This window comes from Copadichromis virginalis, linkage group LG13, assembly GCF_057382275.1.
Source record: "Copadichromis virginalis isolate Kocher_CV1m ecotype Utaka linkage group LG13, C_Virginalis_male_GT1.1, whole genome shotgun sequence".
Lineage (NCBI taxonomy): Eukaryota > Metazoa > Chordata > Actinopteri > Cichliformes > Cichlidae > Copadichromis > Copadichromis virginalis.
Genome location: NC_140630.1, coordinates 10666413 through 10810591, shown reverse-complemented (window position 1 = coordinate 10810591; position 144179 = coordinate 10666413). Strand labels below are relative to the sequence as shown.

The 144179-nt window shown below is 38.7% G+C and overlaps 5 protein-coding genes across 7 annotated transcripts in view; 3 read left to right on the top strand and 2 right to left on the bottom strand.

Moving 5' to 3' along the window:
* Positions 1-34567, bottom strand: part of srbd1 (S1 RNA binding domain 1) — a 50255-nt gene extending 15688 nt beyond the window's left edge. Inside the window, exons 1-16 of the mRNA XM_085477244.1 lie at positions 34469-34567; positions 34049-34113; positions 32608-33010; positions 32102-32341; positions 31392-31558; positions 30574-30691; positions 30296-30434; positions 30006-30102; positions 29722-29911; positions 22066-22169; positions 21040-21147; positions 20720-20877; positions 19365-19455; positions 19056-19163; positions 5655-5746; positions 3327-3409 (exon numbers count right to left, since the gene is read on the bottom strand). Coding sequence (XP_085333370.1) covers positions 3327-3409; positions 5655-5746; positions 19056-19163; positions 19365-19455; positions 20720-20877; positions 21040-21147; positions 22066-22169; positions 29722-29911; positions 30006-30102; positions 30296-30434; positions 30574-30691; positions 31392-31558; positions 32102-32341; positions 32608-33010; positions 34049-34113 — 2163 coding nt within the window. The 5' untranslated portion in view covers positions 34469-34567. The remainder of the gene's footprint in view (positions 1-3326; positions 3410-5654; positions 5747-19055; positions 19164-19364; positions 19456-20719; positions 20878-21039; positions 21148-22065; positions 22170-29721; positions 29912-30005; positions 30103-30295; positions 30435-30573; positions 30692-31391; positions 31559-32101; positions 32342-32607; positions 33011-34048; positions 34114-34468) is intronic.
* Positions 34568-41331: 6764 nt separating this feature from the next.
* Positions 41332-45177, top strand: cd74b (CD74 molecule, major histocompatibility complex, class II invariant chain b). Its single transcript, XM_085477245.1, has 8 exons — positions 41332-41423; positions 41554-41657; positions 42644-42813; positions 43109-43173; positions 43365-43395; positions 43627-43836; positions 44275-44325; positions 44568-45177. The coding sequence occupies exons 2-7, from the start codon at positions 41572-41574 to the stop codon at positions 44316-44318; spliced, it is 606 nt and encodes a 201-aa protein (XP_085333371.1). The 5' UTR covers positions 41332-41423; positions 41554-41571; the 3' UTR covers positions 44319-44325; positions 44568-45177.
* A 1919-nt stretch (positions 45178-47096) lies between these two features.
* On the bottom strand, positions 47097-49224 carry LOC146695256 (SLC35A4 upstream open reading frame protein-like). Its single transcript, XM_085477243.1, has 3 exons — positions 48923-49224; positions 47714-47812; positions 47097-47546 (listed from the first exon to the last, which is right to left on the bottom strand). The coding sequence occupies exons 1-3, from the start codon at positions 48935-48937 to the stop codon at positions 47349-47351; spliced, it is 312 nt and encodes a 103-aa protein (XP_085333369.1). The 5' UTR covers positions 48938-49224; the 3' UTR covers positions 47097-47348.
* A 4100-nt stretch (positions 49225-53324) lies between these two features.
* On the top strand, positions 53325-132893 carry LOC146695255 (inactive phospholipase D5). The gene is made up of 12 exons (XM_085477242.1): positions 53325-53386; positions 57499-57779; positions 58087-58296; positions 108174-108310; positions 120016-120202; positions 123610-123709; positions 123945-124072; positions 125803-126000; positions 126672-126808; positions 126942-127107; positions 127204-127294; positions 129162-132893. Exons 3-12 carry the CDS (start codon positions 58126-58128, stop codon positions 129707-129709), a joined length of 1863 nt encoding a protein of 620 aa, XP_085333368.1. The 5' UTR covers positions 53325-53386; positions 57499-57779; positions 58087-58125; the 3' UTR covers positions 129710-132893.
* A 1260-nt stretch (positions 132894-134153) lies between these two features.
* On the top strand, positions 134154-143943 carry cfap36 (cilia and flagella associated protein 36). 3 transcript variants are annotated; one of them, XM_085477239.1, is made up of 11 exons: positions 134154-134496; positions 134856-134920; positions 135047-135148; positions 137103-137217; positions 137307-137394; positions 139100-139259; positions 139844-139934; positions 140228-140409; positions 141309-141473; positions 141886-142005; positions 142447-143943. In XM_085477239.1, exons 1-11 carry the CDS (start codon positions 134391-134393, stop codon positions 142528-142530), a joined length of 1278 nt encoding a protein of 425 aa, XP_085333365.1. In that variant the 5' UTR covers positions 134154-134390; the 3' UTR covers positions 142531-143943. The 3 variants fall into 3 exon arrangements, with proteins under 3 accessions (XP_085333365.1, XP_085333366.1, XP_085333367.1); XM_085477240.1 differs by having other exon boundaries at positions 141309-141483; positions 142447-142527; XM_085477241.1 differs by lacking the exon at positions 141886-142005.
* The last annotated feature ends 236 nt before the right edge of the window (positions 143944-144179 follow it).

The window sequence follows — 144179 nt, the reverse complement described above, 5'->3', positions numbered from 1 at the left end:
TTAAAGAGCTTGCTTTTTTTTTCCCACGCTCCAAAGCGACTAGGCAGGAACTATCAATCACTGTCAAGCCTTCATTTTTTATTCTTCTTCTTTCCCTGTGCTCTGCCTGCTCCTGTCTGCCCCATAGGCACTACCATTCAAGGGTGAAAAACATGCCAAAGGAGTCATAGACACTTTCTTCACAAGGGGTTTTCAGTTTCAGTTTTAATATGTGACAGTATTGTGCAGGCTCATGAAGAGGTACAGGATTAAGTTACTTTACTTACTGCTGCACAAAAGTATTAAACAGTTACGTTACTGTTAAAATTTCCAGGGAAAGCACTTCCTAGGTTACTTTTGTGCTTACATTTGACTTGTGCTGTGTCACTGTATACAATGCTGTGTCACTAGTATTGCACTATAATGGTGCTGGCGGCACCTTGTGGCAACAGATTCACACTTTCGATGGCATCAATGACAGTGGCTCAATAGAAAAGACGTACAAAAAATGCCCTTGAATTTGTTCACACTTATAAATGCTGCCTACAAGCTGCGATCAGTTTTTTTTTCTACATCCTTATATCATTATCTCAGATTTCCTTGAAATATTGCACTATAATTTTGAGGTTGTATTACCCACTCCTAACACGTTGTAGTATTTGAAAGAAAACATGAAATTAAAGGAAGGCAGATGAAGGGCATTAGTTCAGGTGTGTGAAGAGTTTTACAAAAAGTTAGAATTGGAAGAGAAAAACAATCAACAAAGGTGAGGGGAAGAATGACAGTTTCTTTAATATCCGGCTGGCGGGTAATGTTTTCTTACACAGCAGTGTGCGTCTGTGTGTGTGTATTTTCCAGTAGTTCATTTCACATCCCTGGGGATTTCCCAGCTGTCAACAGACCATAGCTACATAAAGGTGACTGACAGGTGGAGGTCTGGTTCAAAGGAAAGTTAGTGTCTAATTATTAAAGAACAGAAGACTCCAGCAATGTTTACACACTTAGTTTTCTGTATTGTGCCGATGTGTAAGTAGTCTTTTAAATGTCAGTGTCCTGTTAAAGCTAATGACACTGGCTCCTCATTCTGACATGTTTCTGGCTTTTCAGCATTCAAAAAAAAAAAAAAAAAGGAAAACTGTCAGCCAGCGGATCCACAGTGAAAACAGCATTCCCACCCCAATACTTGCGTCCAATCTGATTTTAATGGGCCTCACTTCTTTAGCCCTCAGCTCATTTCCGTCTTTCCCTCAGAGCTGTCACTCACTGGGTCAGCAGGGAGAGAGAAAGAGAGCGCATGCTGTGCCAGCTGTCTAGAGTTACATCTACCCTTATGCTTTTTGGGTCTAATGGCAATAAACTTTCCGAAAGCTCAAAAGGCCATATAAAAGAACTTGCTAGAAAACAAACGCATGCATGACTGCCCTATTCTCACACATATACATTCACGTATACACCAATGCAAATGTATGCACACACATTACATACTGACTCTGAAAAAGGATGGGAAGAAAGTGTGTATGCTTTGCGTGAGCTCATACACAGGTCAAGATGATGTCCCATCTCATATCTGTCAGCACCCAGAGTTTATTTACTCGGTAAGATTAGCATTTGTTGACCTAGTCACATGATCTGAGAGCGGGAGGTGCAGAACCCTGAGCACCCTAGAGAGTCAAGATCAGGACGTGATGAGAGACACGGGCCTGTGACCTAACACACACAGCCATGCACACAATCATTTGAACAATATGACCTCCTCCTTTTACTTTCAAATGTTAAATTTTTCCCATCATTCCTTTACTTTGACTTTTGTCACCCTCTGCTGTTCTTTTTAACCCCCCTCCCTTCCTTCTCTTCTTCCACTGGTGAATTCTTTTTCTTAACACTGAAATATTACCCAAAGCAACACATGAAAATGCTTCTTACGCTCCTTGAATGACAGCTCTTGAAATAACCTTGATAAAAGATATCAGTGTATTACTTAGTTACAATTTACCCTGTACAATACTGACTTAGTGAGCAGAAACCTCCTCTCAGCAGATAAACAGCACCTCATCTGTTAGTTGATGAATGAAAAACCAACTGATAACAACTTCAGTCTCCTTTTTACTAAGCCAAAAGCAAAAATTCTTTTTCATCAATGACAAAAATATCTGCTTTTTTAGCAATTAAAATTAAATTAAATTAAAAGTTAATCAAAATAAAGTCAGTCCTACGGTGCATCAATTCTTCTCTCTCATCATTTCCCAGTGATTAAATGGGCTTCACATTTCTATTACAAAGAGGAATTCCACCAATTTAACACTAGACCTGAAAACTCACTCAGCCTTACAGTACATCAGCTCTTCTCTCTCATCACTGCCCAATAATTAAATGGTCCTCACATCTTTATCAGGAACAGGAATTCTACCAATTTAACAATATAACTGAAAAACAACTGCTGCAAAAAAGCACTACATGTTCTGCAGTTTACACCCTCTCTTCTACCTGCTTTAACTATATCCAATAAAGCCTTAAAAATAACTTTATTATTACTTTTTTTTGTAGTACATAGCATCTAATACTGGATCCATCATGTACAGCTGACAGTCGTTTATTGTGACCTTATTGTATTTGCCTGTGTCATCCTCATTCTTTTCCGTTTTCTACTTATTTCCATCTCCTCATAGCCTTTTCTTCCAAGACCACATGGAGAACAATACTGCATTCATAGCTGATGCTAACAGTAAGCTCACTTCACACACACACACACACACACACACACACACACACACACACACACACACACACACACACACACACACACACACACACACACACACACAGACACTGGAAAGAGTATAAAAGAGTTGGCAGTGCACACAAACGGACAGAGAACGGCAATTAAACAAGCAAAAGCAAATGTCCAAACATACGTCATGCCTGATCTCCATTAATTGAATTAGTCATCCTTAGCATCATCTGTTGACACAGCTCTCAGCCAAGTTTATCTTCTTTGTCCCTGCTTGCCTGTTTTGCCTTTTTTCCTCATCCCTCTCATCGCTTTTTCTTTTTAGGACTCAGTTACGTTTCTGCTCTCTTGGTTTTGCCTAAAAGATAAATGTCGCACCTAAACTCTAGTAAAAAGCAACTTGTGCTTTGGAGGATGAAAGGATAGAAATGCAAATGCATGATTACATTATTGTTGGTATGAAATATTTGATCTGGACTCTCCTAAAAAGACCATCTTTGATAACTAAAGTAAATACGAAACATTAAAATCAAAATAAACATAAGTGCCTTATTGTACACCTGGAATATTTGTCTTCATTGACAAAAGCAGACAATCGAAAAGCTAAAAGCTAACTTACCTGATATGTTCCAATGCCTATGTGTTTGGGATCAATCTTCACAAGCTCAGCCAGCGGATCTTGGACACGTCTTCCAATCGACACTGCCATCACACACACACAGACACACACACACACACATGAGATACCTCTACGTCTCATGGGAATCCGTGGTTTGTGTTTTTCATAAACTTGGTATTTGACTCACAGTTATTGAATATGCAAATCCATAGTAGTATGCGTAATTACTCGATATGCTAATTGTCTGCATATTACTGTGTTGGCCTGAGGGCAGGCCAAACCTAATTGTCATTCCTCCACCCCCACTAATAATAATTAAAGCTGGCATTCAGCTGGAGTTGCTGCACCTGTCATTTAGCTTGCTGATAGATGTTTGAGCCATGAACCTTTAAAAACACCAATTTATCCACTTCTGTGCCCTCAGGCAAAAACAGTCAAACGTAGCACACAAACAAATACACAATACTCCTCAACCAACGTTGGGTTTGTTTTATGACAGAGTCTTTAAGGTTTAGATCACACGTCTTTTCTGATTTTCTAAATGACAAAGAGAAAAATTACAATAATCTTATTCACATACACACGGCATTTCCCCACGAGCACACACCAAGCGGAGAAGAATAACACAACCAATCAATTGTGTACTTACATAACCATGGGCAAGACAAAGGGGATGCCAGCTCTGGGCGTTACCGTACACTGTTATGTCTTTTCCATTTATATAATTTTTAAAAAGAGAAAAAGCAATATATACATAAATATTTTTAGTAGTTTGAGTTTCCTTAAAAAATAGAACTTAAAAAAACTGCTATACTCCCCAAACTTTGGCATCACAACACAATTATGACCAACGATTTGCTCATCCATTGATCAATTTCAGGGAACAGTTTGTCCCTTCATTTGTCCTTCCTTTCCTGCCCTATCCACCGTTTTGTGTATGTAGTATGCTGCATGGGATGCATCAGATTCTGATCTTTGAGGTGGAAAAGGCAGACAAAGGGAAGAATAGGATGTAAGAGAGGGAGTATGTCTGGAATCAATGGTCCTCCTCTCTCTCCTCTGGCTGCGGCAGGAGCCTGCTGCCTGAGATAATATTTAGACAGGGATGGAGTTTCAACCCTAGCCTTGCTCAGTACACCACCAAAACTCTCCTATACTCTTTCCATTTATTCCGTCTCTAACCCCCACCCCCCCTCTGAAGGGAGGTTATTTGTAAATGGAGTCCAGCAGAACTCTCCAGCACTTATTGAAAGTTTATGAGCCAAATACAGTACTACAAAAATGGGAAGCAATGAAGAGCACAACAACTGACGAAGGCCCTGGCCAGACACATTACTCAGGAGAAAACGGAGACATCCAGCCTTCTGGTGAGACACTGATGATGTGGCTGCACAGTTTTTGTTGCAGAGCATGAACTGAGAAAGAAAATGAACTGCTCGCACTCCTCTCAAACATCATTACTCTCAATCAGATCATGAGCTGAAAAAACTTGATTACAACAGGCCAACTTTTAAAGAGATGCAGCATGTCTGCAATGAGTGACTGAAAACCAGTTAGTAACAGCAGTCCTCTGATCAGAGGGGAGACGGGAGGAGCAGAAATAAGTGGAACAAAAACAGTAATCCCTGGAAATGGGTAAAATATTACCTATTTCCACTAGGTGTCCCTAATCTCACAATAATCAGTGTAATAAGTCAAAACACCCCCCTGCATACAGTGTTACACAGCCATTCATTTAGACTAAGGCAATAGCAAAGATACCCCCGAAAGGCAAAACAGACACACACTGTTATTCATGGTGTCGAGGCTTAGCATCCAAATATAAATTCAGTAGATTTCTTGAGGTTTTCGTTATGGGTATAAATATGGCTCTCTGCAAGTGCTCTGTGCTGCTGACCACAGGATACTAGTGAGGAATAATCCAGCCTTGGCTGATTTATGGTTTTTATAGAGGAAGTCTGCTGGAAACATTTATTCTCCAAAACTCAGTGTGATTCCTTTATATTCTACTGTGTTTTCAATGACGTAGTATGTGCAGAGAGTTAGGAAGAATTGGCAAGGGAGGCAGAGAGGTAAAGCAAAGTTAGGGCGACAGAGGAGAACCAAAAAGCAATGCCAGAAATTCACTGATGTATGAAAGCATTATGCAAAAAAAAAAAAAAAAAAAAGGTGGAAAATAAAATTGAAGCTGAAACCAGTGGACATACAGCTGTTCCTGACTACCAAATTTCCAACCTTATTCATATTGCTATCCACAAAAACAACACATTAAACCAGGAAAAATCTACTTGCTACTTGACAACAATCAAGCTTTGCAGCTTGGTGTACCTGCACTCCTAAGGTTAGGGTCCAGGTCTGGCATCTCTTGGACTGCCTCGGGACTCACACTGTAGATGGATGCTCCTGCCTCATTGGTTATACTAGGGAAGATATGGGAAAGAAAGAAAAGTAAGAGTTAGAAAAGTAAAGGATGTCTTTGGGAAGATACTGGCAGAGATGTACAAAGGAAAAAGGGAAAACATACAGGTTCGACAGCGGGGGGAAGGTGAAAAAGAGGTGAGAAAGATGGGTTTGCATAGGGAGAAAATTGTGAGTTAAGGAGAGGGAGGAGGAAACTAATTAAAACAGCTATTACTACTTGAGAGACATCATCATAATTAAACATGACTTACATCTTTAATAATGTACTTGAAAAGTCCTTAAAACAGTTACTTTATTTGACTCTAGTTACCCCCTTTGTAGCCATGACAAGCCAAAATAGCATCATGACTAGTAGTCCTGCACCCTTAACATTAAGATCTCAGTTACAGTCTTTCAAATGCCTTTAAGTATTCTGACACTTGGCAGCAGGTGTAAAAAAACAACTTGCACTCCAAATACATGTATGAGTCACTGCCTCATGTACCTATGAATACTTAACATGTTCAGAAGTTAGCGAGTCAGTTGGGTGATTGAGTCAATTTGCCCACTGTATGGTATGCACTTTAGGCAACTATAAATTCACAGCCATACATTTTTCTGCATATATGATTCAGAGTACGGTCACTTTTCCACACTGAACTCTCACAAAAGAAAGTGTGACTCAGTAGTAAGATACCGAACCTCTTTACAGCAAATCGTGTGGCACTTCTGCCATCTAGTGGTAGTTTTGGTGCACTGTTTGCCAGCCTCTATAGAGTATTACTATAGACAAGGGATGTCAAACTCACTTAACCTCGTGAGCTACACACAGCCTATTTTAATCTTAAGTGAGGCATAGAAATGCTACTTCTCTTTCTGTCAGTGTAAAGAAACATAACTAAACATTTAATCCCTGAGATGTCTCAACATAACAAAAAGAAGTGCAATTTCAACAGCACGCTTCATTTTTCTACGTGATAAATGTGTGAAATTACAGAAAAATAAATAATTTTACAGACTGTCCTTTATTTATAAATCGAAAAGTTTTTGTTCATTCACAACAAAATGTGAAATTTATATAACAGAAAGTGACAAACATATTAGTAATTTATTAGTTTATTAGTTTTATTAGTTTATCTATTACTTAAATACTTTGGTGCATTATAAGTGTCAAAGGGGTAGGTCTATATCACTAGGGAACAAAAGGAAAAGCTGTTAATGTAATCAAAATACAATTAAAAGTTCAAAATGCTGCATTCATTCACATTTTCCAAAGCCATGTCAGGACTGAGACATGATGTCAGACATACCAAGTTTCAACTAAGTCCTAAGTAATATAATTCTTCTTTCTGCCCAGTTATCTATAAATTTAAGTAACATAAAAAAAATCCATTTACATATTGCTGCAGAAAGAAAATCGTTAGAATTATGCATAAAGTTAGAAAATAAAACCAACAGTCTGCCTTAATACTTCACATAATTAACCATTAAATAAACTTTTAACGACTCAACTGAAGTCAAGGTCTTTGACAATTCCAGCATTGTTATATTTCATATATATCTTATAATTAAATTCCTGGCAATATAAGGTTAACATGCTACGAATTATACAATTTCCCTGTTAATGCATTCAGTCTAAAGTAGGCTGCTTATCATCCATCACCACACTTGCAAGATGGTGGTACAACAAAGCCACTGATACCCATGTTAATGTTGGTGACACACAAATGAAACTGCCAAATTGTTTAGTCGTCCTATTCTCTTGAAGGGGACTTGGAGAAAGAAAGAAGGGGGAGTTCCCTCAGGGCTAACCAATATGACAAGAGGGTCGTCCCCTCCCCTATGTCCAAAACTAAGGTCTTCCATAGTGCGCTCACACACACAAACACACACGCGTGCACATATACTATCCCAGAGGCCTAGACCTTGCTACAACAATCTTGCCAATTATAAGTATCTCATTAATGAGGAGTGGCAGAGGCCGTCTGATGAGAATCGCATTTAAATTAACTTGTCTGTCCACCCTCCCTTTTTCTTTCTCCTTCCCAATATCTTTATTCAGCCCTTTCTCCATTACACTGTTCTTTTTGTTAACCTCCCATCCATCGCGCTGACAGCTGACATATCACCATGGTGACACTACTAACGAGCAATGGCACATGACCTTCAAGGAGGTCAAAGCAAAGCTGGTCATTAACCTGACACACATGGGCTCGCGCAGAAACATGCAGGCTTGCAGAGACACAAATTTACATGGTAGGTAATGCAGATTAAGACCAGATTAAGATTTCGCTTATATAAACAAAATCATTCACTATACCTAAATCTCAATTTTCCAACAGCAAATGCAAAGGGCCAAATAATTATATATGTATTTATATACATATGAATGTGTATTTCCCAACCCTGATCTCTCTCTCTGCCCCCAAAACAGAGTGGGTAGGTCAATGAGGTGTAGCACCTACACCGTTTGTTTTTCAAGAAAAATTACAACAAGAGAGAGAGAGATGCTCTAGACAGAGTGAAAAAAAATGATGGTACAATGAAGCATGCACAGGACATATGAAAGTTGAGAATAGGGTGAGAGAAGAAAGCAAGGCCACCAGCCCCTATCACGTCTGACTTAATTAAGGCTGCTGCTGGGGCATCTGGGTAACCACTGTCATAGATACAGCTCTGAGCCCTCATCGCCATAGCATCTATGACTGCAGTCATAGTGAGGGGATCGCCCTGGCAGCCAGCAGAAGGTCATCTGTGGTTGGATGGTGGATGAATGGACAGATAACACACACACACTCTCTCTCTCTCTCTTTTGTATACAAAGTCAGTGGTTGCCTCTTGGTGTGAAGCAATGATTTCTGCCCCTGTAGGGATATCGTTCACTCGCATGTTCATTTGCTCTCTTAATTGTACACAAACATAAATATAGACTTGCCTTTAGCCATGCCCTTTCCTGGGGGAAAGTCACAAACTCAATGGTCCACACACACACACACAATGACTGGCATCCTGCTACTCCTCAAGAAAACAGAACTGTTATTAGCCACAAAACCCCAACTCAACAACTTGAAGAAAGGGATGCTGTAACTGAATATCTGTCTATTTAGATGTTTGTTGTTTAGGCCCTATGGTTTTATATTTCACTAGTCTGATATTTCTCTTTTTAATTTGGAAATACCCTTACACTTGAGATGCTTCAGTTCACATAATTGTTGCCAATTTTGGAACGTTTTATACCAATTATATGCTTTTTTCATAAAAGGAATCAATAACAAAAATCAGTAGACAGGAGTGCTTTGCCTCTCACACTTAAAGGAGCTGTAGCACCAACAGTCCGCGCACAGTCAATTACCAGCAGGTGCAGTCACTTAAGAGAGTAAATCAAATAAAACATGCCTAGTAAAGAATATATACAATATATATGTGTAAAATACATAATATGACCAAATGCTGATGAATAAATCCCCCAAAACTGATTCTGTTTATCTGGATGTAGCCTTTTCAGTGGGAGAAATTATGAATTTAAAAAAGCATTCTGTGTGCTGCAAAGATTAATACCTTTGAAATCACCGATTTTGTAATTCAGCTGGACAACTAACCTAAACCTACATCCAAAGCAGAGATATTTTTTAGAATGAAGATGAGGGATATAACTGCCAAAAGTCAGTCACTTGAATTCAGCAAGACTTTGCATGCATTTCACTTGCTTAAAAGAGATCCCATATAGAATGCGAGTGTAGGTGGCTGCAATCTGCTGCTTAATATGCAAAAGAAAGCAGCAAAGGGTACTGATCTACAATACCTTTCTCTCTGTGTTAATGATACCCAGTCAAGCTGAAGTAGAAACCTTCTTATTTACTGCTTTACTTAAATATGGTAAGGAAAAGAGAACGCAAAATTTGTTGCCCAAATATGTCTAACCTGGACCATGTTTTCTATTCCAGCAACTGTGTTTGTGTTCAGGATACTTGGATTGGCCTCATTTTATTGCCTCAGAATGAGCTGTAACATCAGATGTTGTCACCCAAAAATAAATTTGCACGCACACGCACACACACACACACACACAAAAACACACACAGTAAGTTTCTCTGTCCCAGCTGCTCAAACAGCTTCGTTCCATTGTTCAGTCAGCTGCAAAGCTTGACCTGAGGGAGACAAATTGAGGGATGCGCCATATCGCACTCTCTCGCTCTCCCTCTCTCTCTCGCACACACACACACACACACACACACACACACACACACACACACGTCGGTTCTGAAGACAATGACATTTTTCACAGAGAAAAGCGTCCAAATGGCAGGTGTCAGAGGCCGTCAGTCTCTTTCGAGGCGCTAGAAGGCAGGCAGCCGAACGCACACACACATAAACTCCAACTGCCAGTGTGAGGCATGTCTGAAAAGAGCAAAGCCTCACAGACACTCACGTCAATCTGGTAGCAGGAAAGGCCTGCACTTGTGTCATACACAAAAGCATACACAACCACATGCAAACACGCAATACACACATGGCATGTCACACACATTCATCACACATTTTTGTCACACAAGACTATTGTAGGGAACCGTGTAGCCCTAGGGTGAAACGTGGGGAAGAAGGGACCGAGGCTGGCCACCAGTGAGCACGGTGGGAGGAGCGACAGGCCTGTGGCTCCTCAGAATGAAAGTGGCAGATATTTACTGTTCACCACCTGCAAATGCCAAGTCCTCAACCCAACCCAAACCATCTGTGACTATGTTAAGCTAAAAAAGTCCAAATAAACCTTCTTCAAAAAACAATACTGCTTGAATTATTTGTTTTTTTACAAGCCATTTACTTCAGTAATGGAAAGAGCAAAATATCTCCAAGAGCTCCGTGAGGATGAAATAGAAAGAGAGCAACAAAAAGCTTCCTGCTTTGTGCCAAAAAGAAAGGGCAAACGAGATCAAATGAAAAAGCTGTGAAGAGCACAGAAGGTGGGCACAGATGTCACAGTGCTTTTCATGCCCTTTAGACTTTCACACTTTGACGGGTAAAAGGTTTCAAGGAAAAAGTAGAAAGTAGCTATCCCACAATTATTAACACATAAGTCATGCCATCATAATTCATATCAAATTCATATTTTTTTGTTTCATTAAAAAAAAAGCATGGTAACACTGTGACTGATTAGAAGAAATGTCTACTATCTGCAATACATGAATGCATTTCTACTTTATACATAGTAACAGACAATACACATTCATTTTGCAACTAACTAAACTATTTATTTAACCCATCCTTTTAAGGTTAAACAAATAACAAATATACAGAATATGTATTTAAGTTGAAACTCTCAAGGTTCCTTAAATAATCACGATAAATGCAAATGATAATGTTTTTCTTCTGACCTGTAGGTTTCCCACTAACACACAACTTGGGTTTTGTTCAAAAACATTTAGCTAAAACAACCACATCTCAACCCCACGAGCCACAACCTGTCCACAAAGTATTAAAAGAGAATTTGTTACGTTATATTTTCTCCTGTCTGAAATGTTTACTCAATACTTCCACCATTTTCTGCATCAGACTCAATTCATTATGAATTTTAAGGCAAAGACATAACCTCTTTGTTTACCCGTGGGTTTATTTTCCTCTTCTAATATGAAGATGCACCCCAAAGCCAAGCTGAGGCCTTTCCATGCCTCTAAATCCATCTGTCCCTCTGCACCACCTCCTATCCAACCTTCAATGGGGCCTGAGTGCCTGGATGTCACTCAGTCATCGCTTGTCCTGCCACTGTATGTTCATCACTCTCTCAGCTTGGCCCTGGGAGCATGCCTGGACACAGGACATGACAGGGGATACACATACCCGCACCCACATACAGTCTCCACCACTTTCCTCCAGGTCCATCAGTAGCAAGTAATAATGATCTCATCCCAACAGGAGCGAGCCAGAGGGCAAGACAGTCAAGGACTTATTGTAAGCGTGCCTGTGTGCCAGGGCAAACAGAGGCTGTTATTAGACACTGCTATTTGACTTTTTCTTCTGCTGCTTGTGTCAATCTCATCTACAGAATGAACCATTTAAGGAAAAATAATGACTAGCACGAGAAAGAGAAACGTCATAATACTTTTATCAACTAAAAGTACAACTTTGACAAAACCCACAGCTCAACAACAAGTCAGAAATGGCAAAAAAAGAGATTCAATTATAATAAACTGTAGCAAAAGTCACCATATAGACAAAGTAGTTTTATTACGACAGAGCACCACAAAAAACGATTTTATTTTAACACACTGCAATTTATCAGGTCATTTATTCAACGCAACAGGACCGGTGGTTGGAGTTGTGACATGTAGGCCCGCAGGATCTGATTGTGTGTTTATGAAAAAGGATAAGAGGGTCAGTCATCCCATTGCCTTGAGGAGCAACAGAGAAAGTGGTCAAGAAATTGGATGTCGTTTCTGTTTGCCTTTAGCAGTGGTCAGAGTGCGTGTGTATCATCACAGTTGCCCAAAGATCTCCCTAACCTTACCCCACATATTCTTGCCCTCTGATATAATAACATCAACCTATTACAGCCAAACACTGTCAACTTGTTAGCCTTAATGCTCAAAGCCCAAAACATGCAAAACAGTGAAATGCAACGGTAAATGTATCGCAGTTCAGTCGTAACACTGTGAAAACAGGAAGTGTTTAAAACTGACTTGCAGATCAAATTTAAGCACAATATTTTTGCACTGAACCCTCTCAGCTTTTTGTCATTTGTAAACCTCAGTCCAATTCACTGTGCGTACGTGCATTCGTGCGTGCGTGCATGTCTTTCCTACCAGTAAGATTCCCCCACAAAAATCTGGAAACCACCTGACGAAAGTGACAGAGACCACATATCATATCACCAAGCACAACGCTACATCACACCAACACACAAACATTTCCACTCGAGCATCTGTCTGGTCCGTGTTGTGCACCTTTGTGAGCTTTGACAAAGCCTGCATGCTCTATCAGTGTTAAAGCACAATGACAGCTGAGGTCAAGCTGCTCTAGCCAGGCAAGTAGGAGAAAGAAAGACACACGCACACATACTGAGCAGTGAGCTAGCAAAGAGCAGGTGTTAATGACAATGCCCAGGCAATCAGAGCAGATGCACTCTGGTTAGGTCACCTAAAACCTAGAAAATAGTTTACTCAAGTCAGAAATTTGGAGCTTCCTTCTAATGTGTCCCAGAATGATGTCCAGCAGGAGGTCTTAACATTATCCAGGCACAGCTGTATGGCAAGTAACCTAATGTGCATTCAGTGAGGGTCATCATCGCCACAGACAAACCTTGTCAGCTTAATATTACCTCATGCTGTATAATTTCCTGCAGATTACTGGTCATCCATAGAGGCATAGTTCAAGCTTAATCATACAAGGTTACTGTGTGGTGAATCTTATAGGACTATGAAGAACCAGATTGTGTGATATAATTCTTACATGGCAAAGACAAGAAAAGAAAAATACAGGAAGCAACACTGAAGTCCTTAAAAGCTGTCATACTTAATCCTCCACTGCTAACATCTAAATATATATTTTTTCTAATGATAATCCTGTTTCAATAACCTTGAGTTGTATGCTAGTATATACTCCTTAAACGTCTTTGTACTATGTCAAAACTCACAATCTTCTCTTGAATATAAAAGGTTTTATATAATTTGAATAAAATATAAATTAACATAACAGAGATTATCCGCTTAACTGGTCAACTAGAAGCCAAGTTCGCTCACCATCTTTTTCATTAAATAAAAAAAAAAAAAACAACAAAACAAAATTTAAGAGAACTAGGCCTAAATTATTATGGAGAGGATGTTGAAATCAGACACAAGTATGCACATTTTAGGCAGTTTGTTCAATTTACCTTTGTTAAAAAAAAGCCTTGTATAGCCACAATGATAGCATCAACCCACTAAAATATTTATGATGTCATATGCTTATTATGAAAAAAAAATCCTGAGAGCAAATCAGTGCTGAAAAATTAATTAACTTTAATTTAAATAGGCAGTATATACAAATAAGTTATATTTTTGACTTTCAGTAAGTGCAGAACTGAGTAGTGCAATGTGCATATGTGCCTATCACCTTCATATAAAAGGTACAGTAAGTAGCTTTCGGGGTTATTTATCAGAAAAAAAGAATGTTGTATTCATAGAAATACAATGATTGGTGTGTAATTACATCTTCTAACAAAGTGATGTGGACAAGACGGACATTGCCATTCTGCATAATCGCATTTTATGTATATGGCTGGATACCGGTCACATATGTTGTACACCTTATAAGTAACTTTATATTTAAAGATCACAAATAGGTCGTTCAAACTATATATAAGTATTTAACATTTGGCCATCTATATTTACATCATCAATTTTTCATTCTGTCTTTCTCCTCCTCCACACATGCTCTTTCCTCCCTCATTTCCCCCTCCTCACCTTAAGCCTCATCTCTGGTACTAAAGTTAGAAAATGTGAATAAATATGCTTATCTATCTTGGATATTCTTGCAGTCACTTATTCACTGAAGATAACACATCCGACACTACCATCTCTTAAACAAACTAACAGTAGGCAAGCTAAACAGCAGCAGCTGGTTATAAGCTAACATTATTCCAGCTAATGTAAGGCTCAAGTGTCTTGCAAATTACACTCTCCCTCTGATAAACAGCTTGATAACATTCTCACATAGTTATTCACCAAGTGTCCCTGTAAAACAATGTTTAATCTATTGTTTCACTAAGTTCAGCGAACAGTGGCAAGAACATCATGATTACGAACAGAAAACCCTGGACACGAGCTTCACTGACTCATCGACTCTTATTGGACTCCTTTCACAAAGTTTTGCAGCTTGTTCCAGAAACAAATAGACATGGGAAAGTGGTATATTGACAGCTGAGGTAGACAGCGAAGTGACAGGCTGCAGTGCCAGCTAGAGTTGTTTGTCCCACATCAGCCACTGTAGCTAGGTTTATACACTTGAATTGGGAGAGGTAAGAAAACACAATTCAATTGACTGCAATCTGAAATCTACTAATATGGTGAGATTTACACACTGTACCTTTAAAAAAATCAGAAAGAACTACATATATGTTAATAATGGTGCTGTGTACTTTTTGTGGCCTAATGAAATTACTCCGTGCACTCCATTGTACATCATTTCTGCGCTATCAGGGAAACAAATAGGGGTGACTATTACAGCTGCACAGAATAAAACAAGCTTTCACATCTGTAGCTCCAAAATGACATAAAATGACAGTCTTACAGACAAAGACTCAAATCTGTGCACTTTTTTCACCATCTTTGGAAAAGGCCACACTTCTAAAGCATTATGGTGATGCGGAAGATGAAAGTTAGACTTAAACAGGACTAAGGCAAGGAAAACTGCATGCACACACACACACACACACACACACACGCACACACGCACAGTCAAAATACAAGTAGGGATGTCCTGCAGGCTGCCATTTCTGGCTGTCATTCCATCTGAGCACTGAGGCAGAAGGACAGAGAGCGAAAGAGAGACAGGCGAGTAGAGAAGACAGGGTGGTGAAGGGTGGGGGTGGTGACACAATGAAGGCTCACAGGGAGACAGGAAGCAGACGGTGCAAATGAGGCCGGGGACTTTAATGAACTACGGCACAGTCAAAGCTGGCAGAAAAAGTGGAGGAAAAGAGAAGAGAGGGGAGGTCTAATTACCAACACATGTGTTTGCAGAGGTACACACAGAGCCAAACAAGCCAGCCCAACCTAATACCTCTAATGGTATTCTAGTAAAAATATTAAAATACTGGTAATGCCAAACTTTTACTGATTCTATTTAAAATGGTAATGGCATCATAACTAGCAGCAGATGACAAAAAAGCAGGGTGAAAAACAAGGGCCACTAAAGGTATAGCAATGGTAACACAGGGAGAGTCACTCACTTTGTAAATACCCTGAAACCACTATTTTGTCTTCCTGGTTGTTTTCCACCACTGTGATTTGGCTAGCTACGGATTCCTAAAAACCTTCCTACATCTGTCAAGCAAAAAGTATTGGGCACCAATTTGGTATCACGTCAGCCTACAAAAGCTCATGCAAACATGCTAAGTATACAAGAAAATAGGTCAATTAATTACTTTGGGGTCATACACAGCCAGCACTAAGACCCCTACTGTTTCTGATGCTACACAGCTATTCTACATCACTGTCATCATCCTTGTGGTCACAGTAATGAGTATGTCTTAGTAGCAAGTCAGGGTCAGCTGTGGGTCAACCAGCAGGGGAGTGAGACCCTCACAGTAAACAACCATCACTCTTTGAGGCCAGTTATTCTTTAATCAGCCATGCAATCATTGTCATTCTTCAAGAGATGCTTCTGTCAAATTTGACACAATTAACCAGATATCTTAAAGGAGTATTAAGGAAAAACACATATTACTAATACAGCAGGTATTAGGATGTTAATCCGTTTTAGATCAATAAATGTTGACAACTAGTATATTAACCAACAGGCTAGCTATACAATTTCCCCACCCCTAAAACTTTTTTCCATTTGTACCAGGAGAATGACTTCATCCAACATAGAATGATTTTCCATGCAGCAGGAACGACAGAATAAAAAACATGCAGAAATAAGTGTATTGATATAAAACTGCTGTAACATAAATGTGAAGTATCTCAGTTACACAGTCAATTGGGTTAAAAACCAAATTGAAAAATTACAACTAATTTAAATCAACTCTACCTATTCTGCTAAGATGAGTGGCAAATTACCCAGCCACAGTTATGCCTTTTGGTTGCCGATGGCTACCAAAAACATCTGGTCAAGAGGCACCTTGCTAAGGGACATTTAACCAAATATTAGTGGGGACGTAAGTATACATTTGACACTGTGTGGATTAGAAAATATCAAAAATAAATTCTAACTTGAAATGTATGTTATCCAATCACCTCACGCTGGGAAAAGAACAGCTCAAAAAAATAATTAAAAGTCCAAAATTACCATAACAATTACGGATATGATGTGTGTATGTAAACTTATGACCACAACTCTAAATCCCAAAGTACGTGCAATACTGATACTGAACCAATCCTAGAGTTTTAACACTTTGGAACGAACCACTATTTAAGTATGGGCAGTTTTTGAAAATCTAGGAAAAGGATTCTGCAGGGCCAAAGAATGTTCAACTGAAGTTAAGAAGGGAACGTCAGGAAAGGGATACATAATGTAAAACAAGGACCAAGGAGAATCAGATTGAGAGAGAAGGGAGCGAAGAGCAGCAAGAGCAGAATGTAGATTTAAATTCTGAAAAAAACAGACTGTATTTTAACATCTTTTTTTTCCCCATATCTTATTCATCAACTGTCCAAAGAAACCAGAGTGAGATATAGGACCAGATGATTCTGGAAAGATGTTATCTCTGGACGACAACAACCATTTTTCAATAACTAATGTCAAAACAACAGCTTTCTGTTCTTCTATAGTTCACACACTTGCAAATGCCTTTATTCCTCAAACCATACCAAGTTAAGGCAGACTCTTTACACATGTGCTGCGTACTCAAATGTGATTAATCACATTGAGTAATACAGGACATTCAGCTATCACCACATCAAACAGACATCCAAAGGTTCTTCTGTGTTGTGAAAAGTGTGAATGCCAAACAGCTGCAGCAAAAGAATGAACAAGAAAGGCATTATATCAAGAGGTAAAATTTAGCTGCTCTGGAGGTGCTCAAAAGAAAAACCGTCTGTCAGGAAAATAATCAAGTGGACATTAACTTACTAAACGCCTCGCTTTCACTGTTTCTGTTCTAAAAAGACGACAGAAAATGTAACATGATAGAAAAAATATGGGCTATTATACCAAAAGCACAACCTTTGAAGTGTGTGTGTGTATATGAACTCCAAGGTGCTCAGAAAAAAAAAAATTATACATAGACATTCACATATCACTTAAAGTCACTTTAGGCTGTGGTCCCACTTCTAACCCCAAGTCAACAAACACACATGGAACTCAGTAGAGAGTGAGCGAGATGGAGCAGGGAGAGGCCAGTGGTTATTATGCTTGGACACAGGTTCTGTGCTGTTATATTCTTAAGTTTGGACTGGGCCTGGTTACAGACACAACTTCAACCACAAAGCGTCTCTTTAATTGGACCAAAGTGTAACAAAGTCCAGATGGCTTTAATGGACAATATTCACTGGAGGACACATTCCTCTTAGTCTTACTCTGCATCTGTGTCCTGCTTTCTCGCTCACACATATAATGCTTTTTGTTTTTTATTCTTCTACACTTCTCATCTCCCCACTGTTAATCTTATTCTGTACCAAGATCATAATAACTTAATAACTTATTAATCATCATAATACTATGGGGGTGGCTGTAGCTCAGGTGGCAGAGCAGGTCAGCCATTAATCAGAAGGTCGGTGGTTCGATCCCAGGCTGCCTCCTGGCTGCATGCCAAATATCCTTGGGCAAGATACTAACCCCATGTTTGCCTACTGGTGGTGGTCAGAGGGCCCGGTGGCACCAGTGTCCGGCAGCCTCGCCTCTGTCAGTGCGCCCCAGGGCAGCTGTGGCTACAATGTAGCTTGCCATCACCAGTGTGTGAATATGTGTGTGAATGGGTGAATGACTGAATGTAGTGTGAAGCGCTTTGGGGTCCTTAAGGACTAGAAAAGCGCTATACAAATGCAGGCCATTTACCATAACAATTCCAGATCTTGCTGATACCTCCCCTCTTACTCCTCTTTCATAATGAAAGAGATTACATATTGGCAGTTAAGTTGTATAAACAAATCAAGGATATTTCAATAAATCACTTACTTAAAGGTTTTTTTAATATTTTGGTCCTAAAAAATCCTTGGGTGTTTTCTAAGAGTAGGAACCATGAGTGCAGTTAGCCTTGGCTTAGCCGAGCAGTATGGCATGTTTTTTGCAAACACCATAGAGAGGAAAGACAACAGACAAAGTTAACTTTAAAAATAGTCAGAACAAATACAGTTGCAAATATGTATTAAACTTTGAATTATTTCAGCACCAGTTCAATTCAATTTGTTTCTGGTGTTACACAGATTCATAAAGCTTGAGCTTCACTTACTACTATGTAATTTTCCTTTCAGAAAAAAACACATATCTTGCAAACCATCCAAAAATATCTAAAGGTCCACAGTTTACAGCCTTCTGTTACTGTTTAAGATGCAAATCTTGCAAACCCAAGAAACATTAAACTGTGCAATAGAAGTCAGCCCTCTGGAGAGTCATCTATCAGCCATCTTTTATAAGCATTTATTTCTACTCAGGATAATAAATAATTTACGAACTATTCCAAAGTATAGTGGACCTTACCAATAGGACACATCCAGCGGGTGAAAATACCGCCGGGAGATGAGGTCAGCGAAGAAGGACTCTGTTTCCCGACATGCTGTCCCATTGCCAATGACAACCCTACTACAGCTAATATGGACAAGATGAAGAGGAGAAAACTGAGGATTAAGAAAAAAAACATCAACCTCTGAAAAACTGCAACTGGGTTTTGAGTTCCCTCCAGATTTTAATAATATACAGTTCAGTGGACTTTATAACACCAAGAAAGCAGACAAATACACAATCTGCACAGAAATACTATGATTAACAGTGACTCTTTAGTTGTAATACCTGTATTTGGTCATAAGGTGGCGTAATTTCTCTGCTTCCCTTGGTTGGTTTGAATTATGCAGGTACACAACATCAGTTTGGAGAATCTGACCTTGGACAGATAAAAGTAGCAAGAGAGAGAGAGAGAGAGAAATTACAATATTGCTGATATGTCACTATGATGACAAGAGGAATTTAACAGACAAAGATGTATGCTATAACGTAATGTCTCTTCCCTCTAAGTTGAGTACACAACCTATAATCCATCCAAGCTGCGCCAGAAAGTCAGTCACTTCACTGCTTCATTAAAAGAGAAGTTTAGATCTGAAGCTGTGAAATGATGTGAGCCAGGAGACACAAACCTGTGACCACACCACACGGTATTTGATACTATTTAAGTGTGCCAGCATGACTTTTGGCCACACAACTGGTAACCCAGAGGGTGGGGCAATCCCTTGCCAGTTTGAGGGCACAACCACTGAGTGACATGTCAAAAAAAAAACAGTAAAATGGACACAGCACATACACATAGTTGTGTGCACACAAAAAAATAAACCCACCAGGTTCATGCCAGCTCTATCAAATCTAGTGGTGCCTGGTTACACGGCAACCTTTCAGAAAAAATCTTTGGCTTCATAATTTGCCCAGTAACAACTGGAAATGTGTGCCATTGCTATGTATATCCAGGTTTGAATTATCAATAGCAAAGGGAATTAAGCACAAGTGTCAGAAATCACAAGACACAAACGAGGGAAATAAAAATTCACTAGTCATAAATTTGAAAGGACACTTAAAAAGTGTGATAAAATACAGTTGGCAAAAGCAATGACGTGAATTTATACTTAGTTATTGTATTAAAATATGACAATGAATTGCATTAACTAAAAACAAACCATCTTGGCACAGCTGTTCTCCTGAGATACAATGCACTCAAAACTTTCAAAAGGTTTAGGGTAAAAGGGTAAAAATACAATTCCCTTTATAGTTAATGGACAAAGGTGCTCTTTGGAAAGGGCTACAATGATTACAATCACAAAAAGCCTTTAGAGATGCTTTTTGAGCAGCAAAAATGGATGTGGCTCATGGCTTTGTCTCCCAGTCAGATAACGACTCAAAAACATTTGTTGCTCTACATCCAGTAGACCGAAGTCCAGGACAAAGCCCTGATTTGAATCCCTGGGTAAATCTGTGGGATTCTCCGATTCTAAATTGCCTTTATATTTCCATCTTTCTTCAACATCAATGTGATTTCATCATATCTTTAGCAATAAAATGTATTTTTTGTATTATTTGTGTAGGTACATGAGTATGCTTTTTATACACTGACTTGCAAAACCAAGAGATAGCTGACAGTGTACATTTTTGTGTTTACTTACTAGTAGGTGAGAGAATTGCCAGCTTGCAGCCATGTCTGAAGCCAGGGTCCACCCCCATGATGACACAGCCTCTCACTGGACACACCAACAGGCGCTGGCGGAGGTTGCGCACAAACATGGCGATTGACTCCTTCTCCGCTGCACTCGTCAGCTTAGTCCTAAAGAGAGAAAATGCAAGATAGAGACAAATAGATAAGTTAAAGAAGAGAATGACAACATCAACAAAAGAGAAACTGAGAAAGGATCAAAAAAGGATCATGGTGTAAATGGAAAAACTGATATTGGGTGAAAAAACACTTTAAAATCCAAAATCCACTTACCTGTAACTCCTGGTGAGGAAAGGAAGAATAAGCCTTTTATATGAATCCTCCACTGCATTCCTAATGATTGCATGAAGTTCTTCTTTTGCAAATGTCTTTGGCCTCCACCTGCATTAAAGCAGTGGGGGTAAAGAGTGTGTTCTTCTGCAAGGCGTTTCTACTGCTTAACGTATTTTGTCAAAGCAAATGTGCCTTTGCAAACTGACTCTTGTGCTCCCAAGAGATGCTTTGCAAATGTCATCAAAAACCCAATCTGTACAGAACCTTTTATTATAGTTTAAACCAGGTGGAGTGTTCTGCTTGTCATATTTGGTGGCACATAAGGAAACTACTCCTTTAATCATGAGAAATACGTCTTATCATTAGAGTAACATTTTGTTACCTTGCTTACAAGATGCCTAAGAATATATATTTAAAAATGGATAGCGTACTTTACAAATAGTACTTACAAACAACTGCTATTTGCTTCTTTTTCTATTTTACTGATTATTTAAATGGCTATTTCAGAGTGGCAAAAAACAGAATTAGCAAAAGTTGCTGTTACCTAGGAAAGTGCTGTGCTACTCATGCTTCCCAAAACTAATATTAAAAAAGAATACTAAGAAAATATTCAAAATTATGAGAATTGTTGCTAATAATAATTTCTCAATGTAAAATCTAATTTAGAGATACCTGAAGCATAAGTCAAAAATAATGAATGGATTGTATTCAATTTGGAGTATTAAAAAATATTAAATTTTCATTTTTGTCCTCTTGAAAAGCAATAATGACTCTCCAGCCATTTCTTAGTATTTCTATTACCGACTTCAGCCACAGGCAAAAACAGCCACAAAACATACAGCACTGGTATCATATGTTCAGTTTTGTGCCTTTTGTACAAAAATCTTAAAGTCAACAACAGATGCCACACTTTCTGCCTTCTACAGTTCCAGTTTTGTATTAAAATTTTTAACAAAACATCATATGATCATGGCAGACACATGTGTCAGTGAGTGTAACAGTGTTTGTGTATTACTTGTGTCTGACCTGTTGTTGATGCACCACCTAGTGAAGTCACTCTTCACCCTGTCGGGGATGTTCACCTTCACTGTCAAAATCTTGAGACTCTCCCCTCGGTTAATAGCCAGCGTCTGCACATATATGCACGCATGAATGCAATACATATATTTCCACCAGTTACCGCACAGACAGTTAAACAAGACTCGCTGTTGTCCCTAAAACCAGCATCCACTGAAATCATAAATATTCAGATTAATTTATGTGTGTATATGTGATATACTTCATTTGAAGTATGATAAATAGCAACGGCTAGCAGAAATATTTTAGAAAAATTTATATTTTATGTGTATATTTTGTTTTAAAACACATAAGGCTCTGTCGCTTTAGTGCATGAACACGCTTTACTCACACAAACATACAAAAAAGAAAAAATCTTTGAAATCTCAATACACGTGCGCTAAAAGTGATGAGCCTAGGAGTATATCCCGTGGCCAGGCCTGTTTTGCTGTGCGGTCGTTCCCCCCTCAGAGGAACTGTTACATGCTGTTAAGCAAACAGTAGTAAGTGTCTGACCTTTTCAGTGGGGAACCTTTAGCCTGCCATAGAACAGGGCCAAGAAACAAGACGTCAATCTGGAGCCCAAGCGGAAGAAGCAAGCTGACAAATGCCACCACCATGCCACCATCAGCACTGAGACCGCAAGGCCTTCCCCCCACCCGCACCCACACAGTGCCACAACCATTACCACTCAGCAGCACCCTCGGAAGGGATGCGCCCATGTTCAACACACACACAAATAAAAACATAAAACACAGCTAATGGCATGGCAGAGACACGGATTAATGCAGCAAGTTTCCTTAAATAATGATGAAAGTTAAGATTTCTCCTGTGTTGACATGTTTCTCCCCAGAGCTGCCTCGCTGACTATGAAGAGATTTCTCAAAGAATCTTTATCAAAGAACTAAAGTTTAAGAGGTAGTCTAAAATAAAAAATTTAAAAAGGCAAAACACTTCCTTATCTTGGAATTTAGGAAAGCCCATGAGTGAAATTAAAGCAGTAAATACAAAACAAAGCCTTGTTAAATCTGCGCTCTTGGGCTTTAATTATTTTGGGTAATTAAGAATGACATATACTTTTATAGTGTTATTCATACGACACTGTCTGGCATCAACGTGTGTATCATCAACTAGAAATAAGAAAATATTAATAAAGTTTTCAGAAATTCAAGAATTCATACCACTTTAAGTAAATAGAAGCTGCACAGATAAACATAACAGTCTATCTATATACACAACACTATAATGTATGATAAAGATATAATTCAAATATGTATTTCTTATAAACAACTGCAAAAATGCACAACTGTACCAGAATTTTAGCTGCTGCTTCTAAGGTTTTATTGATATCACAACCTAAATGGAGAAAAAAAAGAAATCTCTCCACAGTGTAGTGGTTTACACATTCAACAGATCACCAGTTCAATTCCAGGAGAAGACACAAATTCCTTTGGTATTGCATCAGGAAGGGTATTCGGTGTAAACCCTTCGAAATCAAACATGCAGAGATACGTGCTGTGGCAAGCCTTGGTGAATAAGGGAGCAGCTGAAAGTAGCTTTCTGGAAAACAAACAAACACTAAATTCATCTTCCTTGTTGCTGGTATGTATTCCAAATTCAGCTATGGTGCCAACAAAAGTAAAAGATCTAAGTTCATCCAACAGCAATTTTTGTTCATGCTCAGGTTTTTTCTATAGCAGATGACGGTCCTCAGTGATGATAAACACCAGTGTCTGGTGCTTCTCTCACTTTCTCTCAGTTTCTATCTGAGTTGGGTCACTGATGGGACACACAGGGTGATCTGGAAGGAAGGGTGATGTGAGACAGAGTAAGAACTGTGTTTGTGTTTTAGATGGGCCCAGAGTGACAGGTAACCAAGTAGTGGCCAAACCCTGACAAGAGCAGACAGACCGTCTCTTCTAGATGCCCCTTATTCCTCCCACCAGCCCTGAAGGGAGGGCAGTCAGCCAACAACTATACTCTGTCTGTCTCCTTCTCTCTCTCACCCTTTCTTTAGAGGAATACTGTCATCAACACATCTATCCATCCGACATATCAAGGATAAACAAACAGACACACATATTCAGTGCCAACTTGCAGACTTTTTGACTTTGTTGACACACACAGGACACATTGTATATGAGTGACGAATGTGGTTGTATAACAGCTGAACAAAGCTGTCAGTAGAATGCTCAATATCCCTATATAAGTGAAGGCCAGTAGGATTAGAAATACAAAACTGGGCATATAATGGTCTGGATAAACAATAACCAGTAAAGTATATGGAATAATAAAACAAAAGTATCTTTACACAGTTTGATTTCATTTAAAAAATACGCTTTGTAAGGAACACACATGGAGTTTCCCATTCTCACTGTCGCACAGTGACGTGTTCTCACTACTGGTGATATGTCGCTTGGTTTAGGTAAAGGTAGCGAATAAATACATTAGGTGCAGAGCGTGAGGGAGGAAGGAGACAGGACACCTGATGTCCACTCGTAATCACTGATTACACAGACTTTGTACTACCCAGGTGGCAAAATAACATATTTTATATTTGACACATGAATCTGATTCAATATACCGCAAGTTGTACAAAGTTATAAAATCCTCAGAGCATCTCGGGCATTAAAACCATTACATAAACTCAAATATACCACATGTACAGTACACACACACACACACACACAAACAAACAATTTTGCAGTACAAAATGTGAACATACAAATAATCTTGTTTTTCTCCGCCTGTCCATCAAAAACAAGTGTTTAATTGATAAAACAGTTCCATTTACCCAAGCTTCTCTGCAGGCAAGCCCCAGACTGGAGTGCTGAACTACCATTTGATCACAGCGCAAATCGCATTAAAAACAGCCCACTGCATGTTTAACAAATCTTCCCTGGCATACTCGAGAGCATAGCAGCTGCTAATAGCTATAAGGTAAACGTGTACCCTTCAAAGAAGGCCTCAAATCATGTTAGTCGGAATTAAATCTGAGCTAAAGAGGGCACAGCTTAGCCTGGTGTGTGGTGTGCTCTTACAAAACTGAGGAAGTTGGACAAGTGAAGAACAAAAGAAGTGGCAGGCGCAAAAAACTATCAGCAGATGAACAGTAACCGAAAGTCGTACCATTGGGAAACAGTAACAAGAGATTTTGAATGTCCTTCATGAAGCCTGGAGAACTATTCCTGGAGACTACATAAGTTTGCCTTAGAGAGTTCAGGCTGTGTTGAAGGATAAAATGATACCGACTTTTGAGCTTGTTGAAATTGTACAAATTCTGCTTTTGTCTTATATACGCTACAATAAATCACTGTACTTTTTCCCCCATTTTCACTCATAAGAAATCATAAGAAAAGTTGGATTTTTTGTGCCTGAAATCATTAGCTGCTTAACAAGACAACAAAAAGTACTGAATTACTCATTTATTCCTATAATTTGTTTATATTTTCAGCCCTTTTTTCAAGAAAAGTTGAAAAATGCCAAACCAAAAAGTTTCAACTTCTAAAGTTCAGGAATGCACTCTTTTCCTTCACTTCATGTGGTCATAAAAATCAGTGACATGGATTTTAGAAGGCAGCATGAGAAAAATCATCCACCAAATCTGTTATTATGGATTCAGAATTAAACTGTCATTTCAAGCCCGTACTTTTGAATCAAGGTGAACACCTAATGTTCAGATGTTACCTTCTTGCTTAATTCTTTTCCTTAATGTATTTAACTTTGACGATGAATTAAAATGTACCAACACCAAAACCTAGAATCCCTTTTATGTGTTACTTCATTAAGGAGATTAAAATTCTGAAGATGTACTTTCCATGCTACCTAATTTTGTTTTCCACCACAGGAGATCTATACTTCCACACACCCTTAATACAATGCCTTGCACTTTATTTTTAACAAACTACCACGGCTGGGGCTTAATAAAAATGCGCTAAAGCAAACGGGCAAGTGTGTGCTCACACACATGCCTCCTGTCAAAACACATCTCCCACCTGCTCCCCCTAACTGCCAACTTGACGGCTAGAAAAGGTTCATATTAGCCGGAATCTGACAGCTCGCAGGGTCACAGCAGCCTGTGGATTAACGCTCCGTGACAAAGGCGAGTCATCGAATTAAAGGCCTTGCATAGAAAGGGGAGGAGAGGCGCAAAGCGGAGGTGATGAGTGGATTGGAGGGCTGACGTTTAGTCAGAAAAAGAGGGAGGCAGAGTAGAGCGAAGCAGGAGAGATAAGTGACGGAAGCACCTCAGCACCACTCATCTGTCCATGCTCTGCCTTCCCTTACTGCCCCCCACTCCTTCTCCCCGTCCTTTTGTCCGCCTGTGGGCCCAGCAGCAGTAGCTGTCACTACAGGAGAGCGCCTGTCAATCAAAGCTCCCTAATCCAATGGCATGTCGGCAGGGGACATGTCACATATGTTAAGAAGAGAAAATGAGGGGACTCACAGGGTGCGCTTGTGTGTGAGCAAGTGTGTGTATGCATGTGCGTATGCGATTAAATGACTGTAGGGCAGAGAGCGGTTGCCAGAGAGTGTGGTGTGGCAGAGACAGCAGATGATGGAAGCTGTGGTGACACATGAGGCCCGGGCCCAACTCTGAGTAACCCACCAGTCACTAGAGGGACAGAGGGGGAGCAGAGGATGTGGTGCAAGATGCAGGAGGGCTAAATATGAAGGCACAGACAAGGCTAACTGTGACTGACATGGCTAGCATTCAGAAGTGGCATGCATTAAGCAGACAGAAATGACACAAGCAGATGGTGTGCATTTGTTCATGTTTATGTGCATGCGTGTGTGTATTTGAGAACTAGGGTAGTCAAAACACACTCCACAGCTGTAAATGACCTTTATGATCATCAAGAAGACTTGACTTATTTGTTGCTTTTCAAGTTTATTTGTTTTGTATGTATTTTCTCTTATGGCTGGGTTATTACTTGTCTCATTAGTTATATCATAAAAGTAAAGGTGTTAGAAGGAGTAATTCCAGTCGAGGTAAAAAAAAAAATAGGCACAAGAAAAAGTGTGAGTCTCAGCAGCGTAAATGTATCTTACAAATAAAGCAAACTGTCATTCTTTTTGTTTGGTTTTCGCTGTGGAGCAATTTTAGCCACCCTTTTCCGCAGAATTGTTCAAATTGAGCTACACTGAAGGGTTTTTGAACATGAACAGCCTATTTAAGGTCACGCTAAAGCCTTTCAATTGGACTTAAGCTTGGACTTTGACTAGGCCATTCAAAACCTTTAATTTCTTTTTTTGTTTAAGCCATTCAGAGGTGGACTTTCAGGTATGTTTCAGATAACTGTCCCACTTTGTAACCCAAGTGTACTTGAATTTCAGGGCACAAACTGATGGCCAGATATTCAGGATTCAGAATTCATGGTTTCATCAAATACAAGTCACCCAGGTCCTCAAGAAGCAAAGTAGTCCCAGAACACCACATTTCTACCACTATGTATGCTTGTTGGCACAATATTCTTATTATGAAATGCAGTGTTAGTTTTATGTCAGATGTAAAAGGAGTCAAAACTCCCAAAAAGTTACATTTTTGTTTCGTCAGTCTACAGAATATTTTCCCAAATGTCTGTGAGATTATCGTTTATTTATTTATATAGCACATTTAATTACAAGATAACGTTAACTAAAGTGCTGTACAAAAATACCAAATAACTAGTACCAAATAACTTATAATATTAGTACCAAACACCAAATACCTCTCATACTGTATTAAAAGCCAGTGAATACAAATGCGTTTTAAGATGAGATTAAAAAGACTGACAGTAGTTGCCTGTCTGATGCATAGGGGTAGATTATTCCACAGTTTAGGTGCTACGGACCCAAATGCTTGATCACCTCTGTGAACTAGCCTTGACCTTGGTATGGCTAAAAGCAAAAGCTCATTTGATCTAAGAGATCTAGAGGGCGCATATCGCTGCAAGAGGTCAGACAATTGCCCGGGGGCCTGTCCATTCAGGGGCTTGTAAGTCAACAATAAAATTTTAAAGTCAATTCTGAAGTGAACAGGGAGCCAGTGAAGAGAGGCAAGCACCGGCGAAATATGTTCACATCTTTTAGTTCATGCAGCTGCAGCATTTTGGACCAACTGCAGTCTTGCAAGGCAGGTCTGGCCAAGTCTAACATATAAGGAGTTACAATATTCCAGCTGGGATGTAATAACAGCATGGATTGCCCATTCAAAGTTTTTAAAAGACAAAAATGATTTCACCTTAAAAGCCTCAGTTTGAAAAAAGACCAATGTACAACTGAGCTAATCTGTTTTTCAAAGGTGAAATTGCTGTCAAATATAACCCACAAATTTTTGGCATGCAGCTTAATAAAAGACTCAAGACTGCGCAGGTTAAAATGAGAGGTGCTGGGATTGACACTTGGTCAAAAATTATCACTTCAGTTTTGTTGTCATTAAAGTTAAGGAAGTTAGAGGCCATCCGGGCTTTAATTTCACCGAGACACTGAACTAAGGGCTCCAGTGGAGCAGGACAACTTCTCTTCAGTTGAAGACAGATCCGAGTGTCATCGGCGTATGAATGGAAACAAATGTTATATTTTCAAAAAATTAGACCTATGGGCAGCATATAAATAGAGAATAAAATTGGCCCCAGTATAGATCTCTGGGGAACACCACAAGTAAGGGGAGCTGAAGAAGAGATAAAAGCTCCAAAGCTCACAGAGAAAGTCCTGTCAGATCGGTATGACCTGAACCACTCTAATGGAAGGCCCTTGATGCCGCAATGCTCCAATCGTGAGATCAAGATGCTGTGGTCAACAGTATCAAAGGCAGCTGTCAGATCCAAAAGCAAAAGCACAGCTGAGTCTCCTGAGTCAGGGACTAATAAAAGATTGTTAAGAACTTTTAAAAGTTCAGTTTCAGTATTGCGAATAGCTTTAAAACCAGACTGAAACCTCTCAAGAACATTGTGTCTATTTACAAAAGAACTAATACAATCTTTTCCAAGATTTTCAATTGGAAATAGGTCTGAAATTTGAACGGACACGTGTTGGGCAGGGATGCCAAACATCAAAAGTTCAAAACCTGAATGAGAGTCAGTTAAGAGTTGTTTGCATGCGAGCTTCTCCCTAAAAACAGCCGCCATTCCACCACCACGCCCAGTCATCCTCGGCACGTTAAGAATTAATATCAGCTTTCCTAAAAATGAGTTTAATCACAGTTAATTCACGATTTTATAATGGGGCCAATTACTTTTTCACATAGGTTTAGGTAGCATTTTTTCCCTTAATGAATAAAATCATCCTTTAAAAACTCTATTTTGTATTTACTCTTGTGAAATGTATGTAATATTAAAATGTTTTCTGAAAAAGGAAAATAGTATTAGTAATAGCACTATATATGCAGTGCATCAAAGCCAAAATAAAAATATCCCAAACTCTAAAATATTCAAAGGACTTGAACTGATTGTTTGTTTTTTTGGTGGCTTGGCAGGCAGTTATAGCTAAAATGTAAAGAGAAATGTTTATTACAAAAGCACTCGAGAAAGATTTTAAGCTTATAATCACACTCCAAATGGTTACGCTTCTGCTATAAAATGTATTTGCACAAAACTTTTAAGGTAGATTGCAGACAATTCTTAAAAGGATAATTAAACTTCCTACCTGATGGGGTTGGATACGTTGGATGTTACAGGTGAAGTCAAAGTAGAGTTGGAACTTGTCAATGTCCTTGTTTTTATTTTGCTCGGCGCCTGCTTTTGTTTTGTGGCCTTGGACAGGTTTCGCCTGTTCCTTTTCCTTTAATGCCGACTTAGACACAGACGACTGTATGCTTACAAAACTTTTCTCACATCTGGCACAAAAAAAGAAAGACATACAATATTAATAATTCATGAAGATACAAGAAAAATGAATTCGATTTTATGTGTATGTAGACAGACTCCTACAATGTCTTCACGTAGGTGAGTGTTTCAGGATCTTTGGCCATCATATCAGCCAATATGTGCTCCACACCTGTAGCCACTTCTTCCACTGATGACAGACCTGTCACACATATACACACATCAATAATGTACTTTAAATGAGTCAATAAATCTTTAAGAATTTAGAATGTGATTGTGTGTGTCTTCATCTGCATTGCATAACCATTTAAATCATTTGGTAATCATTGGCTGGTTCAAGCAATACACAAAACAGCGCAGACCATGACAAGAGTGTGCACATGTTTATCAGTTACCTTCAGTACCAGGTTTTATCCATGCCCTTAAATCTAGAGTGTGTGGTGTGTTCATCAATGCAGAAGCAGCGTCCTCAAGGCCAAGTGCTTTGGCCCTGCGAGCTTTTGTCAGCTTGCTGCCTTTCTTATAGGGGGAGTACTGCAGGCAAAAACACAAACACTGGACTGAGCTAGTTATTAGTGCTAGAGCCCTTTTCATGTGCGGAGAGTCAAGAATGAACTAATCTTATTACAGTTAATTGATGGATAACACTTTGGAATACAAATTTGATTCTGACCACATGATCCAGTTCATCAGCTGAACGGCAGTTCCTCAGGTTTTGTTCCAGTTCAGTTGTTAACACCCCATCTTTCTTCAGGGTCTGAACCACAGACTGAGTCCTCTTTGCCAAAGAACTGAAGAACAAATATACACATAGAAGAAAGACAGATTATCAACTGTGCAGGACAAACACACAGAAATCAGAGAAATACAAATCAGCCACATGCAACTATTTCAGGCTTTAAAGCTTGACATATAGCACCATCTAGCTGCAGGACTCAGTATAGTCAGCTCATGTGGTTTCACAAATCTAATTCCAGTATTCTAAAATGCTCTTTCCATGCTTTTAACATATTGAGGGCATGAGTAGTGTAAGTAGTATAAGATCCATCCATCCATCCATCTTCTTCTGCTTATCCGGGGCCGGGTCACGGGAGCAGCAGCTCAAGCAGAGAAGCTCAGACCTCCCTCTTCCCAGCCACCTCCTCCAGCTTGTCTGGGGGAACACCCAGGCGTTCCCAGGCCAGCCGAGAGATATAATCTCCCGTGTCCTGGGTCTGCCCCGGGGCCTTCTCCTGGTGGGTCATGCCTGGAACACCTCACCCAGGAGGCGCCCAGGAGGCATCCTTGTCAGATGCCCAAACCACCTCAACTGGCCCCTTTCAATGTGGAGGAGCTGCGGCTCTACTCTAAGCCCCTCCCGAATGGCCGAATTTCTCACACCATCTCTAAGGGAGAGGCCAGCCACCCTTAGAGATAGGGTGAATCTGAATCTTATGAAAGTATAAGATTCATATTTTTTTTTGTTTCATTGAACATCTTACATTCACTTACCATAACTCCTCATAAACCATCTGGACATCTCGAACAGCATCAGCATCCATGTGGTTAATCATGTCTTTCCTGTAGCGCACCATGAACGGCACAGTGTTCTCCTCACGAAGCAGCATAATGATGTTTGCACATACCCATCGCTCCACACATGTCAAGTGGGACAGCACCTGGGGGGGAATCACACACACAGGAATTGCAACTCTGCATCTACTCTACATGCATATATACACACACAGTTAAGCAGGTAGGCAGAAAGACACAAATTAACCTTCAGCAGAGAGCATTTGATTATATTTGATATGCAGAATTCTGGATCTTTGTGTGTATTAACTGATCACTGTTTTTTAAATATGTCAGTGTGCATTAAGAACGGCTACTTGTATACTTATGATTTTCAAACATCAGTAATGCAATACACTAAATTTGAAAAAGCAGTTGTGACTTTTTTAAAGTGGCATTTCTCTCCAGTAGCTTATCACCTAAACTGCATATGCGAATCACTGTCACATAGCCTAATTTAATTCTTGAGTCATAACTTTATGCAAATGAAGGTAGAAATATGCTTTTTGGCCAGGTGGTGGTGGTCACCTTCAAACTGTTCGTTTATTAGAGCATTTATTTTCTGTCTGAAACTAAGTGAGGTGTCTTTTTACCACCTGACAAAAAACAAACAAAAAAAGAAACAATTCCCACATAATATATAAAAATACCTCTATCAAGTCCCAGTTCATATTGAGTTCATTCCTCAAAGACTGCGCTTCAGATGATGGTAAATTAGTCGGCCGTCCCATGCAGGCAGCACTGGTCTTTTGTTTCTTTAAACAGGGCTCATCAAAAGTAAAATCCTCCGCATCTACTTCCTCTTTCTTCACTCCAAGCCAAGCTTGTGAAGACCCCTCGTCTGCCCATCTGTCTCTCTGATAGGATTCTGACACAATAAATGACACCCTCTACAAGAAAAGAAGAGAAAGAAAGGAAAACAAGGAAAAGATGAAAGAAAATATAAAAATGCAAACACAAGACATTTAGAACATGGACATTTTCTGCAGACATCAACTCAGAATGTAAATATTGATGTGTAGTTCATTGTCCAGTTTTTAATATTATAAATACAGCCACAGTTTTGTGTAATTAATGGGTCACAAAAGTTAACTTATAATTACATTCTAATATGTTTCATTTGGCTGTAATTATAAACACTGAAAGTTTGCCTTACCTCTTCCTTCGTTCTGACACTTGTCCCGCTCTCTTCAGCCCTCGTTTCCTCTGGACAGTCAGTTTGAATTCCTCCTGTTTTTTCTCTATAATCATTATCCACTTTTTTCCTCTCCATTCCAGCCAACACTGAGGCTTCAGAATCCTTTAGACTTTTAGCAGCCTGTGTTTTTCGTCCTGCTGCAGGTTTACGTGGTGCCCTTAGCTTAGGTTCTTTAGGCACTTTGGGAGCTTTAGGTTCTTTGGGTGCTTTTGCCTCTTTTGGTTTTGCAGTTTTCTTGGCAGTTGTTTTCTTTTCACCAGTTGCAGTACCTCTAGCAGTTTTGTTGGGGGCTTTTGACTTTGGCTTCGGTGGCCTCCATTCCTCAGCATCCTCATCACTACTCACCGTTTGGGAAAAAGATCTGATGGTGGAGTAAAGAAAAAGAACAAAATCTGTCAATTATAACACCAGAACCAAACTTGAACCTTTCTAATAACTTTATAATGTTTTTCACAGGTGTTTAATGGATTGATAGTTAGTAACATGCAAGCAACCCGAACAATTAGTGACATATTTAACATTTAACACGTAATACCCCTTTCTAAGGCCTCACAAAGAAGGCCTTAAACTTCAAATGATCCAAAATACAACACCTGTTTTGTCACTATAACTAAAATAGAACAAATATAACTTTTAAAAGTGCTTCATTTTATAATTCATTTTATTTCCCTTAATGTCATTGTCTAGGAATCCGTTTCCTGATTGGTCCATTAAAGTTTAAAACACATTACACACAGTAACTATTAAAAAATAGATTAATACATGTTAAGTATGTATCTTATTAATAGAATTAATACTATTACAGATGATGGCTGTTGCAAAAAAGCTATCTGTAGCAATTTCGAAGACATTAGGGTTTAAGTGACCTTAGCCTGTGCCTGTCATGTCTTCCTATGTTTTTATCAGTTTTGATTGTTTTAAATGTATAGCACTTTGGTCAACAGTTTTTGTTTTAAATGTGCTATATGAATAAATTTGACTTTGACTTAGATTATCATAAAAGACTAGCTCTAGACTTGGTGAAACTTGTTTGTTGTCTGCATACCATCTTATCCACAAGATCCTGAAATTCTAGTACCTTAAAATTCCCAAAAGCAGAACATACAGAAATCCACCACTTTGTATTATTGACCATCACGTAAACAGCTTCGATTTAAACCACATAATGCATTTTTTTAAGCTTCAGTTTGTGAAGCTATGATGTAATTCACTTACTGCACACTAATTTATAACTCTCAAGGGCTTTTTCATTGAATAGAGAAATCTTTTAAAATACAGGATTTAACAAATGTTTTAAGCAACCTGTTATGAAAACAATGGAACATTATTTTCTGCTCCTGACCACAAATACTGTACGGCCCTACTGAGTGGGTGAAATGAACGAGTAAAAACCACTTACAGGTCGGAGTCCACATCTTTGTACTTTACAGCGTTGACAGTAGTCGCTCTGGGTCTTCGCATCATCTGTTAGAGGAGGTATTTTGGTAAGAAGCATTACATCAAATTTCATCGTTAAAATCATATCACATCGTGTAAAATTATCTGGCTTTAACAATAATAGTGCACTGTCAGTGCCGTTGGGCGAGAGTTACGTCGCTAAACAATACTCAGCCCATTGTATTCAACCATAAGACCATTTATTTTTGCTGAACTTGAATTGTACGTGTCTGCTAGCTAACAACAGAATCGGCGTTATGTTGGTTAGCTGTTTCAAATTTGCCGCTACATGATGAAGCAAGCAACGTTACTGACATAACGAAGCATTTTAATTCATGACACAATTTTTCCGCACGGCATAAAGCGTGACTACCTACTATACCTTTATACTGTTGATAATACTCAAACTATTTGTGGTTATTGCGCTGGAATAGCACTTTGTGCAGTACAACGACTGCTTCCTGCAACAAAATGGACTGAGCCAATCACAGCAACCAAAAGTCTTAAAGGGCCAAAGACTCTTCTTCCTTGTATTTGTTGTGGAAGGTGCACACTGCCACATACTGCAAAGGAGTGGTCAAACTCATTTTAGCTGAGGGGCCAAGTACAGCACAGCCTCAGTTTCGTGACTTGGGAATTTGTGAATTGTAAACGAGAGTATGTTTGCAGCTGGCTTTATGGCATATGTAATTGTAAGTTTCCCTTCCAGAAGGAGATTCGTTTGTCCTTTTTCACCTGTCCTGTCGGCAGCTTTTCCAATCTGAATTATCATCTGAATTTACTGTTGTGCCAAAACTATTCACTTTTCCAAAATTAGCTTAATAAATTCTCTGTATCTCTATCCTCTTGTTTGTGTTTACCTTTTTCTTTTATCTATTTACGTATTAATTTCCTTTTTTTTCTTTCTTTCTTTTTTTTTTTTACAGTTTTTCTCCATCGCTTTGGCTCAGTTCTGACAGCAGAAAGGTCATTCTCGCTACTCTTAATGCAGAACTCAAATCTGTGACGCATATTCTCACTCATATAAGACATTCTCCTTGTTTTTACACACACTGCTATTGTGTCTACATTGTTTCTACTATTATTTCTACATATACCTCATATGCCTCACTACTATAGCTATTTGTTTCTGTGTTGATGCACTTCTCACTACTCACTTTTATGAATTCTGTATGGATGTCTGAATCCTCTGTATGTATGAATATGTATGAAAGAGCAAATACACTAACACTATGTCAGAGGTTTACTTGCAACCAATAGAAATGCATACTTGACATGGATTTGAACTGACATTTGGTGAATGTGGAGGCCATATGACTACGATGTTTTTCCAGTCTTCTATTGTCCAATTTTTGTGAGTCTGTGCAAACTATAGCCTCAGTTTCCTGTTCTTAGCTGACAGGACTGGCCTCCAGTTTGGTCATCTGTTGCTGTAGCCCATCTGCTTCAAGGTCAGATGTGCTTTCAGAGATGCTCTTTTGCATATCTTGCTTGTAACATCACTGTTGTCTTTCTAACAGCTTGAATTAGTCTGGCCATTTGTTTTCTGACCTCTGCATAAAGTTTTATCATTTTGCTTTTCTCCATTTCTGTAATTTTGTAAGTAAGTAAGTAAGTAAAATTTATTTATATAGCGCTTTTCACAGATAAAAAAAATCACAAAGTGCTTTACAACACAGGAAATAGAAATATAAAACAATATAACAGTAAATAAAACAGCAAATAAAACAATGTAAAACAATAAAACTATAAAAACAGCATAAAAGGAAATTAATCATATGCTTTTCTAAATAAAAATGTCTTCAGCTGTTTTTTAAAAGAATCAGTGGAGTCCGTGCAGCGGAGAGACAGTGGAAGAGAATTCCACAACCGTGGTGCCACAGTCTGAAAGGCCCGATCACCACGAGTTTTAAAACGAGTGCGCGGTACCACCAGCAGTCTCTGATCCCATGACCTTAAAGCCCGAGAAGATGAATGTGGTTTCAGCAGGTCAGATAAATATTGACGAGCTTGACCATGTAGGGTCCTAAAGGTTAGAACTAAAATTTTAAAATGAAACCTAAAATTTATAGTCAACCAGTTAAGGGAGGTCAAAACTGGAGTGATATGAGATCTTCTCTTGGTGCCTGTTAAGAGACGTGCTGCAGCATTCTGCACTGTCTGAAGACGATTTAAGGCAAAGTTGGGACAATGTTAATGACTTTCTTTTTCACCCACATTTGGATCACTTAAATCTACGACAGTCATTCAGGCAGTAATGCCTGGACTGGAAACAAACATCCTTAAAATATTACAACATACCAAGCTTCTGTGATTGAATGCAAAACAAATGTGCTGTTTGATCTAGAGCCTGCACTTGTGACTGAAGAATAAATACATTTTATTTTGATTATGTAAGTAATGTAACTTCCAAAACAAAGTTGTGGAAGGCCTAAACTTAGTTTTAGAACAATTAAATCTGAGACTTTGTTTCATTGTAAGATTATAACAATGATGGCAATATAATTGTTTGATGTTCAGCAGAACAGTGTCCAGTATGTTGGCTGTTATACTTTTTTGCATTTGAAAATAAAAGTTGGGCTGATTTTAATGCCATTACAAGAATTGTTGTTAATGGGTTTGTTTGTTTTTTTAAATCATACTTGCATACAGTGTTCTATTAATACAAGTGTTGTACTAGAAATTTCAAGGATGATAAAACATAATGTGAATTTATGAACTGCACCAAATCACAGACTTTTGTAAAGTTTTAAATAAATCCTTCTCATTTCATTGTGTTTTGAAACACTTAATATTAGGCCTATATTTTTGCTGTACTATTTTGAAAGTAAGTAAAAAAAAATAGCAATTTGATGTCTTAAAATGACAAATTTTGACAAATGTGAAAAAGATTTTGATTGTTGTAGTGTCTTTTGAACAGGTTAGTCTGTGTTATGAAAAATGCCTTAACCATTTTGACAGCTGCATTAAGAGTGGTGAAAATTGTTCCAAAATTATTGAGAACAACTGTAGGCTTATGGTTGTGATAGTTGCCACTAGTACTTCTTGTTTTTTAAAAGGGGAAGATGTTATCAGAACGAGTGTGTAATCAATACTTCACGTGGATGACTCAAAGTTATGAGCACACTGTCAAAACTCTGCCCTGAAATTCTTCACTCGGTGCTCAATTTGAGCGTTTAGAGGCCAGCCCACTTACTGAGTTTAAATAATACTGAGATTTTTATTAAACAGAGCAGAAATTAATTGAACTGAACTTTCCTTTTTCTCGGCTGTGTGCACGCAAGCAATTTGGTAAATGTACTAGTTCTTCTATAGCACTTGTGAGCACTACTTGAACACTCAAAGCACTTCATACAACATGCTTCCTTCACCCCTTCATGTTCTATATAACATTCACACTTGATGTAATGGAGAACAATCTGCAAATTGTTTAGTATCTTGTCCAAGGATTTTTGCAATGAGGACTGGAGCAGTCAGGGATCAACGTACCTACCTTCAGCTTGCTCTACTTTCTGAGCTACAGTCTGTTTTGAATTATAGTGAAATTGTCACGGTTCTGGGTCACTTTGACCCAGCTTTTTCTGTTTCTTATGTTTTGGTGTTTTTCTGGATTATGATTTATGTTCTGATTATTTAGAGATACTGTTTTGATTATTGTTATTATTGCAAGTTTAGTTCAGTGTCAAGTCTGTCTCACTCTGTCTAGTCCGTGTCTTAGTAAAGTGTCTTGTTTCCTGTTTTACTTTGAATGTTCACGTTCATGTCTGATGTCAGTGTGTTCAGTTTTACTTCTCCCCTGTCTCGTTAGCCTAATTTCTCCCAGCGGTGTCTCCCTCCTGTTTCCCATTGCCTGATTACTCCTCTGTGTATATAAGCCCTGTGTTTTCCTTTGCTCTCTGTTGCGTCGTACTCTCAGATTGTGCCTGTGTGTTTCTGTTTCCAGTTGTTCATTGTCAGTTCATGCTTTGTTTCATCACCAGCAATAAAGCTGAGGGGTTTTTTGAGTTGCAATTCAGTGTCCGAGTCCTGCATTTGGATCCTCATCTCCGCCTGCCCGCACACAGAGCCCTGACAGAAATGCCTGTTAACTGAAAATTGAAATTAAGCTATTGTTATATTATATTATATTATATTATATTATATTATATTATATTATATTATATTATATATGTCTTAGGGTGATTTGCGTACATATACACATGTGGCACAATAACATGGTAACAGGGACACCGCGTGACCTGAGTGTAAAGCCCCAAGCAAGATGATACACATGAAACTATCTTCATCTTCTTCTTTTGGCTGCTCTCTTTAGTGGTTGCCACAGTAGTAGTCCTATTCCTAACATTATCCTCTGTCACATCAACCCTCCTTCATTCCACACATCTTCTATCTGGTTTTCCTACTTTTCTGCTGCCTTGCACCAGCATCTTCAACATCCTTTGCCCAGTATATTCACTATGTGTCCATTCAGCCTTGTCCCTTTACATTTGTCTCTAAAGCACTCAACTTATACTTTCCTTCTGATGTACTGATTTCTAATTGTCCATCCAACTCACTCCCAATGAAAACTTTATCAACTTCAACTGTGCCACCTCTGGCTCAGGGTTCTGTCTTTTTGTCAGTGCTATCATTTCTAAACCACATCTCACTACCTTGTCTCTTGCAGCTTCTTACAGATCATTCCTGAAAAAAAGTGCATCAAAAAATAAACAAGGAAAATTATATAAACAACTACAATACTACTGCTGTACTATTGTATATTACAGGAAATTCCCACTATATATGGTTACAGTATATATGCGTATGTAATTAGTCACAACACACAGCTGTGATACCAGAATGAGAGCATGTGTTACTATAACCACTGAAAAAAGTAGGAAGTGATTTGCTAGCAAACACTAACACAAAGTAAAAGATATGTTGTATATAAGTTATAATACGTACAGATGAGAAATGCATAAACACAACAAAATGTTTTTAGTAGTGAAGTATGTGAAGCATATGAAGCATAATGATAAAAGACCAATGTAAGGACATAAAGAGTGGTTAGAGTGACATTTCTGATCGGAGAACTGTGTCAAAGCAATCAAGAAAAACTGTTTTTAAAAAAAATCCCCCGTATCACTTCCTGTTGCTCTGTTCAGCCTCAGATTTTTATCAATTTCTCATTTACATTTTTCCTCTGGTACATTCTTCTTCTGGTATAGTAAAATCTATACTCTGTATTCGTCTGCTTCTTGTGTTTTGTTCCCTTTGTTGCTGAAAAGTACTCTATTCCTCTTCCTCTTCACTGGGCTGACTTCATTTCCTGATAAATGTCCATCTGACCAGGCTCCTCTAAGTTTACAAATTGTTGTTGTGGAACTAATGTTGGTATAGTTGGTCTGACTCAAATTTTGGATGGAAGTCTTCAATACAATATGTGAAAAGATTCAAAACTGTTTATTATGTTATGGACATGAGAAAGAGCATTTCTCATTCTTTGACATCACTTATAAATGTTTTCAGACATTTACAGCACTGAAAATATTGAATTTGTAAGCTTGAACCATCTCATTTTTATCATAGTTTCATTTTAATGGAGAGAAACAGAGTATGCAAGAATCCAGCAAAAGCTTCAGCTCCCTCCAAAGTCACCAGACAAAGGTGCTCCAATACAGTGCTCCAATACAGTGCTACAATATGTGTAATAATAAATATTGAACACGCTTACTGAAATTTATTTAACACTTCGTACAAAAGCCTTTGGTGGTGATGACAGGTTGAAGAGGCTTTTTTTCATTGTCTTCCTGAAACGGCCACCCTCGTTTCATTGTCATCAACCTGGTAGATGACACCAGTATTTTTATCAAGAATGTCTTGGTGCATTTTTCCATTCCTCCTTCCTTCAATCATAAAGTGTGCCAGTGTCGTATGCTGAAAAACAACCCACACCATGATGTTCCCACCACTGAAGCTGGTATAGTGTTTGTTGGGTGAAATCCAGTCTCCTTTTATCTCCAAACATGGTGTGTGTTATGGCACCCAAATACCCCCATGTACACCTCTTCATGGAAATGGGGTCTACATGGTGTAAATGTACATGGTATACATAAAAATCTATTGAAAATGATTTGATAGGGTTTCCCCCATTAAATATAGTATAGTGATTTTAAAGAGCGAAAGCAATGATACTACAGAAGCCTTTCCCTTTTCCTTACTCTTGAAAGAAGGTTATCTCCATCGCCCACATACTCAGAAAATCAGTTTCATTTTGTGTAATGTTTGTAATTTCAGAACCTCTTAGGCTACCAGAAGAATTAAAACACGAGCACAGAGACTCATTATTACAACTTCAACCAAACCACTCACAACTGTGATTTTGCAACCTCGTCTGATTTTAAGTTATCTGACTTGCAGTACTGTCCTGTCAAATCAGGTGTCCAATATACTTTCACTTCCTTTAGCCAGTTCAATTGGGTCTTTGTTTTATTACTCTGACGTCACAACAAATCTAAATCAAGAAATACCTCAATGATTTTACAATGCTGCATATGTCTAAATTGTAAGAAACTAAGCAGTGTCCACACTTCAGATGTCATTAATTGGTGGAAATTTACAACCAATATAAAGAGAGGAAAAAGGAAGTCTGTAAGCCGGATGTGTGGATATTTATTTGAAATATATATAAATATACCAATATTACTCTTTCCTTTTTTTTAGAAAAATCTCCCATGTTAAATATATGCTAATGATATATATTTAATATAATAACAGATTTTATAAATGAGTGTTAACTGGGGTCTGCTTTTTGAATGGTGAATGAAAAACTGTCTTTTTCAAGAGTTAAGTTCGATTCAAGGATGTAAAGACATTACAGGAGTGGGTTGGAAGCATAATTGTTCCTCAATCTATAGTTATTAGTAGAATTTTGTTAATATTAGATTTAAATTTAGAAATAAAGATAGAAATATTTTATTAAAGACATAATCGGTAGTACAGGTATTTTGAAAACACAGTATGTTGTTTGTGTTGTTAACAAAGTTAAATTATTTACAGATATTTAATAAAATTCAAAGATATACCCCATTTACTTCGCCATATAAAGAGCTCAATTGTTTTTCCAAGACTAAACGTCTGTATTCTCTGCTCCTAGTTACAGATGATGAACTATTACAAACAGCCAATCACAAATTCAGTTTGTGAAAAAAACGCCAACCAGAGTAGAGATTGGCAGTGCGGGATTCCCCTGCCTTCAGCTTTCAGTTCCTTCTGCCTTTCTTCAGTCATAAAGGTAAAATTTGGCTGAATTCGGTCACTAATACCGTGAATCACTTTACAGTCTGACCTAAGAGAAGGTAAACAACCCGTTTCCGTGTTCTTGTGTGTGTTTGTGTGTGTGTGTTTATGAAAGCATGTTATTATTCTTTCTGTTTTATTTTGTAATTAGTGGTTTTTTTTAAAAATATATGTATTGTTTGCCCCCAGGTTTGTGTTTGCGTGAAGATGTCCGACACCGAGACTCCAACCCAACCTCTAATTGGCGCTCCTAGCCACGAAACAACCGTCAATGTTGGAGCGCCAGGACAGAAGTAAGTGTTTAAGATGTTTTGTTTTTTTTAATTTTGTGTGTGTGTGTGTGTGTGTGTGTGTGTGTGTGTGTGTGTGTGTGTGTGTGTGTGTGTGTGTGTGTGTGTGTGTCACTAATTGATTTACACACTGCAAAAAGAAAAGAATGAAACAAAAATAGATTCCAAAACTGCAATGTGAAGTGGATTTGTGGGTTATTATGCTAAGACTGCTACTGATATAGAAATTAATGTTATTTTAGAATTAAATAAAAATATAAATGAAATAGAGAGAGAAAATTTCTTTTTGTTTTTTGGGGGGGTTTTTGTTGTTGTTTTTTTCTCTCTATCTCTTTCTCATTTTTTTCCCTTTTCCCCTCCTTTGTATATACTTATTTAGGTATATAAATATGTATGTATAGACATAGATATGTGATTGTTTATATAATGGTAATTATATTTTATGTATGTTTCACGCTAATAAGAAAACTAATAAAAAAAATTAAAAATAAATATATATATATATATATGCAAATGAAATATATATGGTATTTGTTTAAAAACAAAACTGTATTTAATGATTTTAGGATATTTTTTTTCTAGAATCAGTAAATCAGAAGTCAAAAAACTTCTTGCTGAGCACACGTCAATAAAATTAAGGATTGTCCAAAACATGCCCTGGTGAAAACAGAGCTCATCTTAGATGTTCACTCGGGTGTCTGCTTGACAACAGCTGATGTCATTACTTAGTTACGTATACACATGAGCACCATGGACATAGTTCCTGTTATATCAATTTTTTCCCCAGTTCTGAGCCAACAAAAAGTCTAAGTTACCAATCAGGTTCTTCATTCTTCATATTCTTTTATGTCCATAAACCTTTCTGCCTACCTACTCATCATCTTTCTCCCACTGAAGGTTTTCATCCTGAAGACCTTCTAGTGCCAAATAATATTCTTTTAATCCTACAAGCATTAATAAAGAAATATTGCTTTCTTTTTTTTTTTCAGTGGCCGCTCTACCCGGGCTTATAAGGTGGCAGGATTGACCCTTCTGGCCTGTGTGCTGATTGTGGGCCAGGCGATGACCGCCTATTTCCTCCTCAGCCAGAAGAATGACATCAAATCTCTGGAGGATCAGAACAACAAACTTGAGTCACAGGTGTCACAAGTCAACTCTGGTGAGAATGCTATGCTGGGAATTAGCAGGATGCAGCAAAAAAAGCTTTATTTAAAACAAACTGCTTAACCGCTAAACATTAAAAAAGATGAAAAAAAAGACAAAATGTCATGAAACTGCCCTGTTACCTGTAAAACAACTTAGACTGATAATGAATCAGTGCCTAGAATTTTATTGAAACCGAATTACAGCTCTCTGTTGTTGTACAATTTATTTTTAGTGCCACTCTCTTTTTTCTGTATTTTGCTTTTTGTTTTACCTCTGTCTCACATACACCTTTCTCTCCCTGTCCATAGCTCCTGCACCCATGAAGATGCATCTGCCCTCGAACCCCATGGTGATGTCGGACCTTGCGGACACGGTAAAAAAAAAAAAAAGTCTGAAACTGGGCTTTTGATTTTCAAGTTAGTAAGTCTCAGTTCAAATCTAACCCTAAACCCTAATTTTGTCTATTTTTTTTAAAGTTAAATAAGTACAACTTTAGTGAATCCTGACACACTTCTAAAGTCCCGCATTTTTCTCATTTGTGGTTTTTAACTTATTGTGTTGCAGGACTCTTCAACTGGAACCCCAGATGATTCCTGTATGTCTTAAATATTTGTGTTCATATATTCTGTATATGTGTTAATTATCTTCTCATCTGTTTATGGCCTAGAGAATGCTTTTTATTATTATTATTAACAAAAATGCTCTTTTTTCTGTCCTCATATGTGACCTCAAAGTTCAATAGTCAGAAAGATTAAACTGTTACAGTTTGTCTTTAACAAATTTATAAAATGTGGATCAACTCATCCCCTCTCCCCTGCTCTCACAGCCCCTCCTCCCACCAAGTGCCAGCTTGAGGCTTCTGGCGTGAAGCCTGTGCAGGTGCCAGGTTTCAAACCTGCCTGTGAAAAGGATGGCCTCTACAAGGCCCAGCAGTGCTTCGAGTCCGTTTGCTGGTGTGTGAACACAGCCACCGGGGAACAGATCAATGGAAGCCTGCGCCAAGGACGAGCCAATTGCAATCAGTCCGTCCGTGCTGGTGAGACAAGATAACAGATTTTGAGTATTAAGTTCAAATTAGAAAAAAAAAAATATTATTGAAAATGCCATGTTCAGTTTCATATCAGCATTTTATTGTTGCATTTATGGTTTATTTCATGTAGTTATTTAAATCTACAACCCACACGTCAGAGATTTCAGTGAACTTTTTTGCTGACTATTTGTAGAGTTGTGCACGATTAATGAATTTGTGTATTAGGTTTTAGCATGATATTGAATATACTTTCAGAGAACTCAGGATTTTTGTTTTAAAAATATTGATCTTTCATAAGAGGATTGCAATGTAATTCCGATATGCATATACAAATCTTGATTCATCTGGAGAAATCTAAAACCTTTAAATGATTCAATTATTGATTACATTCAGGATCTGATTTAAGCTACAGTGTCACTTACAGTCCAACATCTGTCTTTCCAGGCACCATGATAAGAATGCTGAGTCTTCCCAGTGAGGACAATTAAAACTGTGGTGAGTAAACAATCATATTCTTCTGTCTTGCTTTATATGATCGCTATAAGCTACAGTTTCTACAATTAAAAAGTGCGTTTCACTATCATAGGGTATTTCCCTACAGTGTAATGTGCCTTAGTGCTATATAAATAAAATTAAATTGAACTAATAATTTTGGAAAAGTACAATTGTCTTGAATAGCGAATTTAAAACCATTAATCATTTATTAATCATGCTTTTTGTTGTTGTTGTTGTTTTAGGCAACAGAAGCCGCTTCAGTCTTTTCCAGAAACCAGTTTCGGCTCATCTCCTAGTATCGTGTTACAACTTTGCCGAATTAATCACCACAGCTGCACTTAATAAGCTAATGGGGTTTTATATATCGCTGATAAATTACCAGTAACCAATTACCTGCTTGCTATCGTTCCTATTTTATTGCAACCAATATTCTACTGACAGCAGAGCCTTTTGACCGTGATTGGAGATTTTTAATGGCTATTAAAGATGAATAATTATCAAATAGTGTTTAGTGTGCAGCCTTAAAATGCTTTATTTTAATGTTGATGATTGGACAAGAATGTGGTTTTTGTGTTGGGAGGCACACATAAATAAAGAGGAAAAAATAAGAGAAGCTAAGCCAAAGTACTTTAAAAAATACTTTTAAGAATGGATTTCTGACAAAATGTAAATGCAGTCCTCCCTGACATCAAAGGCTTGGTCTTTTAATTTTGTCATGTTTGGCTTAAGGTAAAATATAATAGTAATAATAATAATAAAGCTGTTATTACAAGTTCTGAAGGATCATTTGGACACAATCGGGATACATGAGTAGATTTATTTGAACAACCCAAATAAAACCTGTTAAAAACAGTTCTGATGGTTTTCTTTTATGATACCAGCACAGTGGGAATTATAAACAGTTCTGTTTTTGATGTGTAGGAGCATAAACACACAAAAACCAAAACTGCTAAAACAAAGCTCTGTCAAGTTGAATCAATATCCCACAAACATTATTACTTAAAAACATGCAAAGATAGGACAAAAAAAGAGACACTAAAACATACAATATGGAGACAGTAACACAATGACTGTCAATAGGCACATGTTGTTTCTGGATTCCAGTCACCAAACATACAGTACACACGTTTGCCTGAAAACTAACAAGCTGATCACAAGCTGAAACGTCTTTCTCCTTTATGGCTTGTTTATCTAATTTCTGTCAGAGATCTAATTACGCAATGGTGTGAAATGTTCATTTCGATGTTGCCACCATGTTAAAAACATCACAGTGCAGTTTTACAGTGCTTTCCATAGACATGAATACATTTTTAATATTACACTAAAGCTGCAAAAACAACAATATATTTTGTAGAATCACTGAATACTGTAGTGTTTACTGATTTATCTTTGAAAAAGCGGATTGTCCACATTTTTGTATGTGGATAGTGAAATATCCGCTGTGCAAAATGAAAATTCACACTGAAATGTATGCTGGTTTTGCCAAGTGGCACCACTATTTTGTACAACTTTACACGCTGGATTATTAGAGATGTGTCTCCTGCAGCAGAAGCAGCATAGTCTATGGATAAAACACTCAGTTTTACAGCTTAAACCTCTAATACTAAAAAAGTACAACTCATAGGTGCATGATGCAATCAGCACATTCTAAGAAAGTAAAACTTTTCACTTTTCATTCTACAGATTTCAATAAATGACTCCAAAAAAAAACCATACTAATTACTAACAGCTTTAGATTAAAAGAGCATAATCGATACATGTGCAAACGATCAGTTTCCAGCATATAAAAAACAGGCAGCCAACTCTTACAAGGCTTTTGAGATGATACTGTCAACTCCAGACCATAGTAGGCACTCTTAATGTATACTTTACATGAAATGCTTTAACACACATTCCCCAGTTTTTCTAAAAGTCCAAAGAGCAAATTAAATCTTAATAAAGAAAAAGAATTGCTTTGGCATTTGGCTGTTTTCTTGCTCTTAGAATTGTTTCAGCATTGTGAGGACACAGGAAAAAGCAACATAATTTCTGGCAGATTGAGTGTTTTTCTGAGTCAATCATGGAACAACTTGTCAAAAAAAAAAAAAAAAAAAAAGGAAAGAAAGAGACAGGTCTCTGAAAAGTGTTAACTTATAGAGATTAGGAAATATAATCCAGAAGGAAAGGGGAAGGGTTCTGTACCTGTAGATTGACATTACTCCGCATTACAGACACTGCTCTGATAACTGTAAACAATGTGAAAACTAACAAAAACCAAAAGATTTGACAGGTTTTGCAGAGAAGAACTGTGTGATGTAAAGTGAGGCAATTTTACACCCTGAGCAACAAGGAAAAAGTGTCATTAGTTAAGGCTGCTATTATTGATTTCTGACCACTAGAGGGCAGAAGATACCAAAACACACAGAATTCAAGTCCTGTTTGAATTTTCATCAAAATGCAACGCGTTTTCTTACAATAAGCTTATGCTAGAGAGGTCAACCGAACCAGAGTTTACAGCTACATATTTGTTGGTCTTTCAATTAAGTTTTAGAAAGCATGTGCTGTAATGAAAGACAAGGTTGGCTTCAGAAGTCAATCATAGCAGCTGTAAGGATTTACAATAGCAGTTTGTCTAAATTTCAACCACTGACATTTTTCTGCATTCATATTAATGAATGCATGAATTAATGAGCTGTCTTCTGCAAGGGGGTCAACTAAATTAAAAAAAAAAAAAAAAAAAAAAAAAAAAAAAAAAAAAAAAAAATATATATATATATATATATATATATATATATATATATATAAATAAAAGGAAAAGAATAGCTGTTTTTTTCACTCTATACCAAATTCAATAGTGTAATTATAAATTTTTTATATATATTATTTGAATATATTTAAAGTAAAAAAATACCACATTAAATTCTGATAAGTTTTAAGCTTTTTCTATATGTTTCTGATCCCATGTGGAGCTGTACTGGCACACTCTTTCTGTAGATGTCTGACGCTCGCTTTGCTCCGTTGTTTGGCTCCAATTTTCCTCCTCCTTACTTGTGTCCTCCTTTCAGGTTGCGTATGTAGTCTTTAATGGTGTTTTCGATGTTGGGAACAGCATAATTTTGAGCTGCATACATCCCTGTACACGTGCCTATGGCAACGCCTAGCAGCGCTGAAGAGCGAAGTCTAGCAACAACGTACCCAGCAAGAAAACCCTTCAAGAAAGGAGAAGCCAGCAGACTGCCCCCCTAGAGAGAGGAAGAGAAATGAGACCCGGTCTGGTGTTTTGATATATACCTCGACCTATAATTTTATAACTTAACTCTCAACAAAATTCAAGGCAAAGTAAACTATGCTCTCTCTCCATATATACTAATACTACTAATAATAATAATATTTGATTTGTGAGCCTTACTGGAGGAACTCCAGCCTGTATCTCATCTTCTACCCGTTTCTGAATGTCCTCCAACTGGTCTTTTAACTCCACGAGATCCTTGAGTTGACCCAGTGGACTCTACAAAAACATGTAGGCACAGAGACAAGCAAACAGGTTAGTGGAGGCAACCAGAGTTTTCTAAAACATGGAGTGTATCTAAAAATAAAACATTTGAACTTCCTGTATTATGACCAAGCACAGCAAACGCTCTGACAATGAACTTGAAAATCCACTGAAAATATATGTTCTAAAATCATTTGGGCATATGATGGATTTTCTTTCAGAGACTCTGTTGTCTGAGTTTTAGTTTCAGTTTTGTTTTACCTTAACAGGTGACTGCAGATTATCCATTTCCAATAAGAGAAAGTACACCATATAAACTAAAAAGAAAACACATACTAAGATGGTTTTTGCTAATACTTGCAATCGTGAACAGGCAATTTCCACATTTGGAACTAAATATTAAATTGGTTTTATCTTATTACCCCTTATTAGTTAAGTTGCCTTTAGGCTTATATTTCCTCGTGTTTCCCCGAGCTCTGTGTAAAAACACACTGCATTCCACAAACCAGGTAAAACGGGTAACTTATACAACAGTGACCCTATGCCGATGGTAGTAAAATAAACAAAAAGCATAGAGAACATGTTGGAACAGATACTTGTCTCTTAAAACCATTCCCATATATCCGTTGCCCTAAGCAGGCATGACACCTTTTAGAGAACAGTAACATTATTTTCGACAGGTTACTAAGCTAACTGTTTTCTTTTAGCTTATTTAATAGTAGAAATATTTCATTTTAAGCGCTGTGGGTCGTGTTTTCGTTGTTTGCTAACTGACAGTCTCAAGGTGAACAGACCTTCCAAATCTAGTCCTTCCCGTCAACGTTATTTTAGCAGCTAGCAAAACGTTTACTGTTATGAAATTAACAGTCTCTTTATTTTCAGCTTATTGACAGTGCTATGGATTTGGTTGAATACACAACAAATGTATTTCCTGTTTGCTAATTTCATTCGGTTAAACGGAAAGTAAGCTAACGGTTTAGCTAGTTACCTCTAGGACGCTACACTTGTTTTACGTAGTGACACCCCAAGCTGAAGCTGACAGCTAATGCTGAGTGACAGCTCAAGTTAAAATGAACGCCTATCCACTATTCAAAGTTGGCTTAACATTAAAACTTGGAGACACACCTTGTCATTAGCCATCTTTCCAGTCCGTTGATGCACCTCTTCTTCTTGTTCTCGTAGATTTGCTTAAAAATGACGTCTACTGCCCTCCACTGGTGTATTCACAGACCACTCTTCTTCTTCTTCTTTCGGCTACTCCCTTTAGGAGGCAGAAGATCCTCCTTTCAGATCATCTGTTTCAATGATCTCACCCTATCAAACCAGCTTTCTCCTTTACTGCATCTATTAGTCTAACCTGTGGTTTTCATTTTTTTACTCCTGCCTGGCAGCTCCATATTCAGCTCCAATGCTCCTGGCTTTGGTTCCCATCCACCTGGTCTCCTGCAGGCACAACTCATTCCTTGTCTTCATCAGTCAGGCAGGTCTTTCTTTACCAGTGTCATGCCAAAAAGGGGATTGCTGATGTTTATTTGTGGTTTTTTTTTTTATGTCTAATATATTTATTTATATTGATAAATAGGCTGTAGTCAACAGGATTTATGTCAAGGATATATATGATGTAAAGAAATGGCATGTTTTGCAATGACTCTACCTATTGTACTTAATGCTTTCACATTTTCCTCTATCACACCAAACCTGTTGCACATCACAATATCATAAATCTTCTCTGTGGTCTTCCTCTTTTCCTTCTGCCTGACACCTCCATATTCAACACCCTTTATTCAATATATCTATATCTCCTCTGCACATGTCCAACCCATCTCATTGTTTCCCCTCTAACTTGATCTCCAAAGCCCTCGACCTGAGCTGTCCCTCTGACAGAATTATTTCTAATCCTGTCCACTCTGGTCACTGCCAAAGAAAGTCTGAGCATCTATGACCGTGCCACCTCCAGCTCAACCTTCTGTTTTTTGTTAGTGCCACTGTCTCCAAAACATGCTACATAGCAGGTCCTACTACCATGTTGCAAATATTTCTTTTCACTCTTGCTGCTATCCTTTTCTCACCAATCACTCCTGACACTCCACCCACTTCACCCTGTCTGCACTCTCTTCTTCACCTCTCTTCTGCACTGCCCGTTTCTTTGGATAGTTGACCTCAGGTATTTAAACATGCAGAACAGTTTGTATCCACCTCAAATGCCCCTGTCCTTAGTCTGTCTTCCACATTATAGTGAATTCACTTAAATATCTTTATTGAATTGTTATGTTATATATATATTTTTTTATTTGTGCTGCCGTCTTGGGCAGATCTCTTTTGACAAAGAAGTTTTTAATTTCAATGAAACTTTTTTACCTGGATAAAAAAAAAAGCATTTATAACAGTCACTTTGACAGAACATGACTGCAACTTCTACCTTTTGACAGGAATGTTATTTCTGGCTCAAGATGACTTGATATCACCCGTGAAAGATATGTTTGAGATTTCTTGGGCAGATCATAGGCTAATAAGTCAATTACAGCAGTTTAAATACTGGCAATCATTTTTTGGGCAAATACCAGAACCCACTTTCTTCAGAATTTGTGACAGCCTGATAAGTTTCATTAAGGTGAAATACGAATAAAGGAAGCAATTAATTACCCTGCTATTTCTGATCATGCAAAAAAAAAAAAAAATAATAATAATGATATGCTATGTTTGAACACTGTGATAATTGGGGAGACTTCAAAAACAATTTAACCAAAACATAACTCACATGGTCACAATGGGCTCATTACTTTAATTGTCCTCTTTCATCTCTCACTCTGAAACCTCTTTAATTCCAAGTTCCAGTTTGGCTTTTGCAATGCAGAGCAGTCCCCCCCCCCCCCACCACCACACACACATTATGATGCTGAAATACTAATATAATATACTGATATAATAATATAATAGAACAGATCCAAATTATGGGAAAAATGAAAGTGAAAAGAAAATGAACAAGAGTTCAGATAAATAATTAGCTAGGCAAAGGGATAGAGGATCAGAGAAACAGAAACAGAGATGCTCATTATCTCTCATTTGTAATCATCAGTGCATCCCACAGAAGCAGGGAATAAACATTGTAGGGATAGTGCAAGATAAGTATTTTCCCATAGATGTATAACATTGAAGTCTAAGTCATTACATCAAGTGAATCGGATTTAAACCCTTGTGTGATTTATTTTTTTCTTGCTGAGAGCATGACTCCCCACAAGTGTGTCTTTCCAGAGACTGTGGAAGTGAGAGTGAATGGCAGAGCCCCGAGTCACAGGAGGTGAGAAAGAGATTGAGAAAGATGGCAAGAGAAAGCATTTAAGACCTACTTGAGAACTTGAGTTATTCCCATCTGATGTAGAGGCAAAAGGAGACAAAAAGGGCGAAACTGCAAAATGAAACTATTCATTTAAAAAGATTAATCTTGCCAAAACATAAATTTCTACTTTTTAGACGCTACTGGCTGGCTCCTTTTTGTTTCTCCGAAGGGGCTTATAGGTATTTAATCCTCATGCTCAGGCAGGACAGAGAGTCCATTAACTTTTCCTTGTTTTGGGTTATTGCAGGACCAACCTGATATGGACCACAGTATTTAATGGTCAGTTCAAGCTGGACATAACACAGTCTGCATAGTTTTGCATGAGATGAAAGACTGGCCTCGCACTCCCCTGGACTGCAGGTGTTTAAGACTTGGAAGGAGCGATGGAGGTAAGGCGTCTGTGATCTTCAGTGCTGTTGATGGTTCAGGGGGCGTATTGATTTTGGCTGAGGCATGTTTGGCTGACTAATCTTTGGACGCCTCTGTACTGGAAAGGTCACGGAAGCTTATGGTGCAATCATTACAGAGATGAGCTTCAGGGAAATGTGTATTCATATACTGTACCACGAATATCAGGGACAGATCGTAGATTTATGTTTGAGTTATCATTTTTAGTTTAGGTAGTCATTGTAATGTCATGAGATGCAGCTCGCCCAAAATAACCTTTGAAACAGTAATAAATTTGCCTATTTTCCAACTAGAAAAAAACAATAAATAATTTGGACTTTTATAGCTTTGTGACTAAAGCTTCATTTATTATTCAACAAGCCCAGCGGAACATTTTCTCTTGCATAATGAATGTGGTTTGTGTTAATACTCCAAACAGCAATAGCATGGGTTGTTTGAGCAGATGTAGTCATTATAATTTAAAGGATGGAGAAGTAAGCCCTGCATACACTGGCTTTGAGATGTCGAGGCAGTCATTTTTTTCCCGATGTGATTAAAGAACTCATTTAAAATGTATTTTATAGTCAAAGCACTGTATGTGTTACTGTCTGTTAGTTATTTTCTTCATTGGGAATAAAGCAGGAAAACCCCAAGAAATGTTTACTCCATGATTTACTGAAACTTAATGAAGCAAATGGTTTTCATAAGCAATCTTGAGTAAATATGAGCTTCTCTGAAGGGCACATAAATTCTTTAATTTCAGAAGCTTCTTCACAGCAAATATGTGTTCCTCAAATGGGATGACATCTTCTGATAATCAGGGTATGAAATACTGTACGAGCTTCTAAAAGCATCTCTTTGGGATAACTTGCCAGCAGCATACCCTTTATGATTTATGTTTTTATTTGCTCCTTCATATCTTGTAAGTTGTTGTGTTGTTATGAAACAGGTACTCAGTGTGAATGTGGCAATATAAGGAATTGTTTCTTGGAAGAAATGTGCTTGAAACATTGAAAGTTTTATCACAGAGTGTATAAAACTCATCTCCTGCTGCTCCTTGTGTGAGGAGCACTGAGTTATGGTTTCACAACCTGAGCTCCGCTTCGAGAGTGTTATGGCTAAAGCAGCGTGGTACTGACTCTATGCTGCTTTTGCACTACCATGTTGGATGTTATCAAGGATCACAGTGCATAAATTGGTTCTTTCTATTGTGCTGCACGGCACTATACAAAAGACAGAAAAAATGTACTTAACAAGCAAAGTTTTTCGGTTAATGCTTTGTGCTTTAACCTAGTCGCAGCCTGGGATCACTTTTGATCCACTTTAATAGAAATAAAGTGTTTCATCAGTCAGACACCTTTGTAGTGTAGCAGCTAATGTGATGCTTTTCCCCCAAGGCTAAAGCCTAAAAGCCTTTCAGCAAGGTGCAGTGGTTTTGTGGGCCCCTCTTCATCCGAGTTCCCTCATTAACCTCAGTGCTCAGTATTCAGCCCGCGTCTCCACTGATGGCTCCTAGCCGAGAAAAATGTGAGTGAAGGAAACAGAGCTGCAGAGGGACTGAGACTGCTTCACAAATATTCTTGACTCAGCATTGTTTAAATGCAATGAGGTGTCACAAAAAAAATTATCAGCCTTGAAAATAACACAGAATGAGTTCAAAAATAACACAGAAATGAATGGAAGCTAGGTAGCTTTTCATGTCTAGTAAGGGCGAGTTTTCTAAACCTTTGAGAAAACAGAAGAGAAGGTCAAACTTTATTGACTGTGAGGCTGTGTGATTTAATATACACTGATTTTTTTCAGGCTGCATGTCAACATTTGTGTGGACAGCCCAGGCTCCTTGCTGTAGCAACCACCAGGATGAGGTATAAGTCAAGTCAAAGTTTATTTCTATAGCACATTTTAAACAACCTCAGTTGACCAAAGTGCTGTAAAGTTTCAGGAAATATGCAATTATATGTGTAAGAGTCACCAAATCAAACAATAAAGATACACTAAAACTCAAATAAAACAAGGAAATAAGACTGTGTTTGCATAATAAAAGCCAGAATACTCTGCTCGACTAGTCAAAAAAGCAAGCGAGAAGAAATAGTGTTTTCTAAAGTGCTTAAAATGATTGAGAGACTGGGCAGCTCTTATGTAAAGAGTTAAGTTGTTCCAAAGATTAAGAGCCACCACTCAAATCACTATCGCCTCTGTTTTCAAGCCTGGATCTAGGAATGTCCGAGAGGAGCTGTTTTGTAGAACTCAGTACTCTCTTAGGATTGCAGGGTTTTAAAGTTTCTATTAAGAAAGGGGTACCAAACCACTGAGACTCCTAAAAACAACTAATCAAATTTTAGACTGGATCCTGTGTAAGGAGGCCAGTATAGGTAGAAGAGTTTACACCATTTCTTTGGATAAAGGATAATCTTGATGATTGGATTGGCGGTATAAAGTAATCCATGTATGAAATGAGCCTGATAACTTTCTATACAGCAATGTAGAAAACTGAGTATTCTTCAAAAGCAAATTTTATAATACACTTACTAAGCCAACTGTACAGCTCTGACATATGGCTTGCTGTAAGTTCTTTTTTTCCAAAAAACACTGAATCTTAATTTTAATCTTTAATTATATCTCTATGGAGTGTCTGAGGAACATTATGCAGTGCATCTAAATAACAGATGATACAATGATGTCATTATTATTTTTTTTATTCATGAAAGGTGTGGAAGTGCTTTTTCCCCAGATCGGCAGTAATAGTAACATTAGTTCTAACCGGGACTGAAAAATGAAAGAAACTCATAACATCCATCTGGACATTGGAATTTGGGGAGTCATCAAACCTCCACTGTGTTTGGACCTTTTTAATGGAAGTATCCAACAAATATTATGACCTGTTGTGTGATACAGACTGTCCAAGACGTTTGCAACAAAACAGCACTTGTGATGGTTACTAATGATCTTCTTACGGCATCTAACAGGGGATGTGTTTCTATACTTGCTCTGCTAGGCCTCCATCCACCATTTAATACCACTGCTCATAACATAAAACTGAGATAACAATGCACTGCTTGTATTCAATTAAATTAAATGAGTCGTATCTGTCTGTTAGATTTAATAGATTCCAGTTTATTCATCCAAATGGCTCTGTGCTGTGACCAATACTTTCTTTCCTTATCCAATATTATTAGAAGACATTGCAAAAAAATTAACTGCTATTCAGATAGTACTCAACTACATTTGTCTATTAAGCCAGACGACAGAAAGTAAAGTACAGGCATGTCTTCAAAACAGGCCTGGCCTGTAACTTTCTTCTCCTAAATTTGGACAAACCTGAAGTTATTGTATTCTGTGCTAAAAATGTTAAAAATGTATTGTTTAATCTGGTACACTTTGATCAGCACATATGTGCGTCAATGGACACATTAAACACATATGTAGGACTGCTCTCTGCCATCTGCACAATATTTATAAATATCCTAGAAAGAAAATTAGAAACGTCCTGTCCTGCATTTCTTTATGTTGAGGCTGGAGTATTGTAATTCATTATTAGCTTCTCTTCTATGTCTTGAAAGCTCAGACAAAATCACATCTCATCTTTAAACCATATTGTCCCAATAGAACACTTAACTCTCAGACTGCAGGCTTACTTGTGGTTCCTAGAGTTTCTAAAAGTTGAATGAGAGCCAGGCTGCAGCTATCAGGTCCATCTCCTGTGGAACCAGCTCCTAGTTTGGATTCATGAGATAGAAATCTTCTTTTTTTTAAGGCTAGGCTTAAAACTTTCCTTTCTGAGAAAGATTAAAATTAGGGCTGGATCCATGAGACCCTAAATCATCCACTAGTTGTTCTGCAATTGTATTAGGCTGCTGGGGAACATCCCATGATACACTGAGCATTTTTGCTCCACTCCCATCGTTCCCCTCCATGTGTATATATTAAAAATCACCTGTGCATGTCATTGAATTTTGTGTTCTCCATCCTAGAGTTTGCTTTTTGACCTCTCTTTCTAAGCTTTGCTTTTCTTTGTTCTCTTTCCTTTCACTCTCCACCAGTCAAGGCAGATGGCTGTCCTTCCCTGAGCCTGTTTCTGCAGGAAGTTTTTTCCTGTCGAAAGGGAGTTCTTCCTTTCCACTGTTGCCAAGTGCTTGCTCATGAAAAGCCTCTGTTTGTTGGGGTTGTCTCTCTTACACTTTAGCTTACCATGAAAAAGAAAATGACATTTTGGAGCTGTTGCTTTGAGTTGGTGCTATGTAAACAAAAATGTATTAAAATGAGCTAATTGTTTTAGTGTGTGAAATTCTAGTCTTTTAGTCTGTGAGTTAGCACTTTGTAGCAGAATTGGTAGTTAGTTCATAACTTAGCACTCTGCCCTCTTACAAAAAAACTGACATAGCAGGGCCCAAAGGTTTAAAAAAATATGGAATCAAAAACCTAATGGTTGACTTCATGGTGGCAGAATCCATCTTTTATACAATCTTTGGCTCTGACTAAGGAATTGTATCAAATCTAGACTAAACCAGTACACATTTTCTTTGACAGCACCCTGAATTCCTCCCATGCACAAAATAAAAAAAATCCGAACACCCTCACAGCCTTATATATTTCTCGCTATTTTATTATTTATTTTTAAGTGGCACCCCAATCATATTTTTGTATAATAAGCAGAGACTGCATGTGTTGTCATTCTTTGGCAGACTCCCAGCATTAACACTAACCACAGAAATGGAAGTCAGTGCATGCAATTAAAATGAACTGTTTTTATTTCAGTGAAGCAAAGTGCTCTGGCTATCCACCACTAATCACTTCAATGTGTAGATGGTGTGTGAGACAGAACTTGCATTGCTTATATTATGGGGAGCTGCCTCCCCTTTTTTGGAACAAGAAAGCAAGTTTCTGTATTGCAGCTCATTAAATTTTAGGGTGAAGACATCTATAGATTAATGGAATATAGTATAGACTTAGGGATTCATGGTAAATGGCCTGTATTTATATAGCGCTTTACTAGTCCCTAAGGACCCCAAAGCGCTTTACATATCCAGTCATCCACCCATTCACACACTGGTGATGGCAGCTACATTGTAGCCACAGCCACCCTGGGGCGCACTGACAGAGGCGAGGCTGCCGAACACTGGCACCACCGGACCCTCTGACCACCACCAGTAGGCAACGGGTGAAGTGTCTTGCCCAAGGACACAACGACAGACTGTCCAAGCCGGGGCTCGAACCGGCAACCTTCCAATTACAAGGCGAACTCCCAACTCTTGAGCCACAATCGCCCCGATCAGTACTAGCACACAGGAATAACTGAAAGGAAATTAATACAAGTGAGTGCAATGTTCTGTAACTGGAAGTAGAACCGATTGTGTGTGTCTGTGTGTGTGTCAGTACAGTATGCATGAGTTTACCCAGATGCCAATTAAAGTTTTTAAGCTCTGTTGCTTCTCTGGCACAATGACACAACCAAAGGTAAGGAAAGAGAGGTACTGCAGCCTCACTGCACCACTCTGCTGTGATGCACCAAGGGGGATGTTTGTGCGTGCGTATGTCTGAATGTTTGAGTGCAGTCAGAGGTACATGTGTCATAAATCAGTGGAAAGATAAACAACTGAAAAACCTGTAAATACTCAAGTGTGTGCGGTGGGAAGAAAATGAAGAAAGACAATGCAGAACTGGAGGTGTAGGCAGCAAAAGAGTGTGACACAAGTGGAGAGAGCTGACAGGTTAAAAGAAGAAAACACTGATATTTCATAGTGTGAGGCAATTGCCAAAACAAGTGGAAAGAGAAAGGATTGAAGGGATAAAAAGAGGTTTAAGATTAAGAAAAAGGCTGAATAATGTTTATTGGATAAACACAGATGTGTCTGTTCCTCCTGTCGTCAGAGTCTATTGATAACGGCGTATGCTTTACAGAGGGGTCTTTCCTCCCTCTATGACTATGAATCAGCTTCACCTCAACTCTGTCCATCCCCTCTCTTTCTACCTCTTTCAGTGTTCTTTTCAACCCCTCCTCTTCCCCTCCCTTCTCCTGTTCCTCACACTCACGCTCTCACACGGGGGATGCCTGAATCGGTGGAAGTCCTGATCAGTGTTGTCGGAGTCCCTCGTCTGCTGAGGGCAGAGCCCAAACCCAGTCTAACCCAGATCAGAAAATACTGAAGATCTCTGCAATATCATGAGAAGGAGAAGCACTTGAAAGAGGATTTCTTGCAGCCGATGGACATTTGTCAAAAGTGTTGAAGACAGGGACAGTCTCATTTTATAACCAGAGAGGTATGGTGAGAATGAAAGCTGTTTGTTGATTATTTTGAGGAATGCAAAGCTTCAAACTGGGATTTTGTGTTTAAGTCATTAAAGACACTGACAGAAGAGGATCCACCAGAGCGGAATATTTATAGCAAACCACATTGGAAGAAAAAAAAACTCACATTTTTATAATTGCAGAGAAATAAGTGTATTTATTTTTCAGCATGTGCAAATTGAGTTAAAATTTGAGTGTACGGGATGCAGCTGAATTAAGAGTTGTTTTAACCTATTGGCTGAGGATCAACAAGCTAATTGATTTTTTTTTTTTTGCAAGAGTGGAAGACCACTGAACCAGTTGCCCAACCAACCAGCCATGGAGTTACGAGGAATACGCGGGATAGTAGGTGGCCAGGACACAAAGTGTCAGGGGTTAGGTTTTGGCTATCCAGTCACCGGGATTCCAACCAGCTCCGTAATAACAGCCGTGCAGCAGCAGGACTACTCAGCCAGCGTCTGGCTTCGCAGGAGGGATAAACTGGAGCATGTAAGTTCTGATACTGGAGATGAGGTATTAGACACAGCTGAAAGAAGAGTGAAGTCTTAAGTAGAATTTAATAAGAATAGTTAAAAACATGTTGTGTTTTTCATATCCACTGGGACATGTTCTCACCCTCTGACCCTTGGTTAAGCCTTTCAGAACATGTAATTTCAAAAATGGGATAAAATGGAAGAGAAGAATTTTAACATATGAATGTCTTTTAGTGTTCAACTATTACAGACTGATAGAATGAGGGTGGTGTCACTAAATTATGATAATATTTGAGTGGAAACTGTTTCCTATGAATGCACACCCAGATTGTAGGGTGTGGGCTGGAGTGTTAACAAGAAGAGGCTGCTGTGGAGACTGGACAGAAAAATATCTATTTATATAAATCTGAGATAAAATGTTGAGACAGTGGACTGTTTGGTGGCCATAATGCAGAGACAAAATTCAGAATACAATGCAAAGCTGAAACACTAAATAATTAATTTATTGATGGAATTCGAATTATTTGGATAAGTGCAGCTCCTTATGTCTGATTAATAGAAATCTAAATTAAATAAATTACTTTGTTTTTTGTTATTAGCAACAAAAGGAATTTAAGTTAAGCAGAGGGAAAATTGATTGTTTATTATAAGGAAATGCTCATAATGAAAACATATATAGACCTGCTGTACGTTCATAAAATATTTGTCATGTCACATTTAAATTGTGTTGAGTAACTTCTTTTTTTGTTAACCATGCCCTCTTTCAGTACTGTAGGTTACAATGATCTACATTAAAATGTATCCTTATAGCAAATGTAAATTTGTGTAAAAACGAATACAGAAAAGGGTCTGATATTAATGAATCTGCTGAGCAACTTCAACTGTAAACTACTGCTTCTATAACACATCAACTTAAGTTTCTAAATTTTGCATGCTGAGGGGAATTTTGTGTTGTAAGTGAAGGAATAAGCTGAATTTTGCTTTATATGCAGCAACGCTTTTCTTTTATACCTTTGTGATGTTCAACAGTTACTGTTGTTTTCTATTAGAAAGGAGTTTCTATTAGAAACATCCTCAGGAGACTCGCTGCTCCGACGTAAACTGAATCAACATTCTGTGAAGGCCTTCCGGGTGTAGAGATTTAGCGTCAAGGAAAGGAATGGAAGAGGTGTGTGTGCTGAATATTTGATGCTGGAGGGGAACAGTGCCACGTCCAGAGAACTGCTGCTAAGTCTGTCTGCATAACTAACTAGAATGATGAAGCAGCCTGTCCCCTTTCTGCACACCCACACACATCTACAGAGGCACTGAATCACACAGATACATGCACACGCATGCTGTAAGTCTGTTTTTACAGGCCGACAGAGCACACACAAAAGCACTCAGAGGCCAGCAAGTTGGCCGTCAAGCCTGAAAACAGAAAAGACATTTTGCATTTTAATAAACTACCAAGCAGACATGCAGATAAACACACACTCATTCACTCTATGCATTATTCAAAACAAATTATAGCTTGAAGGACAAAAGCAAACTTTACAGTGTACAGTGATTTTATTTTCTGTAATTGCATAACATTAAGTCTGCCTCTTTCTATCTACATCTAATGTAAACGATGTGTTGGCAACATTGGACAGATATGATTTCTCATTCGAGTCGAGAACAAACCCGTTATTGTTTTATAATGAGATTTTCTTTAACTGATGGAGCTTGACTTTACATTTAAGAGCAAGAGTTTTCCTGCTGACAGCGATGACAAATGTGGTGTAAGTTCAAGGAGAGATAAGAAGTTGGATACTGAGAGCCTTAGGGACACAGAGTGCCAGTCACAGTGATGTGATTCAAGTCACATCTTTAGCATATTTTCAAACTCCAAGAAGGTTTTTTTACTCATTCCAAGTGAAGTCATCAATCTACGAAATCAAAGACTGATTACAGCCTCATGTTTTCACCTGGTCACGTTGTAACTTGGAATATGAATATTCTGCAGTTGTCCAAAAGTCCACTTAAAACATATACAAAAACTGAAATCTGTGAACATTTTGGCACGATCCTCAAAACAGCACGGATCAGTTCAGTATGTATGGTAAAATTTCATTCCTTGCTACGTTTTGAAAGTATGATAGTGCTGCATTTGGATTAAACATCCTCTTCTGTCCTTATTTGACCAATCTCATGCAATTCATTGAACATATTTTACTGCTCATCCGAGCGCATCACCTTGCTCTTAGTTATTACTCGGTAGCTATGCATATGTGTTTTCTCTTACACTACTCTTTTCCTCTTGTCTGTGCTGAGTCATTGATTTTGTAACAGATGAGTTTGCTGCGGTTGCTTTCATTAAATTATGCAAGTTTAAAGAGTACATTACTAAAGATTGGATCTTGATATAGTACGCAGTGGAGCTACTTTTGCTTCTCATCCTGATGTAGTTTAATTTCTAACATTGCCAAACAAAATACAAATCATGCAAATAAACAAATCATTCAGCAAATAATCTGAATGATTATCAGCTGAAGAAGGTGCTTGGTGCTCTATCCAGCTTTCTGCTTTGTAGATCCTCTATTGTTTGTTGATTGACTACATGCATTTTTTCACGAGTACATAGAATTTCAGAATCATAGACTAAGTAGTTGAAAAATATCTTTTTTGTTTCTTGTTGTAGTAGACAGGTGTGGCTGTTCTGCACCTTGTAGTCACACTCATTCGTCTATCTGGTTTCAGGTGCACATCCCTGCACCTAGGGAGGTGAAATGCCATTTAAAGTTTCTCTTACAGCAGTTACTGGATCTTCTGTGTTCACTGTGTGCTCATAAGACAGTCTTAAAGAAGATGAATCAGCAGCTGAGAGCCAGGGCAGGAGGCTAACTGTGAATGAAAGATAGCCAAACCTCCAGGAGGAATTTTAAGAATTGGCAGCTGAAAGTACAGCTGGCTCCACACGCTGATTGCATTTTCAATTTCATAGTGGCAGTGCTGATGTATAGACCCATATCTGTGGTGTTATTGGTCAAACTATATGGGGCCTAGGGGACTTCTAGCCTCTTATGTAAGTTTATTTGTTATTGTTCTTGGCTGGTGACCCAGCGTTCTGTGTTTTGGACTTTTGAATCTTAGTATTAATCTTAGGCTACGTTCCCACTGCAGGTCTTAATGCTCAAATCCGATTTTTTTGTCTGCTTGTTCACACTACAAATAAAATGTGATAGCAAACGCGCTCTAGTGTGAACCCTCAAAGCGGCCCGCATGCGCAAAAGAAGACGCTCTGTTTAGACCCAGACCAAACGGTATTGTTTGACTGATGGCCCTTAATATAAAGACTTGTTTTGGACTGTATATTTCCCAATTTAGCTTTAAGTTGTAAAGTTATTTTGTTATTTACATACAGTCTAATAATTGTTCTTATTGCTGTTTTAGAGAGGAGCGGTGCTTCAAAGGATAGTTGCAGATTTCTGTCAGAATCTGCAGATTATACAGTGCAAATAAAATGTTCGCGTTTCTCCAACGCTGTCTTCCAAACAGCTTCACTGACATCTACAGTGGATGGCCAGGAAGCGTTCACGATGTCTTCTCGGGCGCTTCTCCGGCGCTGATAATTGGCGTCTGTCATGTGTCAGTGACGTAAAAGACGGATTTAATGCGACATGACCGTTCAAACAGCAGTCGCTTTCTAAAACGTCAGATATGTATCGGATTCAGTACCACATACGAAAGTGACCCAGATCGGATTGGAAAATATCGGATTTGTGCCGTTCACACTGTCATACCGTGATCGGATATGGGTCACATAGGGTCAAAAAAGTCAGATTTGATGCGCTTTCGCCTGCAGTGTGAACGTAGCCTTAGAATATTAAGCTGATTTCTGGATGTTATTATGTTGGGTTTTCCTGTTTAGTCACTTTAGGGTCATCAGCTTATTGTCCCGTTTTCTTAGTCTTGTCACTGTGTTTCGTTCTTTAGTGTTCTCCTCCTGTGTTCTTACACTCACCTTTATGTTTTGTCCTTAGCGTTGTCCATGTTAGGTCTGCCATGTTTCCATGTTTGTTGCCCTCTGTGTCTCTCGCCCTCTCTTTTTTATCCCAGTCATGCCTCTGTGTTCTGTCTGTGTGTTCATCCTTGTCTCCCCTGTCTGTCATGCGCTCCCATGTTTGTTTATCCCCATCCTGGTGTCAAGCCATGTCCTTGTCTGAGTCTTGGTATGTGTGCTACTTGTCTCATGTGCATTGTGTTCAGTTTTGCTCTCCCTGTCTCGTTATGTGGAAATTTGTTCCTGCGGTGTTTCCATGTGTTTCCACTTCCCTCATCATCCCTCGGTGTCTATATTGTCTCTGTTTTCCTCCATCCTTTGCCAAAGCCTCTCTTCACCTACCCCTGTGTTTCCATGTTCCTACTTTTCCAGGCTTTCATGATTAATTCCTCATTCATTTTGGTTTTCTTATTTCGTTCTGTTTTGACAATCAGGCTGAATAAATGGCTCGCCTTTTGTTAAAGTTCATTGCTGCCTACGTTGTCTGCATTTGGGTCCTCACTCTCCGCTCCACACGGTCTGCTGCCTGCAGATTGTGACATTATTATGTTTATTTCTTTTTTTTTCCCCTATCCCTCTCATTTGCTATTTTTGTGGGCTGGGCGAGTGAAGATGATGAAACTCAGGGAAAATATTTATTTGCCTCAAATGAATAAGAAAGTTGGATTGATTTTCTCAGTGCACATTAGTCAAAGTATGAAATATTATTAGACATATATCTTATGATGAACTTTTTTATCTGGAAGTGATGAATGATGCTGTTAATCGGTTGAAGAATGAGGGGTAGGAAGATTACACTCAGGTTTTGACACGTCCATCTGTAACACAAGTTCACCCTGGAAGTGGGAAATGTAGATGTAGTGACAAGGTAGAAATATTTTTAGCTGTGTGAAAATTTCTGGAAATCAATTTGAGAAGCTGTCTATGAAGTGAATAACAACTTATGATTATTTATGATAAACCTCCAGATTTAATACATAATAAATAAAGTTATATATGTGAAACATTTATACTGCTTAACTAATTTATTAGACCACCACCCAGTGTAATGATCTGCCACAGCTGTTCTAAATCACCAATATTTTTAATTACCAAAAATCACTTTTACATTTTTATTTCATTTGTTTATTAAGATGCCAAATTACACTTACTTGCATGTCACTAACAGAAAAAAAATGTTTTAATAGTTAAAACTTATGCTTGATCTGACTTCTTAGAGAGTCCAGAGTCCAGGCTCAAATTTGAGTATAAAAATGAGAATTCAGCAACTTTTAGTTTATGTAATTTTGTAATTTTAAAATGTAATTTGAAGTTTAGTCTTTTAGTTAAAGATGTTTTGACTCATTTTTTAAAACATTTGTATTTTCTTGTTCTTAAGAACGGTGTTCTAATACATTTATTTTAAGCACTTGAAGGAAACCAGAGTAAAAACTATTATTTCCATTGCCTTGCAAGGTGGAACTGTTTATATACATTTCAGATACTAAATGCAGAGACACTAAACCTGTGGTCAAAAATGAGGAGAATTAACTTTTTTTAAAAAAATATGATTAATTTAAAAGAAATAATAATCTTGGTGTATAAAACTGAGCATAATGTTAGTTCAAGCATGTCACAGAATCAAGCTCACCTGGAAGTCCTGTTGGGAAACATTTTACATTTGTACTGCTGCTTCAGCAAGCTGCTTTGCAACCCACCCTCCACACCAGCTCTTCTGTTTCATGCTATTTCTGACCCAATCAATGTCTGTTGTCATTTCCTACTGCTCAGTAATGGTGTATTGCTAAATTCTACAGCACCTTCTTTTTAAACAAAAACTTGTGCTTTAGAAACTGTTAGCAATTTATGTAACAGACATTAATACATTCACAAAAACACAGTAATGAATCATTAGGACACAGGAGCACATCTGCCTCCTTTAGGCGATCCTAAAAGATTTCTTGTCATCACTTTCAGTCCTTAACCACGCTCAGATAAAAGGTTGCTCTCCGTGGAGAAAGTGCAGCCTCATTAATGCTGTTGTCTCATGCGTTCATCCCCATTACTTGGTGATGACCTCGGGCAATTGTCTCTGCCTTCAAAGCAGTGAGACCTTACTTTTTCAGTTCGAGATGGACATGTTTTCAGAATTCTGGATTCCTTTTATTTTTAATTGGTGAGTTTTGTCTGACAGCAGGGGAAAAGACTCATCTTGAAGTTTGTGCTGAAACTGTTTCTTTGCGGTTCAAATTCAACCATGAAGCAGCCTCTTCATAATGCTGCTCGAAGGCTTTGATCTTTCAGTAAGATGTTCCAGTCTAATTGTTTACTCTTAAACAACAACAACAAAAAAATCACCAATCCATTTCCCCCCTGTCAAGCAGCCACATTACATTTTAAGTAAAAATGTTGACCGGTTGATTAAAGGTGTTTGATTATAGACAGAATACTCTCATTATGTAGTGGATGGAAGATAAACAGCAAAGAGAAGCCAATGAAATAAAAGACAACACATTTGAACTGCTGCAAGTGCTGATCAAAGTTAAGGAAGATTTACATTGGGATTATTTTCCTACCTAAAGATCAGCAGAAATGAAGGCAAGAAGACAGATGTCTTTATATCTGTGAGAGTTGTTGTTGTATTCAAACTTTATGTAGATACCTTTGGCCAGAAGCTTACTATCATCAATCACCAACACTCTTCACTGTGTTCAATACCCAGTACCAATTAAAATTGATGCTCGGGGTTCTTGGCTCCTTTTTAACAGCTTGGCATGAGTTCATCCTGATTTCACTTCAGCATCAACTTGACCTTGTGTGGAGGCTTCATGCTTAGTTAAAGTTTACCTCTTGCCTGTTTACAGCTAAACTGTATAAGGCTGCAACTACTGTATAAACATAACTGACACAACATAGTTCTATATAGTCCATAATTAAATTTGAGATGCTATCATAACAAACCTTGAAAGAAATTCAATTAAAGCTACTTTCAGCTGCTCCTATGCACAAGAGGTCAGCACAGTGGGTAGATCCACAGTAGATTTCTTGCATGTTAATCACTTCTACATTATAAAGTAGGTGTTTCTAGGAACTAGATATTTATTTTCCTAAACGGGTAGCATTCCTTGTTTACTTTGGTTGTGTTGATGGCTGGTTGTATTTCAGTGGTTTCTCTGTATTTAAACAAGCTATTTAAGGTATGTAAACAATAATTATCCCAAATTAAAACAATAATTTACTACCTATAATTGCTCATTCGCACTCTTTCATGAGTGGTTGAATTAACACAAATCTGGCTGGGTACACATACACACACACATTTATACACTCACACACGTATACCCTTAATTCACTATTCTGTCGTATAGTCCTGCCTTGTTCATTTAGTTTACTTCGACTGCTTTCTGATTGGATAGATGCTTATTTGATTTTCTTTGTGAATCACATGACTTTTGTATTTGCTGTTGATTTCTTTTCTTAACCCTTTAAATTAAATTTTGATCCTTAGTGATGCTGCGAGTTCTGGCATAGTTTGTAGCCTACAGGAACAGTAGGGGGAGCTATCACCTAATATGAAAACTTCATTGTGTAAATTGATGTAGATTTTTAATTCAAAGGATTGGAGCTATAACATTTTGGCCCACTGCATGCATCAGACTGTCAGTTTCCAGGTGTGTGATCTATATACTGCACCATGATAATGAATACCATCTGTTTCAATTCTAATTAATTAAACATCTCTTCAGGACCTGACAGTTTGAGGCATGCTGGCTGTCAGTTTTCTACATGTGAGCTTTAAATCTCCTTTAGTTTAACTAGCTTTCTTATTTTCATTCCTTTTTTATCTTTGTTTTATGGCATCTCAAAATTCAGCGTGTTTCCTCTTTCTCTTTAATCACAAAATTGACTCAGACTCTGATTGCTTTGAAATATAATTGGTTAATAAATACACATTACATCAAAATTTTTAATACATAAGATTTTTTCTCAACTTTGTAATACTGCAAAAAGACCTTCAGTATTTATAATGATATATGTTATATATTTAGGATTTACTGCTGAATCAATTCAGGCCTTGAATAATGTGATAGTGCACTCAGGGACATCATAAAAAAGATTTTGCCGTCTTCAAAGTCAGAAGAGGTCTTTTGAGGTCTTTGCCTGTTGTTATTCTTTGTTTGACAAACTGCCCTTGGCACAGACAATGGAGTGCATATCTGTGAAGGGGAAGTGACTGACTAAATTAGTAAATAAGTAAATCAATAGCATTCCTTATCATGGAAAAAAGGTTGTATAATTTATTTTTTCCCCAGATTTGAAAGATGGAAAGAATCTCTAACAAGATTACTAAAATCAAATTTGATGGTAATCTGGTTAGATGATTTACTTATGATTTTGTAATCTGAATACATAATCCCGGTTACATGTATGTTAGCCATTTTTGCCCAACCCTGTTACACATACACAACTACCCCCTCACAACCACCTGCCGAGACAGAGTAATGGGGAAGATACACTGGAAGCCATAATCATGCTTTTTCATGAATTGAACTAATTAGGCAATTAGCTGAAACTCATTAGACTCTGTTTCTGTACCACAAAGCTAAATTATTTCAGCTGTGAAAGTGTTACATGAGTACAGAGCCCTCACTGAATTGTGAAATCCACATTATCTTAAACGTCCAGAAGGATTTAAGCCTTCTATGAAACCTTTGTGCCATCATCTCTAGATCTCTTAAGAGAGAAGCTCTGCTGGTCTGTTGTAGCTCACAATGTAGATTAAAAAGAAAGCTTTCATGTTGACATTTCATAATCTAATTTGATGCTCTTTTTATCCCCCTCGACTCCACTGATTTCTAGAAATGTTTTCTGTTTAATTTCACTGGCAAACACTTCATAGCTCTTATAGTTCAAATGCCGGAGGCTCAGTAAACTCTCATGCTTCAGGAAATTTCAATACAGCAGAGCAGAGATAAGAGTGGTTACAGCTCATGAAACTACTCAAGTGCAATATCTTTGTATATGCTAGAAGGGATTCGTTTATTGGATGCTTGCTTTGACTACACTGATAATAAAGAGATTCTTAGTGTTGGAGTAACAGAAGTGCTGCTCGTGTTATATTCCAGCTTTAGAACTTTTCTTCTCATCAAAACTATGGTAAATGTATACCTGCAACCCTGCAAATTTGTTCAAAACATGAATGTATGGAGTGCATTAGGTCTGTGCGTTATTCACTTTCTTGATAATTCTTTGATTTATCTGAAATTCTGAGTTTTCAAACCTCCTCGGGCTATATATCTTCATTTTTTTTTAATCCAGTCCCACTTGGAGCTGTGTGTTATTTAAATTTTTATGTTGCCTGCAACAAATACAGTAAGCTACTGTTTATATTAATGTAACAAATCTTTTAAAAAGTTTTAGGGTTTTGCACACATTTAGATAATTAATCAATCAAAATAATACAACCACACATTAATGTGCATAAGAGAGATGAACTGTCTATGGCCACATCTATAATTTTTAAAAACACAGACTGCATATAAATGATGGAAGCAGCTTCTAATAGCTTGCAAATATGCATAGAAAGATCAATGCACTAAGTAATTCTTTTCAGGTACATTTATTGCCTCAAGAATTTCAAGTTTTATTAAACAAAACTTGAAAAAAAATGACTAGCGTAAGAAAAGCTGTTAGATATGCTTTAGTAATGATGATGAATGAAACTGTGCATTAAAATTGCATTAAAGTCGTGTAGTCGTGGCAACTTATGTTCCTTTGCTGATGAAATTCATGTTGACCTTATTTCTGAGTTGCTGTAAAGTGACTGCCCCCTGCTGGAATTTCTGTCATGTGTTCCTAATTTGTGGGACAGTGCCAGATCTAATTGCACTACTTGAGTATCACGTTTACGTGGTACTCAAGTAGTGGTCAGAGGGCTTGGTGGCGCCAGTGTCCGGCAGCCTCGCCTCTGTCAGTGTGCCCCAGGGTGGCTGTGGCTACACCATCACCAGTGTGTGAATGGGTAGATGACTGGTTGTGTAAAGCGCTTTGGGGTCCTTAGGGACTAGAAAAGCGCTATACAAATACAGGCCATTTTACCATTTCATATCAGAGTGCAGCTGTGATATACCAGCAATATATAGGAGAGTAGTGAGTGATAAAACCAATGCAGCAGCTTCCTCTTGCTGCACACGCAGCCGGCATCACATTGTCAGCTAGCTGACACTAACAAGAGAGACGCAACTTGACCTCTTCATGGAGTGTGGCAAAGGAAATCCGGAGCTGATACCGAAAGGCTGGATGTGAAATGACCTGAATCTGACATAAAACTGTCAATCTAGACAAAGCCAAACAAAGTCTCCCTTGATTTTTTTGTTGTGCGCAGTGCCAAGTCAGCTTGAAACTCACAGTTCTGCAGTGCATCCAAAACACAAAAACACACCAACTTCAGCAGATGGATGGCACCGCTGAGTGCTGATACTGCATCAGTGATGCTTGTGACAGATGCTCTAATTATTTTTGTGTGTGAAGAAAAACTGACAGATCCTGAAACTGTGAGAATGTATTTAATGGAACACGGATCAGCATTTCTATAACTATTGTGTCGTTAAAATATTGTTTAAGGTGTGCTTTGCTGCTGTGATGACCCCCTTTGAGATTAATATGTTCCTGCTGTGGAACACAAAGACACATATAGACATTTCAGAGGCAAGTAAAGCTACTGTTATACAGTACTATTGAAACATTTGGAAAACTGATCAACTACAGATTACATATCTTTTAGATCTTCCAAACAGCACATGCATCCTTTATCCTGCAGAAGGGCAGATGAGGTAAATGCTTTATATCTGAGATTGGTTGCACTTCAGTGGTTTCTCTGTATTTAAACAAGCTATTAAAGGAATTTAAACAACAATTATCCCAAATTAAACAATAATTTGCCACCTATAATTGCACATTCTCAGTCTTTCATAAGTGGTTGAATCTGAGAGTTTACGTCAAACAAGTTCTCGGTCATTTCCTCCGAGAAACACTTATTTTTGGTTTAGTCAAGAAGGCTGCCTGGATACAGAGGACAGGAAGCAGGAAACTAAAAACACCTAATTTGCTGCTTTTAAAAGACGTAAAGGCTTGTGCAAATAAACTTTCTCATGCTTCTTTATATGTGCTACAGTTACACTGTACGCTGACTAGTCATAAACAAGTGTTTAATTGATTTTCTCCTGGTTAAAAAAAAAAAAAAAATCTGGAGTGATGTTGCACTTGCTGCCATTCGGGTGATTGTACTGTTTTTATACTTAAGACAAGGAATCTTATAAAAGTGACTTTATCATGCAAATACCATTTGAGGCAACATGAATATTGACCATAGGTGTGAACATGAGTGTGAGTGGGTGTCTCTCTGTGTGGACTGTGACTGAGTGGGTTCCCTCTGGGTAATCTGGATTGCTCCTACAGTCCAAAGGTATGCAGTTTGTAGGTTTAACTGGTTATACTAAAATGCCCACAGATGTGAATGTGAATGTGAATCATTGTCTGCGTAAGCCCTGCAGCAGACTGGCAGCCTTTCCTATGCCCTGCTTCAGCCCTGTGGCAGCTGGGGTAGACTCTAGTCCCGCACAACTCTGAGTTGGATAAGCAGAGGAGAATGGATTGATGGATGGATACTCCTGAGGGGGAGATTATATGGGGTCCAATTGTAGTGCTGAAGAGCTATTGTCAGTGCAAGTTATTATAGCATATGGGTGGTTGGGTGGGGAGAAAAGCTGTTCCTTAGTCTGTTTGCATGAGTATTGTATTCATCTGTATCATCGGCCTGATGGCAAAAGTTGAAACAAAGGGTAACGGGGGTGTGACGTGTCTGAAATGATGCTGCTCGTCTACTTCCTCAGAAGAGTGGTGTAGACATCTTCCAGTTGTAGGAGCTCGTTTAGTATGCAATCTTCACCACACGGTGTAGGTCATCCGCTCGGCTGCTTTAGCAGCTTTAGTACCGCGTCATGATCATGTTTGTGAGGATGCTCTCGGTGATGGTTCTGTAGCAATTCAGCACCAGTCCCTGGGGGAGATGTGCTTGAAATACTACACTCGAACAGAAAGAGTCTTGAATGACTGTAGTGAATGATATGGTTTTTATCACCTTTGTAGGCACTCGATCAAAAAGGAATAAATATTGCTTGTCCGTCTAACAAATAACAGTTTCAGTGGGCTGTAGTCACTACGCAGGTAGCTTCCATTTCCTAGGGAAGAACTGTCCTTGTTGTTTGTTTGTTTTTTGACCAGGTTTGAGGACTGAAAGTCCATGTCAGGTGGCTGGACATGGTAAGTCCAACAAATTTTAATCTCTGCATACTCTCTGCTGCTTAATATACTGTTGGGATTTGTGCTGTGTTTACTTTTTATATGACTCTCAAGTCTTGTCATCTTCCATTTAAATAATCAAGAACATGTCTAATAATACGGATTTTAAGCTTTTATGAGTTTCAGCTAACGATCATCATTGTAGCCTTTCACAAGACTGGGTACTGTAACAGTGTTTTTTTATGGGCAGTAAAGCTATCGGATAGCTAGCTGCAGGTGGACCATAAAAGACACAAAGGCATTTGTAAGGGCTTTAACAAAGAAAAATTGACTCTAGTGTTTTCTGCTCCATTCTCTGCTGGTCTGTTCTCATTGTTTTAAAAATGGTTTCACATACCTTCCGACTGTTTGGCCATTTTCTTGTTTGTTTGTTTTTATTTCAGTCTATGGTAAGTTTAACAATTGATGTCTGATAGATTCTAGACCTTAAAATATATACTCCCATCTATCGCAGGAAAAATCCCAGAAATGTGAGCTGTTACTAAGGGGGGATAAGCAGGAAAGGAAGAAGAGGAGGAGAGCCTGATCATCTATTTATTGTTTAATCCTCCATCTATATGGCAGAGACAGAAACTGTCTGATAGTTGATCTTCTATTTAGCTCTAATCACAAAGCCCTGTTTCTCTTTGTCTCTTATTTTCTTATGCCTACTGCACTGCGATGATCGCCAACTTAAAAAGCGTACTAGCACCCCCTGTTGGCTTTTTTCTGTCAGCACACAGCTGCAGGGCAGACAGACTTTAAAAGATTTACTATCTATACCCTGCATCTGAACAGGATCTGCTCTGCATTACAATGTGCTGCCGATGTATTGCTTTTGCATACTAAGAAGTGTAAAATAGCATTACTTTGCCATATCTCTGCTTGCAGTCAATGAACTAAACTGCACTGAGATGTATTGAATCAATGCAATTCAGTTACATTGGCTGTGTTTCACTAGGCTCACTGCCTGCACTTTGTTTCATGCTGTGCCTCTGCAATTCCATCATGTATTGCAATTCTGTTTTAATATCTGAACAAACTGGATTAGTATTAAAATCAATAGACCTGAAAAATCAGATTAATCACAGAAAAGAAAAAGTGGAGGAGCTCACTATTGCAATAATGCAGGGTAAGGTGAGACAATATAAGCAGGAGAGGCAAGTGGATGTACAGTGAAAAGAGAGGAGAGTCCGAACATCTATTTATTCTCTATTCCCTCCCTGTTTTGTGGGTCTGTATGGAAGAGTGGAGAAATTTGAGCTTTCTATTAGAGAGCGAGAGGGTGGTGAGACAGCGCAGGGGAGGGAGCGGGAGAGTGAGAAGGAGGTGAGCAAACATGCGATATGGTGGGATGAGAGGAGGAAAGGATAGAGAAAGAAAAGTGAAGAAGGAAGCTAGAAGACAGATAGCTCAACAGATAGATAGATCTATATATAGATAGACAGATAGAGGTGTGTCCTTTTATGTTTTCATTCATGCAGTTGTAGGAGAGGATAGGAGGAGCAGCGCTTTCCCTCTCTTTCATTCTCTTTCACACACATATGCACGTGCACTTACAAACGCCAACACATACATTTTCTCTGCCGAGAGGGATGGACTCTCCTCCCCTGTGACTCCCAGGGAAGAGAGGAAGCAGCGGATTTTGCAGCTCACACACACGGACACATACTCTTTCTGTCTCTTTCGTCTCGCACATCCGGAAGAGCACATGTGTTTCCGAGTGGACTAACAAACAGAGGGAGGCGTCATGAAGGTGGGCTCTCTACTATAAAATTTGTTTAATCTAAGCAGGAGTGAGTGAGCGAGTGAGTGGTTCTATCTATCTATCTATCTGGTGCAACCTGTGTGCTGCATGAGAAAGTCATATGTCTCTTTGTTAGTGTCAAGTGCTCTGATTGTTCTTTGGCTGCAAGTGTTTTTTTCTGTTTTTTGTTTTCTTAGAGTGTGAAGATCAAGTCTTGAATATAGGGTGTAGCCATCAAGGATAGTGGTGCTGTGGGATATTGTACTTTGCCTTTACTTTATACTCTTCTCTGATCTTTGTTTATAGGAAGTAGGTCAGAAAATATCTTGAAATATTGCATGTAATGTGAAGTCATCCATGCTTTGGAACTGTGCATACTCATTCACACTTAGACCTAGATACAAGGTGCTGTATTGACTTGGTCTTGTGACTATTTTATCCACTGCTGTCTTTGGCAATCAGTGGAAAATGGGTTTATAAGTGCCTTTCATTACTTTATCCATAAACTCAATGTGATTTTCTGCATTTCTCTGTTATTCTTTATACGAATCTTATTATATTTTGAGGCAAATCTGTGTACGGTCATCCATGTCACGGTAGTCTTTGGGTTCAGAAATATAAAGAAGTCCTGTTGCCTTCTTTTCAAGCACTGGAGATTTTGAGGTAACAAGGTGGGCTTTTGTAGGTGCATTCATACTGAGTGGATGGTGATGATGCAGTAAAAACAAAATGTGGTAAAAAAAAGAAAAAAGAAAAGAAAAATGTTTTAACCCTGTATATTAGGACGCTTTCACATTTTTTCTCTCATGCCTAATTAGAATCACAGAAAGTAATTGATGTATTTTTTATATACATACAATTTTTAGGTCAGTTGGATGATAAGATTAGCCCTCATTTAGCTACAGCTACAAAGCTACAGGACTACATTCACAATTGTATTGCCTGGCACATAAACTAATAATAAAAACACACACAATGACATTACTCAATGCCAACGAATGTTTTTTGATCTGCATATTAATTTTGCATGCATTATGACTCATTATGACTCATGACATCTATGTATTAGAAAATATTGCTAATGGAATGCTTATGAATTCAGATTATAATACTGGCTATAAATGTAGCGATTTACAATTATTTGTTTATGGGAAATAGTTATTAGTCGATATTGTGGGACATACTTAATTTATTATTAACAGGCTTACAGTAAATGCTGGCAGACAGTTGTGCTGAATATTTCTTTTTGTTTAACATGCATTAACATAAAAATGTTTGTTAATGTTTGTTTTTTTAAATATTTTTTACATTGTTAGCATTTAGTGTACAATAAGGTTATCTTTTATTATGTCTCAGACCTCAGTTATGGGTAGCCTATTAAAGTGACTCTCCAACAAAAGTCAGCAGGTAAAGCATCCAGTAGAAACCCTGATACATAATAACACCGTTCCCTAAACATCAAAATATCCTGTTTACTGAATACACAAGTTTGAATTACAAAGCAGATTTCATCACAGTGCAAATAAAATCAAAGAATGCTGGAGGAGGACAGCCAGACTAATCTTGTCCAGGCTTACCTCACTGCTGGTCAGCTCTCACTGGCCGTGATTCACTGATTAGCGCACAGAGCATGACTCAGACCCATACAGATATCAGGCTGTCCTCTTTTTGTGGTTTACTGAAATTTTATATCATGTGTGTGAACCTTTGACAACTATAAATTCTCCCAGGATCTTTATAGGAATGTTCTATACCAGTACTCTATGTCCCTGATCCTTCCTCTCTATCTCTGTTTCTCTTTGTCTCCTGGTGCCATCAGTCTTTCAGCCTGGGTACACATAGCACAGGCTGACAAGTGGGCTGCTGGGCCAAATTGGACTGGCCAAGTCTGGCCTACTACACTCTGTATATATCTATGGGGAAGAAGAAGAAGAAGAAGAAGAAGAAAAAGAAGAAGAAGTGGTGGTGATGGCAAAGGAGGGCAGGGGGGGAAAATGAGAAGAGAAGAGAAGAGGAAAATATGATTACAGAAATAAATGCGCCATGAAAAGAAAAAAAAATTAATTCTGCTCACAGACAGCATCAATATGCTGGATACACAGACACACATTCACAGGGACTCATACAAACAGACCCAGAAGCCATCAGACCATGGTGTACAAAGCACCAACAGACAGTAGAGCCCCCAAACACCTGAACTGGTATCCATGGCAACCAAACTACTACCTCCTGAATTCTAGCCAAAACAGAACAGCCAGTGATTTATCTGTGAGTGATATCTCTACAAAGACAGGTCAGTCTGGCCTGATCTCATTTTGTGAAGAAGAATGTGTCCATTAAAGGTTAGAGGTTCGATTAGTCGTACTTCAGGATTAAAGCGGCCTGATTTACTGCATTTTGCCTGCGCGCAGTCTTCCCCTCTCTGGCAATACGTGTTGCGATTGTCAGTGAGAAACAGTAATTGGTAGATCTAGCTAACAAGGTGCACACTACTACTAAAAAGTCAGATTAATACTCTCTCTACATAAAGAAGGATTTTTCTGGAACAACTGTGGCAAAGGAAGTGGGGTAGGCTTCAGTCTAGAAATGCTGTATGCATTATTGGGATAATGAAACAACATAGTTATGCTATGTATGCATTTAGTACATCTAACTGTAATTTCTGTCACAGTCAATATATGAATAGCATCCTTATTTGGACTGTTGTAACCTTGCTTCTCTGTCCTCATGCTGCAGTATCCTCAGTGTCAGTGAGTTCAGTTCAAAACCATGGTTACCTCAAGAAAGAAAAACTATAAGAAATTGGAAAATGATCTTTCCATCAGTTTCTTATTCTTAGTTATTTTGTTCTAATTGTTAAAAAGATAGAATAAAGCAGTTCGTATACATACTGTAAATGTTTCTTTGTTAGAAAACCAGTAAATATTATATCATCTGGGCAAGCTCTCATAATGCTTCAAGCATTTTCTGTTACTGAATTAATGTCACATATTTAGCACTATGCACTCTCAGAGTGGTTATTCTGTTGCAGTTAATTGGGATAATGAACACGTTTAGTATTGTAGAGGCGTAAGTGTGGAGAACACGCGTGAATAGATTAATGAATCTCGTTCTAATATGATGTCTCTTCTGCAGATGTCACCTTAGGACAGCCCTGAGGTTGCTACCTGCATACTGAGTACGCTTAGTTGATTATATAATCGCAGATGGAATAAAAAGGATAAAAAGCTGAAAAAATAAAACTGCAGAAGATGCCTATAGAGCTACAGTTTGTGGTGTCTTCACTATTCATTCTTAAGCACTTTTAAAGTAATTTAGCATCAGTTTCATCAGTAGACAGACCTGCATGACTTATTACTTCAATACTAGTGTGAATAGCGTGAAAGGGGATTTGATTTTCGGTTTGTTTGTAGAGATTTTTCTTTCCTTGTTTTCTAATTTTGGGTTGACATTGTTCTCATTTGACAAAAAATCTTTTTGTGGGTGGGTTTATTTTTTTTCCTTTTAGACTAAACTGTGCTTTTAGTAATTTTAAATATCCATCCATATTTTTTTGCTTATTTGGGGCTGGGTCGTAGGGGCAGCAGCCTAAGCAGAGAAGCCCACACCTCCCTCTCCCCAGCCACCTCCTCCAGCTTGTCCGGAGGAACACCAAGGCGTTCCCTGGCCAGCCGAGAGATATAATCTCTCCAGTGTGTCCTGGGTCTGCCCCGGGGCCTCCTCCATGTGGGACATGCCCGGAACACCTCACCCAGGAGGTTCCAAGGAGGCATCCTTGTCAGATGCCTGAACCACCTCAACTGGCTCCCTTTGATGTGGAGGCGCAGCGGCTCTACTCTGAGCCCCGCCTGGATGGCCAACCTTCTCACCCTACCTCTAAGGGAGAGGCCAGCCCATTTCTGCCGCTTGTATCCTCAATCTCATTCTAATTTTAAATATAATTTTTCTTTTTTCTGCATAAAGTCTAATTAATTTTTTTGGTTTCTGTTATGATTTTTTGGCAGGGTTGCATTCCTCAAACAATTTGTTAGCCTTTGCCATTTCAAAGCTACATTTCTGCTTTAAAAGCTACATTTTGAAATGTCATATTGATATACTCAGTAACCTTGTTTGCACCACCTCTGGTACAGATAGATGGATTTTAGTTGTATAGAGTTGAAAGCTGTCTGAGACTTGTCCGTAAGACGATTTAAATCCCCTGTTTTGTGTCAATCATTTCCCCTAGGAGTTGAAAGAAGACTTTCATTTAGTTGTGTATGAAAAGGTGGATTGCTATCTAACAGTAATGCACTGATATAAAGCATGATCTACACTAGACCACATTATTAAGGAGTTGGCCTGTGTAGCTCTACCTACTGAATCCCCTTTAAAACTACAGCTGGCTCTGCACAAGTTTACAGTGTCGCACCCACTTTAATTTATTTCAGATTCAAGGTTGTTCTGAAGGGTTGGTGGTATGTGTGGTAATCAGGGGAGGATGACCAAATTCATGGTGTTGGCCTTGTGGGTTGACAACATCAGGTCCCCTCACTTCTGCCCTTCACTGATTTTGATTGACACATCATTCATCACTAACCCTGCACTAACAAGGGTTTAACAAGACAAAGCATATAACACCTCTTAGAACATTACAAGATCTTGTCAGAGAGAAAGAGAAAATGAGATTTAACAAACCATTAATAATGAATGAACCTGGAGGAGAGGAGAGGACACTGACTCTTTGTTTCATATATTTACATTTCTGCGCCCTGCTGTTTTTATAAATTGGTACATTGTTACAGTATTAATTCATTACATAGCTTAGAGGAAAATGTAATCCAGATTAAATTTCACTAAAGTAATAATACAACAGCATTTTGTGTGTTTATTCACTGCTCCTACGTGCAGTCACTACCCGCACTTTGTCCTTGATTTGTCTAAGACAGTCCAGTTGTGGAAACCCATCTATTTCACAGGTGACACAGTTAGTCTGCATTAGTTCTCATTAAGTTCCTGTCACTACTTCACTTCAGTCAACTAAGGGTGACACAGCCTGCAGAGGGATGATCAATTTGTTAAAGAAGATGTGTTCTTTTCGTGCACCTATCGAAGAGTATGGATTTTTTTAAGTCTTTAATGGGTCTAACTTGCTTGCCTTTTTCCTCAAATGATAAAAAGAGAAAAATGAACATGGCATTAGCATGATGAAGTTAAAATTACAGTCAGGTGAGTGTTTGAGGAAGTCCCTTTTCAGTGCTGTTATTCTTTTTCTTCTTAAAAAATACTAAGGGGGGACTTATATTAGCCCCTCTTAGCTACTGCTACCCAGAGCTAGTGAAACTTTAGCTGAAGTTGATATATCCCTGTTGGACTGTTGCATAGTGAATAAACTCTCATATGATTTTAGAATGAAATTCTAAAGGAAAACGAGCAACCAAAACTCCAAATAACTTTCATGTTCAAAAAGGAGCAGAAAGAAGCATAAGCACATTAGGCTACGTTCACACTGCAGGCAAAAGCGCATCCAATCCGATTTTTTGACCCTATGCGACCCATATCCGATCATGGTATGACAGTGTGAACAGCACAAATCCGATATTTTCAAATCCGATCTGGGTCACTTTCGTATGTTGTACTGAATCCGATACATATCTGACGTTTTAGAAAGCGACTGCTGTTTGAACGGTCATGTCGCATTAAATCCGTCTTTTACGTCAATGACACAAGACAGACGCTAATTATTAGCACCGGAGAAGCGCCCGAGAAGACATCGCGAACGCTTCCTGGCCATCCGGTGAAACTGCTGGGAAGACAACGTTGGAGAAACGTTAACATTTTATTTGTACTGTATAATCTGCAGATTCTGACAGAAATCTGCAACTATCCTTTGAAGCACCGCTCCTCTCTAAAACAGCAATAAGGATAATTATTAGGTTATCTACATTATTATGTAAATAACAAAATAACTTAAAGCAAAAATTGGGAAACGTGAATTCCGAAGTCTTTATATTAAGGGCCATCAGTCAAACAATATTGTTTGCTCTGGGTCTAAACAGAGCGCGTTGTGTGTGACATCTTCTTTTGCGCATGCGGGCCGCTTTGAGCGTTCACACTAGAGCGCGTTTGCTGTCGCATTTTATTTGTAGTGTGAACGAGCAGACAAAAAAATCGGATTTGATCAAAAAATCGGAATTGAGCATTAAGACCTGCAGTGTGAACGTAGCCTAAATTCCAGATTCAAGATTCAAGACCCTTAACCTCTAACCCAAACTGTTTATATGAGGGAAAGTATTATTTTTAGGACACTTGAACCTAACATTAGTAGTGGCATAATGTTAGCTTAAAACCAGATGTTGCTGTTTAGCCAGCAGTTTGTAGGCTGTTCGGAGATTGGAGGTCTGCATGTCTAATCTGCTTGCAATAAGTAACTGCGATAATATCAAGAATAAATAAGCATGCCAATGCACAATTTCATGTGTTAGAGCCCTGACTTCAGTTCAGGAGATGAGGCTTGAGGTGAAGAGGAAAAGGATGACATTTTATCAAGATGCTGGTTGTTTTGGTCTTTTTGCGTTGCATATTCGCTTCTTTGTTAAAAGGGACCCCTTGTCAGATGATAATACACAGGTATGAGCCTTCATATCTTGAGTCAGAAAGTTTAGAAATAGATGAAAATTTGCTTGCACAGCAGGCAAATGCCTAAGAGTTCCCTTCTCCTCAACCTTTGGCATACAAAGTATGCAGCCAGTCTCTAGCCACACACATAAAATGCAATTAGACAAAAAGCACCATGTTCAAGGTGGCGGGGAAACATGGGAGCTTCCACAAACCGGTGCCCTAAGTTAATGAATTCATTAAAAAACGAATGCATTAGTTTGGCAAAATATTTAAATACACACTATTTAATCTATATTCATAAGTAAAATATTCTTTATATTATATTCTAATCTCAAAAAATTACTAATCGCACCTTTGAATGTTTGTAAGTGTTATTGCTGGGTTCAAATGTACTAAGTAGCAGGGGCTTTTCTGTGTATAATTTCCATTTTTCTCCATGTACTGGAGTTTTCTCAAAATAATCCTCCCACAGTCCAAAGACATGCATGGCAGGTTAAATGGTTATTCTAAATTGGCTGAAGCTGTGAGTGTAGCTGTCAGTCTCTCTCTTGGAAGACCCTATCATTCAAATATTGCAGCATAAATCAACATTTTTCAATCTTGTGTTGTTCAGTAGGTGTAGATTGAAGTGTCCCAAATAAAGTAGTCATTGAACATATAGTATCCATATATAGACAGAAATATACAGGTAGGGAAAAAAGTGACTTACCACCACCTCCAGTCAACCAGTGTTCATCATTTAGCACCATCTAGCTCTAGTTTCAATCGTCTTGCTCACCTGATGTAAAAAAAAAAGAAAGAAAATCATCATAATCATAACCATTACCTTCATGTGCAAGAGAGAGAGCGGTTTAACTCAACATGATCTAATGGCCAGATCTGAATAGGCCACAGCAGGAGTGCAGATGATGTACAGTAGGTATGGTTTATTGTGACAGTGTTATTAACAGTGCAAAAAAAAAGTGTAGACTCAGTGATTTTAAAGTTAGCTCCCTGTCCTGGAGTTAAATCTGCCACTAAACTTCTTGATGTGTTGGCTCATTACTCTGAGCATCAGCATCCCTGGGGCTTGCAAGAGGGCTCGAAGGCCGGAGAAGGAGAAGGCTGGGAGACTGTCAAGGCCATACGTATAATAAAATTGCTGTCACAAACTTTGCTCCAAGTAAAATAGTGGCAGACAAAAAAAATTGTGTCAAACACCACAGAGTCCTCTACATCATAAGATAGACAGGCAGCAATGGCAATTTTATCGATTTTTCTCACTGGGGTGCCCAAACATATTTAAGAAGCCAAAACGTTGATAAACAATATGTTTGTGTAAAGAATGAAAGGACCATAAAATCTAATGATGGTTTAGCCAATCCTGTGCGATAAGAAGTGGGATACTGTGGAGGTATTGTACAGACGATACAGGAGCTGTAACTTTCCATTCCGACTTTATTCATCTCCAAACTACAACCCCAGCAGAACCCCTCCTCCCGACCTGGGTGTGAGTGAAGCCCTCTGGTGGCCACCCTAGCCACCTAGCCTAGCCACCTGTGTCATCAACCGCCTTACTGAAATACCTCTTCACCTTTAAAAGTTGTTATGAAAAGATAAATTAGCTACAAAGTCAAAAACCTGATTATTTCTGTTGTTAAATTTGGTATTTTTCCTGTAGGACACCTTGTAGGAGACATTAAATTGTTAAAGTTGATTTGGAGCCAGCTTTAACTAGAAATTAAAATTCTTTTTTGCTGAGATATTTCTTTATGGACTAAAAAATTACGCTGAAATTGTGAATCCTGCAGACATCCTGGAAGTGTGGAGAGAAGGTTCAATACCAAGTCTTCTGTAGAACTAAACAGCGATGATGACTTTTAAAATAAAACATTTCTGTTATTGAAAGTAATTGAAGACTAATTAGCTAAAGAGTCAAACATCTCTGTCCTTTAACACACCTATACAAACGCTTCACATCATACTTACTTAGCTTAATTTCCTGAAGATTTACACTGCCTCTACTTGTCAAACCCTGAGCTAAGCTATTTATATCTAAATTAAATGCTATGGACAGTCACACTCACAGAACTGATAGTCTGACAGCATAGCACGGACACCCAGACATATAATCCACTCACACCAGAGACTAATAAACGCTCACACGTGTTGTTCCTGTTAAATGACACTTTGTCACAGAGCTGCTACTTATTCATTTATTATAATTACAAATACACTGACACAAGCGCTCAAAGCCCAAATGCAAATAGTGCCGCACTCTAAGGTTCTGTGCATTGTCAAATGTTGTGGTCATTACAAATCTCTGAAAAAGGTCATGGTGCACTGCAGATATAGCACCCAAGCCCCTTTTGTGGGGCAGATCATCTCTCTGTCCCCAAGGTGATCACATTACTCAAGCTAGGAAGAAAAAAAAGTTGCAGCACTGAATTGAGTTCAATCAACAGAGTTTAATGGCTAATTCAATCCATGTGTAATTTGTGGATAAATTTGCATGAAAAGTTTATGTTATCACAGAAAAAAAGGTCTTCAGCTTTCATAATCTTATCATTTCCTAAAAGTTTAAACATGATATTACTTTGCTCGTTGTTTGGCTGCTATCCCATTTCTAAAGCTCAAAGGTCCAGATAATTATTTTTTTTTAAAGAGTGCACAGAGAGATGAGCCCTTATTGTGAATCAATTCATGAAGCTCACTCTTTCAGTGCTCCCTTTTTGTTCCCTGCCATCGTTGTAATTTAGCCTAGGCCTGTGACTTGTCAGGGGATCGTGCCCAAGCAGCTCTACTGGCAGATCTTTAATGAAACACTTTGGTGCACAAAGCATGTGAGTGCTTCAGTGGATATGTGTGTGTATGGGTAGTCATAAACCATTCTCTGTGTCTGTATACACCAGCTGAGCCAGTGTAATTTAACATCCTGCTGATTCCACCACAGACACATGGAGTCACAAACACATGCACAAACAGTGAAGTGCGGTGGTATGACCAGTGGCAATAGGATACATTTGCTATTAAAGATATGCAGGAAAGTCAGGAAATGCCGTTTGGATGGTCGGAAATGTGGAGAAAAATGCAGTGGTATGCAAAACATCTGCTTTTTAGTAAGATGAGAGCACCGTCGTGGTAGCTTTAGTACTATAGTCAACAAAAACATACAGTATATCGCTTGTATTGCTACACCAGCAGCAGCGTATTGCAAGTGTGATTTTGTGGATTGCTTATGTTTAGAAGTTCTTATGTGTGTCTGTGTGTGAGAAGGAGGCAATGAGGGCAGTGTCTTTCTTTCTGGACAGTAATTGTAATGCGAATGTAAGAGGAATAATAAGACATGTGGGTAATAAAATGGTGTTAAAAGTAGATAGAATATCAGTTATTCAAAGCGGTTTTCTTATTAAACACTGTAAGAGAGTGTGGTGGAGCAGCTATGCTGGAGAGTCTACTCTGCAGAAAGCTAATAGTACAACTTATAAATATGGTATAACACAATGCAGTTTGATTCACATGCAGGCGCTGAGTGGAAACTGTCTTGCATTGGGTTGGACTGAATCCATTGAACTACACATTTGCAAAAATGACTTAGAAAGCAACGTTGCGGTTATTTATAAATTCAAAAAAATATTAATTCGTTCAACATGTGAGACATTTACACCTTCAACAATTACCATATGTATAAATAATTAAATATCAATGCATCACCAGATTTACAGACAACACAGCAAGTCCAGATGAAAACAAGCCATACAGAAGATTCAGAACAGCATGTCCATCAAAGAAAGCAATGTGTCTTATCAAAGCTTCTATTAGATTTTTTAATAGGAAATATTAATTCCATTATGAAATGAGTCACTTGCAACGAAGGCCCCTATTCAAATTAATGTCTGACTGCAGCTTCTTTTATAATGTGTTTAAGTTCAGAGGAGAGAAGACAGTGATTACTGGATTTAATGTTGCTTTGTGACTGCTGGCAGTCGAAAATCAACATCTGTTTACTAATGAGTTTGCCACAAATTGCCACATCACATTAGAAAGAATAGCCATTGTTTCGTTCACGACTTGTTTCTGCCTAAAATCACCCCTCCTCCCATCATGACCGCCACCCCCACCACACACACTTCAAAACAAAAACAGAGAAATTAAGAAATTAAGAAAATTCCTGATATCAACAATCATATGTGTGTTTTTGGTTTCCCAAATTTAGCACATTTCTTTGAAATACAAAGAGATGAACAAAAGTGCACGCTCTTTGAATATAATTAAGTTTCACAGTGAACAGTAAGAAGAAACAAAGATGATAAAGTCCTAGCACTTTCTGCTGAACCAGCAAAAAGCATACAGCCCTTACAGTCTGTGCTAAACAACCAACTGCTCCTAGCTGACTGGATAAAAGCTGATTAAATGAACAACTGAGCGCTGAGTGGGTGGGTCAACAGTGGACTCAAGTCTCATCACGGTCAGCAGGGTTCTTATGTCATTTTAACAGGACTGCGGATGACTTATTGATTTTGATAACACAGGTGGTATGAATGGACACAGGCACTTTGCAAGAGAAGGAGGCATGAAGGGAAAGTGTGAGCGAAAGTAGATTGAGTGCATGATTGTGGTAGATGTGAAATGTTTAAATGTGATAACCTCTTATTAGTCAAGGCGAAAACAAGTGTCCAGAACATGTCTGCAAACAGACTATATGAATTACAACAGTATATAACACTTTGCATCTTCAAGTCCTTCCTGGTCATGTTTCTTCTTCTCTATGAATCAAAATGATTTCTCTGTCTTCTACAGCTTATACAAAGATGCACAAAGACAGACATTTAGAAGTGTACATCATCATTTGCAGGTCAGCTTCAAGGCCAATGCTGACTTTTGTTATCAGAGATTGACAATGACCTCTGTCTGTTAAGAAAAGGTCAAGGAAGAGGTCCGCTGAAAGCTTTGCTCAGAGAGAGACAGACTGCGTTGCCTCACCTTGCCTGACCTTTAAAAGATGATGCATATAGATGCATATTCAAGACATAGTTTGGTCTTAAACTTTTCTCTGAAGTGTAGGACTCTGAACACCAAAAATAATTTATTTGCATTTTCCATGACGACAATGACACAAACAGATGGATGTAGATAAATGTAAGTTATAACTAGACCAACAAAGAGTTTAAAACCTACCCACCACTTAGGACTGGTGAAGGGTTTACCATCCACCATTCCCAAGACACATCCAACCAGTAGCAGTAGGTGCAGAAACCAGTCCGTTTTAGTGTTTTAAGGACAGAAAGCTGCATCAGTCACAGTTGCTGTTGTATTTCATCCCCTCACATCCCCACATGCGCTCTCAGGTTCAAACTGTCAGCATGGATACATGCTGCAATCTGTTTGCTCCAAATGAAACCGTAAAATATGTTTTTCTTCACAAAACCCTTTTTTATACAAAGTGCACAGCATCTGAAGACGTGACACTGTGGATTAAACTGGATGATGGATCGTTTCAGAAGGCCTGAACAACACAAAATGTGCTAACCTTCAACCTTAAGAAGGAATCGAGGACTAGAGATAGAACAAGCAAATTGAGAAATAGCAGCACAGTTCCCTGCTGAGCGGGAATTGATGAGATTTTTTACCGAGTTTAGGTATGAAGGTTCAAGACTGTCAGAGTAAATCTGGGGAAGAATGGAGCTGCTGGGACTGTCTACCTCTCTAGCTCCTTTCATTCCCAGACTTTCTTTAGAAGTGATGGATGGGCTTGCTCCAGTGTTGCAAACGGAAACAGAAACGATTCAATTTAGAGCGACTGATGAAAAGTTTTGTGTACTTATAAAGTCGTTTGTCATAGAAATTAAATCAGGGAACACAAAGTGACATGAAGAAATGGGATAAGACACTTCATGTGTCTCAATAGCTTTGCAAGCATCTGCCTTTTTTATTGTCACCCCACAGAAATTGAATCAGTGTATATAGGCTACAGAATTTTTTCAGTTAGTTTTTTCTCTGTGCAATTTGTGCAATAATGAGTTCATTTATGTGGTTCATGGTAGCACTGAGCAGCAGCTGAGTGTACAACAGTGGTTTCATTACGACTTCTTATTCAGAACAAAGTGAAAATGCATTACTGAAGTTTAATTGCCCTCATAGATTTATAACTGTACTTTAATGGGTGTACTTTAATGCATGTGTTTCATTAAACTACTTTATGTTTCATTAAAATATTTTTTGGCCTCCCGTCCACACTGAGATGGCGTTTTCACTCATGGAAAACGCTCTCGAAAACGCAGACATTTAAAAACGGTGCTTTCGCGTCACAGTGTGGACAGCGAAAACGCAGACTTTCTAAAACGATGAAGCATGTCAGTCATATGATGTAGGCATGTGACCAATTAAACTAAGATAGCAATTAAACTAAGATAGCAAAGGGTATTATACAGCAGTTGTTTTGTGTGCTCTCTATTTTTACAGCCCTATTAAAGATTAATATCACTTTGTACATGCTCCAGATAGCTTTTCTTCAAATTCTTTAACTCTCACTCGCTTTTGCAACTTTGTATTTTTGTGTTACTCGCAGCAACAGCTCCACCCCATTGTTAGTCCATTTTAAAAACTTGGTGCTTTTCCTCAACATTTTGCTGCAACATTTCAAATACCCGGAAAGTAAATAAGCGGCAGACAGAAATGAGGCAGGTAGAATCTTCTTGCGTTTCACGCATGCGCAGTACTGGAACGTAATAGTTTTCAATGTGGACACGCAACTCTGTGACAACGACTAAAAAAAGCTAGTGTGGATGCGGAGCATTTTCAGACGAAAACGCAGTTTTCAAATCTATCCGGGCTAGTGCGGCTGTAGCCTTTGTGCTTTAATGAAACAAATGCAACTGCAAACCAAATGGAAGAAAGGAACAACGTGGCCATTTTTCTGCCAGAAATGAGCCAAATATGCCTCTACTGCTTAGCCTTTAAATACTGTAGCTACAAATCACAGCTATTCTTCACATTATAAATGCTTCAAGCAGTTCTTCATTCTGTTAGAGTAGAAAATTAGATTTGAGAATTGTGACCCTGTTGCTTTAGCTGAAATATTAAGGTGAAATTTAACTGTTGCTCTGCCCACTTTGTATTCCAGAGCATACTCTTGTCCTGTGTGTGTACCTGCCTTAAAGATGGATGATGTTCCTCTTCTATTGATTGGCCCCAGTGATGGATTCAGGCTGAAAGTGAAAGAGACATAAGTTGGCATTAAGCCAGGCCCTCTTACTGTTAGCACAACCAAAAACAAAAATGAATATGTGCGGCTGTACAGAGGCAGAAAGACAGATAGAGGAAAATAATGGTGCAATGATATCTTTATTCCAGTATTTATTTACTTAAGATGTATTTAAAGCGCACCATAGGTCATTGACCAAAACATGCATCTCCTGCCAAAAAGCTATAAGAGTAAAAGAAATAAAAATCCCATCATCCATTTTTATGCTATGTGTGCATAAGGCCATCGGGACTCTTGGGTGCACCACAGTGATTTTTAGTCACATCTGAGCTGGCAGGATCAAAAAGCAGCAACATAGCATGACACAGTTTGTAATTACCATATAGAAAGGCAACGCAGTAACAGAGGCACAATGACGGGACATGCGACATCGAGTGATTATCATAACAAATGCAGAGCAGAGCACTCATATGTTGTGGTCTCTACAATCCCCACAGCTCTGTTATTATTGTTGTTCCTGTTACTTTGAGTTTGACAGAGCCAGCCTAGCAGTTTCAGCTCACTTTTCTCCTTCCCACAGACACGGAGTGATATTGATCGTCACATGTAACTCTCAGCAGGAAAGCAAATGAGCATATTTCCCAAAATGTCAAGCTGTTTGGATGAACATTATGAATGAATCATGTTTGCAACTCAGTATAGCCAAAAAAAAGACTTCAAAAGAACAATGGCATTTCCAGTGAAACAGTAAATTATGTGTGTTTTTCTTATTACAGTACCTGAGAGGCTCAGCAGCTTTTTTTTTCTTTCTTGTTGACATGAATTAACTTTAATAAGATTACATAAAAGATTTATGTACTAAAATGGGGTACAGTGGTATAGCGGTTACCACTATCATCTTACAACAAGATGGTTTGGGGTTTGAACCTGTACTACCAGTACTAAGAAGCAACTGCAACATTTCAGTAAGGAGAGATGGTGTTGAAGAACTGAACGTAATTTACTGAGACACAGAATTCAATGAAGCTATTAGACTGATGACCCACCATGACAGAACAGAATCCCAGTGGTGGTAGGAATTAGGACCAGTCCACCCTAGTTTAGACACTGAAGATGAAGATGGAAGCTTGGATGGGTTTTTGCTTTGAAGCACACAGAATGGAGGCCGATTGGCTCAGAGAATGCAGGTGTGAAAGTGATTGGACTAGAGCAATGGACAGCAGGCAAATGAGTGATCTTCCCCTCTGAACTTATGCAGTTTCATAATCATTCATAATCTTCTTCTTACTTGGATAAGTAGTTGCATGTATATGGTTATCAACCCAGAGATTCCCATTGAATTAAGATGATGTTCAGTTGAAAGTGGAGCAGTGGCAGCATATATCCCATCACAAACATGGACAGATAGAGCAAGTTATAATAGAATGATGTCTTGTTTTGTTTTTTAGAAGTCTGTTCTTGAATCAGTTTTAGCATTTTCCACTATTGCCTGGTTTGGCAATGTTAAAACCTAGGGACTGCATAAACTTGAAAAAGTTGTGAGGGCAGCCAAAAATGTATTAGGTCTCCCACAGTCACCGTAACTTGCTGTATATGAGCAGCAAGTATTGCGAAAGGTCTGAGCTATTGTGGAGAGCTAGAAACACGCGTGGCATAGAGAATTTCAACTGCTTCCTTCAGGCTTCAGGTACAAAACATCAAAAGTGTGTAATAGAACCAAAATCAGTCTGTGATGTTTGTACCTTACCTTACACCATTTTAGTTTTATTTAAATATATTTTAGCAATATTTCTCTTTTTTTTTTCTTCATGTTTGTTTGATTATGTCTTGTGATTTTGTATGTTTGGTTTATTTTGGACGTGAATTTAAGTTTTAGTGCATTATTGTAGTTGTTTCAATGATAAACAACAAAAATGGATAAGCTGTACCAAAAATAAGTAGCACCACCTAACAGCTGCAGGAGATGTTTAATTGTAAAGGAAAAAATAGTGCAGTGGTTAACATGTGTGATGGCTGCACTTACAGCCACACAGTGGTAATACCCACCATGTTAGTATAGAGGCTTATAAGTAACATTGCATTCACATGTCTTTCTTTAAATATAGGAATTAATTTACAGGACAATAAATAACTGGTTTTGGTTTAGAGTTAATTCACATATCCACATAACACTGCATTCTAAAATAAGTGCGCACATTTTAGTTTACACTGTTATGTATGATTAATCTTTTGTTTTCTGAGTTACCTTAGCTGCAGCTGTTCCAGTCCCTTGATTAAGGAGCCAAGAGGTGGAAAAGGGGCGGAGCGAGCTTTAAAGGAAGACTGCAAATTGGTTCATGCCATAACTCGGGACCATGGGGGGGAATTGGAGTTCATTATGTTTGTTTTACCCCTTCTCCTGTTTTTGTGGGCTGATCAGCCACTATTTAAGTTTCCCCTTTGTCTCATTAAGTTAGGTCAGTTTGGTTGAGTTAGCAGTTGTGTTGTCAACTTTGAGTAGAGTTTTGTTATTTTGACCTCTTTTATGGGCCCAAGATTTTGATTCTTTTTGCATGAGTTAAGCAATTATGTTTTTTGGGTTAAATAAAAAATCTTTTTTTTTTTGGACTTTAACCTGTGCCTAAGTTTCCTTCACTGCTCAGTCCATCACAACATGTTTGCCTAACCCAATAAATTCTAGTAAATCTAGTTTGAGACCAGGAAGAGACACAAATCCCTGGGTGGGGTTTTTCAGGAACCTTTGTAAAAGGTCTATGCCAAATCAAATATGTGGTTCCATCTGCTGTGGCAATCCCTTATGAGTAAGAGGGTAGCTTACAGAAGCTTTTATAAATGAAATAAAATGTTATGTAACTACAATAAGCCCAAAGCTTAAGATATTATTGTTATATGAAGGCTCATAGAAAATATAAAATTCCTTGTAGCTATAGGGTCAAAAAAAGCAAGTTATAAAGTTCTTATTTAAGCACCAAATCCTGCTTCATAGTACAGGCTTCAAATTGGCTGAGACCTCTCTGCGTTGAGTTGTATCCTCTCGTGCATCTCCAGTATGTGGATTTCCTCCAGGTGCTCCAGTTTTCTCTCACAGTAGAAGCATCTTCTTGCCAGATTAATTGAAGACACAAAACTAGCTGAAGGTGTTGATGTAAGAGTGTGTAGTTGTCTCTCTGTGTTTGGCTGTAATAGACCGTCAGTGTGTCCAGGATTTACAACACCTTTTTTGCCTGTTGTCAGCTGGAATATGCTCTTCTTTTAAAAACAACAGTCTACAGGCAAATTAACATCTTACAGTCAAATAAGAATTTAGTGGCCACATATTTAAACAACACAGGTGCGCTTACAGGTATTTTTTAGGATTCCTGTAGGCAGATTGGTCCAAATATCATCTGATATAAGGCTTCTACTGCTTCATTTAATTCCAACGTCCTTGATAGGGTTGAGGGGCACATCATCTGTTGCAGGACTCTTGTAAAATAATAACTCTTTAAGACAGTGGCTGTTTGGTTGGGATCACTGTCAAAATGCAAAATGAGTTCAGTGCCGATGATGTCCTGCTTTTATTGTGTGGTGTGGAAAAAATGTAAACATCTTTAGTGTCCAAAAACCTTTGCATATGACTGCATATGTATGGCTTACGTCTCACCATTTAAATTCATTAAAGCGAGAAGTGTTTCTAAGAACAGTTCCTGCTCCACAAACATTAACACGAATGAGAGAAAATCCATACATGCACAAGACTTGACAGAGCAGTCAAACAGAGTGATAGTGGAAAATCTTCAAAGACATGTAGCCCCTGGTCTTCCAGCCATTACAGAACAAGAGCCAAGAATCTGGTCATCCATTCCTTTCTTTTATTTGACTAAAGGTGTCAAGCTGAGGCGATCACTCCTTTTTTAAATTGAACAGATATGGAAAAAAGGCTCTCAGCCAACCGGCTACTGCACTCTTTAATAAAGTTAACTTAATTTACTCTGTGCTCTTGAAGATATTTCCTGCTCTGGCTTTATGGTTAGTTCTTTAAAACTGTTTCCAACTTTGCACAGCATGGCCTGGTGCATTTCTCTTATTCAAACACCTAGACAACAAGAGAGCTTCATAATAATAATGGATTGGATGTATATAGCGCTTTACAATGCCACTATTCATTCACTCTCACATTCACACACTGGTGGAGGCAAGCTACGGTTGTAGCCACAGCTGCCCTGGGGCAGACTGACAGAGGCGAGGCTGCCATATCGCGCCATCGGCCCCTCTGGCCAACACCAGTAGGCGGTAGGGTAAAGTGTCTTGCCCAAGGACACAACGACCAGGACAGAGAGCCCGGGGATCGAACTGGCGACCTTCCGGTTACAGATACGCTTCCCAACCCCCTGAGCCACGGTCGCCGTCATTATGGAATAACATCTTTAGAAAGCTTCTGTGGTTGTGCTTCACTAAAGGCAGAACTGTTTCACTACTCATCCAGCTGGCACTTTGAGCTCTTGGTTCACTCCAGGGACCAGAGCAGACAGTCTCTAACAACACTCAGTCTCCCAAGAGAGGAGCACTTGATGTCACTTTCCAAAAGGCAGGAGCAGGCAACAGCTCAGAGGTGAAAACTGTGGCAGCAGGATTGAAGGAAAGCACTCGTTTTTTGATAGAAAATCTGATTAATTATGTTGCTTCTCTGACTTTTTCCTCAGTCTTGCTAAAGGAAAAAAAAACAAAGTATGGTCTAATATTAAATAATCTTAGCTGACAAAGAGCTCCAAGGACATATTAACTACCTACAATAAAGTAACAACAAACAGGTGTTTAATTTCACCAAGAAAACTGCTAGTTGTCTACCTTAACACCTTTTACCACATGCAACAGACAAAAACGGACCATAAATGGATCCGTATAAGCCAGTGGATTTTATCCAGATAGACACATTTTCAGTTCACTGACAGCTTGGGGCAATCATGCTAATCACAGATCTCTATTAGTACATTGCGATAGCCTTGAGTCGCCCAAAATTTCCATTGCCATTGTTAAAATGGTGTTGAGCAGCAATTCTCCAGGTTTTCTGAAGATCTATCAAAAATGTTCTATGGACATTTTTTAAGTATAAAAAGCATAAAAATACACTTAACTCAAAGGGTAAACCAGTATTTTGTCCACACTTGAATTTGCAACAAAAACTATTTTATCTTGTAACAAGGCATTTTTACTAGCAGCCTGTTACAAAGGCATAGTTTGCCACTTACCATTTCTTGAATCTATAAACAATTCCAAAGATAACGTAAAAAAAAAAATTTCAAGTACCAAAATCCCAAGGTGATTCTCAGAGAGCCATTAGCCCAAAACGTGCCATTTTTCGGCATCCTGTGCAATGTGTCCTTTTAGGAAACTGGACAAGTAGAGGACAACGAAAGAAAATCCTAAAAATATCTACAGCAGATAAACAGTATCTGAACTTCAAGTCACTGGAGTGATAAACTAAATTTAAAGTTATTTGCTCAAATCATCTTCAGTCTGTACAGATGAGATCAGGCGAGCGGTACAACTGTGTCTACAGCCATTAGTTCTGTCATGGTTTGGTGTTGTATTTAAATCAGTGTTGTTGGGGATCTGGTCACAACTGATGCAATTATGAATGCAGAAAAGTACCAGTATCAGATTTTCATCCACCATCTGGATCCCATCTGGAAACAATTTCACTGGCAACACCTTCATTTTTCAGTATTATAATAATCCCAAACACACTGCCAGTGCAGTAAAAGCATGCCTGATTAGAAAAAAACACACAATGGAACAATATCAGTCATTGATTGGCCTCTCAGAGCCCAAACCGAACATTACTGAAGTAGTGTTGGATCAGCTTGACACAGAACAGAACAAAAGCAACCAGCATCCAAAAAAGAGCTTTGAATGTCTTTAAGAAGCCCGGAGAACTCTTCCTGAAAAATGTTTAAAGAAATTACCACAAGGCATGCCCAAGACATGCCTTTCAGCTAACCTTTTAACTGTGTCTGCTGCAATCCCTGTTAGAGGGAATACACATTTTAGTTTTGAAATGTAGCTTTTAGTAAACTATTCCTTACATTATGCTGCGATGTTCATCACGAATATTCAGTTAAATTGCTTCTTGTCTCACACTCGCGTTATATTTGTTTGTTTATTAAGGAACTCTATGAATGCATGCTAGAGGAGTGTGCATACGGACTTTCAGAAATGCTGATCATGTTGTGCACCAAAGTCCATTTTAGCTGTCACTGCCTTGTCAGTTTGCGTTCCTTTCTATGTCTGTCTTCTATGTGCATGCCCAGCTTTTCAAAAGCAACATCAGTAAAACATCAGCATATCTCCTGAATGTTGCTCAGTCTTTCAATTTGAACCTGAATGTTTTTCTAAATGTGTAAATATTTCCACTATTCTTACACAGAAAGCTGACTTTGAGCATTACTTCAGAAGGGTTTTTTCAGCTTTGATAAATTTCCATCATCTCATAAAGTAATACATTGCTGTCACCTTGAGCACAGACCAGTAAAAAGACTTATTGCACTCATGAAGACAGACAGCCTCCTAAAAATGAAGCATAAAATCATCCAGCGTTGCCTCTGAACAGAATTCCTTCATATACTGACCAAATTGCAACACAGACAGATGGATTATCTGCTAATAAATGCAAGCAGCACTTTGTGGCAGAGTCAAGAGCACAGTTAGAATCACCAGCACTCACCGACTAACCAGAAAAACAGGTATTTGAGACAGAAATAAGTATGGTCATGTATTAGTATATTCTGTTACAGACAGTTACTTGATAATAATAAATACTAAGTACCCCAACCCGTTGTGGCAGATAGCTGCCCCTCCCTGAGCCTGGTTCTGTCTGAGGTTTCTTCCTGTTAAAAGGGAGTTTTTCCTCCCCACTGTCGCCAAAGTGCTTGCTCATAGGGGGTCATATAATTGTTAGGTTTTTCTCTATATGTATTATTGTAGGGTCTATCCTACAATATGAAGCGCCTTGAGGTAAATGTTGTTGTGATATGGCGCTATTCAATAAAACGGAATCGAATTAATAAGTTACTTTAACTTTTAAGTGTGTAAAGAAAAGTACAGGAATTAAGTTTAACCAAAAAGCAAAAACACAAGAGGAAAAAAACTGAAGACATGAGGAGGCAGAAGATACACCAGGAAACGCAATCACCAAAATAAAGAAAGAAATGACTATAAATGAGACATGAGAAGGCTAACAGAGTAACAAATAGGACAAATACAACAGACACCAAGCTCCATGACAGTGTTGCGTTTAAATAAAGATAAGCATGAGTAGGGGACAGCCGGGATGTTTGGCACACCTTGTCTTTTGTGTTATCATTTCTGTCATGCAGTAATTTAGAATACTCCAACCAGCCTCAAATGAAAGATTTAGGTAAAGTCGTTTTGTGTTGTGCCAGCAGTTCTACAAAACAGCTGTTATAGAGTAAAATGTTGAGAGTTAAATAACAAATGTAAGTAATAAAAGCTTTTTGTTCACACCAGAAACAGAGAATGTACACATTAAACCAGGTTTATGCATATTTTGACCAAATAACAGTTTGTATGGGTGGTCTGTATATGTGAGTGTGTGTGCTCAAACCCTCGCCTCAGCACTCTGTGTGCATAAACGGCTGTGATAATGTCAAGTAGGCAAGCAATTTTTTTTTTTAAACTTTTATTTAACTTTTTTTCCCCAACAAATATAAGACTGGTTCACATCCAAAATAATAACACTACACAGCACTAGAATATTACAACATTATGTCCATAACTGTTGTCCTCTAGGATCCAGTTTATAGGTTACTCCCAGTGCTTCCAGTGGTCTCTTCCATTTGTAAACAAAAATTCGGGAGCTCCCATCAATATAATGTCCCAGCCTGATCAGAGTCATAACTTCAATGATGAGCGACTTCCATAGAGAAATGGAGGGAGGCTCAGCCCCCACCCATCTCAACATAATGCTTTTCCTGGCCAACATTAACAGTGACTGAATTACATGCTCATGTTGTACCAGTGAGACAGGAATATATCCCAATATACACATTAATGGGTTTTCTGTCACCTGATGACCAATGGCTGTACTAATATTGGCGCAGACCTCTTTCCAAAATGACTGAATAATAGCACATTCCCACAAGCAGTGGAATCTAGTGCCCACTCTGACCTTACACTTGAGACAGTTTGGAGATATTCCCATATTATACTTACTATAAATATATGGAGAAATATACACATTGTGCAAAATTTTGTACTGCAGTTCTTTAAATCGGTTACAAACAGAGATTTTGGATGGAAGGAGCAAGATTTTGTCCCATGCCTGTATATCTATTTCACATTTAAGCAGCGTCCCCCAAGATTTTCTCAACCATGCCAGTTTATCCTCAATTAGGGCATAAATCTCGGAATAAAACTTTGATACAAAATGTTTATGCTCCCTATTATCCAAAAAAAATTTCTCCAACCGAAAAGAGGCAGTTGAGATTCGTAATGTTTTAGCATTTTTTAACACATAATTTCTCAGTTGCAAATACTTATAAAACTCAGTCTTTGACATAGAATACTGGGACTTCAAGGATTCAAATGATTTAAACTCACCATGTTTAAAGAGGTCATAAAACCTCTTTACACCTACTTTATGCCATCCCACAAAGCTTGACCCTATGTTTTGTGGCAGAAGGTCTAGATTATTTATAAACGTTGACAAGATATTAAACGGAAGACTACTGTTAAAAATTTTTCTCAGTTTTCGCCACGTCCACATAGCATTATATATCAGTGGGTTATGCTTTATTACGTGAGGTAAGTCATTTAGACGTTTCCCTAAGAAGTTAACAGGTGAGGATGGTTTACATAATACTTCCTCAATATTTAGCCATGGCAGATCAGAATGTTCATGTATCCAGGAAGAAAGAATCCTCGCTTGTATTGAGAGGACATAATTTTCTATGTTTGGCACTCCCCACCCACCCAGATCTTTCGGTAACTGTAGTGTCTCCAATTTAATTTTGGGTTTTCTTCCTGCCCAAATGAAATCCACCATAGCCTTGTTAATTACTTTAATATCTTCTGATTTCAAGATTGCAAACAACATGCCTGTGGGATATAATATTTTCGGTAGGATTACCATTTTAATGAGATTTATTCTTCCCAAAAATGATATCGGAAGTGATCTCCATCTTGTCAGCATCTCCCGAAGATCTTGAACCATTCCATTAATATTTTCTCTATATAAGTGTCCAACATTTGGTGTAACTTTAACTCCCAAATATACAAAACCTGATGGTGCCCAATGAAAGGGTTTAACATATAAAGGTTCATTATCCCCTCCACTACACAAAGTCATTATAACAGATTTATCAAAATTTACTTTGTATCCAGATATAAGACCAAAGTCCTTGATGCACCTAATAAGAACGGGTAAAGAGTTAACCGGGTCAGTCAGTGTCAGAAGAATATCGTCTGCATAAAGCAGAATTTTATGTTGTCTATCCCCAATTTTAACTCCAAGAACACTTGGATTTTGTCTAATGGCCATGGCCAAGGGCTCGATGGCCAAAGCAAATAATAGTGGTGACAATGGGCTACCTTGTGCTGTACCTCTGCTCAGTGAAAATGGGGAAGATAACAAGCCGTTAGTTAACACAGATGCTATTGGCGATTTGTATATAATTTTGATCCACCCCAGAAAGTTTTTTCCAAACCCAAATCTTCTCATTATTTCAAACATATATTCCCATTCAATTCTATCGAATGCCTTTTCGGCATCCATAGAAACAACAACCCCAGGGATCTGATTAAAATTTAAAAAATGAATAATATTAAATAGGCGTCGAGTATTATTATAAGAATTCCTCCCCTTAATAAAACCTGTCTGATCAGCATGCACGATAGAGCACATTACTTTTTCTAGCCTAAGAGCCAGTATCTTTGAAAGTATCTTATTATCAAGTAGGCAAGCAATTTGATATTAGATTTCTATGGCCATACCCTTTTAATTGCCTGTATAATAAATGAGTGCCAGCCAGCCTGTGTCGCTGGTGATGCTGTCCTGCTCATCTAACTCTCCATCAGAAAGCACATTTAAATCTGTCAAATGTTCTTTTTTTTTTTTTTTTTTTTTTTTGGCCTGTCCCATTTGGCTCTTTTGCCATCAGAATTGTTGTCTAAAGGCAAAGAAAGATGCCCAACGGATTTACTTTACCAAACTGACCATCCCAGCCTTGCCGTAATGGTCCATTTGATTCACCTTTTATTGTTTATTTTATTTTCACTTACTGAATACGGGACAGACTTGACTGGGGGAAAGAAGGGGAGAAAGAAAGAGGGAAAGAGAAACAGCTGAGAAGAGGGACGGGGGAGAAGGGCAAAAGACAAATCTGTCAAATTTTCACTTTTAGCTCAACAAGAAAATGTCACAGTTTTTTCTCTTGTTTCTTTTTTTCCCCTGATAATTGGAAAGATAAAGTTAAAGATAGATGAATACACTGAAAAGAAGAAAGAGAAACAGAGCTCAAAATAGAGCCGACAGCACAGAAAAAGATACCAAGTCAGACTCTACACAACTAGAGTGATAACCTGACTTATCTCAACACACAGAGCCAAAAAAGAAGCAAGTAAAAGAGAGAGGAAGCACATAGGTGACTGGAAATGAACTGCACTCCCAGCATTTTGCTCACAGCTCCAAGACACACACAGAAACACACGATCATAATAAAAATTCACCCACTCAGCACTTACTTGGAGAGCATGGCAGTACACCGTCTGATATTATTTTTTCTTTACAGTCAGTCCCTGTGCAGCTCTAGCTTTCAAAAGCCACTGTACAAAATACACACATCATCACACAAACACATAAAGCTGCTGACTACGTGTTTGTGTGCAGAAATGTTGATCCTGGATTCACATTTCAGAGATAGACAGGTTATTTTTGTTGTTGTTGCTACTGTTTTATTTATCTGAACATTTTGCAAGACAGAGAAATAATTAAAGACAAAGACATTTAAAGTAGATTTCAGACTAGTGGTAAACACAGGATACAAGAAATTATTTAAAGGTTATAGAAAAAATTATAATTGAATATAAAAGCTTAAATGTGTTTTTCAGCGCTGAAATTTCACATGGCTTTCTCCTATATTTATGACGTCTGAAGGGCTGGAAGAAAAATTAATATGACTATATTAAAAAATATATTTTGGTACAGAAGGAATCGCTGCTTGAAGGTGAGCCTGATAAAAATGTTGTAAAGCTTAGACTTTTCATATGTCATAACTTGTTTTGATTAGTGGCCTATCAGACATGCAGTTTTTGAAGACTCTGTGTGTGGGTGTAAAACTGATTTGGTTGCAGTTTTTAGTGGCTTTCTCCTGTACTTATGAAATTTTGAAAGAAAAAAGTGAAAATAAGGTAACACTTTATACTACAGGGAAATACATGCAGACCTTCTTCCTCTATCACAGCACGATGACACTGGTGTTCACATTATGACGTCTAACACAGTTAAGCTTTCGTGCCACAAAATAATAAACTGTTTTTAAGAATTCATGAATTGTTTTCATACCTGTCAGCAAAAAAATACAAAAAAAGGTTAAAAAAAAAAAACACAATAGTGAGAGGTTTTTTTGTATATTGCGTGAATACTGTTAGCATGTGAAGCTATTGAATTTCCAGCCGCTGTGTGAACCATCTGCTTTCGCCTGAGGCATGAGCCTGAAGCACAACAGCTTTTTCCCCACTTAAGACAGTTGTTTCATCACAAATGTGATTACTAGATTCATCCATTATGGTGTAATGTGGAGAAAGCGGTGTTAGAGTGATGGAAAAGTACCAAAAATATGTTTCGATCATACAGAGACCATAGTGTCAGTGTTTGTTTGTTTGTTTATTTGTTTGTTTGTTTTTGTTTTGGGGAGTTAGATGACCATTATGAATATGCATTACTACTAAAATGGTATTTTCTCACATTTGTATTTCAAGCAGCTTGGCATGTTAAAATTTATGGCTACGTTGATTAAACTGAAGTTCTGTCTCAAAGTCTAGTACATGTGGACTCATTCATTAGGCTACCTAAGAGGTTGCTCAGAGGTTCTCATCAGGACCTCCATCGTGAACTTAAAGTCAGACACTTTAGAGCAGGGGTCCCCAACTCCAGGCCTCAAGGGCCAGTGTCCTGCAGGTTTTAGATCTCACCCTGGGTCATCACACCTGAATCAAATGATTAGTTCATCACCAGCCCTGGAGAACAGCAAGGCATGTTGAGGAGGTAATTTAGCCATTTGAATCAGCTTTGTTGGATCACATCTAAAAACTGCAGGACACTGGCCCTCGAGGCCTGGAGTTGAGGACCCCTGCTTTAGAGGATTGTGGGAATTTAACCAATGCATAGGCCTCAAAGACACACTCTGCATCGGCTGATGATTGCTTTAAAAGTTATCTTGAAGACGAAAGAGAAAATGCACGAGAAGCACAGACAATGGCTGCAGTGGACACTTGTCATCATTTCGCTCCTCAAAAAACTAACATATTTTTAAATTTTATATTTTATCACTAATTATTGGCTCCACAGTCTAGTGGTTTTCTTATTCGCCTACCAAGTGACAGAAAGACTTGAATAACAGGCCCCATCATGTCTTAAAGTTTCCAAAAGTAGAATGAGATGCAGACCCCCAGCTGTCAGGCCTCCTCCTGTGCAGCTCTAATTTCAGTTAAGACACCTTCACTACTTTAAAAATTATGCTTAAAACTATCCTTTTGGGTAAAGTATATAGTTTGGGCTGAATCAGGTGGCCCAGAACCATCCATCTCTTAGTTCTGCTACTATAGGCACAGACTGCTGCAGGACTTTTCATGATGCAAGCAGCACTTCGCTCCCCATTTCATTTCTCATGTGCTTATATGCCACTACTGTATGTCATTCATTTTGCATACTTTTTTCCAGTAGTGTTTTATCCTGTTTTGTTTTCTCTCTGTGCTGCTCCCAGCTGGTCACCATAGATGTCTCAGATCATTGGGGTTCTCTCTCTAGGATTGCAGGGTCTTCACCTTGCCAACTGATGGCATATAAATAAAACTGAATTGAAGTGGATAAAAACATAACTGCACATCCTTTGAAATACGTCTGCAGGCTTGTGATGAGCTTTGACTTCTCCCTCCTAACATCCCCACGACATCTGCGGCACTCCAAGCGCTCATTAGACAAATTATACCAGGATTTGTTGTTGATAGCTTTCCCATATTTCTGTTGCAATGGTTTGTATGGTGTAAACTTATCTTCCCCTCTAAGCCACATGGCTCCTTCCTGTCCCCTTCCCTTGACAACAAGGAAACAGTCCTAAGAGGATAATTGGGCCCCTCAAACTTTTCTCTGGCTGTACTGTGGAGAAACTCATTCTGCTTCTCTGTAGGCGCACTTTAAGATTTCCTTAAATGTGCTTCCAAAGCCGCAGGGATCATATGCCTTCACAAACTGTCAGCTTGCTGCATATTTCTAGCGTCTTTCTGCTTTTCTTCAGCATACTATAGTGTGACACTGCAGTACAAAAAAAGTAGGACTTAAGAAAGATAGTGTCTACTTTAGATAACCCCCACACTTTAGTAAAACTTTTTTTACAGCAGAGTTTTTAAAGGTTATAAGATGACTAGAATAAGCCAGTTTTTCAAAAGATAGAAAAGGGCAAACTATAAACAACTAAGAAGAGCTTTGGCAGATAGTTGCAGGGGGAAAGGACAGGCAGTTTTGTTTAAAACATCTGCCTCTGATCTGCACTTATAAACATCCACCTTCTCTGGCCTTTACTTCTGTGTCTGCATGTGTGTTTGTGCATTCAAAAAGCAGGCAAGGAGACAGTATGAGGTGTAGAGTGTGTTTGTTTTTGTGTGTAGTCTGGCACTGTGCCATCCACCTTGCACGGGCTTTTTTTAGATGGACTCAGGGGAGCTTTTTAAAACATCCAGCGAGCAATTTCATTAAATCATCTTATTTATGATTTTTTTTCCCCCTCAGTCACTCAAGGCTATCTTTGCTTCTGGTATAAGATAGGAATTTTTAAGCCACAAAAACCATCACTGTAAACAGCCAAAAAGCTTCTTGAAAGCGATGACAGAAAAAAAGTCTGTATATTTTAGCTGGAAATTTTGTTTGTGGGATTCGTCTGTTTACAGTTATTGTTTTAGAGATGATACTGGCAGTGTCGGCGCTCAGTTTTCAGTGAAACGGCAATGTGGGAAGTATAGAACAGTGTTTTATCATCAGCTGCTAAATTAACCCGTTTAATCCCACCGGCAACAATTGTTGCCGTTTTAACCCCCTATTACATTAACGAAATTAAGCATATTGTGTGTAGGGGAAGTCTGAGGAGTAAAATGCATGCACTTATTTTGCAGGGAAATTGGGGATTAAATGGGAACCATAAAAATCTTTCCATATTTCACCAGGATTGGATTGCCAGACATTGCTACAGTAAATAGTGTCTGTACCCTGCCTCCCTCTCTGCTTGTTATTTTGTTGCAGATCTATGATGGATATCAATCAGCAGCACGTGTAACACCTGGGGCCAGGTCTGCCTTTAATGTCTTTATAGTTGGTTTGCAGCCACAGCTGCGGTGATGTGGACGCTGTACCAGTCTGTCCTGGTGAAGAGAAAGCTGAGAAGCAAAGTTGTTGAGTTACCGCTCGATGTATGTCGCTACCCTCACCTATGGTCACAAGCTTTGAGTAGTAACCGAAAGAACAAGACCAAAGATATAAGCAGTGGAAATGAGTTTTCTCCAAAGGGTGGCTGACTTCTTCCTTAGAGATAAGCGCTATTTTTTAAATAAAATGTATTATTATGTTACACCCCGGCCTAGGCAACCGGGGTGCAACGCAGAAAAACAAAGATAAGAAAAATAAACCACGAAGCCTCTCCACCAATTTCCCAAAACGGAAATATCCCATGACGAAAGTATTTACAACAAACTATTTATTTACAACAAAAACCACCAAACCATTTACAACACGGGGGAGATCGCGACCATGACATACTGAAACACAAGGCTTAAATACATAGAAGGAGCAATTAGGGAATGGACCACAGGAGGGAAACACAGCTGGGGCAAATTAGACCTGACGAGACAGGGAAACGTAAACTGAAAAGACTAAGATAACAGACTTTCAAAGTAAAACAGGAAACACATGACAGTCACGCAAAAACAAAACACTGACAACACCGAAACGTAACATTTCCCCCCACCCAAAAATCAAACATGTAACCCCAAGTGAAATGTTTGATCAAAAGCGGATGAAGGCTGGTGGAGGCTGGAGCGGTCCCACGGACCCTCCAGCAGACGACGAAGGCTGGAACGGTCCCCCGGACCCTCCAGCGAAGACGGATGAAGTCTGGAGCGGTCCCACGGACCCTCCAGCGAAGACAAACGAAGACTGAAGCGGTGCCTCGGACCCTCCAGCGAAGGCAGACGAAGGCTGAAGCGGTCCCTCCAACGGACCCTTCAGCGAAGACGGACGAAGGCTGATGAAGGCTGGAGCGGTCCCACTGACCCTCCAGCAGACGACGAAGGCTGGAGCGGTCCCTCGGACCCTCCAGCGAAGGCGGATGAAGGCTGGAGCGGTCCCTCGGACCCTCCAGCGAAGGCGGATGAAGGCTGGAGCGGTCCCTCGGACCCTCCAGCGAAGACAAACGAAGGCTGACGAAGGCTGGAGCGGTCCCTCAGACTCTCCAGCGAAGGCAGATGAAGGCTGGAGCGGTGCCACGGACCCTCCAGCGAAGGCGGATGAAGAGTGGAGCGGTCCCCGGGCCCTCCAACGGAGGCGGACGAAGGCTGGAGCGGTCCCCGGGCCCTCCAGCGAAGACAGACGGAGGCTGAAGCGGTCCCCGGACCCTCCAGCGAAGACAGAAGGCCGAAGCGGCCCCTCCCTCGGACCCTCCAGCGACGGCGGACGGCTGAAGCGGTCCACGGACCCCTCAGCGATTGGACGAGCCCCCATATGTTACACCCCGGCCTAGGCAACCGGGGTGCAACGCAGAAAAACAAAGATAAGAAAAATAAACCACGAAGCCTCTCCACCAATTTCCCAAAACGGAAATATCCCATGACGAAAGTATTTACAACAAACTATTTATTTACAACAAAAACCACCAAACCATTTACAACACGGGGGAGATCGCGACCATGACATACTGAAACACAAGGCTTAAATACATAGAAGGAGCAATTAGGGAATGGACCACAGGAGGGAAACACAGCTGGGGCAAATTAGACCTGACGAGACAGGGAAACGTAAACTGAAAAGACTAAGATAACACAGACTTTCAAAGTAAAACAGGAAACACATGACAGTCACGCAAAAACAAAACACTGACAACACCGAAACGTAACAATTATTATTATTATTATTATTATTATTATTATTATTATTATTATTATAAGGTGAAGACTCCAGTCATTTGAGAATGACCCAGATAAAACCACTACTTCTCTACATTGAAAGGAGCCAGTTGAAGTTGCTTGGCACTCTGACTAGGATGCTTCCTAGGTTGGATGTTCTGGGCATGTCTTACCGAGAAGAGGCCCCGGTGACCCACAACATAAGTGGAGAGATTATATCTCTCGACTGTGTGGCCTGGTAACCCCTCAGCGTTGCCCTGGATAAGCTGGAGGACGTGGCTGGAGAGAAAGAGGTCTGAGGTCTTGTTTGCTGTGGAGGGTTTGTGACATAAATGTTAAAAATAATAAAGGAAATATGTAAAAGTAGGATGTACCCTCACTCTTTTTGAACTCCACATTTTGAGGCCATAAAGGTACAGTAAGCAATTTTAGGGGGTTGCTTAAAACAAAACAAGAATGTTGTGCTTATAAATAAGTACATTGATTAGTGTGTATTTGTGTCTTCCAACAAAATTACTGTGTTCTCAGGAACTATTAAAGCGTAAATCTATTAAAGATCCATAAGAGCAAGCACCAGTTTGTGAATCTGTCATGTTGCCCGGCATCCTGAATACAGGGAGTGCAGAATTATTAGGCAAATGAGTATTTTGTCCACATCATCCTCTTCATGCATGTTGTCTTACTCCAAGCTGTATAGGCTCGAAAGCCTACTACCAATTAAGCATATTAGGTGATGTGCATCTCTGTAATGAGAAGGGGTGTGGTCTAATGACATCAACACCCTATATCAGGTGTGCATAATTATTAGGCAACGTCCTTTCCTTTGGCAAAATGGGTCAAAAGAAGGACTTGACAGGCTCAGAAAAGTCAAAAATAGTGAGATATCTTGCAGAGGGATGCAGCAGTCTCAAAATTGCAAAGCTTCTGAAGCGTGATCATCGAACAATCAAGCGTTTCATTCAAAATAGTCAACAGGGTCGCAAGAAGCGTGTGGAAAAACCAAGGCGCAAAATAACTGCCCATGAACTGAGAAAAGTCAAGCGTGCAGCTGCCAAGATGCCACTTGCCACCAGTTTGGCCATATTTCAGAGCTGCAACATCACTGGAGTGCCCAAAAGCACAAGGTGTGCAATACTCAGAGACATGGCCAAGGTAAGACAGGCTGAAAGACGACCACCACTGAACAAGACACACAAGCTGAAACGTCAAGACTGGGCCAAGAAATATCTCAAGACTGATTTTTCTAAGGTTTTATGGACTGATGAAATGAGAGTGAGTCTTGATGGGCCAGATGGATGGGCCCGTGGCTGGATTGGTAAAGGGCAGAGAGCTCCAGTCCGACTCAGACGCCAGCAAGGTGGAGGTGGAGTACTGGTTTGGGCTGGTATCATCAAAGATGAGCTTGTGGGGCCTTTTCGGGTTGAGGATGGAGTCAAGCTCAACTCCCAGTCCTACTGCCAGTTTCTGGAAGACACCTTCTTCAAGCAGTGGTACAGGAAGAAGTCTGCATCCTTCACGAAAAACATGATTTTCATGCAGGACAATGCTCCATCACACGCGTCCAAGTACTCCACAGCGTGGCTGGCAAGAAAGGGTATAAAAGAAGAAAAACTAATGACATGGCCACCTTGTTCACCTGATCTGAACCCCATTGAGAACCTGTGGTCCATCATCAAATGTGAGATTTACAAGGAGGGAAAACAGTACACCTCTCTGAACAGTGTCTGGGAGGCTGTGGTTGCTGCTGCACACAATGTTGATGGTGAACAGATCAAAACACTGACAGAATCCATGGATGGCAGGCTTTTGAGTGTCCTTGCAATGAAAGGTGGCTATATTGGTCGCTGATTTGTTTTTGTTTTGTTTTTGAATGTCAGAAATGTATATTTGTGAATGTGGAGATGTTATATTGGTTTCACTGGTAAAAATAAATAATTGAAATGGGTATATATTTGTTTTTTGTTAAGTTGCCTAATAATTATGCACAGTAATAGTCACCTGCACACACAGATATCCCCCTAAAATAGCTAAAACTAAAAACAAACTAAAAACTACTTCCAAAAACATTCAGCTTTGATATTAATGAGTTTTTTGGGTTCATTGAGAACATGGTTGTTGTTCAATAATAAAATTATTCCTCAAAAATACAACTTGCCTAATAATTCTGCACTCCCTGTACAGTAGTTGAGATGAATTATGTATTTGAACTGATCGGATTCAGTTGACTGAAATCTGCAATTTACTGACATCTAGTGGTGAGATTTTACACACTGTACCTTTAATGTTAGTATTTTGGCAGTCACCATTGCCTTAGTGTTGGGACAGAAGTTATATTTAGACCAGAATATGGACTGCTAATGTTTTTGCTATTGCCGCTCCTAGACTCTGGAATAACCTCCCGGATGATGTCCATACCTCTGAATCTATTCAAGCATTTAAATCGCGCTTAAAAACCCACCTGTTTAATTTAGCCTTTGAAGCACATTAGTTTGACTGCCACCTGGCTTGCACTACACTATGTTATTGTCATTATAATTGTAATTGTACTATTTGTCCCTTGTTTCTGCCTACATTGCGGTTATATTGTGAAGCAATTTGATGTACATTGGGCTTTTAAAATGTGCTATAGAAATAAATTTGATTTGATGATTTGATTTGATTCCATTAAGGATTGTTTAGTGAGCTGCATCCCAAAGACATAGATACAAGCTGATTAGTACTAAGTATCAGACTAATACTACTAACACTGCACTCACAAATTGAAGCACAAACTAGCAATTATTTTGTTCACATTTTTTGATAATTGCATTAAAGTTTTCTTTATTTGTCTAGCTAATGCTGCTACTTCCTATGATTTAAGGAGCACTGACTTCTAGCTGTGCTCCAGTGCCAGGTAACATGGTCCCTTGTGAGCACTAACGTGACCTTTTCATATCACTGCTATCAGGCACAAACACAACCAATCACATGTGATTGGAGGTTCAGCAATTAAGTTAATCTCCTTGCTTCATCTTCTTTGTCCGGTCAGTCTAAGATGTAAACTGATTGCATTATGGTTTAAATGGAACATGTACGGTGTAATATATCTCATCCACCAGTGGAAAACGCCATTCCTATGGCAGACATCAGCGCAGACAGATAGTTGTGTGAGAATGAGAGTGTGAAGTTGAATATCCCAGCTAGTGTGTCTTTGCTTCTCTGGGAATGCTCCATTGACTGGCTCAACGATTAATTTAATTCCCACATTGAGGACCTGTGGGCATTCATCTCTCTAGCTACAATAAACACACTACAGCAACCAAAGCTATGTGTTTGTGTGGCTCGCAGAGGTTGATGGTCTGTGATATAACATTTCTCTTTGTAGACAGAGAGTTTAGCTGACTGTGCTAGTGATCTGCTGTGCAAGTGTTCAAGGGTAATTAATTTGGGCTCTTCTGGCTGGTTTCTCGGAATCAGGATGCATTTATTATTATTTTACAAATAACTATGGCAGTTCTCTGTAAATGAGTCAGTACCTTGAGACTACAATAGAAACATAATGTCCCATTTACTGCTTGTTGGTTGTAAAGTTGATTAAAATCTTTAACATACTGATATAAATATTTGAATATTTTTTCTTCACTGACTAGTAGAGCGTTGTAATATGATTTCAAGCAAAAATCAATACAGTTCTATATTTCATTTTTGTATCGTGAATTATTTTCTTCAATATCACTAAAACTTTTACAGAGTTACACACTATAAGAAGTTGGAAACATGTACAGTATGCCTACTAGCCACATGATTACATATGTATCTCTAGACATCTATAGTCAAGTTTTTATAGGAATCTATGCAGGTTAAGCGGCATAGATATAAATGAGTGCACCCCTGTTGTTTCATTAGGAATTAAGGGGCTAAACAGCAGCAGTGGTGCTAATCAGTTGCACTTAATTAACTGATTATCAGCAGATGTGACCCCCAGCGCCGGTCGTTGCTGGAGGTTTGCTTATAAAGGCAAACATTTAGGCAGGTTGTTGGTCTGAACCATTCGGGTGTGTGTCAACACCATCTTCCCAGGGACGTCCCAGTAAATTCACCCTAAGCTCAGACCGTGCAATGATCAGAGAAATTGCAGAAACCCAAGAGCTCAGAGTCCACAAGCCTCAATTAGCATGTTAAATGTTAAAGTTTATAAAAATACATTTAGAAAAAGAATGAACAAGTATGGCTTGTTTGGAGGGGTCCCCGGGACCTCTTCTCTCTAGCATCCAAAGTGGATACTAAACGTTTTGCTAAAATCCACAGCACAGTTGTTATGCATTTGCTTTTTTGTTTAGTTTTGTTCTATTTTTTGAGGAGAAAAAAGAAACTTGAACCACCTTCAGCAGGTTTTTGAAAAACAAACAAACAAACAAACAAACAAAGGCTTAAGAAGACAGCAAATGAACGTGATGTAGGAACTTTTGAGCCGATATAGAAAACTACGTGTATGTTGACTACAACTATTGTATTTTACATATGTGTCATATTTAATTTCATTTCACTGGTCTGAAATGGTCTTAAAGGTCTTTTCTATTATCATTTTTTAAGCTTGTGCAATATTTGGCCTAAATAGTTTTCTTCTATAGATCCATCATAATCACCAGAACCACACACATTTCTAAGTCATCTTGGCTTTCACTGCACGTTAAATGCAGAGGTGACATCGTATTTAATATGATGCTGTGAAAATGTGTTGAATTAAACAAAAATGCTTTGTGGCATATAAAGACACAAAATACAAGATACGTTTACCATGACCTCTGAGCTGGTACTATGTAATTTCCTCTACTTCCTGGGGGTCATGCAATTTTAGATCTTGTATGTTTAAACAACAGCAAATGGAACAAATCTGGTTATAATTATTTATACATTTTATCCCATTTCTGGTGTGTTTATCTTCAGGAGGTAAACAGAAAACTGTACAGTTATTTTGCTACTGCCGGGTCTTTCAAAGGTCGACAAATCCCCAAGGAAATATTCTTAGTAAGAAACTTTTCCTCCTCCTGTCAACAATAATGGATAGTGTTCTTTTTTCAGAGTAGATTTGCACCCAGAGGGGCTGTTTGGCTGATGAGGTAGAGATATTGCATTTCCTTTCACACTGTAATTGGTCAGCAATGCATGGGACAAAATTACATTTTGGCTTTGTGATTTCTCCAAAGGGCTGATTAATATTAACAAGCAAAACAGATTCTTTGATGTCAAACTTCATATTTGCATGTTGCACAGTTCAGGTGACCTTTATTTTCTTCCGAGTTATATCGGATGTTGAAATTCATGAGACCATAAATATTACCAAAAAGAAATTAAAAAAATTAGAGACAGCGAGAGAAACAAAACCACCTCCTTGTATATCTTTTGTTCTTTTCTTCTCATTCCTGTTTCTCGATTATATGAAAGTCAGAACTTCCGAGGTCATACTTCTTACATGTTGGTGTTCAATTCTCCTCTATCATCCAGTGACCCGCTGAGCTGGGCATTAAATCACTTCTGTCAGCCAGACGGCTAATAGGAGCCAAGGTTGAAGAACTTTGGCTGTGTTTCTGCAGTAGCGATGAAGAGCAGAAAATGTGCCTTTATAATTTAAGTGTTGTTGTTTTTTATTCTTTCTTGCAGTCTCAGCAGAAGTGCATTGTGATCTTTGCCTTGGTGTGCTGCTTTGCTGTATTGGTGGCCTTGATTTTCTCTGCCGTGGACATCTGGGGTGAAGACGAGGACGGGATCACAGAGGAGAACTGTAGCAAGGATTGCAGGTGAACACTGCTGATCTGTAAACACACAGCTGTAGAACACCCAGAGTGGTTTCCAAACTTTCTGCCTCATCACAAGTTAAAAGCTAAAGCTGATTTTTTTTTTCTTTATTAGAATTGCAAGAAAATTATTTGCAAGAGGTCTGAAAAATTGGAGAAACTAAAAAAAAATTAGGCTGAGAAACACTGCATTCTTTTATGTTGTGAATTATATCAGTAGTTTTTCATAATTATCACATTTTGACCCTTTTGACTTTTTGTCATAAGACCTTCAAGCATTTTTCCTTTCGCCTGTACTTCTCATTGTGTTTGTTCTATTGTATTACATTTCCCATTAGTCAATTATAATGGAAATCTGGTTTAAATTGATAATAAATAGATTTACAGAATTTAAAAGTTACATCAGTTTCCAATGTTTCCACTGATATCTATCTGTGCTGCATCAGCAAGGGTATAGATATCATAGTCGGGAAGTTTATTTATGTTTTAAAATTCAGTATGTGCACTGTTGACAGCATTGTAAGGTCACAGGATCTACAGTGAGCTCACAAATCAGGAATAAAGGCTTGCTGCAGCAAGTCCTACAGCCCTGAAATGACGTAGCATTTTTCACTTGTGATTCCCTCATCACAGAGTCAACAGGTTTTTAGGGTTGGGGTTCTAATTTTTTAAGGGCTTTTGATTGGATGCCTGAAACGAGCTCTGTATTTACACAAGCTTCAGAAAGATTAAAAAACAAACAAACAAACAAACATCTGCAACAAAACACAAAAGTAAATGCCGCTCTCCTGAACTTTGAAGCTTTTATGATATTTGGTAACAAGTAACTAAACAAGTCAACAGAAGTCAAGGACGTGGTCCAGGCTATTCAAAGCATCATGCCAAACACAGAAGTTTAGTGGTGGAGATCAAATTAAATCAATTAAAACATTTTATGATGATCATCAAAAAATGTAAACGTGGCATTTTTGTTTATTTCCCACTGAGCTTATTTTCTGATGTAGTCAAGGCGACTTACAAATTAGCATTTGAAATCAAATAAAAAGTAATATAAAAATAATACAATAAAATAAAAATCCCTGTGACATTCTACGCTGATATCACCAGGTGGCAGATGGAAATAACACACACAAAAAGAAACCTCAGAGCTGAATAAAATTTAACAAGCTGTAGTTTGAAAATGAGACATACAGTGATTCCTCTGTTTTTACAGGGTTTAATGTGGATAGCACCAAAATGCTGTACACTGCAGGCAGACTTTCAAACTAAAGAAGCATCAAAATCAAAAGTATCAAAATGGTCAATAGAAGTTTAACGAGACAAATGTGAAGACAACTGGAGGGAGACAAACAGCAAGCAAAACTAACACCGGACAAAATGAAACAAGAAATACAGACATTAATACTAACACTTAACAAGTAGGAGACAAGCGAATCCAAAGGAAAAATACTGAACATGGGTTCAAGAAGACTCATGAAGACAAAAAAAGACAAGACCAAAGAAGAAACAGATGGAGGATGAGTGAAGGAACTTCAGCTACTAATAACAGAAACAAAGCCATGAAGCAAAACAGGAATGAAATCATCCAAGATGGCACGGGAATTAAAAATAATAAATAAATGGAATAAATAAATAAATAAATAATACAAATCAAAGCTCCAAACACCTGGAAATCAAAACCCAAGCAGCAGCTGAGACTCAAATAAGTAAGTGATTCAAAACTAGAGATCACTGAGATGTTTAGATGCAAGTAGACGTGCGAGATATAAGAAGAAGCAGTTAAGTACAACAAAGGAGCGAAGCATTTACTAAGAAATGAATATCTTTTGAGACTTCGGTTGACATGAGTTAAGTAGCTTCTCTTTTGCTTGTCTGGGCCTTGGCAACTGTAATAACCAACTGTCTGGAATTGTTTGCATTATAAGTGAGTTGACTGTTGCCTAAAGCACCAGAACATAACAAATGTCTATTCACTCCCCCACGGGTGTGAAATGATGACCAGGCTGTGCCTACAGTTAATTTAAACCAGACTTTAGCAAGTTTCTACAGTCTGTTCCAAGTTTTAAGATTATAGATCCCTAGACAAAAAAAAGTGTAAAAGCCACTGCAGCACATCCTTGTAGTCCAGAGTAAAAATGGCTGATCAGCAGGCATCCAGCTGATACAGCAGTCCTGTTCTCCTGCTCGCCACTTCGTACTGGTTCCTCTCCATTAAACTCTTATTATTCAATTTAACATTCAGTCTTCAATTACTTCCTTCTCTCTTTAAGTCTGTGTCCATTTACTCTCTCCCTCCTCTTCCTCCAATCAGCTATTAACAAGCCTTTAGAGAACTCTATCGGGCATCTATCTCTTCCACTCAAGGCTGAAAGTGTAGTCCCAACTTGTAAAGACAAATTGGACTCCCCTTCTCCTCTGAAGGGCCCCTAAAGCTAGTGGGTAGAATGAGAGATAAATATAAGGCCAGTGCAATGATTGAGGGACGGTGATCCAGGTGGAGGGAGAAAAAGAAAAAGTTATCAGGGTAGACTTGGAGCTTGAATCAGTGAGACACGAACAGATGTTGTTTGCTTGGCAGGCAAATTCCAGAAATGTGTGCTGTCAGACTTCTACGCGTGCACTGTTATTCACTTTGCATGAGCTTAGCGATGACGCTTTGACTGTGACATGCATCATTTTAAAGGACTACGAGATGTAATTAATGATTTCATAAAGCGATTTGCTCAAAGCAAGTCCCAATGCAAGGTCTGAAACATGATAAATCACTGTGAGTTTGACACATTCGTAATGGGGTTGCGGTGAGATTTGCTCATGCAAGCCCTTTACATTTCTAAAGCGAATTCATCAAAGCAAATGCATCTACGGCTCATACTTGCATGTCTTATATGGAAGGTTCACACTCTGAAAACGATCTAGTGATTAACTTAAAAAATGAAACTACTGAACAATCGAACAGAGCCAGGCAACCTCGATGCTGTGTAGCCATTACTCTCCTTTAACTAAAAACCCCCTTTGAGCTTCCAAATAACATGTCAGCAGCTTTTATTTGTGATGTTGTAATTTTGACTTGTCAGCTGTTTGTTTTGTTATGTAGATTTCCTTTTAATCTGCTTTGGCCTCCATCATGAATGATGCTAATTCTTGCATCCAAAGAACAGGGTGGGATGAGATGGGAGTTGCTGCCACTCTGTGTCCTCGCTGACGCAGATAGTTGCTTCATGTTTTCCTGGCAGTATAATCAAACACATAATTAATTTGATTTATATTACCTCTTCCGATGATAAACAGTGTAATCTACAACTGCACTGAAGCTTGAAGCCTCTTAGGTATACAACAATGTGCACGTGTGTTGCTTTGTTGTTGGAACAAAGTGGGAGCATTAATTTTCCTCTCATCTCATCGCATCCAAATGCGGGTCTGATCCATCCCTGGTGTACGTCTATAATTGCTTCACGTAAGACAGCTAATAAGGAGGTTAGTATTGATCCATCAGCTACTGTGGAAATGCAGAAAGTACGCTTGAAGAACCACGCTTGCCTCATCCCTAAAATCAGACGCGTTTCAGATATCATTTACAGATAATCTGAATATGATGTATGGATCTAACAACATGGCATCGCCCATTGGTTTGAGGAGAGGACTAACACTTTTTTAGCTAAGGCTCTCAGGCTCGGTTAGCCATAAACTGTACTATAAATGCAATTCACAAAATCAAAATCATCTGTACTAAAGTTGTTATGAAGATAGAAACTACCCATAGAGGCCAAAAACATTTTGTACCTTACTAAAAACACAGTTTTCAAAACGTGCCATTTTAACATCAGAGTCTGTGGGGACTGACTCACTTTGAGACAGCCTCAAGCAGCCATGAGAATAAGTGTAACTTTCGGCATTTCCACACTGGCTTCATATTTCAAACCTCTCTGAAATATGAAGCCTTGAACAGACAAAGATTAAAAAGGTCACCATGAAGACAGATTAAATGGTGCATCATGGTGTGTAAAGGAGTACATCATATAGATCTCGTTTAAAGTTCATATATTGCAAACTGCTTAAAAGTTAATTAATTAAAAGTTTATTAATATAAATAAAAAATACATTTAAAATTCATTACTAAATGGAATCAGCTCAGTTTTAATTTCTTTTTAAAGTCCATGTCTAAGTTCTTAAATAAGCTGATTTAATGAATTTGAGAATTGGCATGCTCAAGCAACATCAAGTCCACAAAGTCTTGGTTTTAGCATGAAGTCTTTCAAGTCTGCTAGTTTCTATATCTCAATGCAACTGCCTCTAAAGTAGCTGCTGTCCAAACAACTAATTATTTGGGACTTTGGGAAAGTTAAATAGCGTGTACTTTCTGTGCACAGGAAAACTGTGAGTAACCATTTGAAACAATGGCAGATATACTGCCAATATACCGGTATATGGATATCCATTTTCAATTGGATCAGATTGGCTACTGTGATTGTTAATGTTAAGAAAACAGAGGAAAGCTCACTGGAAGCATCTTGGCAGCTGGGTTTCAGGCAGTAGGTTGAGTTGTCTACAAATCAAAGATTTGACTTGTCATGAAGTGCAGTTTGCAGATGTACATACAGCCTTCTTAGACCAAGACAACAGGGACACAGGAAGTAAAATGAGGCTCTAAATAGACATGGGAGGTAATCGGGGAGAGTGGAAACAACCTGTTAACAGAGCACAGAAGAAACTAATTAAGATAATAATTGAAAACTACTGACAAGGCACCAGAAATAGAGGACTAACAAAATAAAACAGGAAATAAAAGCAAGACACCCTAACAAGATGCTAGAGAGAATAAAACTCCCCAAAATAACATTAAAACCGACAGATCGTGACATGATGGTAAACGTAGCTATCAAGTCAGCACAGAAAGGAACACTCAGGGTTTGTGGGTCACTGACTTACTAGTTTGAGGTAAAAATAAGAGGGGAGCAATTTATTGTTACCTGCTGACAATTCCTGACATGACCCAAACCATTAAAACACTTCAGATTTCCCTCTGGGCAAAGCTGGAAGAGGATGCAGTGAACCACGCAAAAGAGATGTAGAGCAGCAAGACAGAAAACTGATAAAAATATAAGCTATTTTGTTTTCATTTCTTGTGCCACACATACTATACTATTTACCAAAGACATTAGCATCCATTTTAATTAAAATGTACACCAGAATAAAGAGTTTCAAGTATCATGTCCACTTTATCATTGCAAAGTCTTATCAGTTAAACACTAGCAAGCAAGCAACTTGTATTTAATTGGTGTTGCTATTTAGTATATAACAATATAAGAGGCAGTTTGTGTTGTGTGGCTTAATCGAGTGAAAACTGAATGATAACCTTTTTCAGCTCAAACCAGATTACGTTTAAACTTTCAGTGCTGCTCCTGCCTCCAGGGCACAAAATGCAGCGCTCAGCACAAATGGATTATCAGACATCAAAAACCTTAAATAGACCCTCGTCCCCAAAAATGAAAGGCTGAGCTAATTAAAAAATTACCTGAACCAATCAGCAACCAGTATCTGAAACACACAGGTATAAAATAAAGCTAGGTAGTAATTAGGCCAAACTGGCAATCAGTCCAGATCATTTTAGGTATGAAAAAGCATTTACTTTGTTTGTCTTTTTATTTTTTATTTTTTGCACATTTATCACACTTATGTTTCAGGTCATCAAACAAATGTTAATACTAGACAAATATACCACAAATAAATTCAAAATGCAGTTTTACAATTATTATTTAATATTTAAAGTCTATCCAAACTTTTCTAGCCCTGTGTAAAAAATAAAAGTAATTGAACGTAATAACTGGTTGTGCCACCAAGTTTTTGTAATAACTGGGAATGAGTCTTTCAACATCTCTGCCAAGAACATTTAGCTCACTCCTCTTTGCAGCATTGTTTTAATTCATCCACACTGCAGGGTTTTTGAATATGAATAGTCTGTTTAAGGTCACACCAAAGCAAGTCAATACGATTTCATCCCAGACTTTGACTAGACCATTCCAAAACCTTCATTTTGTTTTGTTTTTTAGCCATTTGGGGATGGGTTTACTGGTATGTTTTGGATCATTGTCTTGCTGCATAAACCAAGTGAGCTTGAGCTTCAGGGCACAAACTAATGGCCCAAAAATGTCCTTCAGGATTTTCTGGTAGAGAACAAAATTCATCCATCAGTCAAACAAATCATTCAGGTCCTGAAGCAGCAAAGCGTCCCCAGGTCTGGCTGTAATCCGGCCTGTGTGTGGTTAATGAAATTGAACTCTGTTTTCCAAAAAATTGGATTAATCACAGTTAATTCATGATTTAACAAGGGGGACAATTACTTGGGGTAGAAGCAGGTTTGGATAACTTTTTTCCTTTAATAAAGTAATTCATCATTTAAAAAGGGTGTTTTGTATTTACTTGGCTTATCTTGTATAATATTAGAAAAACATTAACATGTAAACTTGTTAGTGTGACAAAAAAAAACAACTAAGAAATCAGGAAGGGAGCACTGTAAATTTAAATAAACATCCTAGCTGTGTTTACTGTGACAGGAGCGCTTTGGTTGTACCTGGTGAAAATAAAATGAACATCATGCAGGGAGCAGAGCAGCAGCAGCAGCTTCTGTGATACCCATATTAATGTCCTCGCTGCTGTGCACCCACTGCTCAGGGCAGCTCGTGAGAGGGTGGATAATTTATATCAGATGTCAGGAATGACTCGGGCACACTGAGGTATATCAACATGCTCTTACTATAGGTGTGGATCAGCGGGCGCCTGCTGATAAAAGCATTTGCATGTAACAGATTTTATTACATACATTATGCCGACGTACGATGTATCCACTTTTTACTGTGCTGTATCTTTAACATGTGAAGATGCCAGTCTCAGCTCTGGCAGCCCTGTAACAGTGTGAAATGTATTCTTATGTTCAGCCCTTGTGGAGGAAAACATCGGGAAGGAGAGCATAATTTTAAGAGAATACGTTTTAGTGATCTAACTGCTCTCGCTTACAGCACTGAAACTGGAAATCCATTATCATTCAGAGTGTGAGATTTTACATTCAGACACCCTCGTTCTTCTTTCTGTGTCACTGCCTCGTGTATGCACACACACACTGTGAAGTTTACACCACTTAGGTATTGGCTGCTTGAGCTGAATCACACTCACAAGTGCACAGATGGGTAACAAAGGAGGGAACCAGCCGTGGACAACACAGACTGCATAAATCAATGAATCCTCTGCCGGAAGACACAACCGCTGCCTCTCTGCTTCCCTCACTTTTAATACCAAATCCTGTCTCGTTGTTTAAACTGGTCAGAGTGATTATTCATCATATCTCACAGCCACTAAAGTGGACTGAGAGGATTCCTTTCAGAATGAGATTACCCCTGTTCTTCCTCAATCTGTTTTCCTATCCATCTTTGTTTTCCTCATTGTGAGGTGTTTACTGCAGCTGTCCTAGTTTTTGCTGTCAATTTAGGACAAAGAGGGATACTCTACGTACACTGCGAGGTGCAACGCTGTATAATTTAATCACAGTTCCCTATATTCCTTTTCCAGTTCACTCACTCTCAGTGTCGAGTCCTCGAGCTCCGTGCATGGCAGAGCACAGAATACACATCGAATTAAATCCCTCAAAAGAAACTCAGCAAGTGCCACTGGTGTTGCTCTGCTTTATTAAACATTAACAGTTTTTCTCCATGTGGTGATATCAGCATGTCGAGGGAACGAATCCTACTGTTTGACCACTGTCAACTTTCCAAAACCCTGACTTTGTTTTATTTTAGCCAGGAATACATTTTCAAGCTGTGAACTGCAAACTGGCCTCTCGGTGTGATGCCACTACATTATCACCTGCAGCTCATACTCCCACCAGCATGCCCTTGAGTCCAGCTCCCGAGCTGTCACTTTTTTGCTGACCCTGTGTTCTGACTACTCTACATGCAGGCAGACATTTGAAAAACAAAAAGGTTAAATTAGGCTTTAACAGAACAAATGATCGCGAATGGACAGGGAAACAATAATTAACTTTATCTGCTACAGTCCAAAATGAAACTAGATGAATGTAAATATGGAAAAGAGCAATAGTGATCTTTTATTTAATATTGCTGTTAGTGATTCTTTACATTCTACAGTTTTAAAAATATGTAGCCTATAAACGAACTAATTTTAAAAATATATATATATTTCCACAGTTAAAATGTATCCATTTGGCATGAATTAGATTAATTTACACAAATACAGGTAAGAGTGAAAGTGGCGACTTAGCTTCAGGTACTCAAAGTAGGTCTATGTATACTAATCAGTTTGTTTTTCTGCACTTTGCATTGTTGGTTAGTAGAAATAATTTGAAAAGGTGAATAGCTTTTCATTTTGTAATTCTGTAATAATAAATGCAATACAAACAATGCTACAAAAACTTTGCATGTCAATAATAAAGTGTTACTCTAATGAAATGCAAAGTATTAGATACTCAGAGATTACTGCAGAGTCGTGTATTATATTACAGCATTACATCATTACAATATATTATTTACATCCTCTTAGTAATATTGATAAGCTGGTTTATACTTAATATTCGGCTTCACCTTTATTATAAAGCTTATACAGATGTTTTTTGTGTAATAATCACTCAAAAACAGCAACCTTTATTATCACACATTCTTTTTGAGTCACAAGTCACTGTATTCTATTTTAAACCATTCTGCTCCGCTCTAATAACCCTGTTCCACCAGTGCCAGCGCTCAATCTACAGCCAATTTCATGCATTTCCACTCAAAAAAGACTGGTAGCTGTGATGAAAAGCTTGTAACATCAAGGCGACACCAAACTGCCAGACCCAACCACTCACAGTTGCTCTGGGAAAGACTACCATAAGAAATTTACCAATGATTGGCACATGCACCACATAGTAACAGTACATAACAACTGGTATTAAAAACTAGCAAAAATGTGGGTTGTTTGTCAAAAGGCAGAAAAGCAAAACTGGCTTTGCAGCATTAGTGGATAGAAGGTGCAACAATTAGCCTAAAATAAAACAGTCAAACAAAAAAAGGAAGAAATTTCTTATCTTGCCCAAAATAAAATGAATCAATAAATGTGTCATTAATGTTAATCTTTTCCTTCCATCAACCTTTTCATGAGAGAATAGAGATAAAGCTCTGCACTCGTTTTAAATGTTTACAGTTTTGTTGTTGTTGTTCTTTTTACCAGCAAATGTGCTACTTTTAAATTCCACTACACCACTTTTCAGGATACACTGTATGTCATATGAGCTTTTATCATGTTATTTTACTCAAAGGAGCTTGCAAAGAAAAGCGTCTGGACTTCTTTAAGTTACTTGAAGACGTTTCACCTCTCATCCGAGAAGCTTCTTCAGTTCTAAGGTCAAATGGTGGAGAGTCCCAGATATAAACCTAGTGGGAGTGACCCCCCACAGAGGGGCAAAAGGACCCCCTGATGATCCTCTAATCGCCTGAGCCAAGGTGTGAAACTGGGCGTGGGTCCCAATCAGCCAGGGTTTCGGGTGAGTTCATTGTGAAACCTGGCCCCACCTTATCATGCGAATTCCTGAGGTCAGATGGCCCAGGATGTGAGTGGGCGCTAAGGCGTCTGGGAAGGGATCTCAAAACTGGATTATAGATGGCAGACAGTTGGTGTCGTAAACCCCCGCCTCTGTTCAAAGATGGTCGCTCACAGTGGACATAGATGGCTTCTTTCACTCCTCTTTCAAACCATCTGTCCTCTCTGTCCAAAATGTGAACATTGGCATCCTCGAAAGAGTGTCCTTTATCCTTAAGATGCAGATGGACTGCTGAGTCTTGACCTGTGGCGGTGGTTCTTCTGTGTTGTGCCATGCGCTTGTGAAGTGGCTGTTTGGTCTCTCCAATGTAGAGGTCTGGGCATTCCTCGCTGCACTGTACAGCGTACACCACATTGTTAAGTCGTGTTTTGGCGTTTTGTCTTTCGGGTGAACCAGTTTTTGTCTGAGCGTGTTGCTGGGTCTGAAATGCACCGGGATGTCGTGCTTGGAGAAAACTCTCCTGAGTTTTTCTGATACACCGGCTACATAGGGGATGACAATGTTGTTGCGTCTGTCCTTCTTATCCTCCCTCACTGGTGTCTGATCAGACACAGTTGAAGATCAGACACACCCAGTTTCACACCTTGGCTCAGGCGATTAGAGGATCATCAGGGGGTCCTTTTACCCCTCTGTGGGGGGTCACTCCCACTAGGTTTATATCTGGGACTCTCCACCATTTGACCTTTGAACTGAAGAAGCTTCTCGGATGAGAGGTGAAACGTCTTCAAGTAACTTAAAGAAGTCCAGACGCTTTTCTTTGCAAGCTCCTTTGACTACGATGACCTGGGATGACTGAGAACCTTCACAGACATCATGTTATTTTACACTTTTCTGTTTCCACTGTGAATGGAGGCACTCATAAAAATAACAAGATTGGCATTGGTGCCTTAGAGAGTAGAGGAATTGTTTCTCAGCTGCAGTGTCAGCAGTTTGAGCCCTGGTCCTGGCCTCTGTGGTTATTGACTTCCTGTAATTTCCGGCATTTAATCACCCCCCTGGATAAACCACCAAAGTAATCAACAGTATATTTACCTTACAAATTCTTACTTTAATCCATTTTCTCACTTAAGTGCATAAAGGTCGTGTGCAGAAGTGGTTCTGCTAGCTTCCTGGACAACATTTATTTCATAGACTTAATCAACCTAGGTGCAGCCGAATTGATAGCTAAGCTGTTTACCCTCGAGGAAAATAGCCGCTCCCCCTCTTTGTATTTCCCTCTTTTGAAATCCAATTGTCATAAATCGATGTCTGCCTTTAAAGAAACGCAGAGAGAAAGTAGTGGAGCTTGGTAATGGCTTGGTTCCGAGTGGCTGCAGATCTAGGCCTGGCTTCCACAGCTAATTCAGTCTGTTTACTCCAGTGCTAATGCCTTTATTATTTTTGTCAGGATATCTGAAAATGACAACTGCTGAGTCACTGGATGATATATACAAAAGAAAAACACAATCACAGAGTACATTTTCCCCATCATTCAACTTTGTGCTAAGGGTTTACAAGAAAAGGAAATAACCTGGTGCCACTCAATCAGATCATTTAAAGGATGAATTGCCTCTGTACATGACATCATTATACATTCTGTTTGCTGTAGCTATAGTATGCAGTCTAACCCCAGACTGCTGATCTTTACATTAAATGCACCATGTGACCACACAGGGAGTAGTGTATAATAGAAACCACTGACAATACAGCAAAAAATGTCATTTTTCCCTGACTAGCTGTAATTGAATCTACATATCTGACAACTCTGCATATCAGCCTTCAATTATTCTCAACCCCTGCCAGAGGCGACCTGTACACAATTTAATGAAGCTTAATAGAATCTAAGGGGCCTGTGTAGTCTCAAAATCTTTCTCTCATTAAGCTAACGATCCAGAGAGAGGAAGAAGGCTGAAGTAAGCTAATTTGTCACAGAGAAGGAGTATAACCTTATTTCACTACCACAAGATCTCCCATTGATGTGCACCCATAATTGCTTTGTGAAAGAGCATAAGCCCCGCATTAATTTCACATCCATTTTCCCATTAACAGGGTTCTGTGACCATCCAAATGATGCTTTTGTGACTTTGTGCGTCTGTTATCAAGCAGTTCCTACATAAATATGTATGTTTTTCTTTCCATTTCACAGAGTCGTGCTCGTGGAGAACATCCCAGAAGACATTTCCTTCTTAAACAACAGCACGTCCCACCTCCCCCTCTCCATAGGGCTGTACAACCTACTGAACCAAGCTATCCGGGTCGTAGAGATAGTTTCCCCGCAGTGGCTCCTTAACTCCTCTGATAATGAATCCAGTTTCCAGCCTGCTGCCCGACAGGTAAAAATAGAGCAAATCAACAGGGATTTAATTCTGCAAGAGTAGTATTTACATTTTATGCCTGTGACGTTTTCTCTCTCTCTCTCTGTGTTAGTCTGTATAAACTGGTGAAAGACAAAGTTGGTTCCTTAAATACATTAAAGGTTCAATAAAATCAAGATCCTGATTTTAAACCTCATAAGTAAAAGGACATTTACACAGAGAAAAATGCTACTGTAAATTATATGTTATCCAAATCTGATAACATCAGATTTTATGCTTATAAGAGTTGATCAGCGAGCTTATTTTTACTACTTTACATGTACTCAGTCCGTTTTACATTTTTAAATTTAAGCAGATGACTGTGTTTATAATCTTGTGGGTTATTGAATAATTTGACTGTTTGGCCTTTTTAAACACTTGCATTGCTAAATACATTTACTGGATACATTTTCTTTAAAAAGAAAAATTCTTTCAGAAAACAAGATGATTACAAAGAAATGTTTTTTAATATTTTTCTGTGCTTTTTGTAAAACAGAATTTGATATTCAAGTATAACAACAATAATTATATTTTAGCATTAAACATATCATTTTGATTAAAGAGATTGTGCTTACTGATAGATTAACAAAATGTCCTAAACATAACATGTAAAGGGTGTCAACCAAAAAACTTCTGTTTTGTAGGGGTGATGATAGAATATATCTTTATTATTAATCATTGTATTTGTTCTTTGTGCAACATTTATTTAAATTTATGGGCTTTAATCTATGTTTGTGCGTCTTTCAAAAATGTTACTGATGTTATTTTGCTTTTTATCCAACTCCCATTACTCCTAGAGTCACTCTGTGTTTATGCAGTTGGTGCTAATCAGCTGCTCTGATGCTCTGTTCTGTGAATCATCCTGTTGAACTGGAAGTGTAGCTTTATGCAATATCCATCCATCCATGTTCCTAACCACTTTTAGGAGGCTAGAACTTGTCCGCACTGACACTGGGTGAGAGATGGGAGTACCAGTCCATCACAGGGCTGACACACACAGGCAAACACATCTTATTTAGAATCACCACTTAACCTAGCATCAGCCATGTGTTTGGACTGTTACAGAAAGTGTGTTTGATAAACATTTACAAGTAAAACAGTAAATCAAATCATGAAAAAGTACAATATTTCCTGCTGATAATTTCACATTCATATTGGACTGGGTGAATGTTATTGACCATCGTGTGTGTGTGTGTGTGTGTGTGTGTGTGTACAGCCTGGCAAAACACATGGTTCATAAAAAATTGAATATGTCAGAATTAATGAAACCCTGAGGCTGATGGTCAGAAACGGATTGCACCTTTCAGTCCCCTCAGGCCAGAGAGGAGCTAATGCTCTTTCAGTCTGCACCAACCTAAAAATTTTACAACATGTTCAATTAAAAATTGAACATGCTGTATATGAAATTTAAAATGTAATGTTCTGTAAAAGGGCAAGCTTCACTGCATGCAGGTGGAAGTGCTCTGCTTTCTTCTTCAAATTGTGAACATCTGTGTGGCTACAACAGGCATAAAGCTAATAATCCTGGAGACACAGTGTGGGTATTTACAAACCATCACTGAAAAGAATATCTGTCAGTCCTGCAAACAGGGTGGGAACCAATAGCTTATAGATTTTGAGCTAGAAAGCATTCTGTACCTGGATCCTTAGTTTGTCTCCCGTCTGTCTGATCCGTTTGATTATATTAGTACATATTTCCTGTCTGTCTACAATGCACTAAATCCCAGAAATAAAGTTAAGTCAAAAGAAATAGATTTTTAAGAGCCATCCACTTAATTTTCTTCCCCTTATCCAATTCAAGGTTGCGGTTGGGGGGTTGCATTTGGACCAGTCTGTTGTAGGGGTGACATAGATAACCATTTTTAAAACCAATCCTTAAAATTGAAAATTGGAAAATATTGCATTTATCTACCTTTTTCCACTACACTCTTGGCAAACATCTTTAAATCTCTGTGTCAGTATAGTGGTACGAGGTCACTTACACATTACAAGAGCTACTCGGCAAACAGAGCCCATGTCACGAAGCTCCCAGTGCACAGTTTTGTGCTGATGTTAATGCCAAAGTAGGTTAGGAACTTTGCAGGTATTGAGTCAGCAGAGCATTGGTGACTTTTAAACCCTACGCACCACCGATTTAACTTTACTTAGTGCCCCATTTTATGGCTCTGCTGTGTTGTTCCTAAATACTTCCACTTTGCAATAATTTCACTTACAGTTGATTGCAAATTATATGGCAGAGAAGAAATTTCACAGACTGATTTGCTGCAATTGTAGCACCCTATTATCAGTATCATACTTGAATTCAGTGAGCTCTTTAGGATAAACCCATTTTTAAGAATGTTTCTAAGTCATACTGTGTTTCTGAGGAGACCTGAATTCAAAGATTGAGAGGTGTGGCCCAATAATTTTGTCCATATAGTGTGATATGGAACATACATTTTCTAGCAAAAATGTGAACTTCCCAAACTCAAACTGATAAAGACACCATTGAACAGACTGAAAATAATCCTCTGGAGCCATAGAAGGTGTTATAATGTTGTTTTTAAAGCCTGGGCAGTACTCGATGTAATGCATTAACAGGGCTTAAAGTGTAAAATCAAATATGTCTCATTTAAATTGTAAAACACAGTTTTAATACATCGTGAAATAACAACTTCCCTAGTGTACATCAGGATCTGAGTGTAGAAATGGAGCCAAATTGACCAAATTTGCATCTCAACTGTAGCTTTTAGCTCTTATTTAAAATGCTCCTGTCTTCATTTGTGTCCTGTAATGTGTGTTCAGTGATCACTAAAGAGAAACTAATGAAGGATGAGTAATTTTCCTTGTATCACCAAAGGTACTTAATGAAAGGAGTCCCTCACAGTATCTTGTACTCTGGGTGGATTTCAGGTCGGTTTTATGAAGGAAAACTTCATGAAACTGGAAATTAATCTTCATATCAAGTGTAATATATTGTTAGTTTGCTCGTTTCTAAATGACATGAGATGAATGTGTGTAAATTATGTCGAACAGGTTGCTTTTTATTTTGTGTTACAGCAATAACATGCATCGTTTGTGGGTTTGTAAAATTTGTGCTTCTAAATATGCACAGAAGGTTACATGTTTTTGGATAGCTACAGTGATCAGAGGTAGTCATCACTGGAAAACCATAAGAGGCATATAAATATTTTTCTAAATAAGACTCCAAAAGAAAAATAGAGATTACAGTAGCTGCCTGCAGACGAGTGCTTTGAAAAAAATGAATGGGACACAAATAGCACATTTATCACTTATGATAGTACTTGAATGTAAAAAATGTAAGCACTTAGTCTGAACTCTGTGTATCTGATTATACTGCATGGATTTCATGTAACAGTCTTGCTTTGCTGGTTTGTTTCCTCTAGGGCAGGGCTCTGCTGTCCAGCCTGCAGGGACTGAAAGCAAGAGGAATTCAGCTGAAAATCTCAACTGGAATAGCTAACTCAACTGAGCTCACTAAACTCAGTAATCACACCTAGCTCTTACTTTCATTGCTTTATATGTTATGACATAACACATAAGATGTTATGTTGTGTTTAGATCTGACTGTTCAGCCCTTTGCTCCCCCTGGTCACATTTTCAGTCTTTCAGTCTCTCACCATCTTTCCTATCCCCTGTCTCTATTTGTATGGCTTCTGGCAGATTTGTCTTTATCCTCCTCCATGTCTCACATGTAACTCCCTTTTCTCTCCATCTCTAGATGCTGAGGTTCACTATATTAACATGGCAGCTCTGACCAAAGGCAACCTTCACTCCTCCTTCTGGGTGGTCGACAGGAAACATTTCTACATCGGCAGTGCCAGCATGGACTGGAGATCTCTGGCAACCGTACTGCCACCATACTTTACAATACCCACAGAAATACTTACAGAGACTTTGGAGAAAAATCAACCAAATTTTACTTCTGTGATTTCTGAGGCAGGATAGTAACACAAATTATTGAAATTTGGTATTGTTAATGTAAAGTTCTCGTAATGATCTATTGGATCGAACTTTACATTTCGCAAGGTATGAGCCAGTATAGCTTAAAAACAGCATTGTTGACGAAACAAGAATATTCAGATTTAATGTATTTGTAGAGTGCTGTGCAAATATTATAGGCACCAAGAGGGAAGCTAGAATGTTTTTTAATGAATACACAAATAGTTTTATTCGTCTAACTGTACACAAATTCATTCTGTTCAATTTTATTTATATTGCATCGACTCACGCCACCAGTTGCCTCAATGCAGGAATTAGAAAGAAATACTGAATCATACCAACATTTAGTGTGAAAACTCATAAGTTCTTTTAGAACTTAAACACCTAAAACATTTTGAAAGTGCTGTATATACACTCACCAGGCACTTCATTATGTACACTTTCTTAACTGTTTGTTACTGCAGCCAATCACATGGCAGCTACCCAGTGCATTTAGGCATGTAGATAAGATCAAGACAACCTGCTGAAGTTCGAGCCGCTCTGCGATGTCGATATAGAATAAGAGGAATGAAGAATCCTTCCACAGTCTTGCTGAATCTGTGCCACAAAGAACTAAAGCAACTGTTGAAGGCAAAAGGGGGTTCAACTATATCTGTGTAGATGTTTCTGTAGGTCCAAGCGTTACTAGCAAAGTGTACCTAACAGAGAACAATAGTTAGCACACAGTCAGTTTATATCTGTGTATATGTTTTTGTGAGCGCAGGAGGTGGCGTCCAAAAATAGAGAATCCAGAATCTTTCATCTGTTTTTCAAAGGTAGACAGCTCATTAAAGTGTGAGACCGTTTGTTAGTGAGGGCCTTAATTTAGGAAGATGAACTGCAAGGAGCACAAGGTAACTATTCAAAAGTATTTGTCAGGTCAGCATGTTTGATGCATTCTCAGCCAGGCTTATATTGATGCTACATTGTATTTAAATTAGACCACAAAACAAACAGACTGACATTGTTCTTTTCCTTCCTTATTTCTGTAGATATCTATGAAAATAGGTTATGGACTAGATTTTTAGTCTATTGAGGAGTGCATATATTCGCGTTTTTTTTTAAAAAGACAATGGCAAGAGTTTAGTAACACATGAGCTGCAAGAGAAGAATTTATTAGAAATGCTTTACTCATGTGAACACTGCTGGGTTGTGTAGAATGACAGAAAGAAAAGGTGACTCCAAGAACTGCATGGTGAGAATCAAAAAAATGACAAGTGCCACTTTGAAATGGTACTGAGAGCAAAAAAGAAGATCAGGAACAGAAAGGCTCACTGCGGCATATTTACATTCCCTGCTGTTTTTGTCAGGATAGACTAAGGCTTGGAATTGAATTAGGCATGCGGACAATATGGCCTGACGTGGAAATATCAGAGAAATGTGTGTGTATGTAGATGAATGCATAAAAGTGTTAAAACAGTAAAACAGGTTAATATTAGTTGGAAGGTAAATGTTGATGGAGATGATAGGCAAAGGCTGATTCAAATAACTAAAGGCAAAAATGAAGATATACATCTTTAATTATGTAAATGCTGCCGGTTTCAATTGTTGTTTTGCCCTACAAAATGTGTTTGTTTATTTTTTTGTTTGTTTTTTAGAGGAAGGAGCTGGGTGTGTTGGTGTACAACTGCAGCTGTCTGGCTCTGGACCTCCACAAAGTGTTCAGTCTCTACTGGGGTCTCCAGTATAAAGACTTTATTCCCTCCTTCTGGTCCAAGCGCCTATTTGCTGTATCCAACAGAGACACGCCACTGAATCTCACAATCAATGGCACAAAAGCCTTGGCCTATGTTTCTGTAAGTAACATTTAAAGTATTAGTTTGCATTATAAATGAATTAATTCATTGGTTCATGTAGCAAACACACACTTTTTGGAGTCCAAAACCCCAACTTTTGGTAAATTACAATACATATTTGCTGAAATTAGACATAAATATAAGTGCGTGCAGTACACATTAGTGTAAAAGCTGCCTGCAGTGGTGGCGACAGCTTAGGAGAGGGAACGTTAATTTTTCATAGAGTCCTCTGCAGGATGCTGTGTCTTTCAGTGTCCTTATCTTCTTGGACAAGAGTGATGGTGATCCAGCAGAAAAAAAATGTTGATTCGGCTAAGCTGTCCATTTCAGTAATATTAAAATGAACACAAAAAGCACACTCAAGCACACACTCTGAGTTAATCATTCATAGGGTACAGTGCCTGTCAGCAAGGAAGTTAAAACTGAAACTTTAATCCTCTCTTATTCACACAACGAGAAACCCTGATGCTCATTTACAATGATAATAACGAGGAAAGCTCAGTCAGTTATTATGATTATAACAGCTTTAATGATCACAGTGGCAACTCTGTAGTTTACGAAGATTCCTGTGGTAATAATTATCTGTTTACACAATGCTCTTGTGATCACTGTTGTGTGTATCTTTAAAGAGGAGTACGCAACACCAACATTCCCTAATTCTCTGTTGACAGAGCTCACCGGATGTTTTCATTCCCAAACATCGCAGCAGTGATCTGGAAGCTATTGCCAGGGTCATCCAAGAAGCCAACCATTTCATATATATCTCCATTACTGATTACCTGCCCCTCATCGGCAGAAACACCAGCAGGTTAGAGCAAATATGCTGCCGCACAGTGACTTGGCAGGCATTTATCACCAGTGGCTTGAGTGCAGTGTTTAAACTGCGTATGTGCCGGACCAGCTGCATGCCTAATTCTGCGTGTATTTGTATCTGTGCCAAGGTACTGGTCGCGTATCGACAGCCTTATAAGAGAGGCTCTGATCCTGAGGAATGTACGAGTCCGTCTGCTGATAAGTTGCTCGGAAAAGACTCATCCGCTAACTTTCAACTTCATCTGGTCCCTGAGGAGTCTGTGCATGGAGCAGGCCAACTGCTCACTAGAAGCTGTAAGTTCAGGGCCAATATGCACTATTTTCATCTCTACAGATACTCTTTATCAAAGCTCACTGCATAACTCTGCATGTGTGTGTACGTGTGTGCAGAAATTCTTCAACCCCAGGGGCCAGAGGGATGTCAGTCTCGAAGGAATAAACCACAACAGGTTTATGGTTACAGACAGAGCCATTTATTTAGGTGAGCTCATCGACTAGACTTTATGACTGTGGCCTATATGTCTGCTCACTTTATGCCTATGACCTATTTTTAGTGGACCTAAAGGAATACTTCCTCTTTTGTTTTCTTTCTGACAGTGAGAATAAAAGATCAATATGATGAGGAAATTTGCCTAACACAGATGAAAAAAATATACAAGGGGAAATGACTGTACTGGCACTCTAAGGTCAAAAACACTATAATCAGATGTTCAGAGGTTAATTATATGTGTGCTTCATTTGTTTAAGCTTTATCACTAACCAGGAAAACAACCCTAAATACAAATTAAAATAATTTAGTGATAATGAAGCAACAAGCTAGGCCAGACACTGTGATTTGGGGAAAGCCTCGCTGAGGATCTGCTGCATCTCGTAACCCTGGCAAGTTCACCTGATACCTTTGCTAGAGGCAGGAGGGAGGGTGTTGCACAAAACTAGAGCAAATGTACGTATGGTGCAAGTATGAACAGTGTTTGAGGCATGTGGTCCAGTCTCTGAAATTCAGCTAAATCATCTCCAAAATCTGGATGTTGATCCATTTTTATGGAAAACAATAACCAGACAGTGAGCATCCGAGACAGGAAAGTCCGTGGCACCCATCGACTGAATATAAAAACCTAATGTAGCCACTGTATCATCAACAAAATCGATTTGTGTAGTCCTGTTTTGAACTCTCGACTTGAGTGTTTTGACCATCGCCATACTGGTAACCAAACTTAGCGAAGATTATCCTGCTTTGCTGCCTGTTCTACTTACTATGGGAGCACACGTTACAAAATGAACAACCTTTTCTTTGAGATGCTCCCTTTAGTGGTCACCACTGCCGCCATCTCACCCTATCCCTACCATCCTCTTCTATCGCTCCAGCCCTCTGCATGTCCTCCTTCACCACATCCATGAACCTCCTGTGTGGTCTTCCTCTTTTCCTCCTGCCTGGCAGCTCCATCTTCAGCATCCTTTCTCTAGTATATTCACTATCACTCTTCTGCACTATACAAATCATCTCAACCTTGCCTCCCTAACTTCCCTCTGATAAGTATAAAAATAAGAATAACTTTTTTGATCCAAGAGGGAAATTCATGTCTGACATAGCTCATCTGCTATTTGTATAAGAACTGAAAAGCCTGACGGATGTTTTTTTGTTCCATAAAGATTTTATAATGTAGGTGCTCAGAGTTGTTCAGGATGGCTTCTAACATCTTTAGTGTGTATCCTTCCTCCACCTCCTTCAGCATGTCCAGTCTGGCTCCAATAACAGAGCCAGCTTTCCTCCAGCCTTCTTGCCTCCTTGTTCCTGATGCTGCCTCACCAGCAGGCTGCAGCACAGAACAGCACACTTGCCACCACAGACTGATAGAACATCTGCAGCATTGTACTAAAGATGCAGTTTTCTTAACAAAAAGAGGTGACTTTGCCCCTTTGCAAATTAGACTCTTCCCTATTCAGGGAAGTGTCTAATTTGTTGTCTAGGTGATGTACTCATTTCTAATCTTTTGCCTCCTGCCTTTTTATTTGTGCCACTCTCTTCAAACTATAGCAGTTCTCACTACTGCTATGTAAACCTTCCTTTACCTTACCCTCATGCTGCTCCTGTCACATATCACCCCACTCAAGGAGACTCTCCCTGCTGGAAAGTGAAGAGAATGCAGGTTGAATATACAGACCTAAAACCCACAAGTTATATCAATCATCACTGTTCGGTTGCAAATGAGTTCATCGTACAATTTCCACTTTGATTTACAATCTATAAACTCAGATATGCTTTTCAGTTCTTCAGTTCAGTTCCATCTACAAGTTACCCAAAACTGCGATGTCATTTGTGTTTCTCACTGTGGTCTATTTCCTGACAGGTAATCTTGACTGGGAGGGGGATGAGTTTACCTTTAATGCAGGAGCAGGCCTTGTGATCAGTAAGCTAGAAGATATCGACGACAGGAACTTCACCGTCGTGGAGCAGTTACAGGCTGCGTTTGAGCGGGACTGGTTTTCACACTACACCATCCCCCTGCAGGCTAATAAATTCCTGGTTTGCAACAAGCACCAGATCAAACCAATGGTGTTACTCAAAGCCAGCCAGCTACGCAATGGACCACTGCCTATTCAGAAAGGGCAGCATAATAAAGGATCTATACTACCAAGAAATCATCACAAAGTTGTTGGACAGACACCGGACGAAACAAGGCACCGTAACGACAGACTGAGCAAACTTACTCGACAAGGCACTGCTAGTGGGTTAGTGCCAGTTATGGACAACTACCAAGAGAGGAGTCAAATGAAAATGAGTCGCTTTGACCAAAAACAGGTAGAAATAAAAGGTAACGCCGACAATCCAATGGAAGTACCCAGTCAGTCCGCTGAGAGCAGTGGTGGCAGAGAGATCGCCAATGGATTTGTGTGACCACAAAAATCATGTTTGAAGAACTTCTTTCCTCCAGTGGCATTGGACTTCCAACACTGGGTCTTTGTAGCAGTTTATTATTGTGATTTTATAGAAAGACACTTTTCAAATTTAGGTATCTGGTTTGCAGGACTTGATAAAAGGAAGAACTCAGGAAGGAAAGTAAATGCTCCACAGCAGGCTGGCACTTTTGATTCTTTACAAATGAAACCAAATCATTTTGGTTTAGAATTCTGATTAATAGGCTAATAATATTTTACAACCTTACAACTTATATATTATTTTTTGTCCTTGTTTAGATCTCCCAGGAAAGGAAATAAATTGCACTGATTGCCTAAATATTGTATGTCACTTAAGCTAACATTCATAATTAATCACCCTTTAAAAGGAGGGATAACAGCTGCATGTGAAGAGGCAGGAGGCACGTTAGCATATGTAGCTACAGTCGCTACATCTGGCATTCAGAATTCACCACACACAGGTTACCACACACCTTAAGCTGTTGCAGATCTCTAACTGCCTCTGTGCTCTCAATGGTCTTGAATATGTTAGCCTAAAGTAAACAGGTTTATGCTTTTCCCATAGTATTCACTCACACCAGAACATTATTTAAATTGCAAAATTCTTAAAAACAACAATTAAGCAGAGACTGAAATAAAAGTTTAATCGGCTTCCTGGAAACAAACAGCTTCATGTGGCTGAGCCAAGTAATGTATTGATCTCTAATTGTAAGCATTAGTTGTTTTAGAAAAAAAAGCTGATGAAGTGGGCCTTTTAAGGGATTGCTCAAACCATGTCCACCATGTTTTATTTCCATTTCCAGAAGTATGAATATGGGTGCATTGTTCCACTGCATGACTGAATTAGATGATGCATTTGATGGCTTAGCATCCTCCATCAGCCACTACTTTCAATAAAGCAAGCTGTGGTTTTTTATGGTGGAAGGAGGGGGAGCTAATGATCCAGAAGGGTCTTAAAAGATCATTATCGATAACCATAAACAAATCCTGGGATTAGAGGTGGATTGCATGGATATCTGTAGTATCCTTTCAAACCCAGCATTGTGACTTATTGAACACATACTGAAGTAGCGTTAAGACGAAAGGGGCCAGAGGGTCTCTGCTGTCAACCAAATCAATACAATGAATTTTTAACAGAGCTTGACAGAGGCAGTTGCTGTATTTTAACCTCAAGGACATGTTGGCCTGTAATGTCATGCCTGTGACAGAATATATATTCCCTTTATCTTGTGGAGATAGAGCTACAAATCTAGCATCTTTAGTTTATACTTGACTGAAAGCTTGAAGCAACATTTATTTGCATTTCGAATGATTGCATGTTTACACACTCTTTGCTACAAGTGTAACCTTTAGAAATGATTCTTGTGGGATTTATAATAATACAGAAGGTTTTTTTTTTTCAACTTTCAAAGCCATTAACTGAGTAAAGTCAAAAACACCACCAGAGAGAAAATCGTAGGGATGTCTGTGTCTAAAATGTATATATGTGTTGCTATGGAGTGTTTAACATGACAGCGCCACATGCGTCATCAGTGTTACGTCTGATTTCAGGAGAGAATTAATTGACAAGTCTTCTGATAATGTATTAATTACATAAACAGTAATTTTCTATCATTAATATATGAGGTGACGTTTCTTGATCCAACTAATAAAGATATTAGCAATTTAATCAGCAATGAAAACAAAACATTAGTTCCATCCCTAAAACAATATCTCGGGTTTGGTAATTTTTCAGGCTGTGTACCATTTGAAAAACGAATCTCTGTCGAGGTTCTCAGTCATCCACGCCGTGGTAGTCCTAAGCATGTTACGTGAAGGCAGCTGGATCTTTTTAAATTGGCACATGGATCAAAAGGAAGTCCAGTTTTCTTCATTTCAGGGGCTTGGGATTTCAAATGTTTGTTGGCCAATATCGAGTCAGTTGAAACTTGGGTAGCTGTTGCCATCTAGTGGATGTCACGAGGCAAGTTACTTGCTTTCACTTAAAAGTTGCTATTAAATGTTAAATGAAAAATTCAGCCTTGATCAAGCAACATGTTGGTTCACAGCTGCTGATTTTATGCACGTGTAACATGCATAACAGGCAGTTCCATGAGCATGTGTGTGTTTTATCAGATAACACTTAACTGACTCTATCCTGAGAGCGATTCTTTCACACCAGAATGTATAAACTATAAACAATAATAATACCATTTAAAAAATTATTTCATTCTGAAAAGCAAAAAACTTTTTTTTACTACTTATGTGTACCCTAAGAACCTATACCTTTCTGTGCAAGACACAGCCACGTATCTATCTATAATAATTACTTCATAAAAGTATCCTTAAATGACAAACACAGTCGTTTTTTATTTGTAGCATAACTTCTCCATACCAAGTGAGTAGACTTTGAGATTATGACAATAATAATATCTATGTGTAAAGCACTGTCACCACACTGTAATGCTTATCTGCCAGCTGACCTGGAGTCAGATTCACTACTATACGCTGCTATAATCTATGATTGTCATATGGGGAGGGCGGTAACGCTGGTACTGCATTCTGCCCAGGTTTTTATGGTTTTTGTGTTTTGTAACTATTCTGTTTTGGAAAACAAATCTTTTTCCAGTTACAGTGGGGATTATTTCAGCTCTGTACACAGTACAGAGTACACAGATGCCAAGATTTAAGTGGTTTAAAATCTGCTACATGCAACTTATAGAGTCAGAGCAAAATTTAAAAAAAACCAAAAAAACAAACTGGAATGTTTCTGAATTGTGTGTTGTCTGCCTGTCCATTGCTCCAGCGAAATGTTCATTTTTTAGTGAAAACTCTGTAACAGATCATATTTTTCTTGTACACAGAAGGGCAGAACTGCTTATTTTAGCAAAACAAAGCACTATTACCGAGAGATACATTTCAAATACTGCCTGTAAAGCTTTTTAAATGTTGCCTACCTTTAGTATGTTTTTTCGGCATGACTGCTGCTTGCATGCCTTGCCTTTATGAGCTGTGCACAGTAGCTATGAGCCTTTCTTGAGATTATGCTAATAATGAAATCTTTAAAGATACAGAAGGAATGTATATTTATTGAATATCCTTGTCAATGCGCACTACTAAATTATGTGATCACTCGATTTTTACTATTAATAAAAAATAAGCATCTTAGCTTATGTTTCTCTGTGCGTTTGTGTGTGTATGTGTGTCTGTTTAGTGATCTGGCTTTCGTTAAGTAAAGTGGTTTACCTCAGAAGTTAATCCTTAGTACATCGCTGCACATTCAGGTTACACAGACAAGGCCCTGTGTAACCAGAATGGACAATCAAAGAAGCCTTACCACAGGATGGCGAATAACAATAATCATCATAATCATATTTAATAATTGCAATCATATTTACCATAATACCATAATAATTAGATTTGCCACAGGATGAAGCTAATGTGAGATTAAAATTAGTACCACGGCCAACTTAAAACATAATCTACGTACAGTAATGTGCAAAAGTCTTGAGTCAACTCTCATTTCTTTATATTTTGCTTCCAAGGAGCCAGACATTCGTCTAATTGTTAAAGTGGTCTTGAGTCATAGTTCTTCTTTTTGCACTGGCTTTTTTTTCTCACTCGTTTCAAATTCTTGTACCCGATTATTTTCAAAGGAACATTTTTGTCATTGTTGTTGTTGTTTCTTAAGCCACTTAAACCTCTGTTGTAGACAGACAACATACAAAGAACCAATTTAAGTTGTTTTGTTACCACTAGCCTGTTGCAAAGGTTCATCATTTGTTCCCATTTCTTTAAATCTATGAAAATTCCCAAAGATAACATAGTTTGATCAACACAAAAGAGTATTTTTTGGATGATCAATGTATTTCCCAAACTGCTAGTGGCTGAAATCATGACATAAGTTGGCAAAATGTGCAAGAGAACAGGAGGACAAATTAATTCCATCATCAGACCTTCAAAAAAAGAGAATAGTAAAGGCTGATTCCCAGCATAATATAAAGAAATGAGGGGTTACTCGAGATTTCTGCATAGTAATATTTTTAAATATTTAACACTCATACTATTTATTTCATTTTAACTTATATTTCTACTATATGTAATTTCATTTTTATGTGAAGCATAAAAACAACAAATAAAGGGAGTAGAATCTGAAAACGTTTGGTTCACCATACATTGCTTTTTGAGATAGCACACGCTAAATGGTAACAAAAAGTACAAACAAAAGACTCAGTAATCTATATACAATGAGCGAACGATGCAGAATTAACTTTTGTTTTATCTTGTTTTTGTGATATTTCCAGCAACAGCAGGTTTGGGACTGTGGGGAGTTTTTAATGCTTACTTTAGCGGCTTCTCCGTCTCGGTGCCAGTGGAGGGCTCTGCTTCGTCCAGGCAGAAGGAGCAGCTGACTGACGTAATGGTTACCTTAGCAACCAATTAGGCGTCACCACTCACCATTCTCAAATTCATGACTGCGCATTTCTCACCTTGTCCAGAACGGAAAAAGCAGCCTCCGAGACTCATGCGGACTAGTTAATGAGGGACGATAAACCAGATGTGTTTTCCCATCTGTGTGAGCTGTGCTGCACGCGCGGACCTGAAGAACAACACTGTGTCAGGGCTGCCGCTGCTGCCTTTGTTGTTGTTGCTGCTGCTTACGCCCGCCAGCTACGACCAACATGGCTGAGGACGACAGTGAATGGGTTTTAGAAAGCATCGTTGGCTACCTTGGAAGTCCCGAATGGGTCGTTCCTGTAACGGACTTTTTGGAAAACAAATGCACAGGTAAAAACAGGTTATGAGGTGATTTTAGTCTGAGACTAAGCCTCTCTGGAGCTGTGCACCGTTAGCGCTGCGGCTAAGCTAACGCTAACGTGTAACAGCGATGCTGTCTGATAGTCTATCCACTCAAGTTTAGTACTAGACTTTCTCCTCCTGTACATTTACATATGATACGAGCGGAAACAGCGACAGCAAATCTTACGACACCAAATACAACAAACATCTGCATATAAGCGGACCTATAAACAGGTTTTACATGTTTAACTTTTCTGCGTGCTAAAGTCAGTGCATCTAGCTAAGTCTATAAAATGTTTCCGTGGACACAATTCATTTCTGTCAACTGTGTGTTTTCAATATTTCAGTTTTTGACGACGAAGATGAGAATAAGTTGGCATACACAGAAATCCACGAGCAGTATAAGAAATTGGTGAGTTCAATTGTGATTACTACAATCTGGCTAATGTCGTGCATTGCCTCATCAGCATCAGTCAGTAGTAGTTTCATATTGCTGACTCGTCAGAATGGACTAGTGTGAGCTGCTTTGCTTTCGTAGGTGGAGAAGCTGTTGGAGAATTACATGCAGGAGGTTGGCATCAACGAGCAGCAGTTTTTGGATGCGTGTACTTCTCCCTTTGCCAAGTCTAAAGCTCTGGAGGTACTCTAAGCTTCCTGCTTGCACACCACTGTCATCCTGCCAGCTAACCTGAATTGAGAATCAGGGATAGGATTTGCTTACATAAGCCCAGTGTTGCTGGCATCAAGCCCACTGCTTGATGCCAACAACACGTTTTAAAAAAATGAGTTTGGAGGGGTTTCCATTTAAGTTGAAACATTCACAGTCTTGCGTTATACAACATTCCAGCTGTCTAAGGCCGTCTTTGCTGTGTTTTTTGCTGCATAGTTCATCAGATGTTTTCAATAGCTGACAGGTCTTGACATGTCAGGTACTTACTACTTTTCAGATGCTGAGTTTGGTTGACATTGTCTTACTGAAATAAGCAAAGCCTGTATATATATTGTGCTTTTACAGATGCAAACTCATTCACCCCTACACCACCATGGATACTGGCGATTGAACTGTGCACTAAGTTAAATGATTCTTTCTCTTTTGGCTGAAGGCATAGCATCTATACATACATCTATACATCTATAAATTCCAAAACGAACTTCAAAACCCAGAGGGCAGTGGGGTTTTTTTTGTGTTTTTTTTTATTGTCCCCTAGTTTACCTTAAACGAGCTTAGCATCCAGATAAGTGTTTCTGGATTTGTGTAGGTACATTTTGTCTTTGCATGATAATTTTAAGCTGCATTTATCAATGCAAGTTGTGATCTGACAGTGTTTGTTTTGGAATTATTCCTGATCCCATGCTGATATTCCCTCCTGAAATCCTGAAATCATGGTCATTTTCCAGATTTTCTGAATCTTTAGCCGTTTTAAATATCAAAATGATGAAAACTCTTTGCAAATGTATTTCTGAACATTTGCTCTAGCCCTTTTATACAGACTGCAGAATCTCTGCAGTCATTACTTCTAAAAGATTTGGTATCACTAATGCACTGTTTTTATACTCATTCTGTTACTTATCCTGTTGCCAAATAACCTAATTAGTTTGAGATGTTTGTCTTTTGTTTCTGCTTTTTTATCTGTTGCTGTAAACATAGTCAAACTGAGCTTTTTCCTCAGAAAACACATTTCTTAGTTCTGAATTGAGCCATCAATTAAGGAAGGGTTAAACGGTTGTTTCCATTTTATCACATTAGTTTAGATTAATGTAAGTCCTCTGTAAATACTACAACCTTAGCACCATGAAGTGTTATACTGTGTCTGAATGTTTATTACACAAAGCAGACTTATCAAAAGAAATCATCTTCAAGCTGCACTTCATTAGGAGTCACTGTGTTTTCAGTCTTCCTCTGTGTTTAGTTATTGAGTCAAATACTTCACAATATAGTTGTTTTTTTTTGTGTTTATGAGAGACTGAAACTGTTTTGGTGAAACTGATGAGTTGCCAGAACTAAAGCAAAAATGTCCAAAAATATAGACCATGTTCATGGATTACCACTGGCAGTGATCAGTTGGACGACATTGGAATTGTGAAGAAAAAAAAAAGTCTAATTGAATAGATTTTGATGCAGAATATAATTTGAATTTTACAGTTGTGTCTCTTCTATAAGCACACACTCAGTCTTCATTATCATGTGATATGAACACAAACTTTTTACATAGTTTTTATTGGACTGAAGGCCCAGTAAGGTTTGTCCATGATCAACAGGACACGCTACTCTTCCATGGCAGTATTTAATAAACTAAACTTGCACAAAGTGATCACCTGATGAGCCTTCACCCAAATTATGTTTAAGGTCAGGGTGATATTGGTTGTTTTATGGAAAATTTTCATTTTCACAAGAATTGCTTCTCCTCCTGCATTGTTCAGAGTTTAAATTCGTCTTGGATATGACATTGACATTGCCTCATTGTCTTCTCAATACATAATAATTCTCAGTAGTTTGTTCAATAAAGCCAGTCAATGAAAACAACAACTATTTCACACATTACTACAACCTGTGAACGGACTACGTCACTGATGTTGGTTTTTTTGTTCTTCAGGCAGTATTCCAGCCAGTTCTGGCTACAGATGACTTCCAGATCTTTCGCTCATTGATGGTTCACAAGAATATGGAGCTGCAGCTCCAAGCCCTCAGGGTCATTAAAGAAAGGAACGGTAGGCTGGATTAACATGTAAAGCAAATCCAAACACACACTTGCAGAGCCAAACGCTCAGCTGTAGGTTAAATGTCTTCGTGTGTGTAGGGGCCCTCCCAGAGTGTCTTACTGATGGTGTGGACGTCATGACAGAGTTGCAACAGCAAGAGATGAAAATCCTGCAGGAGGTTCTTAAGTAAGTCGCTCTGTCATTCTTGTGGTATCTGACTCCTTCAGTGTTTGACATAACATTTACTGGTGTCCCAAAAATAAACTTTTAGTTGTTGTGTAAAGCTATTCGAATGGCCGATTTGAAGATTTAGGATTGTTGATATTTCAATATGTGACTGTAAGAAAACCTTTAGTGAGTGTCTGGTTCAGTTAGTTTGTTTCACAGGTGAATCAATCAGTGAACGCCAAAACGAGCCAGTACCTGCTCAACTATCTTTCCCCACATAGTTTTTTACTGACTGTGGACCATCACTAGTTCTGTTGAACCTGACATCTCATTCACCCTTTCTTAGAAACATCCTCACAGTTCACTGTGCCACCTTAAGAGCACTCTAATGTTTTTTTTAAATGCTGTGGCTCTTCGTGTTTTTATGGCACATCTGTTGAAAGGATATTTTAGAAGTCCTATGAGCCAGATTTTGAACAGTCTCTGACGGGAATTTCATGGAAACAGTTTTTGATCATTTCTACAACAGAATAAAAAAGTGCTGCTCTATTTATTTGTATTCCAAGTTAACATTAATTAGGAATGTATTTGCTTAACAACTCTGACGGGAAGTTAAATCCCCATTTTTTTTCTCAATTATTCCTAACTGAATAGATTATTTTTCTTTGAATTTAGGCTGAAATTTCACATTTACATTAGTCAGTAGGTGTTTACTAATTTTACTTTTCAGGTAATTCAGTTAATTTTATAGTACATATGAGGCTTTTGTTCCTCACTATACCATTAAGAAATTTCCACATTTTCTTTATGCATCCATTGCACTTCCTGAAGGCTTCCCGAAGCTCCTATCACTCTTCTCTAATGGGATTTTGCTATTGAGTGCCTGGCCAAGTAGAACACACCGAGTCTAATGGGACCACAGTTAAGCTCCTTAGGATCCAGCTAATTTAGGTTGGAGGGATTGACACTAAACAAGCAGCTGAGAAAAACGATGGTTTCATCCCTTTTGTCATACCAGGGAACCTTATCAGCGGTCCACTATGCTGCCCCTACTCCTCTCCAGGTTATCAATAGTTTCTTCTATATAAGTGGCATCATAAAGGAATTGTTTTACGTAATCTCTGATTGGAACTGCATCACTGAAGCTGACGCTTATTTTGATGACGGGTCTTAAACTAGTATTAATTCTGCAAGTTTATGTTTAATTGTTTTATCCTCAACAGTTCAAATGTATCTATGTTCTGTCAATATCAACCTATAAAAATCCTCACAGGATTTATGACTAGGCACAGTTCCAGTCACAGTATCTCTGTGTTTCCATACACCTACTTGTAAATGCTTTGCAGCAGTCTCCACTGAGACAATTTAGGCTATTAAATAAATCAAATTAAAGGATCTGGCTGTGATTCCCGGGTGATGCCTGGGAGCTGGTTGGGGCAAAACGGGGTTACCACATGGAAATCCCTGACGCGGCTGTCTTTTTCTAGTTTCTACTGGTGCTGTCAGCCAAGGGCTAACTGGACAATAGAACAGGCTTACCTCTAAATTGTCAATGCTCTTATCACACCAAAACTACTGAACATACTGTGAACCCCTTCGAGAGGGCTCTTGACCAAAGGCTTTGCAACAGGGCTGAAATAGTGAAGTTTAAACAGTTAGTTGGTCCTAGGCTTATGTTGAACTCTTTCTTTCTTTTTTTTCTCTCCTGCTTATTCCTGTGTAGAAAGTCAAAAGAGGAGTATGATGAGGAAATGTCCAGGAGGCTGCTATTAGAGAAAGAGGTTGGTTCCACCTCCAGTGGCTGCTCTAGTAAGCTAATGGCAGAGTGTGATGAAGCCAAGAATACCTCCTCCGCCCTCAGCCAACACATCAGCCCTGCCAAGGTGAGGCATCATGAGCACTATGAGTTAAATAAGACCTGTGAACCAGCCAAATAGTGCATCTTAGTGAGGCTTCTTGTGCATGCCAGTGTTACCTTTTGTTGGACTTTATCTCACATAATCTCACTAACTACTTTTCCATTGAGTGCCTGAGCTCAATTCTTATTGTGAAGTCCCCTTTAACCTTGAAATCACTTTTTTATTAATGTGCTATTTAAATTTCACCAAGGTGAAAGCATGGGTTAATGATCAGCACACCACACTGGTAACTGGAAAAACACAGTATAAAGTTGAACCATCCATGCAGTAAGATTTTAATCAGGGATGTATTAATAAGTACACTGCAGTTTACTAACTAGAAATACAGTAATGCCAGTCCAGCTGTGTCTGTGATAGCTAACAGAGAGAAAATGCTGGTAAAACTAAAATGCACAGTAGACCTCTGCTCTTAACAGATATAAATACCAGCCTAATTATTGGATCATTAAGCAGCTTTGAAGTGTTTGTGCTTTGTGGATTTTGCACATTATTTGGAGACAGTTTAAATGTTCATTCATTCTTTCCATCACCCATATCCCCACCTGTAGGTCAACAGTAACCCAGTTAGAAAAGAAGGGAGCAAGACAGCTGCTACAGGAGGTGGTGCTGAGAGGAGTAGCTCCTCTAAACCCACAACAGGTAAGTTAGAAGAGAAGACAAACACTTTGCGACCAACTGAACTCTTTCTTTCTTCTTGTTATATAAAATTACCCCACTATACCACATTATTCTTGATCTCCTGAGCTACAGACAACCCACATAGTCAGATGAGAAACATTTTTATTACTGGAAATCATGTAAACGAGCAGCATCAGTAGTATTACTAATGTTGCAGATAACATGTGAAGCTTTTTAATCTTTTGTTTTATTTTAAACACACAACCAACACGAGAGTGGCAGCTCATCAAAGTCATTTGTGTATGTGCCCACAGATCGTGGTAGTGATGCTGTGGGATCCCGAGTTCTGCCAGCTGTGAGAGCTCCTGTGAAGTCTGGTGAGCCCTCCATCAGCAGCAGTCCTCATGCCGGGGAGCAGAGCAACAGCAGCCAGACTACAAGCGAGGCGTGGCTGGAGGAAGCACACAGGGAGGCTGGCTTCTCTAAGCCATATACTGTGAGTCTGTGAGACTGCTGACGTACCCCATAGATTACAGGAAATCTGCGCATAACATAAAAAGCGATTTGCCTCATCCTCACTCTGAAGGAAAGATCAGTGCCAAAGCACAATTGCACTCTAAACAGAAGGGTTTAATATTTCCTTTTAGGTAGACAACAATTATTTAGTTTTAAACAACTGAATTACCTATTACTGAAAGAAAACAAAATAAAATACAGATATTTTTTTTACTTCCCTACCTAACATAAATATGTACAATAGATACAGATACAGATAATCACAATACAATACAAATTATGACCTGCATTAATTTAAGGGAGGAACACCAATGCATAGACTGTATATAAAAGACAGACAGGTGTTGTCGGTGATTTCACCAATGCTTTGTAAGGTCTTGTTGTGAATGTGACCACCAATCTTCAGATTAGTAGGTGACCTGCGTTATCTCCTGAGCTACAGCCAACCCACATAGTCAGATGAGATACATTTTTAATGCTGGAAGTCATGTAAACGAGCAGCATCAGTAGTATTACTAATGTTGCAGATTACATGTTTTGATTTTTGGTGTTTTTAAAAAGGACTCAACAAACATGCAGTGGGTGTAACTAAGAGTTTGAAAGAAATGTAGAGACTTGACAATAACAAGTTTACATGCCCTTATGCCTCATGTGTGAGAGATTGCCAGTTTGAAACTAGGAGGAGACTAAAGCTCCGCATGCTAGAATGACTAGTAACAGTCCCAAGCCTGGATAAATGTGAGGATTGTGTCAGGAGGTGTAAAAGTCTGTGCCAAATCAAATGTGCAGATGTACTGTGGAAGCAGTTTGGGAGATAGGAGAGCAGCTGTAATTGCTGTTGAAATATAATAATTGAGCTTCACCTGCGTTTCTCTGCAGGAGTTATCAGTATCACAGCAGGAGCAGCTCCAGCAGAGGGCGGCATATCTGCGTCAGCAGAGGGACAAGCTGCAGGCGCTCCGAAAAGAGCAGCAGAAAACCAAGCAATCGTCCTTGCCGGAGGAGGCACCCAGCAGTCCCACACCAGCACCCAGCACTACCCCGGTAAATGCAGGTCCTCGCCTCCTTCTCCATACCTCACTTCATAAAGTTGCTCATCCAACTGCTGCAGGCAGTTTGGCACAAATTCTATCTGTTGAAACGGGGATTTGCAGTAGTTGTGTTGAAGTGAATACATTGTTTTTGATTAGACACACATTCATGCATTAATACTCATAGTGGCTTATTAAAGTTCTTCAAAGTTATCTTTAGAGATTAGAAATTTAAGTTTGACGCTGGTTATGAATTATGCCTCACCCAGGACCAGTTATCCAAATTTCGCCTGATTTTCTTAAACCTACATTTAATTTTTTTGTCTTCTTGTTTTTTCCCCTTCCAACTTGTTTTATTTGCTTCTTTTTCTTGTTCTTCATTTCCACCCACTTCCACTTGTGTCTGCTCTGGACTGGCCTGTTAGGAGGCAGTGGGTCAGTCCCAGAGAAATGGGGCCTGTTCCCCTCCTCATCCTCCTTCTTCTCCTCCTCCTCCACCTACTCCTCACTGTGCTTCTCCAGCACAGCGCTCCTCCAGTCAGAAGGTGATCCATCAGCTGCCTCTGATGTTAACAACTGTACTTGTTCATGTCTTGTGTTCATCTGCTTTTGCTTTGTAGTAATCATTCCCTTCATTATCACCAACTAAAGGTCTGCATCTTTTCCCCCCCTAAATTAATAATTTTATTGCCACAAACTGAAGAGAATCAGATCTTGATTTGTGTTGACTGAAATCATCGATCTTGACTCAGTTCCTATTCCTTATTAGATGCGATTCTCTGTCAGCACCTTGTTTACCTCAAAGTTACAGGATTACTATGCCAATGTTTCCAGTACTAGCTGCCTGTGTTTAGTTTTCTTGCTTGTGTACTGTATGTAGACACATGTGCTTGGTTGTATTTTAGTCGCCTTTCTCGCTGCTTTTTCCACTTTCCCTATTTTGCTGGTGAGTATTGACTGCTTCCTGGTCTGGTCTCTTCTCACAGGAGATATCTGCTGAGGAAAGAAAGAGGCTGGAGAAGAGAAAGCACCTTGCCGACAAGCTGAAAGAGGAAGTGATCAAGAAATGACTTCCCCTCAAAATGCAATATTCTCCCTTATATCTTATCTATTTACTCTGGCAATCAAACACATGGCTTCCTTTACACTGCTGCATATTTCGTAATGCAAATCTTTTCTCTTTTCTTTCTAAAGACAAAAATTATGGGCTCTTCCATCTTCTGAGTTCTTTTCTGTGTAGCAAAAAGAGCATCTTTGTTTTTAAATGACACTCATTACTCTTAACAGACCACTGGAGTATTTAAAGGTCTGATAGCTACTTTCTGTATTGGACTAATTTCAGAAAATGTTAATTGAGCTAAAGCACAAGGGGCTGTGTGCTTCTGTATATCAAGCGATATCCTGCCAGCGGTACCGAAACCTCTGCTTTTCATTTGTAGACAGACTTTAATTATACTGTGGGGATCGTGGGTTCAGGAGAAGAGTAGGTTGCCCCTAATTGCAGGTTTGGTGGTGCGGCCACAACCCCACCACATGCCAAAGTGTGTTTAGTGAGCAGAACGATGAACCCCAGTTTCTTCTTGATGGCAAGGCAGCACCTTACTTGGCAGCTCCACCTGCACTGGTGTGTGAATGCATGACTGAGTATAGCTTCAAAGCACTACTACTTAAAATGTGCTGTATAACTGCTACATTTGTAGACCATTGGTTGAAAAAGTGGAATAAAAATGTTTTTTCAGTCTGTACACTACTTTTTAGAAATGTCTAGCCGTTGGACAACAAATCAATCCAAACAGGTATTAATTATTTTTGTCATACTTTGACATTTTTAAGCAAAATTGTGAAGATTTGAATATTTCTTTTGTCACATACCAAGGTAAAGAGGATATTTAGACATTTTGTACTTTTCAAATAAAAGGGTGTATAGTTGTATTTTTTTTCCTCGGTTTTCTAAAATTGAAGGACAATTAAGAAAATAAGCAGAAGATATGCAACACTATGCTCGTCAGTAATGGTACAAAATCTTGCTTCACAGTTTCTGAAACCCATTTTGCTACTTTGAAACTAGTCAATATGTTTGGAGTGCTGGATTTGGATTCAGACACTGGCTGATTTCCTTCTAGCAACAGTTAACAGTAACTGGCCATGACGTGATGAATCAGTGAGTACAGATTTGGGAGGACTCTACGCTGAGGTAAAGGCAGTATTAGTTGGATCCAGTGCACAGATTGTTTTCCACTGTTAGCACTCCCACAAGGAAGCTGGTACGTCGTTGGCAGTTAAGAGAGCTGTGCAAGTTGTCAAGATGACCAATCACATGTTCATACAGGGGCCAAGAGAACAGTGCGCTGCTTTCTACGAGTGCTGTATTTATCTGCAAACCAATCAAGAGTCTTCACTTCAATCAACCATAATGCACCAGTTTATTTGTAATGTTGTTATTGTGTATGCTGTTTAATAAAAAATATATTTTTTAGAAACAACCTGCAGTCTAGACTTGAATGTATATATATAAAAACCTACCCACTTCAGTAGTTAGACCTTTTAAGTACTAGGTTGGACCCCCCTTTTGTTTTCATAACTGCCCTAATTATTGCGGCAAAGTTTGTCCAATTTTTTAAACCTGTGCAAACAGTAGCCTGTTTTCTGTTCTCAGCTGATATATGATCTTCTACTGCTGCAGCAAGATTCAGTGTGTTACACATTTTTCCTGTTACCA

What these genes read in the sequence shown, in the direction of transcription:
- LOC146695255 (XM_085477242.1), top strand. Translation starts at nt 58,126, where the DNA reads ATGGAGTTACGAGGAATACGCGGGATAGTAGGTGGCCAGGACACAAAG. An exon ending in ATCGGCAGAAACACCAGCAG is followed by an intron (nt 126,809 to 126,941) that starts GTTAGAGCAAAT and finishes ATCTGTGCCAAG; the next exon opens with GTACTGGTCGCGTATCGACA. An exon ending in CCAACTGCTCACTAGAAGCT is followed by an intron (nt 127,108 to 127,203) that starts GTAAGTTCAGGG and finishes ACGTGTGTGCAG; the next exon opens with AAATTCTTCAACCCCAGGGG.
- cfap36 (XM_085477239.1), top strand. Translation starts at nt 134,391, where the DNA reads ATGGCTGAGGACGACAGTGAATGGGTTTTAGAAAGCATCGTTGGCTAC. An exon ending in GGTCATTAAAGAAAGGAACG is followed by an intron (nt 137,218 to 137,306) that starts GTAGGCTGGATT and finishes TCGTGTGTGTAG; the next exon opens with GGGCCCTCCCAGAGTGTCTT. An exon ending in ATCCTGCAGGAGGTTCTTAA is followed by an intron (nt 137,395 to 139,099) that starts GTAAGTCGCTCT and finishes ATTCCTGTGTAG; the next exon opens with AAAGTCAAAAGAGGAGTATG.
- LOC146695256 (XM_085477243.1), bottom strand. An exon ending in TACAGGCTGGAGTTCCTCCA is followed by an intron (nt 47,547 to 47,713) that starts GTAAGGCTCACA and finishes TCCTCTCTCTAG; the next exon opens with GGGGGCAGTCTGCTGGCTTC.
- cd74b (XM_085477245.1), top strand. Translation starts at nt 41,572, where the DNA reads ATGTCCGACACCGAGACTCCAACCCAACCTCTAATTGGCGCTCCTAGC. An exon ending in GTTGGAGCGCCAGGACAGAA is followed by an intron (nt 41,658 to 42,643) that starts GTAAGTGTTTAA and finishes TTTTTTTTTCAG; the next exon opens with TGGCCGCTCTACCCGGGCTT. An exon ending in GGTGTCACAAGTCAACTCTG is followed by an intron (nt 42,814 to 43,108) that starts GTGAGAATGCTA and finishes CCCTGTCCATAG; the next exon opens with CTCCTGCACCCATGAAGATG.